The sequence below is a fragment of the Polyodon spathula genome, chromosome 1, assembly GCF_017654505.1.
Source record: "Polyodon spathula isolate WHYD16114869_AA chromosome 1, ASM1765450v1, whole genome shotgun sequence".
Taxonomy (NCBI): domain Eukaryota; kingdom Metazoa; phylum Chordata; class Actinopteri; order Acipenseriformes; family Polyodontidae; genus Polyodon; species Polyodon spathula.
The window spans coordinates 80,176,360-80,320,538 of NC_054534.1; the positions used below are offsets into that span (position 1 = coordinate 80,176,360).

General features: G+C 37.7%; 1 protein-coding gene across 2 annotated transcripts; it reads left to right on the plus strand.

Annotated features, from left to right (window-relative positions):
- The first annotated feature begins 9,101 nt into the window (after positions 1-9,101).
- Positions 9,102-105,471, plus strand: LOC121322941 (platelet-derived growth factor C-like). Of its 2 annotated transcripts, none has more exons than XM_041263594.1 (7): positions 9,102-9,635; positions 9,809-9,987; positions 58,227-58,422; positions 65,640-65,820; positions 98,617-98,824; positions 102,614-102,831; positions 104,662-105,471. In XM_041263594.1, exons 2-7 carry the CDS (start codon positions 9,876-9,878, stop codon positions 104,776-104,778), a joined length of 1,032 nt encoding a protein of 343 aa, XP_041119528.1. In that variant the 5' UTR covers positions 9,102-9,635; positions 9,809-9,875; the 3' UTR covers positions 104,779-105,471. The 2 variants fall into 2 exon arrangements, with proteins under 2 accessions (XP_041119528.1, XP_041119520.1); XM_041263586.1 differs by having other exon boundaries at positions 9,102-9,380.
- The last annotated feature ends 38,708 nt before the right edge of the window (positions 105,472-144,179 follow it).

A 144,179-nucleotide genomic window follows, 5' to 3' on the forward strand; every position in this document is an offset into this window, starting at 1 on the left:
TATTGTTAACAGTCCATTGTCGTGTAGTATTCCAATTCTGTGCATTCTGGGCTGTAAACATACATAGGCTATGACTCAAAGATCAGCCCCTCACCGTCAGTTCCTGGAGAACAAGACACGAATGGAGATGTGGGGGAGTCGCCCCTTGGGAGAGTAGGGTATCCACCATCTGAGACTTCTGTAAAGGGGCACTTAATAAATACCATGATTAGGTGAGACTTCACGCTGCCTGGGTCCTGAAGTAAAGACAAAGCATACAGGTTAGTATGGGACTCGAGTACTGGAAGTGTAAAGTGGCCACGTCCTGAAGAAAGGCAATGGATAGAACAGAGGGTCTGAAGAGGGGCAGGGTTTCCTGCAGGAAGGAAACCTTGACGTTGAGGAGAAAGGGTAGATAGGGGACTCGATCATAGACAGGTGAATGAACTGATAGCGCCAAAACTGATCCATCTTGGAAGTACACAGACAAAAGATGAAGTAGGAGTCTGAAATGGAAGAAAGGTCACAGAGATGAATACCCATTGCAGGGAAACCAGAGGCAGAAGACACAATGAATTCAGAGCTTCTGAGGGAGCTGAAGAAGGCTGACATGCAAATGGTCTCCGAAGAGTAAGGATGAGAGAATGGAGAATGTCCATTGATATGGGCAGGTGGGAGGGTGAGGCAAGTGGAACGCTCTTAAGAATCCCACGGAGGGTCAGGTGAACCACTGGTATGGAGAGAATGGAAATAGACAGAACAGACATAATACAGTAGTGGTTTTGTATCCCGGAGATGTAAGATTTAATAGATGCTGGGGCAAGATGGAGAGAGTCCCTAGCATGGACTATGAAAACCAGGATCCTATTTAGATTGAAGAGAATAGGATGAATCTGTTGCTGGGCACAGAAAGTTGAAAATGCTGACCAGGCTGTAGAATAGGGAGCTCTTGAAGAAGGGGCGAGGGCTGCAGACATGTAATGCTGAGCAGATTGAAGGAGATTGCTGAGAGTAGGATTCAGTCGAACAGCATCTGGTGGAACTGAGGAGTCAGGAGAGGGGTTGGGGAAGCAGACGGGAGCAGCTGACGGAACTTGGATACCGGCAGGCGAGAAAGAGCATCAGCAGCATTATTGTAGATACCAGGAAAGTATCTACAATGACGTATGAGACGACGAAGCAAACGCATGATGAGAGGGGGATGAGGAATGTCCTTTGCTAATGATATGCACTGTGGGTTTGGTATCGCTGAAGAAAATGATTGATTTCCTTGACCATTGTTGTTGTGGGTGTTAATTTTGCTTCTATGTTAGGAGCATTTCTGTGATCCAGTTTCTTTCTGTGGAATCGTTGTGCTGCGACTATGAAACCGCAATCTTGAAGACAACCAACGTAGATATAACATAAAAACACAAGAACCTCACTGACAACTCCAGTTCAACACAAAGTTCAGATGCACAAGTAGCAAAGCCTTGTGAGTGGTTAACACTGATGAAGAGAATGAAGCCATCGTCAAATACTTCCGGGTCCATTAAAATGGCTATGGAAAAAACTTTCAATTACAGCAGAAAACGATCACTTAAAAGACACCAACAGTAGCAGAGATTATCTGGGAAAGTGTCCTCAAAGTGGTGCCCGCATGCAAATTCATGCCCGGGAAGCTAGGCCATCATGCATGGCAGCTGTTCTTAAATTATGGGTCATAAACACATTTCTAGCTGGTTGTAGCATGAAAAAAAAAAAAAAAAAAAAAAAAAAAAAAAAAAAAGCTTTAAACACGTTTTCCAACAAAAGCGCCACAGCAATCTGTTGACAGTGCTACACGCTTATCGGTTATGCAGTGCTTGTACGTACTTTTTTTTTTTAACTCAAGGTCCTCTGCGATACAATGAACCAATTGAATAACTGCATTTTCTCTGCGGTAGCTCAATCATAAGTTAGCTGGGTGGTCAAATATCTGCCAAGTTTTATGCAGCTGTCCAATCATAAGCAAGCAGAGACCGTTCACGGTATTCTGCGTGAAAACTGGAGCGAGTGAGTAGCCAATGGGAAAGTGAAAAATCTGACAGCTGTCCAATCATTTGTGAGGAGAGGCGGGGTGTTAATACGCCGGGTAAGCACCGACTGTTTAATTTCGCCGACTGTTATTGAGAAGAATTTAATTTTCTCTCTATATATTTTTTAAATTTCACTAGACAAGGGAAACACCGTAGTAGATTTAGTTAGGAATCCACTTTTTCTGAATAAATGTACTGCAGATGAACGATCTTTAAAACACAGTATTGACAAATTTGCCAAATTGAAACAAAACGAAATGCTATATATATCCTCTTTTAGTTTATTCATCATTATCTGTGTAAACATGCTATTTAAAAAATATTTGCATATATCCTATATATATATATATTAATATATATATATATATATATATATATAGATGGTGTCATATATATATATATACATATGTGTATGGAGTATATATATATACACACACACACACCTATTTTAGAGGGAGTTACTTTGTATATGTCGCAGGAAGGCAGTGTTTAAGATAAGAACCTATGCAATAGTCAGCGTGCCCGCAAACAGCCAAGTAAGATCAATTTATGCCGGTGCTCAAATTACTTTGAGGAACCCTGGTCTACAGTATTTTGTGTATGGCAGACCTGTAAATCTTTTATTTTTCTTTTATGTACCTGATCTTAGTTATTAACCAACATAAACATTGACCACCAAATATATACTATATGTAAAAAAAAAACATACTCTATCCAGTAACCTACTTTGTATGAAAGGTAATGCTGTTTATCAGTCAAACTATTGCAAAGGTTATCCTGTTAGGATATTTGCTGCTTAACTTTATCAATAGTACATGTTTTACTCTCAGGATGGGCGAGGCACAGGATGGAGTAAATGCCGTATCAAGTCAGCGGTTTCCTACCTGTTGAACTTTGTACCGGTAAGCTATCACTGTTATCTCATACTTCTTACACTGACATCATAGAAAATAATCAATTGAAGGCTTAATAAATTGCATATTGCAAATTCTAGTCACTGCTTTTTCTGGCAGGTAAAACTCAAATATTTTAACTTTGTGCTGCACTGTGATAAAGGTGGTTGCCATATTGAATAGAAACAAAGCACTAATACCTGAAATTGGCATTAACATAAATTTTAAATTGTTTTGGACAGAAGTAAGGTTGAGCTGGACATCAACAAATGTGTTTTTAATGAAAAGCTAACTTAGCATATATAATTATCTCTTTTCATCTTCTTTTCATGTGAAGTCTGGAACTAGCACTATCTCTTTTGCTTGGAAACTGCAGAGATGTCAGTGACAGGCACTTATTCTTGTGTAGTCTATATGGGTCATCTAAGCAGTGGGGCTCAGCAGTATGTCATCATTGCCAGGAATGACACGGTGGCTGTTCCACTTGAGGATGAGACGCTGTCATGCTATTAACAAGCTTTTTAAGATTTATTGGGTTTGTAACCTCTCAGACCTTGTGACCAGGGTAGCTTTGCAGGGGTGACGTCAGACCAGAAACAGATATCAAAACAGTGAAGGGCGTGGCAAAACTGAAGTGCAACAGCGCTCAGTGTTTTATTAAATAAACAATAAAACAGTTTCAACAAAACAAGACTGTGATGAGTCAAAGGGTTTTCGGTCTGTGATTCAGCCTCCCGACAGTAGGTGGCATCAAACCAACTCGGGACTTCCCTTACCAAGATCTCGTGACCATGGCAAAAGTCATCTTTTGAGGGGCGGCACCTTGGTGAGGGGCGGAAGTACGAGTATGTAAATTCCAGCCACTGGAGTCAAGTGAAGGAGAAGGACACGTGTCAGTTGGGGATTGTTGTTCCGCTGATTACAGAGGCGGGACATTACATACTAAAGGGAACGTACTACTGTGTTTGGGGTTGGTCCGAAAGTAAAATAGGAGGAGTAACAGGTGGAGGGAGAGACTAGGTTGGTGCAGCGGGATTTTTAAAACAAAAAAACACTAACATTTCTTTTGTCTTTTTTTGTTTATGTATGGGTCGCCACGAAGACAATTAAAGACGAGTCATCACGGTTTGTTTTGGATTTCACCCCTGCACTCCTTCCCTCACACCATTTTGTTTTCTTTTGTTATTTAATTATTTTGTTGTGTATAGAGAATAAAAATAAATTATTTTATTTCTGTACACATAAATTACTGTCTGGACATTCCATTTAATACACTCTCGCCTCACAAAGACACAAACAAAAGGGCACTTACTTCTCTCCTCTTGTGTGAGGTGACTGACTGCGTCTGTCGATACGTCAGAGACGTATACAATAATGGTCAGTTGGTAGAGGGTCAATCGTTGTTAATTAGCTCAGGGACGAGTCCTCATACTGGTAGACACAAAGTGTTTCACCCGAATATTTACAACCCCATTCATGTAACTACACTATAGACTTAACTTCGCTGGTCTCACAACAATGTTAATAATAAAAATTTTGGACAGCCTTCGTGCACGAAGTCCGCCCAAAACACATAATCAACACTATAATAATAATATGTTTAACATATGTAATCCGTGGAGGGGGGAGGTCGGGGGGCACTCGTCGTGTGGCCGGGAGTTACCGGTGGCAGGGGGGAGTCAGGGTTTCATAACCCCCGCCGTAATATACATAAGAAATACATTTGTATAGACATAGTGCACAATATACATAAGGGTGGCGCTCCCCATGTGCGCAGCACACATGGCCTCAATGGCCACCTCCCCCCTCAGTCCCAAAGTCCCGGTCATAGTACCGGCCCAGAAACAGGGGCAACAATATGTCCTGTGGGGGCGGCCATGGTAGGATGTCTTCCTCCCACCCCAACAGCTGTAATGGTCAAGGCAATCCTGACAACCGCCTGGCTGTCTGTGGAGGTGGTCTCCTGACCTTCCCCCCCTTCTTCCTAGCTGGCAGCTCCCACTTGTTGGGTTCCGGCCACAGTATTTCCTGCAGAAAAGCAGGGCTGACAGCAACCCCAGGCAAAGCAGTTCCGGCAACCCCAGGCAACGACAGCAGCGGACCTTTGGGAGGCAACGGCGGCACGGATCCTCAGGAGGCGGCAGCGGCAGTGGACCCTTGGAAGGTGATGGCAGCAGCAGACCCTTGGGAGGCAAACTCAGAAGGGGAGCCCCTGGCCATAGAGGCAGCAGCAGGAGCTCCACTTCTCCCTCGTACCCTGTAACTAGGGTAGTTCCCCAGGCGATGCGGAGCAGCAGAAAACCCCAGCAGCAGGCATCCTTGGGCGGAGAGAGGCAGAGCAGGAGCAGTCCCTCCCATGGTGGTGGAGGTGGGAGCGGCAGGTATTGGAGGAGGTGGAGACAGAGGCAGCTCCTGCTGCTTTGCTCCTGGCGGTGGAGGTGGTGGAGGCAGAGGCAGCTCCTGCTGCTCTGATCCTGGTGTTGGAGGTGTAACCAGCAGGAATTCACCCTCTGCTGGTGGAGGTGGGAGCTGCAAGCAGTCTTCCCCTGGTGGTGGAGGCGAGAGCAGCAGGTAGTCTACCTCTATCCTCGGGGACTGAAGCGGCTCTCCCTTTAATCCCGGGAAAGTGGTGCTTGTGTCAGTTCTGTGCTGTGGAGGGAAGATAGTGCTCAGGGGGTAATGCTGGCCCTGTAGCGGCAGCTCTTGGTCCTCTTCCTCGCGTGATAGGGATGGAGGCAGAGGCAGCTGCAGCTCCAGCTCCTCTCCTCTCCTCTTGAGGATGGTGATGAAACCAGCAGGTATTTTCCCTCTGCTGGTGGTGGAGGAACCAGCAGACATTCTCTCTCTGCTGATGGTGGTGGGAACAACAGGTAGTCCCTGGGAGGGATGCTGGATGGTGTTGCTGTTCCCAGGCCTCCCTATCTCGGGCCCACAGGAGGTTGATCACAACAGGGAGGGCCTCCTCTCAGGCTCTGTCAGCCAGTCTCAAATCCCCTCAGAGGAGAGTGGACCAGTCCGCCTCGGAGGACGCAGAGGCAGCTCATGCTCCTCTCCCTCAGATGATGGTATTGGAGGTGGGAACAGCTCCCTCTCGGGCTTTGGATGCACAGGCTCCCCCCTTCTGGGCGGTGGATGCACAGGCTCCACCCATGCAGGCGTACGACGTTCAGACTCCTCTGTCTCTGTCAATGGAGGGGGTTGATCGGGTGCTATGTGCCCAACCTCACCAACGGCAAAGCACCAATTCTCACCTTTCAGGCAGGTAAGGCAGACGTCCAGCGTGGTAGAGACAGTGCAGGACCTGCGACCAGCCCTGTGTTGCTGCTGATGCACTGGCTGCTGCTGATGTTGCTGTTGCTGCTGCTTCCTCCGTCCGCTTCTTCCCATTTTATTTATTTATTTATTTAAATATTAGTAATGCCCTTTTTTTCCCCCAAAAAGACACTTCAAACTTTTTTTTTTTTTTTTTTAAACAAAAGAAACACTGTCCTTCCCTGGTCTGATTTGTGGAGGCCTCTTCAGACACCCTATGTGACCAGGATGGCTTTGCAGGGGTGACGTCAGACCAGAAACAGATATTAAAACAATGAATGGCATGGCAAAACTGAAGTGCAACAGCGCTCAATGTTTTATTAAATAAACAATAAAACAAACAGTTTCAACAAAACAAGACACAAACAAAAGGGCACGTTGGCCAAACAAACAAACAAACAAACAAATAAATAATAAATAAGTATCCTGCTGGTTTTCATCAGGCACATATAGCAATTGTCTACTTTTTTTCTACAGTCTCTCCTCTGACACACTCCACCCTGACACAGACAGCTGCAGGCTTTTATACAGGTGACCATCTCCTGATTAGCAACAATTAATCAATTAATTAGCTCAGGAGATGACCATCTTCTGCACAAAGTTTTTATGAATGGGGATTTTAACCCCATTCATGTGACTATGTTATGAGACTGGCTTCGCTGGTCTCACACAACAGATAATAAAAAAAATTGGACAGCCTTCGTCCGTCCGCCAACCAAACCATAATACCATCATAAATATTATTATATTATTTATTATAATTATTAATATTATTATGTTTATTTTAGACATAGTATCACGTGTTATATGTATTCCCACCGCTCCCCATCACACATGCCCCCCCCCCCCCCCCCCCCCCCCCCTTGTGAGCAGCACACATGGCCTCAATGGCCACCTCCCCCCTCAGTCCCAAAGTCCCGGTCATAGTACCGGGACTTTGGGAGATGGCCGCCTTCTGCACAAGGTTTTTATGAATAGGGATTTTAACCCCATTCATGTGACTATATTATGAGACCGGTCTCACACAACAGATAATAATAAATCGGACAGCTTTAGTCCGTCCGCAGAAAACACATAATACACTACTACTACTACTACTACTACTAATAACAATAACAATAATAATACAAATAAATAATAAAAGTAGCGCACAATATACATAGTGGCGGGGCTCCCCTTCACAGACCTCTCTCAACTTCCCTCAGTTTTCACGTTTTATGAACTTGTCTGTCAAATTCCGTCCACTAGGAAAAGATCAAAAGTGATGGAACTAATTTCAGAATTGCAAGCTGTTTTTATAACTGATACAGTTAATATTTATGGTAGAACATACAGAACAGAAAGCATCCTCACTTTAAAGGCAGACATGAGGGGAGAGCCTATATTTGCAGAAGATTTTCAATTTTTTCCAGCAATGGAGAAATAAATTGCTCTGATGTTTGTAAAAATTCTAATTGTTATCCACTTTGATGACCATTTCTTTGCTTGTGTGGTGCAAAAAACAAAGGAATATGACATTGTAACTGTACAAGGTGGTCATTGACAGCCTATATTTCAGTGTATTGTCTAATGTAACACTGTATTTAAATGGGGCTTTTGATTATATATATATATATATATATATATATATATATATATATATATATATATATATATATATATATATTATATTCTTTCTAAACCTGTATGAATAATTCTGAATTTGTAACCAAATACATGGATTGGATTATTTTGTAACACTCAAAATGTGTGATAGAAAATAAAAATAATAAATAAATAAAATCACATTCAATTTACCAGGTTAACTTTACCCATTAAAAATAATCAAAATGTATTCAAGGCAATGATTGCTAAGAATCCAAATGGATTTTATCCAGAAAAAATAATTCACTTTTGTTTTTCTATGCTTATAAAGTTAACAAGTTCTAGTTTTTTGCCTTGGCCTTTTGTTCCCAAGATATATATATAGTTTGGGGCAAAAATTAGGCTGGTTGCCAAACTTGAGAAGTTTTCTGCTAGTTTCTTTCCAGCCTGATTAGAAGTTTGAAACATTGGGGAACAAAGAAAAAAAAAAAAAAAAAAACACTAAAAGAGAATTGTTTAAATTGAGTTAAGTAAAGGTAAAGGTTTCTGCATTTTATTGGGGGTAATAGTTTTATATGCGCATAAATGTCAATTTGTGGTTTTGAACCAGGGCATTAAAAAAATAAATACATTTTATAGGAATATTGCATAACTTTAAAATGTTTGTTTTAAAAATTTTAGGGGTTTATTTTAGATGTATGTGAGGTTGTGGACTTCTTGGGGAGACAACTCGTGTAGATGTTTAGTAACTCAAATTAATTGTTCAAAAGATTGCAAGTTTTGTACACTAAAGTACAGTTTTTGCCAATAAATGTTTTTTTTTTATTTTTATTTTTTATTTTATTATGGTCTTTCTGTTTTTGTCGATTCGTGTTAAAGTCTTCACTTCTCAGTCTTCGCATGTATAAGCATACACATATTCTGAGTAAAAATAACACAAAAGCACATTACTTGTGTTATTATTTCAGCATAGTGCCTGTGTTAAGTTTAACACACAATTAGTTGTCCTAATTGTGATCACACTCACTAATGTGTTAAAAAAAAAAACACGTTTGTTCTAAGACTGTAGTAGTATAGTAGTAATAATAATAATAATAATAATAATAATAATAATAATAATAATAATAATAATAATAATGAACTTTAAATCGATTCAGATCTGCATCCAGAAGATCCAGTATATCAATGGTTAAATTAGTTCCCCGGGGGAGTTTCCTGTGTTAGGCACTTTATGTTATAGCACCTGTTGTGTCGCCAGTTGGCAGTCTGTGTTCACCCAGGAGTCAGACCCTGCAGTCTCAGCATTGCAACTCTATTCCATGTGCGTACAGGAGATCAGACTTCACACAACACTGGGAATCCTGCTTATTTACTGGATCATCCGGAATTTCACCCGTGGGCTCACAGCTAAGCGCGAGATATAGCTTGGAATGCACGACTTTGGAAGTTACTTTTAAGCGGTGGAGTATACAGTACATGATTGAAAAAAAGAAAAGAAAACTTTTGAAATGCATAAGCATACAAATGGAGAGTAAAGAAAAATCAATGTACCGAGGTATTTGAAATTAAAACGTAACTTTTTTTTTTGGTTGTTTTTGGCATGAATATGTTCATGCTGTCTTTGTTCAAACATGATTGTGATTGATCCTGCCTATTATATTGCCAGATAAATATTTCGGCGAACAGTTTAAATGTAGCCTATCAAAGAACAATCTACCATCGAGTTTCTTCAACTTGTGTCAAGTTTTTATAAAGCTGACAGGTGCTTTGCACTAACTTCTCATCTTGCGTCTGGTGAACGCCTAACAAAGTACGTCCATTATTTTTGGAGAATTGTGATTAGTCTCCGTGTGCTAACGCAGGTCCCGATTTCTTTGATCAGTTTTTTTATACGAACCTTTTGGATGGGATTATATGGATACTACACTGTTATTATCTGCTACAGATGTTGCCTAATCAGGATCAATGCTTTCTTCCTATTAGTGCATGGTGAAGTTGACTCTGAACATACAATTCTGAAGTGAATATCGCTGCCGCATCATTCATCCAAATGATCCCATCATTATTATTCCTCCTATTATCTTCACTCCAACAACATGGATCAACAGCTGAATCCAGCCTCAGCAACACGTTTCAGCTTTCCAGTATGAAAGAACAAAACGGTAAGAACCATACTGTGATATATTAGCACTGTTCTTTAAATAAGTTTTGCAACTCCGTGTTGAAAAGTGCAACACAGCTTGGGAAGCAAGCGTGTACATATGAAATTGTATTTAATGCCGGTTCTTTGAAAAAAAAACATCGTTATATATATATATACACACACACACATACTGCCTTTTTTCACAGTCAGCACCTTCCCCTGAGAGCTAATGTTAGTGAATGGACACCTTTTGTTCCCTACAAACTGCCTTATACTGCTTAGGAAGTGGAAATAACTTTAGCTTTCAAGTGTACCAGAACTGTATTGAAAAAAAAAGAAAAAAAAAGACAGGCTGAAATCTCGCTCCCATGGTAGGAAGTTTATTCAAAGCTGTGAAAGGCGTCTTTCATGCAGAGGGCAGCTTCGGGGTGTGTAATTTGCTTACCCTCTGAACCCCTCCTAAGTTAGACTGTTTGTCTTTATATAATAGTTTGCTAATGAACTAAGGTTATTACCTCCGTTTATCAAAAACAAACAAACAAAAAAAAAACTCAAAAAAAAAAAACATTAGATTTTGGAATATTATTGATCTGACAACAAACAAGGTTTTGTGTTACATTTTCACTATTCATTTCCCCAAGTATTATAGCATATGCATTGATGCCAAGGTTAGAACATCACAAAGACTAGATTTGAAAAAAAAAAAAAAAATCAGTGGTTGAGCTTTTAAATACTGAATTGAAATGCATTGTGAATTTATGAGTGAGTGATTGAAACTGTTTAAAATTCCCTGCACTAAAAGGCATGAGTGAGGACATTTGGGATAAAGCTGAACCTGAATCATATCTCACCATAAAGGTTCCATAGAACAGCAATTTCAAAAAGTAGCCATTACAGTCACTTCAATAGTCTGTAATGGAGAACAGTGTTTAAAAAATTCAATAGGATTATCTCTTCCTCCACACTCCCAAGCTTATGTTAATTCATAAATGTATTTCTTAGAAAGTATGACCACAAAAGTGTTATTTATTAATTCATTTTTTCTTTGAAGAAAAATATTGTAAGTATCTTTGTGTTATATATATATATATATATATATATATATATATATATATATATATATATATATTATGCCATTTATATATATATTATATATATATATATATAGTAATATATCACAATTTTTTTCACAATAGGCTGTGGATAGTTACATTATAGACTACACATGTCTTGTCTATGTTGAATATAATCTTATTCATTACAGTTTATAGGCACCAGTTCTTATTACAAACAAATACACAACTTCTGCATAGTATTTTCAGCACCAAAATTATATAATCGGCTGGCAAAATTCATGCAAGTTCAAAACAAGGCAATGCAGCAATGTTTAAAATGCTGTCTTTAAATACCATCAAGTTCTGTCAGGCATTGCAGCTCAGTCAGTCATAAAGCATAGTTATCTGTCTGAAAGTCAAGGGCATAACAAATGCTTCACAGTCTTCTGTGAAAATGTTGCTTATTTAAGCAGGAAATTGTGTTTAGCCAAAGAAATTAATGTTGTTGTTCCATGCTGTTTGTTAATGTGATGACATGTGGCACCAGCAGACTGCCAGGGCTACTGATCAAAGAGCTACCCTGGGATCAATCTATAATCAGTGCAGCTTGGGAAAAGCAGGGTGGGGAAAGCGATCAAAAGAGGTTGGATACCATCGCCACACTGAGGGAAAACTAGCCAGGGTGTAACCTTTGACATTAACATGCAGTCTTCCTTTTGTGGATGACTGAAATCAGATGCCACTAGGAACCCTGCTATTGATGTGTGAAAATGTAGTTTGCATGCATAATGGACATTGTGTAGTAGGTCCTGGGTTCATGGTGATCATTTGAGCATGCAATGCCACGTGATGACTTCATAACTAGAAGAAAACATTAAAAAAAGCTTTAAGTACAGTTGGAACTTCAGTTATTATTTTGGTGTTTTTTTTACATGACTCCATAAGGTGAACATAATTGAATTCTTCCCTAATTTAGAGTTTAAACCATTTAAGTACATTAATTATAATTTTACACTGGGTTAGTACACTTAGGCCACATTAAAGAGGGATTAGTGGGTTAGAACCCTGTTTAGAAAGGATTAGTTTGTAAATTTTAGTCAGTATGAGCTTTCCTGTATAAACTTGGCCTAATTGGCATATTATTTTATGTTTCCTCTGTCCTAAAGTAAACAGACCTGCACAAAAATAAGAGTGCCTTTTATGCTTTTATAAATTTGCTGTTGTTGTTATAAAAAATAAAGTATGAAAAGGAATTTAACATCTTACTGTGTTTACATGCAATGCAGGGCATTCAAGACCAGCTTGTTCAAGAGAAAGACAAATGGCTTGAAGGTGTGGTCTGAGGCAAAAAGAAGATGGCTTGAGTTTAATATAAGCCTTGTCCTTAGATCATAACTGTTGATTCAAATTTATTTTGCTATGATGTACTTCAAGTTTCACAGTTTGGTTACGCTGTTCTTTGCTTCCCATCATAAACTAACAAGGTAAAACATAAAAAAAGATACAACAGCTTTCTTTTCTTTGCACCTTCTGTAATGAAGTGTAATTTACTGGGCTGTATTTACAATTATTTAAATTCAAGAGTTTTTTTTTTCTTTAGTCATAAAACTGTTCTAGACTGTTTTTGACTTGTTTAACAACCTGGATAACTCTATTTCATGAATATCAAACTTACTTTTATTACTGAAATACAAATTATTTACAGTATACACATGCAATTCAGTATACACATGCAAATCTTAGAGAAAATACATTCTTATTAGGCCTGATTCTCAAACAGATGTACACATTCACATTTACTGGGTTTCTGTAGGTCTTGCTTGCGTGCATGCATTCCTTTGAAAAACAGGCACATTATATCATGCAAGTCTCAAAGTGCAAAAAGAATGTTAACTACTGTACATTTTGGTCAAGTGCTACGCTCTCTAAACCAGTATATCCCCTGTTATTATTGGCACAGCAGCCTGACGTTATTTTAACTACATGAAAGCTTTATTTCTGCTAAATAAATACAGCCAAAGTTTTCACTCCTTATTAAGTCTTTTTACTCCCTACCAAGATCCTATCCTACTGTATATCCTACCTCAATCACAACATGTTTTGAGTACACTTGTTTAAAACATCTGGTACTTGCTATAAAGCCATTTTTCAAGGGATCTCTTTACGGTAAAGTAGCCATTCCAGCTAGTGCATCTAATAACACACTGCATGAGCCAAGAGAGAGACACATGGAGGTCAATGAAACTGTGTACCAAAATAAACTGGTTCTGCCTTGTAGCAAGAGGATTAGAAACCAATGGACCGGTTCAGTAGTTGAAAACCATTAGTCAAACATGACACCAAAATCTGTCATAGCCCTATCAAAGCCCACCCACTGAATGACATTTGTAAAAAAAAAAAGAAAAAAAAAAGGAACTACAAGCACTGTATAAAACACATTATCTTTACTATCTCCTGCTTATCCTTTCCATTCACAAATGTGTGACAGCACTTTGAAAACTCTTTCTATTCTTTTTAAAGCAAAAGCTGCTGATAAAGTACTTAAGAAATATGAACATATACCCCAGGTGAAATAGCTCTAAAGTATTTAAATATGCTGTAAGAAAAAAAAAAAATGCTGTGGTGAATAGCCAATGTTTGAACCTCCAGTGGCATTGTAAAAACAATATTCCTAAACCTGAAAAACATCTGATGGATGATTCGTGTTTTTGTATTCAAAATTGAAATTCTAATATAATTTTTGTTAGTTAAAATGTTCTCAGCATTATGTAAAATCCCATGAAGGGGACTGTTGTAATTACTAATGTATAGTAGTGTTGTTAATCAATTAAACAGTATTTAAATTTGACATTATGAAATCATTAAATAACCCTTATAAAAGTTTACCACTGAATTTTTGCATAGTATTTTTATTCTTTTCCCATGGTTATACTTGGCCTTTACCATCATTTACCCTGGTTTTTAAATATGCTTTACTGTACCTCTCTGGACTTTGCATGCTTACCCAATGCTTTACAGTGTTTTCACTGTGCTTTATTACACATTGTTATGTTTTTTCTCTGGGGAACTTTTATAAGGGATGGTCAATGTTATGGAACTACAGTCAAGCCTGCTCATGCGACCACTTTTATTTAGCGACCACTTTAAATTCCCCCCAATGAAATTTGTGCTTTTATTGAACTGTATTAAGCGACCTCCTGCTTTACCTTGCATTTCGTTCTCACACTTGCCTGGGAACTAGGTAGCTTCTAATGTGTCCGTTTCGTGTTGTGCTCTTCATTCCTGCTAATTTAACAGAATGTTCTCATAATTAAGATGTAGTGGCTTAAGATTTAAAGGCAAACTGTTAAAAGGAAAATAAACACCAAAACATTCAAGCCATACTTATAAGAGTATAAAAACAATGTGCGCGGTAATCGAAAAATATCTTCTGCTTATTCTGGCATGGGTTTCAGGATGCAATGAATCAACACGTACCTGAAGGGCAGACACAGGCATTGAAATTTGCAGAGGATTTAAAACATTTTGTTTGACCTGAGACAGGCAAGCATTTATTACTTTCACAAAATAATTTGTTTTGTAAATGCATTATCTAAATGAATGTTATTAAATTACATACTTCCTTTTGTTCATATTACATCTTCTGGCTTTTACAGTGTGTGTAAGACATACATAATTACAGGAAAGCATGTCAGAGACAAACAGAAAATGAATATGTTATGGGCCCTCTTTTAAGAGACCACCTGCATTAAGAGACCACTATTACACTGTCCCCTGAGCAGTCTCTTAATACAAGTTTGACTGTTTGTGCAGTTCATTCAACATACCAAGAACAATTCCAAAATAGCCTAATTCGACCTTAGACAGCCAATGTTGTTTTTTTACATGTGTACATTTTAATATATACAATACACACATGCCTGATATTTAAAGTTTTTATTTGCTCCAAATAACAACTGATTTATAAGTGTTTAGCAGTACATCAATGCTAAAATTCCTAAAATAGACCAAAAATATTGTTGCATTCCAAGTAGTACATGGGTGAACATGGAAACAAATGAGCCTGTGTGTTAGAGAATGAACCATTGAGTGCACATTTAGGGGTAATTTATCAGACTGCTGCTAAGATGTAAATTCTGATGTTAAACATCCAAAATGGCCTTTTAAGAAACAGAAAAAAAAGATTAACAGGTATGTTTTGATTTCTGTGAGGACCCTGAAGTGACATATTACCTCTTTCAGACAGTTCTCAAATACATGGCCCCTTGAATCAACATGAAAGAGTTGAAGTCATGTTTAAGACACATGCTTTTTGTGAGAAGTTAAGTGATCGTATTTTGAGCTAATAAAACCAATCTACAAAGGGTTAAAACAGATCTAACGTGATTCCCATTCTTTGGTTAAAACATGCAAGCCTTATTCATGAAGCCTTATCAGTAAGCACATTCCAGAAACTAGGAAGGTCCACTATTCAAGCATGAAACTTTTGCAAGCTACTGAATCCTGGATATGAGAGCCCAGCTTGATAAGTCTCTTCAGGTGCCTAAGCAGAAGGCAAACTATCAATGCACCCATTCCTGGGTTTTAGAATTACCCTCAATTTGTTAATTAAATGATCTGTGCAATAAATAATCTTCAAAGCTACATTAACAACTCATACTGTAACAGTAAATTACAGGCTCAGGTGAGACCTATCCCTGTGAGCTTCCATCTCAGCACAGACATGAGTTGAACCACGCCCTCTTAATGTGTAGGTAACTCTTCACTCTAAGCGGCAGTGATTTTACTAGGTAAGACATCGTGGACTCCCATGATGCAGTTCAATGCACCACTGAAGAACTGTCATGTTGTGTTCTTTAACCAGAGGTTTCCTGAGTGGTATTTCTAACACTCACCATGGAGTTGCATCCTGGTGTGATTTTTGCATGGGTCTTGGTCATTCAGAGTGCTTGGTTTGTACAGACATTCTGTTCTGGTTACGTGCTGCTCGTAACTTTTATTGGTGGGATTAGTCAGCCATCCACAATGTTTCAGTTGCAGTCACCTAATTAATTGCTTGAATGTTTAATTAATTGTGTGATTGAGAGTGATTGGAAAAGTGTGGAATGTGGCCAGTGGGTGATTGAATCAATCAAGGAACTGGCCACATGGTATAAAAACTCTTCAAAATAAATAAATCCCAAAACACCCAACCTTCACTTCACCTTGCCTCGCCCAAACAAACATTTCTCTCTTCTTTTTATACCATGTGGCCAGGGGCTTGGTTGATTCAATCACCACCTGGCCACATTTCACACTTTTCCAATCACTTTCAATCACACAATTAGTTAAACATTCAAGCAATTAACTAGCAGGCTATGCAATCACATGTAGAGCCTAAGCTCTGTCACACGGTCACATACTCTGATACACCAACCAGATGGGACAGTTTTGAGGGGTATGCCTAATAAAGTGACTGTACCCTTACACAGTACCACATAGTCTTTTCCAAATTACAGAATTTGCTTGATTTTACATTGAAATGTTTGTTTTTCATTCCGTCTTTGTACTTACATACAGTAAAGCAGTGTGTTCAAACAAAGGTCCAGTCATCAGGACTGGGTAACTTAGTGGAATTTAATGGAATACAAAGCTGTTGCAGGACCAAGCTAGTTCACCAGATGAAGCAAAGAAAGGCACTTGTAGAAGTCTAAAAAATGTGTTTGAGCACACTTTTATTATTTTAAAGTAACAATTCAACTCAAACAAAACTGGCCTACCATAGGTTTTCACAACAGCTACGCTCTTGGCTCCTAAACCCCATACCCTCTGGAATTTCTGTGACTTTACTCCCTGCTCTCTTTATGTGCAGGTGGCAACTGATTATCCTATTTAACCTGACTACAATCACACCTGTCTTTGGCTCCTCTCCAAACAGCATGATTGGATTACCTGCCTGATGGAGGGGAAGCAAACACCACTAATAAAGGGATTAAACATAGTCCCTGCCAAAACTGATCAAAAATACAAAACATGCCTAATAATACCTTGAAGTGTTATATAGTTATAGAATGGCCCCATTCTTGATGTCTCTACATGCATTTTTAAACAAAAACTGAAGAGGCAAGATTAAAATATAGTCCTGGTATCTTCAACTACCCTGTTTATACATTGTGGAAGTTAGTACTGTAAATTTAATTACATTTTATTTTATGACTTTTATATTGTGGTGTCAAATCTAATCTAGAGCAGAGGTGATAACACAATTGACATTTTAATCCATCAACAGTAAGAAATATAATTGTCAACCTTAATAACAAATGTTGATAAACATGTCAGCACCTTTCACTGCTTTATCAAGCTATTTCTAAATGTTATATGTTGAAACATTAGAAATTTGTCACAGCATTCCACCTGTGTTTCAAGTTTTCTTACACATGCAGGGCATAGTTTTGTTTCTGTTGGATAATTTAATGTTTTAAAAAAGGGCTCAGAACACACTCACATCAACAAGTCTGTTATTTTCCCTCAAATAAAGTCCAAACAGGCAGATTAACTTATGATATCTTTACAACAAATTTACAGAGAAACATTTCAGCTTCAGCAGACAAGATTAAACAGGTCTATAAGAACATGCAATAATTGTGTCTTCCTGGCAAGACAGGAAAGTACATATATCGTCATGTATTGCTCTTCTTCATTTGGTGCTATTGTATAAGTTGGTGGGCTTCATGAAGGACAGGATTTTCTTATGATCAGCACCACACCAAAGAGGATGCCATCATCAGTGATAAAGAGTCAGACCACCACTAATGCCTTTGCAGTGACCAATGACTTTGAAAATTATTTGTAGACAAATATTGTATTAATGTAAGTAATGTAAGTCTTCTAGTGCAGCTGAATAGGATGATAGCTTTTGTTATGCTACACCATGGCCTAAAACATAGTCATCCACACCAGGAACTGTAGATTAAAATACAAGTATATTGTACAATCTTGTAATGTAATCTTGTAGTGCAATATATATACAGGGTTCTCGCCAGCGCTGTTGAGCGTAACAGGCTGTTATGTTGTTACCTGGAAAAATGATGCTGTATTTTGGCCAAATAATAATAATAATCCTGTGAAACATTGCTGATTATTCCTTTATGTGAGAAATCGGTTTGCTTACAATGCTTGTTTCAGCTTTCAATTCTCTTCAATGGGTTGGCTGTGATAGCATGTTCTTTCCTTTGCTGCGTGGAATGAACTTCACTAAACTTTATTAGCACATTCCCCCCTGTTGACGGATGAGACTAGATCCTGGCTTCACCGCTGCAGATTGCACCAAGCTTGCGTAAATTACGCAGTTGCAACTGCTTACGCCGTCGTTAATACTTCCAACTTACTTAAAAGTAAATTCCACGACAAGTGCACCAAAGCAAAATCATCCCTGGCATAGTAACGACCGCTTTGTGACGTGTTGGCTTTTGCATTCTATAAGCAAAAATGTCAAGAAAAAAAAAAACATTACAGATCACAAAATACACACACTGCTGTCTCTATATAAAGAGAACAAGGACATTCTTAATTCTAAGCTTAACACGATCCATCCTTTGCTGATCCCGTGGAAAGCATACATAAATAGTGACCCATCAGTCTTTTAATTGCAAGTACCTTGCGAGGGATCACCCCAAAAGCAGTCATTCTGTCCACATGGATCATGTCACTTAGCAGTTGTGAAAACATACACTTGCTAAAAAGCGGAATCCTATGAGTGCCTGTAATTCAGCAGATAAAGCAGCATTCCTTTGGTTCATATATTGAAGGTCATCCCATATGTAATCTATAAGATGAAGGAGGTTCTGTCTTGGTAATCGGTACTGCTGACAGAACTCAAGGTCATATCCACTGGATTAAGCCTCTATCCTCTATGTTATTTGCCTGTCTGCACCAGCCTTACGCCTACCCGCTAGCATGCGTACACTTACAACCCCTTTAAGACCTGAATAACACCATTTTTACAAGAAATGCAGCTACTGTGCCGTCTCTGAAATGTTTTAACAAGTGTGTAAAAATACCCTTTCACACAGCATGAAATTGCGCAGTCTGTGCCGGTGTAATACCGTCATAACCCTTTCACACAGCCATTGAGATCGCGTGAGTACAACTTTCAAACATGTCAATCAACAGATTGTTCTCATGGCAACAGCAGACTGTTCTTGTGCAATCTGAAACACTGACAAGACCTAACACATGCACGCAGTGCTTAATTTGTAAAGAAAGAGGTGCCAGGGCACAAGCAATGACAATAATACCGACCCTAAGAAGTGTATATTCAAAATCACAACACGTTTATTTGAAAGAGTGTTGTATGTAGTTGTGTTAGATGTTTACAATTATGCATTCTACATCATATACAAGGTAGTAATGCGTGCAGAGAAATTAGTTAAAGGCAACCGCAGGACAAATAATTAAAAATAAAAAAAGCCTGTATACATGTTTTGTTATGGTTTTGGATTTAAATGGTTTAAAAAACAAACAAATTAAAAAGCACTCAGAGGAACTCCAGAAGGACTACACTGATGAAAAAACGCACCCCAATACGAACATTGGTTTGACCCACAGTCTGCACTATTATCAACGACATGTATGCAACAGAAGCCGCTGGTAGATTACAAAAATGATTAATTAAACTTAGGCTAGGTAGTTGTTAACTTATTCTCTATAATCAAATTATATTAATTGAAAAAGGCAAGTGAGCCGGGTCTTTATTGTTTTGGTTTGATATAATATAGCAAGCTAATGTTCCTATTGAAGTAGACTACAATTTTTTTTATTTTCATTAAAAAGTTGCCGTTGTTCTTTTTTTAAAAATTAATGTTGAACTTTCGTATTTTGTTGTGTACTACTCATTTAATCAAACCAAGTAGTATACGCTGCTTGTATCTTTCATGAAGTTTTTAAAATCAAGTAAGCTTATTTGTGTATAAAAAAAATGACAATAGAGTTGCAGCCAGTGTCATCTTACTTAATCCTATGCGGTCCTATGTCAGAACAGGTCTGACATTACAATTTTCCATTTCCAGTCCAATGTCGGACCCTGTCAAACATCATCAAAAAGACGTACAGCACAGGTCTCTAGTTGTTTTTTCTCTGGAAAAAGCCGAGAAAACCTTTCAATGACCGAGTGAGACCGATATGAGCCGAATGAAGCGGAAAAAAAAGGGGGCCGATCTCATAGCCCCATGCACCACAGAGATAACACAGACATAAACAAAAGAGATAGCTGCTTCTGCATCCAGCGCTCAAAGAATATCACGGAGCTGTTTGATGTGTTATAGTAATAAAACAATGACTTGGATCGCATTATTGAGGCGTTTCGTGATCGGGAGAGGATTTATCAGTATGCACGTCTATAAAGAGGTATGCGAAAAATACTGCGAATAAGGGGTGGGGGTGGCTGGAAATGCAGTACTGAGTGAACTTTTGCGATTCAGTGCCTTTAAAACCTTTTTTACTCTGAAAACAAAAAAAATTAAACAGCGTGTGTAAAATAAACACTGTGTGTGAAAATAATTTGGACCTGACGTGCCTGACAAGCACTGAACTGCTAAGGGTTAAAAGCACTCAAGCTGAAATTGTGAAGTAATTTAAAGTAGGCTACAAACATGGCAGCGGACTTGTTTTGTTTTTTTTCCCTCTCCTGTACTCCTGTTCACTAGTCCCTGAACACTCTTCTCCATGTGCAGCCCAACTGCAGGTCTTTTATATTATGGCCAAGGGGTTAACTAGCTATTAATTATCTTATTATCCCTCGGCCGTAGTTTGCACAAGTTTAATAAGGATGTGTGATTGTCAGCTAATTAAATACTCAGTGGCTGATCAGTCGCGCATCTTCACAAGGGATCAAGCAGTACAAAGAGCCAAAAGAGAACACGCAGTCCAGTGGCCACGCCCCCATGCTCATGGCACAGTTCTGACTGAGATCTCAGCTGTCAGTCTCATGCGCAGGAACACCCAGAGAGTGTGAGCGGAGTGGAGCGAGCTAATTGTACATGGAGTGTATTTTTATTTTATGTTCAATGTGATTGACGTGGCACTTTATAATTCATTATGATACATATTCTCCCGATTGTGGAGTTTGACAGGCAGGTCTGTCAAACAATCAAAAAAATTGTGCACTCCTGCTCCGAGTCTCCAGAGGCGCTGTCCCACTTCTGAACACCAAATGTGACAGGCTGGTCGGGGTGAGGAGACTCAGAGTCAGGAAGTTCAGGGAAAATAAAAGGACTTTTAACAAAATACACAAAACAAAAGGCATGATGGCCAAATAAAAAGAACAAACACAAAACACTATTAACAACAAGTTCTAAACACAAAATACATGCCAGTAAACCACTCTCTCACACAGGTCTTCTCACTCTCACAAACACCAATTAACACTCCCAACCACTTCCTTTTATACAGGTGTTGCAGCTAATTGGGCAATTCACACCTCATCAGCTGCAACACCTTTCACACATTCCTCACACAAACTCATTAATTCAGATCCACACAGCAGACTCACATCTACTCTAAACACCATAAAAACACACAAAGACAGGCTGAACCCTGTCACACACCTCCCCCCATGTGCACAGCACAACATGGCCTGAATGGCCACCTCCCCCCCTAAATACCCAAAGTTTCTTCTCAAAGTTCAGGGAGAAGAACAGAGGGTTCACTTGGCCCAACTCAGTGGCATCCCTGGGCGACAGTAGGCAGGTGGCATCCCTGAACGGTGCGGGCATGGCATCCCTGGACGACAGTAAGCTGGCAGCATCCCCAGGCGACGGCAGGCGGGCGACACCCCTGGGCGACGGCAGCAGCGGACCCTCGGAGGGCGACGGCAGCAGAGGACCCCAGGGAGGCAATAGCGGACTCCCGGGAGGCAGCAGCGGGAGCTCCACTTCTCCCTCATACCCTGTAACTGGTGGCTCCCCAGGCGCTGCGGAGCAGCAGGCAACCCCAGTTGATACGGAGCAGCAGGCAACCCCAGGCGATGCGAATCAGCAGGCAACCCCAGGTGAAGCAGGATCTTCAGCAACTCTAGGAGATAAAAAGGAAACACCAGCAGCCCCAGGTGATGCGGAGCAGCAGGCAGCCCCAGGCGATTCGGAGCAGCAGGCAACCCCAGGCGATGCTGAGCAGCAGGCAACCCCGGGCGGAGCAAGGCAGGCATCCTTGGGCGGAGCTAGGCAGGCATCCTTGGGCGGAGCGAGGCAGGCATCCTTGGGCGGAGCGAGCCAGGCATCCTTGGGCGGAGCGAGGCAGGCATCCTTGGGCGGAGTGAGGCAGGCATCCTTGGGCGGTGCGGGTGTGGCCAACAGCGAAGGAACCTCTGGCCAGGGTGCCAGTGGCCAGAGTTCCTCCTCACTGTCGGCCGGTGGAGGCAACTCCAGCTCCTTTGGTGGTGGAGGCGGGTATAAAAACCTGTTCCCTCTAGCAGCAGGGCTGGGGCTGGGGTTGCTGCCAACTCCTCCGACAGCGGGGCTGGGTCTGGTGGTCAATGTCTAAGCGGGGCTCCCTTCAGCAGGAAATAAAAGGGCTGCTGTGGAGCACCAGCTTTATGTCCTCGTCCCCCCCAAAAAAATCTGGGAGTTGGGCCTCCCGCTCCTCTCCCTCCGGCTCACAGGACTGCAGCTCCTCCCCTTCCGGCTCTTGGGACAGCAGTGATGGCTCCTTCTCTTCCGGCTCTTGGGACGGAAGCGACGGCTCTTTCCCTTCCGACTCTTGGGACAGAAGTGACGGCTCCTTCCCGTCCGACTCTTGGGACGGCAGCGACGGCTCCTCCCCTTCTGGCTCTTGGGACGGCAGCGACAGCTCCTCCCCTTCTGGCTCTTGGGATGGCAGCGACAGCTCTTCCCCTTCCGACTCTTGGGACGGTAACGACAGCTCCTTCCATTCCGGCTCTTGGGACGGCAGCAATGGCTCCTCCCCTTCCGGCTCTTGGGACGGCTCCTCCCCCTCATACTGCGTGGGGCAGATGGCCACCGTGTGCCCATAAGCCCCACAGCCGGGGCACAACTCTTCCGTGAGTCTCTTTAAAAAAAACTCCCAGCTGTCATCTACGTCCTCCTGGGCCAGCTCCATTTTCCAATTATTTTTTTTTTAAACAAAACAAACAAAAAAAAGTCCTGCACTCCTGCTCCTGTTCAACTAACACTCCCAACTTTTATATTGGTGCTGCAGCTAATTGGGCAATTTGCACCTCAGCAGCTGCGGAGCTGTTTGACTGGTACTGTTTATTCACTTTATACTTTAATACTTACTCTACTATTATAGAATATGAATTATCATTTCACCATGTTCATCCTTTTCTTTGGAGTACTCTTTTCTCAGTCTCAGTCAGTTGAGTATATATACCCAAGTATATTATATCATTGAAAAGTTCAGGTTGTTCTGAAAAAAACAATATACAGGTTTCCTATGTTTCGTTTAGAGACCTGTGAGAAATTTGACTTTTAAACAATAAAGTCCCAAATTCAAGAAAAACCTCTAGCACTAGCGGTGGAAAACCCCTTAGCAGTGAAGGGGTTTTAACACAATTTATCAATACATTATAACAAATATGTAAGATTCAGGAGTCAAGTTAAAACAGTAATTTGTTTTATTTCTTTTGATGCCAAGCAAGTTTCTGTTTTAACAAAGAGAAATACTTCTGGATGTGGGATTTTCTTGGGCATTATGCTTTTGGAAACCATCCCTTGTTTGTATTGGCAGAGGGTTGGTATCTTTTGGTTCCTTTTTTCTGTTGCTTTCATGGCTACTTTTGTAGAGGAGTGTCCAGGGTTTTCCTGGATTCAAGTAAAAAAAAAATCAGGTTATTTTTAAATCTGCATTAAAACAGCTGCCATTTTTTATACCTAGTGCAAATTGGTCAGGCCACACTTTCAATATGGTGAAAATAAAAACCATATAATGTGCTTCAAGACCTGTTTGCCACTCATTTAAAGTAACTTTAAATGTAGCTATTTTGTTTTTGCTTAACACACACTACTCGTATTTGAAAAAAGAAAATCCCAAGAGAACGTAAACAGACTCCTTACTAGTATGGTGTAATTGTGCAAACAGACACTTGTGCTGGTGCATGGGGTGTGCTGTAACGGAACAAAATAGCACATGCTTCTATGAAGGGCTGTTTTAGTTACAGTTAATTGAGTTAAAGAAAAAAAAATGAAATCCATATACAGAACTTCTTGTCTTTAGTCATCAAGCAGTTTTACCATCTCAATTTGCTATGCTGTTGTATAGCAATGCAGATTATAAACATCTTGGCCCCTTACTTGCATTTACTTACCTTACCAATCACACTACTGAACTTGTGAGATAGCAATATGAAATGCCTCAGACTATGAAAACAGAGGAATGACTATCTCTATTGTTAGTAAAAATCTATCCTGATGTGTTAAGAAAGCTTTGGAAGCTTTGCTAACAGTTTAATTCATGTAATTCAGCTTTGGATAAACCATGGTTTAGGTGCTGTATGATCATAACAATGTGGTATGTCAAAATAGTGATTGTGGGTCACCACAATAAGACAAGGGGTCCTAGTCACAAAGCTTTAACGTTTTGTGTGTGTGAATCAACTATTTGCAACAGGCACTTGAATATCAAACAGCAATGTATTTTTAAAAACAGAAAAGAAAAAACATTGTGTCAGAGCACATGGTTTAAAGCTTTAAAAACAGGACCTACATGTAACTTTGTGTGATATATTTAATCTTCAAGATATGATTAACATTGTTGTGATGAAGGCAATGCACTAAATGGTAAAAATCAGAGTCTTAAACTTGTTATTGTTAGCTGCAGAAGTACATACTCTGAGGTTAAATGTAACGCACTGAGTGCAAACAGAAATACAAATGTAAACCTAGCAAATGAAAGCAGCTTCGACCCTACTTAAAGGCAGGGCTTAATGTCTGCAGTCTCTGCAGTGCTTTCTTTCCAGTAGTAACATGATCTGTGTTTTTCGTAACCTTATGGCATTCAAAGCAGCATTTGTATTGTCACTACATGAAGTCTTTGGCTCCAAAAAAGAATCAGATTGGTTTCAGTAGAATGTAATATATGAAAGGGGAAAAAAGAAATCAGGAAAGATTTGGGATCTGTCCAGAGCACAAGTCTGTTCCTTCTGAGTCAGGGCAGATGTCTGGATACATTAACTGCTCTGCTTTCGTATTCCTGTTATAGGTACTTTGGACTTACTTTTAATGTAAGACAGATTAATAAGCACTGATGCCCAACTTTTCACAGAGGAAGGCATATCAATGGCCAGAATGCCAGTAACAGTATCTAATTACTCCAGGAGTTAGCTATTCAAATCTATCTCAAGAAATTGGCTAAATTGAATGTTTTGTACTGACACAATACACAAATGCATACTTAAAATCAAAAGCTTGACAGGAAAACATTTATTTGAAAACAACTACATTGTACTTTTGTTCAATAAAAACTGTTAGCTGAGTAGTACTGGGTAAAACAAAAAGCTGTTTTCAACATTATTTTGGTGTTGTCATTCATTACTGCCAAGAAACAGTAGCTTCTTGATGCCATTTTGTAATTCTAACTGATTAAGTGATTTACTGCATCACACTGAGCAAGTCACATGCTCTGCAGAGTGCTTTACATTCACCACTCTATTGAACCTGGGAAAAGCTATTTTATTGTGCTTTTATTGATGTTCTCTGTTTAAATTACAGGGTGGTGAGAAAGGCAGAATTCCACTGAGCATTGTCACAAATGTCAATAAATTGCCCCACTGAAAGTTTACAACCAAACACTTGAAGTTTGGAGCACATTATTCCACTGTGGCTATTAAAACAGGTTTAATAAAATTTGTTGAATACCATTTTCAGCAGATTACTAGTTTTTTTTTTTTTTTTAATGAAACACATTTTGTGGTTATTCTGATGTCACTGTATAAAGTATGTTTATTTAGCCAGCAGATGTGTCAGTCTTATGTTGTGTAATATGTATCTGAGTTATTGCATCATACATGCTTGTGATGTGAAGTTTGTCTTTAGGAAGAGGTTGGATGCCAATTAAAGGATATCTGATCAAGGATATGTCTGGACTTAGTCAGGCTTATCTCTGTCTGCTGTACAAAAAGCTAAATTTTCTCTCTTGACGACTGTCTTTCACCTTGACTACAGTCAGACCCTTTTACACAGAGAAAAGTTAATATCAATATGGTCTCTCTAAGTACAGTATCATCTGTAGTGTACACTACATTTCAAAGCAGTCAATCTTTTGGCAAGATAATACCCTCTAAACTGTATCTAAATTGTAATTCTGATAACTTTTAAAACAAATGAATTGATTCCAGAAATCTGAGGGCAATGTACTGTTCAGCAGACAAAGGGTTAGTGTGACATACAGGTGCGGTCATTATGATTTCCCCCGCTAGAGGGCAATACCGAGTTAGAAACTGCTTTGACTATAGGTTAATAGCAGGGTCGAGGTCATGTGCTAAAACTAACGAATAACAAAAGGTCAAAGCTAACTTTCTAAAATTATTTTGTGTAAGGCAATAGCCCAAAATAAACTGTACAGTAGCATATATCAATAAGTTAAAGCATGCTTTTTCTTAAGAAATGGATACATGAATTATGCACGTGAAGATGGTTTTACGTTTTCCTAGTTATTATAAAAAGTAAGTTGTCGTTTTTGTTTGTTTTTGTTTTGTTTTTTTTAACCCTCCTATTAGGTTTTGGGTCTATTTGACCCGACTCTAGTTTCCAATTAGCTTAAATGCTATTTTTTCTTTTCATTTTCTGTATAATATTTAATGACTTTTCCTACAGGTCATTTTTTTTAGAACAGGTCATGTATACAAATAAGATATTTTGGGTCACTGTGACCCATGGCATTTTTCTATGTAGATTTGTGGGCAGGAATAAAATGAACTTCAATTTGTTATTTTATTATTATTATAATATGTGTATTATTATCTCTGGAAGTGGCTGCACCTGTCTGGAGATATTTATAAACATAATAACAAGCGGTATATATCTACAAGGCAGAGACTCATTTTTTCTGTCAGTATTGCAACAGCATCTCGCTGGTAAAGACATTACGAAATGAGGAGCTTCCAGGTTGGCAGTCAAAGAAGTTTTTTTTTTAATCACAGCTCCTGGTCTAAAAGAGTAAAACCTTTGCAAATAAAAATAGTTAATCAATTTAAGGCTGTTTAAATTAGTTTGAAATTGCATTAGGTCAATGTGTTGCACAGATGCACCTAAATTCTGAACATAATAGGAGGGTTAAGAAAACCAAAACATATGGTAGGCTACTAAACCATTCTACAAATATTTGCTTGTATCAGTAATATCTAATAAAACAAAACTCAGGGTAGCCTACAGTCTGACACGTAAAAACAGAATTTGATTTATATTTTCCCAGGACATTTGGCAGCTTTAACTTAAAATAAACATGACAAGAAAGGTTTGTACTTACCGATTATAAGCCACTTCTCTCACACATTTTAAAGAACATATTCTGTGGTAGATAATCCTTATGCAGCAGTGTCAATATTACGACCTTGGCCAAACCAAACATGCAACGCAGTTGTTTTGATTTTATACATTGCAGACAAAACAATACAAAATAAAATAATAATCATTTGGATATCATTTTTAAATCACAGCTAAGGGGGAGACCTTTCCCATGTCCGTTTGCCACCTTTTGTCCATGTTTAGCATTCTGTGTACTTAACTTCTATAGAAGGCACACAATGTTTACAATCGCGTATCTTATACATTTTTATTGTGGTATACGCATACAGTGTCAGAAAACATACGGAAAGCATTTTAAAAGTTGCTAAATCATGACAAAGCCATTGATGTTTACTGCATATAATTTCAAACTGGCTTCTGTACAAGACGAGACGATAAGGACCATACTTTTCAAGAAATGTCTTTTAAAGTCGTGGGTAGTTGAGATCTGGTTTAGTGTTCCTATACCAACGTACCTCTAATTTTAATTTTAATTGTTGACAATACAGAGCAGACCATTTCTTTTGTAAAAATTACAAAATTACTAATTAACTGACATTCTGACTTCCAACTAGTACCAGCACTAAAAGCTTTACGTAGCCCTTGGAGATCAAATATAATATTTTAGCTCTTATTTCACCATTTATAACTATTAAGTGGAATTTGATCCCCATGGTTCCAAAAATCTATGCAGACAGTAAGGAACACCCATTATAAATGACCTTTGTCACTGTCAAAATGTTTCTTTGTCTGTAGCAGTGGACTGAGAACCTGAGATAGCAACTTGAACTCCTGAAAATGTGTGTGATATTAACATATATATATGATATGACCTGATAAAATCAATGTTTTGATGTCTGCTAGAGTAATTGAAAACCAGTTGGATTTTGTTTTATGTAAAAATGCTATTTCACATTAAAGAGCAGCACGGTTTAAGTTGTCCTTAGTTTTGCCCCAATTTTTGACTGTTTCTTTTTTTGAAAAGGAAAGTTCATTAGAATCAGGATTAGAATAGACATTGACACAATTTATATCTACATTAAACACCAAGTGCTAAGTTCTAAAACACAATGCAGTTTGTCAGTCAAAAATAACTTAATTATGTCTTAGTTTGTTAGGAGATTATGTTAAATAAAATAAGGACCTAAGGTAAGAAAAGCTTTCTAATCATGCAAGTGCTTATTGCATGGTACCAGCAGTTCATAGCTGTTCTGGGAATACAAGCTCCTCATCAAGTAACTGCAGGTAACGTAATATGAAATCATATGTTTACTGCCCTTTGCTGGAATGTTTGCCTTATATGTATTTTGATAGTTTTAAAATGTTGTACAGTTTTAGAAACAGCGTGCCGTATTTTTGGGGACTGTATATCTGCATACTACATAAGGCTATAGCCAGCTATGACGCACCCAAGGCATCTTCCCTTGTTGCTGATAAATGGCAGAGGTATCACGTCTCAAAGATTAACTTTCCAGTGATTTCATTATTAGGATGCTGTTCTTGCTATCCTATATGCTGACTCAACGGCCTCAAGATAGTATCAGTAGTTCTGTCTGACCTTTGCAGCTTTACCAATCCTCAGCGATCCAAGCAGCCTCAGGTTACGCGATTCAATTTTTTAATGATTGTGGTTATAGTCTGGTTTTGGCATAATCTAAAGGTAAATCTAAAAGTGCAATTTGGGAAAGAGAGGCTGTCAGACTTTATATTATTTAATTACTATTTAGTAATTTGAAAAAAAATAGCAAACACAAATTTGGTTTGTTTAAGCTAGCTTTCACAATCGAGTGAACTATTTATATCATATCAAGGCAAACAATGATTTTTTGCTCCCCAGGTTAATGCCTTTTTCTGCCTTGATACATCTCTCTAGTTTTCAGTTGGTGAAAGTGTATTTACAGCCTTAATGATTCCTTGAGCCACTTGCTTCTCCTTCCCAAAATTTACTGGAAAATGACCTAGTGCAGACGGGAGTTCACTTATACATTAAACCATGTTGTACATCAAAACAGGACCAGTAACTGGCCGAGTTAGAAAGAGGGAGGTTGCACAAGACGTAACAAGTCTAGTTGTAGCAAAACGATTTATAAAATCAGATTTGGGGCCTGACACTGGAATTCATGAGAAGGGAACTAAATTAGACAAAATTAGTTAATTTCATCCACAATGGAGCCTTCCGGGTTTCTACCACATAGAGACTGTAATACTGAAGAAAACACAAATAATTTTATAATTCCCATGATGATTTAGGTCAAAATTTTTTCTTTTCAAAGATATGCATTTTTTCTTCTAAATTGATTACTTATCCACATAATTAAAATCCTTGTATTATTGAACAGGAGAAGTAAAAAAATATTCAGTTTGAAAGAGTATCATTGTCACTAAGCCTTGCTTGCACTTCACTTAAAGCAGTTGAATTCTGTTAGTTTCTCAAACAGAATATGTTGCCTAGGGCAGTTTTATTGATTGTTTGATTGTTTTATATATATATATATATATATAAGTTTGTGAGCCCCTTAAGATTTTCACATATTTCACATATTTCAGACCTAAAATGTTATTAGCTCTTAATCTAAGTCCTAATAATAGGTAAAGATAACCCGATTAAACAAACGACACAAAAACATGATACTTTTTCAACATTTATTAATCCACAAATGATTCAACATTCATGTGTGAACCTTTAGATTCAGTAACTGGTGGCACCCCCTTGAGCAGCAATGACTTCAACTAAGAGTTTCCTGTAACTGTTAGTCAGTCTCTCAGATCGGTTTTGAGGAATTTTGGCACATTCCTCCTTACAGAACTGCTTCAACTTGGTGACATTTGAGGGTTTCCTTGCATGGACAGTTTGCTTCAGGTCTTGCCACAACATTTCAATGGGGTTTAAGTCCGGACTTTGAGTAGGTCATTCTAAAATGTAGAATTATTTCTTCTGCAGCCATTCTTTTGTAGATCTGCTTGTATGTTTAGAATCATTGTCTTGCTGGATGACCCACTTTCGGTTCAGCTTCAGCTCACGGACAAATATCCTGACATTTTCCTCTAGAATCTTCTGATATAATGTAGAATTCATGGTTGTGTCAATGGTGGCAAGCCGTCCAGGTCCTGAGTTAGCAAAGCAGCCTCAAACCATCACACTCCCACCACCATGCTTGACAGTTGGGATGAGGTTCTTCTGTTCAAACGCAGTGCTTAGTTTTCGCATTGGTTTCTCATTGAGGCCAAAAAGTTCTACCTCTTGTCTGTCCAGAGAATATTGTTTCAGAAGTCTTGTGAATCATCTATGTGCTCTTTGGCAAACTTCAGACGGGCAGCAATGTTCTTTTTAGAGAGCAGTGGTTTCCTCCTGGTTATCCTTCCATGAACACCATTCTTGTTAACTCTTTTTCTGATAGTTGAATCGTGAAGACTCACATTAGCCAAGACGAGAGTGGCCTGCAGATCCTTCAGTGTTACTCTGGGGTTCTTTGTGACTTCCTTGATGATTTTCTGGTTTGTTCTTGGAGAGATTTTGGTAGGAGGACCGCTCCTTGGTAAAGTGACTGTGGTCTTGAACTTTCTCCATTTGTAGACTATCTGTCTGACAGTAGATTGGTGGAGCCCCAATCCTTAGAAATAGTTTTGTAACCCTTTCTAGAGTGATGAGCATCAATAACTGTTTTTCTGAGGTGCTCAGAGATTTCTTTTGATCGTGGCCTGACGTGTTTCCGCACACCTGTATGGTGAACACCAAAGTTTCTGATCTTTATATAGGGTGGGGCCTCCCAAACTCACCCCTGAAGATCTACCTAATTTAAACACTTAATTCGAATTGTCTAATTCATACATAATTTTGTCTCAAAAGACATAGAATTGGTTAATATAAACCCTATTGGATATTTAAGAAAACTGGTTTTGATTCAAGAAGGCTATAGTGCTAAAACTAATTATCATCGGGGTTTACAAACCAAACCTTTTCTACTATATATATATATATATATATATATATATATATATATATATATATATATATACACACACACACACACACACACACACACACACACAGTTGTAGTCTAAAGTTTACATACTCCAATGGAAATTTTTTTAATTTCTAGAAATTTCTCGAAAACAAAGAATTATAGGAAAAATCTTCTGTGGCAAAAGGTTTGCTTTTGTGGATGAGAATGAAAAAAGTTACAAGAAATAGATGTCTACAACTCCAAAAATAGTTTTGCAAATATATATATAATAGCAATTATCAACCATGTATACATTGCTTGATGACTCTTGTAGAGAAGTTAGTCGCACACTCAAAAATCTCTTATTATACATCAGATTCCTCTCACTTTTTGTTGAAAAAACAAAACAAAAACAAACACAACGCATTTTAAGACATAGTGTGTCTTCATCTGATGTTGCAGCGATTATCAATTTAAAAAAAAACAGCTTTATCATATATAATATACACCAATCTATCTCATAATTAAACCATTAATTGGATAATAGCCATAGACATTATTTAAAGTTACAGCTGTAAATATGAACTGGAGAGGAGGGACATAGTGGAAAGTTATTGCTCCGAAGGAAGACTATTGTTGCCAAAATGGGGCTATAATGCTCGAAGCCGCACCCTCGAGGTAACATTAATCTTCCCGAGGTTTTAACCAATCACAGGCCATAATTTCCAAACACCGACTCATATACAGGTGCGCTCAACTTATAACATATCCTATTAGAAAGTAGTTCCATTTATAACATATTGAGGAGGATTTCATCTTGAAGCTAGCCACAGCACTTTGGCTGAAACATTTCAATCTGAAAAGTGCAAAGCAGCAGCTCAGCCTTGGACGCGTGGGTGTCCGACAACTAACAAAAACATATTTTGATATCCAAAAGGATGAAAACGTACTAGAATTTAGCTGCCTCGCATATAAAGAGTTAACAAAGTAACTTCAAGATCAGGCTTCAGTCTCCATCACAGTTGCTTTCCTTACTTCCTTAGTGTAATTTGCCCATTATCACAGTTTGTGCTCAGCCCTCTAATTTCTAGTGAGATGGCACTTTCAATGCAGAAATTCACAATAATTTAATTGTGTTTTAATTATTAGAATTTTTTTTCTTCCCACAAATGACAGGTAGCCGTGTTATAAGCGGTATAAACTACTTCGGGCCATGCGGTTCCGATGATATATTTTGTAGTCCCTATTAAATATATTTATATTATGAACTATACTGCCTTTGGTTTTCTTCTTTGACTGTTTTGGTTATCTTCTCTCATATAGAATATATATATATATATATAGATATATATATATATAACCCTACTCCTATAGTTTAATAATATCTTTGAAAATTTGGGATATGCTATTTTATAATAAGACTGTTAAAAACCACGGTGTTTGCTGTTTTTGAATTCTCTCTCTCTCTCTGTATATATATATATATATATATATATATATATATATATATATATATATATATATATATCTTATATATATATTATATCTAATAGATATATATATAGCAGGGAGATTATAAATTTGTGTCGTCCCTCATTGGGGAGTGGGCCTAATATCCTCCCTGCCTAAAATCATGAGTTAACTTATTATTGTAAATTAGAGCAAGGTGCAGGGTATTAAAGGAGAACAATCAGTCTACTCAGGGCTGCTGTGTAGACAGCCAGATTGAAAGTGTGCTCAATCGTAATACAAAAGGTAGTGTGTGAAGCCTTTTTTTTGGTTTTAGGACAGGTAAACGGCTTAGCCATCCTGCAAGGTAGTCAGGGACCTGCCTAAACGTGTAGTTAGAGCTCCGAGGGAGCTAGGTGTTTGTTTTTGTTTTGTTTATTTTTTGTATTAAATCTGCACAAGCGCTAAAACATCAAGTTCTTGTGTCCTGGGTCTGATTTATAGGGAGTAAACGAACGACCGTCTGATTTCCGGACACAACGAACGACCCTGATATGGCCTATATATCTATATATATATATATATATATATATATATATATATATATATATATATATATATATATATATATATATATAGACACACACACACACACACAGTGAAAGATTTCACTATTTTCGAGTGTCGATAGCCATTTTAAGCAGATCCAGACACAAAGAATTGAAGTTTAGATAAATCATTTGTATTAGTTGCAGGTGATACTCATTAATTCTATGAGCCAGGTGAACCTCATCCTGGCTCTCTCCTGGGGTATTCTGGGTGGTGTAGTCCCTCAGCCCCTCCTGGACTACATTTTCCTCTAATACGTGTATGTGTGGTGTATAAAATGTGAAACAGCCATGTAAAATATCTTTATGCAGATGAAAATTATGTAAAAATAAGATCAGCTTTACTGTTTAATAATTCTTGTATCATACAAAGTACCATATGTGATGTCATATAATACAAACTGGAGCACATATCAGCTTTGTATTGTATTGTATGGCACCCTTTACATAAAAACAAAAAAATGTTGCACTGTGGAGCGATCGATCAGAGCTAATAAAGTTCATGCCATGCCCAGATGTCTTTCAGTGTTGTGGTGGTAGCTATTTATGAAGTTTGGCATGGTCTGTGCTCTGCTGCTGCTGTTCAGAAATCTGGTTGAAGAAAGTATTTCTGATAAACATTCATGAGTAACAGATGCTGCACTGACCATTTAAACCAAAAAAACTCAAAATAATTAAGTCCCAACTACAGATGTTAAGAAGCATGCAAGTTAATTTGTGCCTTCATGGGATTGTCAAACTGTTTCAGTGATTACTTTCGCATGTGATGAAGCCTTTTCCCTACATTAATTTAACATCTACAACATTTAAAATAGTGACAACATATTATTTTCCATGGAAATTAACTGAACTACAGGGGTCTTCTTTTAATACTCTCAAATGTTCAACAAAAAAAGCTAGGCCAGTGAAAATGTCAGTGCTGTGATAAGAGCTTATAGGGACTGTTTTGTGGGGAAGGTGGTCTGTAAAGCAAGCATATGGAAAGTAGACTACAATACAGAACATTGTGCATTTTTTTATTAAATAGGTTGGAGACACAGATTTGAGACCTGCTTCTTCTATGTTTTACTGTTTAGGCAAAAAATAAGCAGGGCGGATTTTATTACAAAGTACTGTATGTTGTGTGTGTGTGTGTGTGTGTGTGTGTGTGTGTGTGTGTATATATATATTCTCCAGCAAAAAAAAAACAAAAAAAACATGACTGGTTTCAGTACACTAGTGTTAAACAGAATCAGGCTCAAAAAAACATACTTGAAGCTAGATTTTATAGATGTTTTTCAGGTTATTTATCTCTGACAGATTTGACAACCAAGGTCTTCAAACTACAAGCGACACATTTTAATGTTTCCTGATCCTGGTCTGATTAAATGCTTATTTACTCATCAGTGCACAGAAGATACATATCATCGATAACTACTGAACTCTAAATAGTGCTACATTCAGAAATACTCAAAAGAAACTTCAATGTTATTACAGTAAAGCAGTATCCAGCAGGAAGTTTACACAGCAATAGAGGTAAGCTCTTCTGTATGTCCTGCAACGTTACTGTAGATTCCTACCAAAAATTGTCTGTTGACAGGGATTTAGATTCAAGTATTCACCGAAAGAGAAAGGCAGAATCCAGAGCAGTATTGCGACTGCTTTACTTGCAAAGAAACAAAAGAACGGTAACTTCCATGTTCAAGAAGTCCACTGAAAACCATGAAGCACGAAACACATTAAATTTTGAACTGACAGAGTTCCCTCTTGAAAAACTGGACAACCAAAAGTTACATAAATTCTTCAGACCTATGGTAGCAAATGGTGGAGTGATTCCTTCATCAGCCCAGCTGGGACAAGAATACTTACGGAAAGTTGCCAAGAATCACAAGCAGGAGATTATGGAATTGGTAAAACAGTCTGGTTGCTTGTCGGTGGTCACTGACGAATCAACTGATGCCCAAGATCAGTATGGGTTACACATTGTATTTGTTTTGCAAGACCTAAATGGTGAACATGCATCTGACATACTAGAACTGAAAGCTGTCCTTACAGATCCACTTTACCTACAGGCTGTTAATTACAACAACGTTTCACAAGCTACTGTAAGTGCTTGAATAACTTGACATTGATTTTGATGTCAGTGCATTTATCTCTATATTTGATGTTTAAAAATAAAATAAAATAAAATAGTTCCGTGCACATTCCTCAAAATACAATACTTTACCCTTGACACTGCTGTGAATTTTAAAGTGATTTTCACAGGACCTTAACTATAAGCAGCTCTGACAAGTAAACAGTTATTTATTTAATAAAGTTTTTTTTTTTTTTCTTTCCTCTAATTATGTTTGTGATCCTTTGTGAACATTTTTGGGACTATTTTCCTAAAACTTTTCTCAGTTCAAGGTGAATGTAGATTTTAAAGTGTTGCACTGGCCCTTCAATATCACGAATTGGGCAGGCAAAATTAATAGGCTACAGTGGCCACTCCTTGACAGGTGCTTGGTGAGAATACTGGCTAACTTTCTAGTAATTAGCCAATATCAGCTGTCGATTTTCTGGGTGTTAAAAGTCAGTTGGCTGGTGGTGGGATCGGCCAACATTCGCTGACCTTCAATTCTCAACAGCTGTTGTGTGTAGTTGCTATGGACAGGGAACATAATTGGAAATACAGTATTTCAGAAAACTCATAGTGTTACAGTTTTAAATCCTTATTTTCAGAGACAGAATCCCTTGAAGGGCAGAGCTGAATTTTAAACTGCAGTGCATTATTATTCTATGCACGTTAATATATCTAATACAGAAACTGCTCCTGTACCACTGGATTCTTAATTTGTTTTTTGAAAAATATAATTATGAACTATGTGTATGGGTGCTACATAGTTGTAGCTTAATTAAGTATAATTGGAGGGGGCTAGGTGAGTTCCATGAGAATGTAATCCAGAGCTTGTGTCCAGTTTGTTTAATTTTTAGGGCACATTTTTATTTAGGGAAGCTACGATGAAGCTAACACTCTGGAGTATTTGCTGCCATTCATTTACAGGTATTGAAGGTTTCCGACCATTCTGCTTGTGCTCAAATTAAACTACCTGATGAAGTGACCCTCAGCAAGATAACAGCAGCTGTTAAGATGACACTGTTGTCCATATTGGCTGCATGTTTGCAGAAGAACATCATAAGAAGTTCCTGCTATCTGTAGTGATCGCCTGAACTCCAACAAGCCTTTATGATATGTTTGTGAAAGTATTGGCCTGTACTCGACTGCCAATGTCTTTATTGGGTTTGGAACAATGCCATGCAAGACTATTGGTCATAGATACCAGCAGCTGTGTACCATACATATTGCACATACAATCCATGCAGTGTTAAACCAACTATTCTGAGTGCCCATAAAGGACCACCCACATATTAAATCTTATTGTAATTGTTTGTGCAAACAGACATTTAGCCTAAAGAAAAGCTAGGAGCTAGAAAGCCTTTCTTCTTTTCCGATAATCTGTATGAGAATAAGTATAGTATTCTTGTTGGGTTAGATCATTAGCTTGTGGGGGATGGAAGATTTGCATATAGGAAAATGAAAACAATTTAACAAATATAGCATGCACCAGCTTTGACTGGAAAGATGTGTCCAATTCTCCTTGTTATGATTAGTGGGGGTTCTTAAAAAGCTTTTTAGTATTTAGTTTTCTTTCAGTACAAAATCATGTTGCAGATATGTTGCAAACAGTCAGTGAGAAGGGTATATTTAATCCACACACAAAACACCTGTTAACCATCAAGGTGGTGCTTTTTATGTTAGAGATTGCCATTTTCTTTGCATTTCTAACCCTAATCCTAAACAAAGGGCAGGTTTGGGGTAACAAAAAACAACTTGCAAGGAAGGTAATTGCAACCAGCATCTATTTTATAATTTTAAACAGGAGTCAGATAAACTATGTCAGTGGTTTTCGAGATAATGCATTTATAGTAATTTAACTTTCCATGTATATTATCTATAGATACGCTTCTCCATATTAAAAAAAAAATAAAAATAACTTGCATTAATGTCTGGGTTATCCATTTATTGATAAGGGACACACTATAAACTAGTGATTTATATCTGCTGTTCTAAATCCAAGTTTAAACCTTATAAGCTTATGGATAGAGCCATTGTTTAATTGAGCTAAACCCTAAAATCAAAACACAGTATGATGTATGGAATCTCCATCATCATTGAAATTTTAGCTCTGGATCTTTAATCAGTCCTAAGAATAATATCTTGAACTTGCAGTGCAAGCTGCCCGCTAATATGGCTGGACTGGATAACATTATAATTTACTCCCTGATTCCAGCTGCTAGTTTCTGACAGATGTGACTACAAAGGCCATAGAGCTAACTCCATAAAGACCCTAAGGCTGTGAAGAAAATGACTGGGTAATTTCTCAGTGTCTGCATTGTGTCCATCATTTGCTGGACAGTGACCAGGCATAGGGTGTGTTCATTTATTCTCACAGCTTTTGCAATGTTTTCTTCTTTTTAGTGAAGCAATGAATATGTATTTTGTGCCACGGTCTATTCTAAATGTTGAGTCATTTTCAAATTAACACCTAAAGTCAGTGAAGAAATGCTGTGCTGAAGTTTCTTTATTGATTTCCTGTCTCCATTATGTTGTATGTTGATGGATTGGACATTACGGTATTCCTGGAGGTTTATTTTCTGACAGGCTAACCTGTTTTTTGCAATTACATCAGATTCTTTTTCAGCTCTGTCACTGCTGCTGACATTGTTTTTTTTTTAAATTTATTTTGCATACCTAGGTGTTTCACATATTTAAAGAGTTTAGTAAATCTATAAGTACAAGAAAATAGTAAAACAGCTTTGTTCTGAAATGTGAATTATTGATCGTATAGTACACGATTCTCCTTAACAGTATCGGAATTGCAAAGATGATGTCAGGACTAAGCTAAGACTAATAACCCATAATATAAAAGGTATTTGATGAAGAACGGACACTTTTTCTGAATAACAATTCAGAGAGCAAAACTGTGTCTCTAAGATATAAAAACACTGTAAATTAGGCAGAGATTGATGTGCACTGTCCATTTAACAATAGTGTTTTAAAGCAACTTGCTCAAGGCTTTGCTCACACAAGAAGGCATTTATCAAACTTTGGCAGGCAAGATAAAGCGAAAAGACAAAAATAAAAATTGAATGCAAATGTTTTATTGAAACTGGAGAATACTTGCATTGATCTAGACTGTGTTTATTATTGTATATTATTACGAGACGAACAATGTTGTTCCCTAAATGCTGGTGGGCAGGAAAATTGTGTAGAATATGAGCACAACCTTAATGTATGTGGGTGGTGTGTAGGATTATGTACCTGAAATATGAATGCTGTTTAGGCTGTAGGAAGTAATCCAGACATATACAATGGCAGGACATTTACAGTGTTAAAAATGGCAGAATGTGTTGAGGCTGGTGGAGTTGGCAATAAGCTCCTTTGAAAGAAGTCATCTCTAAGGACCTGTTGTAGATAAAGCCCCCTGCCCTGTAAACTTTTGTAAAAGTTTTGCTTGTTCACACTGACATGACAATGACCCTGGAACACCATTGCAAATACATACTGTAGCTCATAACATAATATAAACACAGTTGTACAGTCTGTACACTACCATGATGTACTGTAGCAGAGTGTGCACCTGAAATTTAATAATTAGTAGCTGAAGACGGAGGAAAGCCTTATAGAAGTTAATGGAATGTAGCAACAAGCCTGGAAGCAGTAATGCTTCCACAGTATACATAGCTCCGTCAGCACTTCCATAGAGTATAATGAATGCAAGAGCATTTCCACAGCTGTTATTTCTTGTAAACCATTTTTGACAGGTGTCACATTTCAGTTACAGTTTGTGAAATATTGTGACACAATATGCAGACAAGAGGCTCAACTTTTTATTGAATACAAAGTAGGTTTTGAGGTTAATAACACTAGTTTGGGAACTTACAAAAAAACAAACAAAAAAACATAAACAATCCCTGCATAATATTTTTTTGTACTAAATGGCCACATAATTCATTGTTACAACCCAGAAACAGCAATAATATTGAAGTTGTTTCCTTCTTTCTATAGATGTACTGTAATTAGGACATCATTGGTGTCTTTCATTTGTTATATGTATTATACATAAAGATTCAGTACTGTAGAAGTTTCTGATGATTAAATACATTTACTGGAACACATTATAGAAATAGCCAAGGCATGCTTTCCCAAGAGTGTCATGTTTCATTGAACTTTGGGTCCTGCACATTATAGTGTGTCCCTGCATGCACTTTTGTTTACTGTAAAGGCAATTCATTCATCTATATCCAAACCGAAAGGCGACTCTATTGCACATTTAATGGCAGCAAAATTAATTTCCTTTCAGTTGATAGATATACTGTTGGAATTATGACTAGTACACTACCAAGATATCCTTGTAGAACAACCATAAAGCAGTATTTATGTGAACACTCAAATGAACCCATTGAAAGTAAACTATTTCTGAGCCAACATACTAATAGTACAGTTGACAAACTCAATGTTTGAATTTAGCCTTGTATTTTATTGATTGTGATTTAATTGTATTGGAGTTACATATCCCTGAAGGCTAAAGTGAAGATTAACAATCTTCAGTATTTTCTGTTTGGTTATTTACAACCTTACAGAAGATCACCTTTACATTAATTTAGTGATAGATGCATTGCATAGTGTAAACCATTACTGCTTGCTGCTGGTGTCACCCGCACAAGGGAGCTCAGATCATTGTTCCCTGATTTGTTGCCTACACAGTCTTGGTTAGGCCTGTCTTATTACTCAATGCCATCTCACATAGTTACAGTACAGCCCACATTACCAACAATATGTGAATTGAACTCCAGATAGACAGAGAGTTTGGGCGGGGGAGACGATATATAGTCTCCTGATCCTTTGAGGGAAGTCTGGTTCGGCAGATACCTTAGAGGAATGGGTGTCCTGCGTGTGTGTAGGCCAGCATAACTCGGAATACGACACCAAGTCATGTGTGACTTACTGAGGAATAGTAAAGTATCATACTGGACTCCCAACAACCTGGTGTGTCTGTGTTCTGTGACCCGACTCGGACCTGCTGCCGAGCCTCCAGATCCAGAGTCCTGCTCTGGTAAGAATTCATCACAAGTTGCTTTAACAATTTCCACTATCTTATTAGAAATTTACTGTTTAGTACTGACCTGTACATTTTACTTTGTCCCCAGCATTTTTCAAAAGCAGCGTTGTATGTCTCTTGTAAGCATGTCATAATTAGCTTCCAGCATAACAGTATGTTAGCAAACATTCATAGTTAACTAAAGTTTGAAAGAAGAATGGTTAATCAAAGTGCAAACATACACATACTGCAGAAAATGCAGTGACTCCTTTTGACACGTGAAACAGTGCAGTTAATACAAGGACGCCAATGTTGCAGATTCCAGATACATATAATATTGTCTGTATGAATATGCCAACTGCGTTTAGAGAAATATGACTTGTTTAACATTAGTTACAGTAATACATGGAAGGTCTCTCATTAAATGTATACCACTACTGTATTCAGAGTCTATTGGTTTTACTTAGAACACTGGTGAAATAATTAGCTTGACAGCAAACATTGTGGGAACATGTTATCAATCACAACGACTATGATTTCCCAGTGTTATGTCCGTATGACCAGTCTTCATGGAGACTTTGTCATGTATTTAGTGATGTCATTGCTGATGTCATATGCGATGTCAAACAACCACATTTGACACATAATGTAGTGGTGAAAACACAACTTGAGACACTAAATAGCACAGAAAGAGACACACACAAAGTGTGTAAAGCCAGATTTATTGACGCCAAGTCAAATGTGAAAAATGTTAATCCCTGCCCCTGAGGCTGGACAGGTGGGGACAGCAAATGACTGTCCCTCAGACTGGAGAGGTGGGGACAGCAACGAATATACTTGAGGATGGAGAGGTGGGGACTAATTTGAACAGCAGTGCTGAGGGCAGTTATTCTTCATGTTGTATGGCTCTGTCCATTCTCTCTAGAAAGATCATGTAAGAATCCTGCAGGTTTTTAGGCAGTCTGATGTGTCGTGTGCATTGTGTATGATTACATTCAAACCATTGCTCATCTTTTCACACCCAGGCAATATAGTGACCATGGCTAATGGTTTTCCCTTTGTGGAACACAATTGCCAGAGTTTAAAATGTTTTCCTATCCATTACAATGCTGTCATGCTAGACAAGTGCTGTAATTGACAAGTGCTGTATTCATTGCAATATCATATCATTTTAATAAACAATATGGGGGATAATTAAGTCTGTGTTTGAATTTTATAATGGCACTATATAAATTGGTGATATGTAGAATATGCTATAATACAACAAATATAATAAATATATTATAAAATATATATATAAATAATATATATATATATATATATATATATATATATATATATATATATATATATATATATACCATATATATATAATATATATATACCCAATATATTATGCACTGTGTAATGTACTAGAAGTGCAATATCATATAATTTTAATAAACTAATAAACAATATGGGGGATAATTAATTCCGTGTTTGAATTTTAAAATGGTGCTATATAAATCTGGCGATACAGACCAGTAAGTTTATTTTCTGACATTCCACATAAGTAATTTTTGGTAGGAATAACCATATCTGTCTCATTCATGTCTTTACAAAATCATTTTCATTTTTTGAATATTCTTTTAAAAACTGTAAACAGGAGCATGTTATCATTTATGTCTTGTCAACCAACAATTTGTTATTGTTCAACGTGGTTAAATGTGGACGTACCTCTGAAAAAAGAAATCTGTACTGTAACAGTGTCGCTGCTTGCAATTGCTGTACTAGCTACATTATTATTATTATTATTATTATTATTATTATTATTATTATTATTATTATTATTATTATTCATTATTTCGTCTGACTGACTCACTATTTAAATAAAACTAATAATAATAATTTAAAAAATAAACTTGGTCGAGGTGCACAGTGCTGCCACTGTCTTATTGTAGTAGCTGACTTCTTCTTTTACACTATAAAAAGCCACGTTAAGTGTTCTAATGTAATATATGAATTTGGAAAAATCAATATTTACTTATTGATGTGCCACTTGTAATGGGAGTAATCACACGTCTGCATTGTATATGTGTGAAACCTCATTGAAACTAATTTTGACAGCTACTGATAAACAAGGTTAATGTGAAATGTATGTTTAATTTGATCAGAAAAAATGAAAAAAGGTGAATGAGGCCATTCATGTCAAATGCTTTCTCATTTTAAAATGCACTGAGTGGATGTGGTATTAAACATTTTCTAGAAATGTAGAATTTTGTTGAATGTCAGGCATGGCATATTAAAAACACACACAATAAAGCTTTAAATGGCCACAGCATGTATTGTTAACAATGTTTCAGAAAGGAGACATCCACAGAAGACAAGGCAGAGGCAGTGGAGGAGCAAACAAAGAAATGACAAGGAGGCATAGATGAGAGGGCTATTTAAAGAAACAGCTTGATTAGGTATATGATTAGTGGGTGGATTTTCCTTTCAGTAGCACAACATAGTTTTCAATTAAAGCAATTACTCTACAAACTACTGCTCCACTTACTGATTATCAGCTTTAATTGAAGAATGCACTTGTCTAGCCCTTGGGAAGTATTCTATAATGCTAGATGTATGCAGAACCTAGAAAAAATATTACATTGCATGCCGACACATGAATAGGCTTAACAGGATACAGATGGCAATGTGCCTGGGTTATCAAAGTGTGCTGGAATAGGATTCTTTATGAGGCTTTATATAGTACTAAATGCTGCATAATGTATATTAAGAAGCAGGCAAGAACATGTTCCTTTACCATTGACACAGAAAATGCAGTGTGCTGGTGGCTAGAAAAAGTATCAGTGCAAAAGTTTGTAAGGGGCTATCATCAGTAGGGCTGCTTTATGTTACAAGCCAAGGTTATGAAAATAGCCAACTCAGAGAAGTTTTTTTCTATAAGTAATTATTACTATATTATTTTAGAGCTTGTGCGGGGATAGCCTAATTAGATTAATTAAACTTTCTGTTGCATTTAACATTGCCTTTCCACTTTGTATTCAGAACCTGTTGTATCAGAAAAAGGGAATCTGTTAATGAGCAGCTCTTTCAAACCAAAAAATGCACTTCTCAGATTCTTCTTTGATTGCTGTATACCAAGAGCAATAAATATTTGAAGCCATGTTTGGAATTTACTGCATCTGCGTTCTAGTAACCACAATAAATACTCTAATAACTAACACATGTGTATTTTGTTGTACACATTGGAAAACCACACTTCATCGAAAAGGAACTTTTTTATTTTCAAAGCACCAAAATAAGTCTGTAGTCCTTTACAAATACAACCAATGCTATGATGAAAAACTCCTTAGGCTCAAGGCATTTTTTTTTCTAATACAGGTGGTACACAATGTAGTTTTTGTCCACACTTAGCTGCAAATTCAAGAATGTCTCCAAAAGAACTTGATCACCCTACTGAGAGTTTACCAGGGTAAATGTTCTGTCTTTTTGCAGTTTCCCTTGGTTTTCACATGCCTATGTGTTAATGCTTTACTATGTTGTTCTATGCAATGTTATATAAGCTTTCACTTTCATTTACTACATTATGCTATTCTTCTATCATGACTAGAGTCCTGAGTTTTTCAGTTGTTTTTCACCCTGTAATTTAGTCCTCTGGCCACACGATGTCGATATAGCCTCCACAGTAAGCCACATAATGAGCAATCATTAAACAATCATCCCAACATTAACCATTTGAATTGCTCATCCTATTACTACAAAATATGTAATAGCAAATGAATAAACAGATTGCTGTAGATGGCTACTGACATTTATTTAACCCTTACAACCCATGTGAATACGTATGACAGGATTTTAAAAATACTTTTTTTTCAGTATTATTTCAGAGGACTCATAAGTATAAATACATTATTTATAGGTTTTAATTTACCAGTATACTTTAACACAAATCATTGTTTAAAAAAAAAAAAAAAAAAAAAAAACATTTTCTTGATATCCAGATTTCACCCGGCACAAATATGTAATTGTGTTTGTTTTATTGGTTTTGTTTTGTTCTGGTTGATCATAAAGAGCCCATAAGTGTTGCTTATGTTCGCATGAAAGACAACAAAAATCCATTCTCAGTTCTTGTGCATTGTATTTTGCGGTTAAACTTAAGCATCATCAATTGATTAAATCGGTCTTCTTTATGGATTGGCATTACTCTGTGAAAATGTGTCCACATGAAGAAACACTTCTTTCAGCATCCACAGAATTGGTAAGAACTGACAAATATCTTTCAGCCTTTCTTGCTAAATTAGGAAATAGTTATTCTGTATTTGTCCATTTCCTTTTGCATATAGCTGATATCCCTCCATTTCTGAATCTAACAGGAGGGTTTCTATATCCAAACTACAAACGTGTTGTGGGTAAAAAATTCTTACTGCCTTCAAAAACTTATGAACTGGTTGAATAAAACATGTTTATGTTCTGCATTGATCAGGGTTGTAGTAGCTTGTCAATTTTTCATAAACTTTGGAAAGTTTTAACACCCTGTTTGTTTATACTGACATCTGTGCAACTCTTGTGCCAGTGCTCGTATGTATTTATTAATTCTGCATCTTTATTATACATTTGTGAACTCGAACATTTCAAATCACTGCTGTGTGCAATCTCTCAAAGAAATGTTTTTTTTTTTTTTTTTTTTTTTTTAATTTTGTTGATTTCTAAAACAACCATTGTCATAATTGTCCCTTATAATTAGGGGGTGTTTTGTAATGATCCAGAATGTGCTGATTCCTTTCTTTAGATTAGTTTAGCTGGAGTGGCTGGAGTGGACATTTGGAGGTTAGTCCTGTTTTAATTCTCCTATGCATTTTGCAGGGTCTTAATCGTGACACCATAAAAAATGGATGAGATGACACTGTGTATATTTTAAGTAGCTTCAAAACCCAGAGTGGTTGATAAAGACAGATTTGCAGATTTATTATATTTAAAAAAAGAAAAAGAAAAAGAAATAAATGATATAATTAGTGCCATGTAGCTCTTTCTCTGTTATGTCTTCCTCCCTCTGAGAAATGATAATAAGTGTAATCTGTAATGTTGCATTGAGCACTGGTAAACTTCAATAATATTGAGTTTGGCTGATAGTATTTGTGCAATACCTGCCAAAAAATAAGCAATGCTTTTGTGGTACAGCACATCTCTTCAATAGGGATTAATAAAGTTACTATTCAGACGTGCAAGTACTTTTATTATGATGTGACAGGGTCTTCCTCGGGTCACACATGTGGGTAGCCGCTGTTCAAGCATACAGAGAGACAGAGGTGGTGTTGAAACGCCGGCACAGGCGCGCAGGATTTATTAACAAAAACAGAAAATGAAAGTAAAATAAAGGCGGTCATGTGACGTTACCAGCGATGGTAACGCACAGAGGACAAATACAGCAAACTGTACAAAAAGTGCAAAATAAAACACAATACCCCAAACTATAACTCAAAAGGTGCCTTGAAAACGGCAGGCCTTGCAGCAGCAGGATGCAGCGGAATCCCACCCTGACACCACGTGTGGAAGGGGTGTGGGTAATTCACTGACTAGAAGACAGACAGGTGTAATTGAAAACACCACACAGGTGCCCAGTTTTATTTTTGACAGTTCTTACTTTTTCCGGCAGAGGGCACTGTTGACCGTGGGCTGCCTATCAACGATGATAGACAGCACCACGGAAATACCATAGCTGGTACGCGAACAGCAAGTGCACTCGCAGGTGCTCAAAGAAATAATAATGAAAACAGAAGGCGAAAAGAACAATGGAAAATAAAACAGTAATAAAACTACAAATAAAAGGTGCTGCACTCGGCAGCGTTATCCCTGTCGCCGCTACCCACACGACCCGAATCACCGTCCTACTCTGTAGGCTAACTAGCCTGCTCTTTTACAATATGCCGGGGTCTGCCCAAGGGTTCCCCGCTCTCTCTGTCTCGCTGTGAAACTCTCTTTGTTTCGCCTGATTCCCTGTCCTGGATCAGAGCTTCCGCACTCTCGGTGCGTCTAAGTGGGCAGAGCTGAGGAGACAGCAGAGCGTTACTTTATAGGACCAACAATCACCCAAGACTCGCCTCTCAGCCATTCAGAGAGGGGGAAAGTCCACACACCCACTTTCCCACCTCCCCGTGTCACTGCCATGACTCACAGGCGGTTGTTGGGCGATTGCCGCCCTCTTCCTGCAGCCCATGAACACGCCAGCAGAGTCAGCACAGATCTCTCCCTGCTACATATGACAACAACATATTAGACATTGTTGCAATCTATTTATGTGGTGCTGTGGTTATATTTTATTAAACAACCCTGTGAAAGTGTATTTCAGTACAATTTATCAAGGTAACTTAGCAAATCAGTAAAGTGTAGTAAAAGCACCATGAAAGCACAATGAATCACAAGCAAGTCAAGTAAGTGGAGCAGAACGGTTGTTTTAAAATACTTCATATTATATAAACATGATACAGTTGTTGTGGGGGTCTATTTGATGTAATTAATTCAGCAAAATTAATTAACAAATAACCTTTTAACTGAATTGGGGCCAAGTCAAGATGACATCAGCACAGCAGGTGAAAAATGGTCAGAATGGATCAAGTTGCCGCATACATTGCTTTTACCAGCATACCTCTAAATACCCTTGTTTTGACCTTATTTGTTACATGTTCCAAAAGCTCAGCATAGTAAATTCCATCAACACTATCAGAATCATCCTCAAAACTGTCAATTCTTTCAAAAGATCAAACAGCATTAGAGCAGCAAAAAAAGACCCAGGTGCTTCGACAAAAGCAATACAAATAAAATAAAAAAGAAATGATAAGCTCTAGGAAATGTTTTAAATTTCTTTATTACTGTGCTCGTGTTGACGTGGATTGTAACATTATTGTGGGGTCCGTTAATGCTTCTTGGCTTCTTTGACATAGTTTTGTATGCTCTCATTGTTCATATGCACCTGTGCTACTGTAGCTTGAGGGGCACAACGTGAGAAAACTAAACTACAATTGGCATTCTGGTTGCTGTGGATGAATAATTTGTTTCTGCCTATTTCTCTTGTGCTATAAAAGAATGAGTTTGCTCATAAAAAGTTTATCTTTTCTTGGGCTACTTTGTTTGGATTTAATTACATCAGTCTTAAAACAGCAAATGCAATGTTTGTTTTTGATTAGCAATATTGACCTACCTAAAATGTAAATCAAGCAACAGAGGGATACAGTTTCTTCACCTAGAGATTATTATGTTCTTATTTTAATTGTGTTGTTAGCTGTTGTCAGCATTTCCATATAAAATGTGCATACTTTGCCTCCTTGTTTGAGGGTACATACCATTTAAGTTTTAGAAAGTTAATGATTACCATTGGCTTCTTGGTAGGAGACATAGTAATATGTAAGAAAGCACAATGTTAATACTGTACCGAAACAGTACCAATGCTCTTCTTTGTGATCAAAGTTGTTCAGCTAGAAAATTGGGTCAAGGAAAAGTCATGTTTGATGTAATTAGCTAAAGAGATCAACTTGTGCAGTTTAATGTAACATGGATAAGCCAGAACGGCGGGGGGGGGGTGTGTGTCTCTAAGTCTATCTTTAACCTAAAATATACCAACAGCAGGATGTGATATTAATGATAAATGGGAAACTAGCTTAAACATAGATAAAACAACCCTTAGAAACCGAGCCATTTCAGACACATAGTTCACCTTTACTTTACAGAGCTACTTTTGTTATCTGATGTGTGTGCGATATGAGAAAAAGGGTTCTTTTTTTCCTTGTTTGGGGGAAAAAAAAAAACTTCCCTTTGATCCCGTTGAACCTTTGTAGTAACTATACTGTTTGTATGTATTAACATGGTTTTGGATGGTAATGGTCTAAAGCCATCTTAATACCGGACGGAGGGGGATCAGATTTCCTTTGCTTGAGGAGTCAGACCAAACTCAGCAATAATGAGCTCCCCATCCATTGCCACTTCCACCTAAAGATACACAAATTCCTGGTTCCCACTTGTTATTTCCAAAGCAAATGGAGTAAGCGATCGAAAAAAAAGAACAAAGAACAATACATTTCCAAATTCGCGCTTCACCCTACAGCCAGTATCAATATAGTGTATCATTTTGCACTATTAATAGACTATTTGCACTATAACATCTATTAATAGCCAGTTGGTAGGTTGTCTGGATTTCGGGGGAACAATATGTTATAACAATCTGCAATTTTTGCATATTTCATTCCTCCACCGTTATGAAGGTGCTTATAATACAAGTTGTAAAAATCATGGAAACAAACATAGATCAGAACATCCATAAAAGAAGCATATAAAACAATGTGTATGCTACAAGTTCGTGTACATAAATATTCTGATTAATGTACACATGAATAATCTGTTATAAATTAATTTGTAGAAAAAAAGTTTTTTAGGCAAGATTTCATAGAATCTATAAAATCCCCCATCCCACATGGTCTGTAATCTGTTAAAATATGTATTTCTTACTAATTGACTGACCGTTAACAATGGGTTTTGATATATTTAAAACTGTGATTGCAGTTTTGTCTGTGTAATTATTCAATTTTAATGAGGATGCCATTGTCCTTAAATTAATTACTTGCCAGATTTTCTTTGAAACCCTGCTTGATAGAGTCATATGCTTTTGTTTAATTACCACAGTGTGTAAAGGGATGTTTTCATTGCATTAAAACCACATGTACTCCATATACAGCACATGAGTAAAATTATTGTACATGGCGGTACCTAAAATGCATTTTTACAGTAATCAATATGTAAGAAATTAGCAGCATTTTTGCTCAAGTGCAATTCCAATGTAATTAAAAAACATGTTGGCATTACGGGAGCAGCTGCCTCTGTGGTAATGACGGATTGTGTGCCAGTAGTTTCTCACTCAAGCATTTCAAACTGGGTAGGGAATACTACAGAACAACAAAACAGTGAAACGGATTAAACAGAAATTCATTGTTTTTTGGAACTTGCTGAACAAGATTAAAAGGAACTAACCAGCTTTGTCAGGGAAAATAAACCACCAACACATGCTTTGCTGAAGCCACTATATTATGACCCTGTTTATATAACTTTACATTTTAAGTGTTTTTGTTCCTGTAAAGGGGGGGTGTTTGCAATATATAACAATAACATTATTGTCTGGTTGATTGTCAAATTGAGTGTTTTATTTCACAATTTATCCAATGATAATATTCCACATGCAGGAATGTGCTTTGGGGAAGGGAAATGTCTTCAAGCGAGTGTAGTCAATATGATGTCACTGGGCTCGCACTACAGTTCAGGGGCTATGCGTGTTCATACGGGGCCAAAGCCAGCTTAGGTCTATGCTTAAGTGTAAATGGGGTGGCTCAAATAATAAGAATGCTTTAATCTGATCGTCTCTAAGCCAGCTCAGGCCCGAGTTGTAATTGTAAATACAGTATTAGTCAACTAGTCACTAACTGTTGCTGTAATAGCACTTTAAAAAGCTCTACCTCTATTGTTGTTAGAACTGTAAACTTTTTCAGGAGTTTTTTGCTTGTCTGTTTGCTGTGAAATTCTGAAGAGACTACTGTGGATGACAGTGATTTATTTATCCCAAAAAATGGTAATACCATCAAAGTTAGTCCATAGAATAAGCCCATTGTGCAGCATCCCCCAGCCGTTTTGGGATTGCAGATACCTATCAGAATACAAGAATGAACACTACTACCCTAAGGCCTGTTCTTTTTATTCTTCAGAGACGCGTCATAGAAGCTTTAGTACTCTTGGTTGGTACTTGATATGTTGACTAAATGTCTGAATTGTTAACATTGAAGTCATTTGCAAACATATTTCTTCAACTATAAGTTGACCTAAGTTAAAATCTAGGGATTCTTTTTTAGTGGTGAGTTGGTTGAGGGAGGTTCCTGTACAGACCTTTTTTGGGGGATCTGTGAAACCAGCCAAAAGACAGAGTTTCAATCATCTCTTCATGGTAACAGTGTCTGAGATAAGACATTCCTAACAATCCCTTGCTTTTATACAATGACTTGCCATTTGAATGAATGGCTTAAAAGGGAAATCTCTTTGCAGCTTATAAAGATTGATTCTGAAGTACAACATATCTCTTCCAATCGCAAGTAAAATATCTTTTGTATAAAGTATGTGTGCTTGCCTTTACTTGTTATAGCTATCAACATCTAACTGTTGTTCTGCAGGTACCCAGTATGTAGTGTCATTGAATGCTCATGTTTCATGCAAAATTGAGTACAAATCTATGTGTTTTGCTAAGTTCATTTCTCAGATTTGTCTGGTGATAGGTACTGTTTTTAGATATGGATAAATTATTCACGTATTTACAGGTGAACTGCACTACAATGTCATTTTACTGGAGGATTCTGGGAAGTATAAGCAATCGTCTCCTACTCATGGCATGGCTCGCTAAGAGCTGCATATACATTTACACAAACTGCAAATGTAAAGGGTGTACCAAGACAGAAAAACTATACATCGTTAAACGTGGGGGGCAGACTTCAGGAAAGAAAAAATTATTGCCTTTAAATTACAAGTCAGGGTTGACAGTGTGGATATAAAGGAAATGTATCCAAATAAATGGTTTGAATTGGCAGTAAAGGTCTGTGCTGCACAGTTACAGTTAATGACATTATACACTTCGGGAAAGGGCAGCACTGTACAAGACTTATGCTGGTGCAGATTCTAGAAAAAAATTAAGCTTTATTTTAAACCTGAATATAAATTTAGGATCAGACACAGTCCTAAAATATATCCAGTTTTACTGAGATTATATATTATATATATATATATATATATATATATATATATATATATATATATATATATATATATATATATATATATAAAATGAGCCAGACTGCTTATGCCCCTGCTATGAAGCTAGTTGTACAGAATCAATGATCTGATCTTTGATCAACCATGTGGTCTAATCAACCGAATGCACCTGTAGTCTAGTGATGAATTAAGTGTGGTGTATTATGCACACAGCTTCTGCTGCTAAAACGGCTACGAGATTTAGCTTTCAAAAAAAGGACCAGCGGACTGAGGCAAATGAAAGTTACAGAATTATTCATGTCACCAAAACCTTTGATGGTGCAATGTGTGCTTTAAATCGTTGTAGTTAAGCAAATTAAAACAGTCACTTCATTCTTGATTTTTCTTCTATTTCTTCAGTAAGGGCTGGAGATCCTCTCTATGTTATTGAGCAGCTAAGAATTTGTATTCATTTCAATTGCATGTTATTACAATGATCAAAGTACAGAAACATTTTACTGATTTTTTGAAGTTCAATGATTTCTAAAGTTCTGTAATATGTCAAAGTTGTACTGAATTGTATTCTTTGATTTTCAAAGTTTGGTATATGGTATGTTTAATTACAGTATGTCATTACCTTAACTGTAGGTGTTAAAGTTTGACTGAGTTGCATTAATTTAATGATTTGTAAAGCTTTATCATTTTGTATGCTTCATGTGATAGAATAGGTTACTAGCTATATATCATCAGTAGGTACTTGTGTACTAAGTACTTGTGTATATTAACTTTATTTTATACATTATTAAAGGTACAGTAATTGTTATTAATACCTGTTCGATTATTCATACAACTCAATTATGCGTCCCAATTAGTTTGTATAATTGACTCACTGTTGTATCATATTTTTAACACATGCCAACAGAACATATTGTACTGTCTCAGGTGAGAAGTGAAACCTTTATTACAACACATTCAGATCAATAGAGCACATCTAACAAAAGACATCTCTAATTAATTTGGCAAATAAACTACATGGTGGAGTGTGGCGGAGTACACCCCATCCCTGTGCGGATTTGGTATTTGTTGTATTATGATTGAACACTTTGCAGACCTATGTCGTACCAGGTCCGACATTACAATTATTCCTGTCCAGTCCAACATCAGACCCTGTCTGACATCATCAAAAATACATCAAGCACAGGTCTGTAGTCGTTTTTTCTCTGGAAAAAGCAGAGAAAACCTTTAAATGGCCGAGTGAGACCGTTCGAGAGAAGCCAAAAAAAAAAAAAAGTTCAGAGCAATAGTCCATTCACCGCAGACATAACACAGACATAAACAAACAAGGTAGCTGCTTCTGCATCCAGCGCTCAAAGAGATGTATATATAGTACCAGTCAAAAGTTTGAGTACACTTGCTGGAAAGTAGTTTTTTTTTTATAATTGACAATGTTTTACGTCATATACATTTCTGTAAATACTTGAAAATGGGAACACATGTTACAATATACAAAACAAAACATAAGGAGTATCAAAGCAATGTTCATGAAAACTGAAAATTGTCTCTATATCTTGGATTCCTCAAAATAGCCACCCTTTGCCTTAATGACAGCCTCACAAACACGAGGCTTTCGGATAACAAGTTTCAGCAGGAAATCACCCAACACATCTTCCCAGATCTTCTCCAGCAATTCCCAGAGATGTAGGTCACTTGTGGGTAGCTTTGCTTTGACTCTTCTGTCCAGTTCGTCCCATACAAGTTCTATGAGATTGAGGTCTGGAGACTGGGCAGGCCAGGCCATTAGATTGAGTTGTCCTTCACTTTCCTTCTTCACCAGATAGTTCTTGCACAACTTTGAGGTGTGTTTCGGATTATTATCTTGCTGAGGAATGAAGGACTGCCCAGCTAGCCGTAATCCTGATGGAATGGCATGCCTCTGAAGTATGCTATGATAGCCATGTTGGTTGAGCTTGCCATGGACTTGGTAAAGATCACCAACTGTGTCACCAGCAAAACAACCCCAGACCATGACACTGCCTCCTCCGTGCTTGACAGTGGGAACCACACATGCAGTATTCATGCGCTCACACTATCTTAAAAATACTCGGCAGTTGTACCCAAATATTTCAAATTTTGACTCGTCGGTCTGTAAGACCGACTTCCACTCCTCAAACATCCAGTTTCTGTGTTTTTTGGCCCAGGCAAGTCTCTTTCTCTTATTCTGCACACTTAACAATGGTTTCTTTTCAGCAATTCTTCCAGTTAGGCCAGCTTCACGCAATCTCCTCTGAACAGTTGATGTTGAAACATCTGTACTTCTAGTAGCATTTAGCTGAGCTTGTATTTCAGGGGCAGTTAATCACCGGTTTCGCAGACTTGTGACTCAAATGAACTTGTTCTCTGATTCTGAGGTCACCCTTGGCCTGTCTGACCTTGTTTGGTCCTCATGAGTGCCAGTTTCTTCAAATCGTTTAATGGTCTTGGCCACAGCAGTTACAGACACTTGCAAAGTTGTTGCGATTTGTCTTAAAGATTGACCGTCATTTCTTAAAGTAATTACTTTTTTCTTTGCTTAACTTAGTGTATTTTGCCATTTTCTGCTCCCTTACATTCAGGAATGACAAACTTGTGCCTATGCTACCTATATTTATAGTAATCATGGACTCTCACCTGTTAACAATAATTGGTGACAAAAGGTTAATTAGGTAACATGCTAGTTAACTCAGAGAACATCTAACAAAGACACTTTTATACTTAGGCCAGTGTTCTAATACCGTGTTATACACATTTCAGACTTTTAACTGACTTGGGCTTCAGACTGAAATCCTCTGGCTTTGGGTGATCATTTCATTGAAATTGACAAGATTTACATTTTCATGTAAAAATTAAATTTTTGAATGCAATTCACTTATGATTATCGGCTTATATAAGTACACATATCATATAATGAAATATTAAAGTGTTTATAGACAAGTCTATACAGTTAAAAGCATAGATAATCATGAAAAACCTGGTTTCAAGCAGGTGTACTCAAACTTTTGACTGGTACTGTATATATAGTGGCAAAGTTATTAAAAATCATTATGTGAGCCGGAGAATAAAGAGGGCTTTATTTCCTGGGTTTGTATAATCTTTGGTTTTGCCCACTAACTGTTTTCCATAGATCAGGGAAACAGCTTAGCCATCCTGACACCATAGTAAGGGACAAAAACAAGTTAGTGCTTGAGTACGAGCTAGGTTTGTTTTGTTTATTTGTTTGGGTTTACAAGTGTCGAAGATCCCTGTGTGGGGAATTACTAAAACTAAGTCCTGAAGTCCAACTGCATAACCTGTCTCCAGCCTGTTTATAATGTATACCTTGGTCACACTGTTACAAACATGGTGTAAGTAGTGGGATTTCAGTGTCCCCCAGTGGCTTTGGAGTACAATTGCAGCTTGAAAATATATGGAAGACTATATAAATGGAATATATGGAAGTGGTAAAAGCCTTGCTGCAGGTTACAGCAACGCAGCACGAAACCAACCGGGTGCAGCAGGAACTAACCGCTGCACAGCGGGAGACTACACAGATGTTGATGGCCCAGTTGGCACAGGCCGAGCAGGAGTGCCATGAGATGGCCAGCAGACTCACAGCAGCTGAGACCGCCAGGATCATGGTCAACCCAATGAGACCGAGACACCTTCTACAAAAGTTGCCCTCACAGGATGACGTAGTGGTGTACCTCCTAGCTTTTGAAAAGGTTGCCACAAGAGAAGCCTGGCCCATAGCTCAGTGGGTTGGTAATGGGTGATAGTAATTTCTGTGGGCTCAAGTATAGTTAATGTGGCTCTGGATGGGCACCAGTATATGATTCCAGTCATTGAAAATGGGAAAGAGGCCCAAGCTCTAGCAGACTGTGGGTTACGTTGAGTTACGTTGGTTTCACCAAATTGTAAAACCGTCTGATTTGGATCATCGTCTTAGGACAGACATCACATGCATACACAGGGATGTTAATTTCTACCCGACTTCTCAGGCCAAAGTCGAATTTTGGGGAAATGAAAATGTGTTAAGAGTTGGTGTAATCCCGAAGTCACCACAAAGTGATAATACTGACCCAAAGCTGTTTACAGGAAAACGGAAAACAAGAAAGTCCCATAAACAAAGACGAGCAGACAAATATAGAGGAGCCCCAGAGGAATATCTTGGTGGGGGACCCTGTAAAACATGCTAGAAAGGGGGTCAGTACTCAGTGTAAACCTGAAAGTATAACCAATGAAACAGGAGACATCCGGCTTGTCACTGAGGGTGATGACCAAAATTTAATGGAGCATTGGGCTGATCTAACATTTGTTAATTTTAAAAGCATCGGTTGTGATGGTGTACTGGTAGAGGGGAAAACTAAGGGTCCACTGGACTATTATAGTGTGAAAAATTGTCTCCTGTATTGTGTCACTCGGATTGGGGAATGGGAGGCCGAACAGCTGTTGGTTCCTTTCTCTGGCACATAGCCTCTTGTTTGAAGCACATTTGGGTAAAGAGAAAACGACCGTGTGCATCCATAAGAGGTTTTATTGGGGAGGAATTTATAAAAAGGTTGAATAATACTGCAGTTCATGCCCCAAGTGCTAGAAAACTAGTCCTCACACCCTGTTCAAAGCCCCGTTAGTGCAACTTCCAATAATCAAGATCTCGTTTGAGCATATTGCAATGGACCTGGTCAGGCCGATAAACCGGTCACCTACCCTGAAGCCATACAGCTTTGCAATACTGTATCAAAAACGATAGTAAAGGAGTTGGTGCAACTGTTTACCTGAGTAGGAATTCCAATGGAAATTCTGACAGACCAGGGAACGCTGTTTGTCTCCAAGCTAATGAATGATCTGTGTGACCTTAAAATAAAGCCAATCCACACTCATTATACCATCCATAATGTCACAGGCTTGTGGAGCGATTTAATAAAACATTAAAAAGTAGGTTTAGGAAAGTAATCGCTAAGGATTGGAAGGATTGGGATCTGTTGCTCCCTTATTTGATGTTTGCAGTCAGCGAGGTGCCCCAATCTTCCACTGGGTTTTCACTTTTAGAACTTTTGTATGGCCGTTAGCCTCGGGGAATTCTTGACATTGTCAAGGAGTTTTGGGAGGGACAAACTAGCACAGGGAAACATGTAATTGAGCATCTCCTCAATATGGGGAACAGGAATAAAAAGGTTAACAATATTGTGAGACAGCATTTAGAAAAAGCACAGGCTGCCCAGTCACACAATTGCAATCAACAGGCCAATGTTAGAACATTCAGCCCAGAAACAGAGTGTTGCTATTTGCTCGGTGGCAGAGACCCTATAAGATTATTGAAGGGCCGGTTAATTATAAGGTCAGACAGCCCGACCATAGGAAAAAAGAGCAGTTATACCACGTAAACCTGCTCAAGCCACCAGGCTTGTGGCAAAAGAAGTCGAGGCTTTGGATGCTACTGCACCAACCTCTAAAATAAATATGGGCCCCAACTTAAATGTTGTCAGGAGGTTAGAGAAATGTCTAAATTTGATGCCTTACCAATGCCCCGGATAGATGAGCTCAATGAAACATATTGCTGGAACATTCTCATCTGAATGCCCTCATTATCAAACAGTTGAAGTTCGCACAGGACATTAGTACAATAAATCACTTGGCTTCCCTTTTTCTTTGGCATGACGAGGTGAAAGGCATTACTGAGATAAACTGTACAATCTCATCTAAGCTAGGGCAGTGCCTTACCACATGAAAGCTCTAACATTTTTATATGATTTGTAGTTACCCTTCCAAATAAACCTTTCAAAGGAAAAAGTAATTGGAACCCTAATATGTAATCGATGTTATATTTAATGGATGTTACCACAATCTGCTTCTGTGGTCACCACATGCTCAATGATGTATGACGTTTATTTTGTAATGCTGTAATTTGTAAACTGTGCGCCATATCTTATGAACCAATTAAATACTTTCTAGCTCACACCTGGATCCTGTTGATCAGCAATTAAGTTAGAGCAGGAAGTGAATTGTAAAGAAATGAATGTATCCAAGTTATTTTTTTTTTCCTGGTTGATGGGTGTTATTTATGATTTGACGTGGAAATTACAGAAACAGAACCACAGTTTACAAAATGATATTGAAGAATATTATCTTTGTCAGATTACGTGCTAATGGTGTGCTTAAGCATTGCCAAGGTGTTCAGGTCACTGATCCTTTCAATGTACTGACTGTCTGTCTATAGGTTGTTAAATTTGATGATAGGAGTACCAGTGACACAATCACATCGGTGCTGTTCTTACTGCCAGATGTAAGCTCGATTACTCATGATTCATGCCCATGTTTAATATATGTCATTATTTACTTTTTTGTATAAATAACATACCATTACATTTTAAACCAGACACATTTAAACTGTTAGTTCTTGCTTCGATTCCAGCAATTATATACATATTATTTTAAGACTTAAAAGGCCTAATTCACAAATTAATACAAGCCTTAAAAAAATCTGCCAGAAAAAACTGCATTTTAGGAACCTTCAGGAGAGGAATTCTCCATTGATCACATGGGGTCTATTTTAATGATGTAGGGGTTGATATTAATATTGCTATCATGGGTGATTTTTAGACCTTCACTGAAAACAATAACAATCTAGTGGAATAAGTTCCACATATAGGTAGGTTTTCAAGTTAAAGATAGGCAAGACAACTTCATTAAAATAAACACCATTATATATCTTAAATATTAAACCCAAGGTTTTCCTGCTCATAGGTTTATGAGCACAGCATAAAGCAACCCCCCAAAGGTACTGTATCTAAATTTCTCCTTCTGTTTTTCCATAGGAGTACAAGATTCACAGCATGAGAAAATCATTACAGTGTCAGGAGATGGAGTAGTCCACAGTCCAGAGTTCCCCCGTGCTTACCCTCGGAACAAGGTGTTAGTGTGGAGGCTAATCGCAGTGGATGAAGGCATGCGAATACAGTTGACATTTGATGAAAGGTTTGGGCTGGAGGACCCAGAGGATGGCATATGCAAGTAAGCAGCTTATCTGGGAATTATGTGCTATTTAAAAGAGCAGTAATCATCTTGTCAGAGTCAAAATATATGGCAACCAAGTAGTGTAACCTTTAAATCTAACAGCATATACTGTACTGTAAAAATTGGGGACACTGAAATAGTATTAATTAAGCCATTACACCAAAAGCAAGCAGTCGTCTTTACTTGACTCTGGTGACATTTACAAGGTCACATTTGTCAGCAAATGTGATAATGACTGCTAAACTTCAGCCAACAAACTTTAGCAAAGTGTATGTTTAAGTGTATGTTTGTGTTTTTTTTTTTTTTTAAGTGACATATGAATGATATGCTTAAGCAAGAGTTTTTAAAACAGAACTGCTTAGCAGTATTGTCAGTTTAGGTTTGTTGTTGGTTCTAGATCAACACTATCCAGAGGCTCTATAAAAACGCAGAAACAAGTTGTTAGCAACATTCTTGTATAAACACTGTAATAAAAGAGAAACTGGCATGTTAAATGGTATAAATAGCTTTGCTTATAAATATCTTCATTATGCTTCTGGCCAGTGGTTTACCACAATGGGTTTTGCATTTATAACATATTTTTCATTTGTAGCATACACTGTGGTGAAATTTCCATTTACCAAGCTTTTAAAACACTCTTATTCTTCATTTAAGAACTACAATGATCTACAGTATGTTATGCTTTAGGTCTTCTATCACAATGCAAATGATACATACCCCTATTATGATATAGTATACATGAATGATGTAAATAAAGTAATGCATCGTTATACCCCATAACAGCAGAGTTCCTTTTAAGGTGCCTACTGGAGAAAACATCGGTGGATTCAGTGCATTATAGGTGTATTTGAAACCTCTAACTCTTAAACTGTTTTAAAAAATGATTTCATTATATATATGATTCTATATATATATATATATATATATATATATATATATATATATATATATATATATATATAAAGTTGCTGAGTTGCAATATCTGTATCTACAAGGGGATATTTTTTTTTGTTAAACTTGCATCACAACTCGACATTTTACCTCGTATAATTTAGGCACATGTCGATTCCATACTTGCCATTGACAATACTGACCCGCTGCTCTATGTAATGTCCCAGGTCATATACCTACAGCTGCTTTTCATTTTGTCAGGCAGATAAAACAATGTTGTCTGAGCTGAAAACATATATATTTATCATAAAAGCCAAAGACTTGCTGATGTATTGTGGACTACTACATAAACATCAGTGTTCTTTAAAGCTTGAGTTCAAAATACCTGAGTAATTACCAATGTGAATGTACTAATGTGATGCTGAACCGCTTAGTGGAGGTGATGGGCAATAAGAAGGCTGATTTCAGAGATATTTCAGCTCTATGGAATGTATAGGCTCAAATAGGGCCTTAGTGAGAACCTTCAGTACCATGTCTAGACTCCATTATAGGCCATGCATATATAGCTGACAAACACACTTACAGCGTAGAGGGGCAACTGCCCACCTCTAGCAGATCCTGCTGAAACTATAATATAATCGCTATGGGGCAGTAGATAGGGTCATGGCCTCTGGCCATGCACCACTTCTGAAAACACCTCCATTTGTAAGCATGTAATGCTCTTGTGGAGGAAGACCTTTGGTTGTTTATGTACGCCACTACTGACATGTTGCTGGTGCGCATGAGGACATGTCTGTTCTGGACAAGGAAATGCTGGAGTGCAGGGTGCAACGCTCTGAGCTCCAGTGTATTTATGTGCAGGGATATCCTGAATGGGCCGCTGACTCCTCTGCTTGCCCAGACCGCACCCCAACCCAGGTTGTATGCATCTGTCGTCACTACTTGACGGCTATGTATCACTCCCATCACTACATGTTTGTGCAGTTGGGAGGTCTGTCTCCACCAACGTAGGGCTTCCCAACATGAGCAAGACACCGTCAGCTGATAGTGTCTGTCTCGCTTGGGGTGCAGGTGAAAGGCATTGATCCACACTTGAATGGGGTGCATACGCAGTAACCCCAGTTGGATAGCTGATGAGACTGCGGCCATCAGACCCAGTAGTTTTTGACGCAACAGTAGCTGCACTGTGACCCCTGTTGAAACAGGGCCAGGCAGTTTTGAATAGCCTCTACTCTCATCCGACAGATATGCTTGCATGGTGAGGGAATACAGCTGGTGACCCAAGGAGACCGTACACTGACCCGGTATTAATTGACCCTTGGCCTCGTTGAGAGTGATCCCTTGTAGCCGTAAGGGAGCTAGGATTGCATCCATGCACTTAGAAAAGGTGCGGGGGGCTAAGGAGAAGCCGAAAGGCAGCATGGAAAACTCGAATATGCTCCCCTCAAAAGGTGAAGCGGAGATATTTCCTGTGCTCTGGATGGATAGGAATGTGAAAATACACGTCCTTCAAGTCCACTATTGTAAACCAATCACCCGGCCAAACAGATTGGAGGATGTGGCGATGAGTGACCATCTAGAACCTCCTCTCCATCAATAACCCTTTCAGGTGTCTCAGATGTAGGATGGGGGGAAAAGCCAGCGTCCTTTTTTGGCACCAGAAAGTATCTCGAGTAGAACCCCTCTTCTTGAGAGATGTGTTCTATGAGACAGATGGCTTGTTTGAGAAGCAGTTTCTCTACTTCTTGCCCAAGTGCCAAAGCCTGGAGATGGTTGTTCACAGATGGAACCATTATCCCTCGAAAGGGAGGAGGTCCCACGCAGAACTACAGTGCGTAACTGTTGTGCATGGTGGCGAGCACCGAGGAATTCGAGGTAATTCAGAAGCCACCGGCTCGGAGTGGGGCTTCCCCTAGTATGCCATCCAAATAGGCATTACCTGTGCTTCAGCTGCGTAAGCCCACTTCAAATGCATCTCTGTGACCGTGCATTACAGGCTCGGGCACGTAGGTTTCCTTTGGTCCTCTGGGGCAGCTTTGACCAAGGCCGTAATGGTGGAGTCCACTTGGGGAAAACCCGCTAGGCCCAGCTTGTTCACGCCCTCTAAAGAAGTGAGCAGCTCCACTTGCTTCAGCACACTAGGCACTGAGGCTGGATGATCCCAGGAGGTGCGTACCTCCTCCATGAAATTGGGGAATGCTGGGCAGGGCTGATTGCGAGGAGTCACAGTCTGTGTCCTGAACACAGACCACCGAAGTGCCATGCGCACCAAGCTGACCGAGTGCCGTACGCACTGGGTGCACTGAGCACTTAATGCACGAGCACCGCGTACACCGCGTACACCTCGTACAGAGGCGCCCACCGAGGCACCAAATTGCCGAGTGCTGCATGCACCGAGCGCCATGCGCACCGAGTCGTTATGTGATTCGAGGCACCGTGCACACTGAGCACCAAGATGCTATGCGCACAAGGCACCGAAGTACAGTGTGCACTGAGTGCACCGAGGCATAGAAGCACCAAGGTCTGAGTGTGCACCAAAGGTACCGAAGCACCTGGGGCAGCTAATCCAGTGGTGCCTACCCTAACCGCATGTAGTCAACCACCTGGTGTAGGCTGAAAGACAACACACACACACACACACTCCAATACTGCACAGGCAGTCACACTCATATGATGGACACAGAAGCATACCTTACTGTAGTGAGAGGCAAAAGAGGAAGTAGGCTCTGTGGAGCGACTACTTATTCCCTTGGCAGGCGGGACTAAGGACGTCATTCCACGGAGGTCTGACATAAAATTCTCAGCGAAAACCTACCTAAGGCAGGCATATCCCAAAAGTATTGGTTGGTGGTCGTCTTCGAATTGAAAGGGAACTAAACATAGAGGAGCCACCGTTATAAGAGTTTATCATAAGAAAATAATTGTTATAAAACTAAGGCAAGCATTGTAAAGCAAAGAGGAATGGCATAGCTTTTTAAAAACATGACCAGCCTTGATAAACTGCCAAATTACCATGAAAATTTACTGTGGTAATCTTTTGTAAGGGTAAATACAGTAACTACATTACTTTACTACCATTACGTTACTACCAACTATATCATAATACAATTTCACAACACAACCTGAAACTTGATATAATCAAAGTCTAGAACCCTATTAAAACAGTGGTGTGGTTGCCACTATCAATGTGTGACTACTCCATTACCACAGATGATGTTACTGCAGTGACTCCATTTTGACAAAACAACTTGAAAATTGGTAGAAAGCCAGATAGAATCAAGATTCAGAACCCTACTTAAAAGCTGCTTGATCACAAGTTTCTAATTGGATAAAAAGTATTTATAAACTCAAAAACTCACTTGACAGCCATGTGTAAAGGTTTTCCAAAATGGTAATCGTGTTAATAGTGCTAATAGAGAAACTTTGGCTGTTCTACACAATGGTATTTCTACTTGAAATGCATAAAAGCATTAGACTGAGGGGAAAGTATATTTAGAAGATTGCTTTGTTGCCGTGACAGGTATTTCAAAGTCATGGACAGACAAAAATAATATATATATAAAAAGAGGAAAATAAAGAAGATTTGAATTGAGAAACCCTACCGCATCTCCCACAATAGACTCAAATCTAGTTTGGAGCTTAGAACCTGTGTTATAAACAACCCAAATGTGTTGACATCTATGACAATGATGGCTTCAGTGAAGATTTTAAACAAAAATACAAACCATTTATCGACATAAAATTATACTTCATCTCAGAAAACATGTATGTATGTATGTATGTACTTATATGGTATTATGTATATATAGTTTTAATTGAAGCCTACAACACAGGCCTGGCATGAAATGAAGGAAAAATATTAAATCTTTTGAGGCCAAACATAAATATTGGCAGAATACATCTAATGCATAAAGTATACACATTAGCCACACTTTAAGGATTAGTTACAATCTTGCCAGCTTCCCTGAATAGACCATGAGCATGCAACTACATTAACTAGTTAACTGTCTAAATTTGTTCGGGGTCTGATATGGACAGATGGGATTTCCCCTGCCTATGTAACTAAAGAATGGCAGGCAGCTTCCCACTGCTCCTGAGTATAACAACATGGTTTTAAAAGTTTTCTGGTTTTATAATGCTCCATTGTGAAGGTGCTAACATGTGTCCTTGTTGATTGTACAGATTACAAATGAACACAGGAATGGCCCAGTGCATTCACAAAGAGCTATTAAGAAAGTGTATTAATAGCTCTAATTCAAAAACACTGACCTTTGTGGGTTAGGTAATTTGCTGAAGAAGGGTATTAGCACTGATATTAAACCTGAATTGGTACCAACGCCAACTAAACCTTAGTAAATATTTCCCTTTCAAATTCAATTTTGTTCGCTTTTAATTGTTCATTTTAACTATGTTATTTTGCTTTAGTTATGTGCAGTCTATAATAATACTAATGTAACATCAAGGGCATTTTGGTGATAACGAAGTTAGTCATAAATGTAATGAATTTCTTTTTTTCTCTTTGAAATCTTGTCAGTTCTGCTGAATAACATACTCCTGGAGATGTTATATGAGAAGACAAGAGACAATTAAGGCTAATAAACAATGAGCCATGCTTTCAAAAGCCTATATTATTAATAAACCGATCTTATTAATACAAGAGTACAGTGCTTTATTTATTTATGCTTTATTTATTTTTAAAACATAGAATTGGATTTGGTTCTGTAACACATGATGAAAAGGATCTCCTTAGTAGAAATAGAGCAATTGAGAGACTGGAAGATGAATAAAAAGACAAACCGATGGAGAAATAATGTCTGCAATCTGCACACTAAACACCCAGGTAAAAGAGAGGGTTCAGAAGGTGTGCCAGTCTTTAGCTGTGCAAGTAATGTTTTCTCTCTCACGATTTTACAAAAAGCCAGGAAAGTTAAACTCATCCTACGTTTGTATAAGAGATAAATACATTCACACGGTACCAAAGTAAAGTAACCTGAATCCTACATGACAAGATGTTTCTTTTATCATATCATTATGTGTTATCTTACACCCACCTTTTTCTAGTGCTCCTGGCACGCAGGAGGAGACCCCCGCAGATATTTTTAATACAACGATAACAAACTTCTTACTGTCACACTGAAGAGAAGAAAGGGTTACAATTATTTTTTTTGTGTGTGCGACGGTGTGTAATGGAGATTAAATACTCTCAAAGTATTTTACATTAAAATATAGATCATAAAACATTTCATAGGAAATCTTTTAAAATTAAAATTCCAGCAGTTTGGGGGGCAGTTACTGTCATTAACACTAAACAAATGCAATGGTGTTTATTGCCTTTAGTTCCCCTCTGAGGTTATAGATTATAATTATATTACTGAGCTTGTCTTTTATATTTAATAAAAACAGTAAATAATACATTTCCACCAGGTCCTCGGGGTGCCATGAAAGCAATGGTTATAAACCGCTTAACTGTATCATGTTGCCCTAAGAGTACTGCGAAAAGAGGTTTAGTAAATGCTAGACGTGGTAATTTGTGCAGTTGTCTGCTTGGCAATGCAGTTTGCTTAAGTGGTTTACCGAAATTGTACCGCATCTGGGGACTAAAACGTGTTCATTACATTAGCTGTTATTAGGGTTCAGGGTTCAGATTATCTTTTGATAATAAATTTGTTCTCACCACTTGTATTTTACCTAAATTCAGATTTACCAGCTTGTCTTCAACCATTCAACTGTTTATATGCAAATTTAGTAACCTCAAGCAGCAAGGTAGTGCACAGGGATGTTGATGAAGGCAGTAGCCAAAACGTTTGTCTCCTTGATGTACTTTGTGATAAATTTTACATTTTAAGGTAACAAAGAAAATTAGTTAGGGCTTGGTGGGCTTGGAGACCAAACTACTCCCTCATACTTCAGACATGCTCGCATTTCCACCGCTAATGCAATAGATACAATGAGAGGACAACAGGCTCCAGCTCTGTCAATGTATTACCCATTAATAAGCGCCAACACTATTATAAATAAATGAACAAGAAGAGAAAACAGGAAAAATCACTCTATTCTGTTTTTCTCTATGAAACTGCAAAATCCAAATCCTTCATTTTTGAGTTATATAACAAAGAACAGAATCGCATCAAAACACAATTTTGTCATTTGTGGTTGAATATTAGATTTAAAATGGTCACTGTGGGTTGCAAGTACCTGGCAGTTTCAAAATGCAAAATATACTAGTGTGGTTACAAAATAATACTGGTGTGGTAACCTAAAATAAATGTCTGAAGTCTCAGTAGAGCATCTTTACAATGTCTCCCTTCCTTTGTCCTGTACAGGTATGACTTTATAGAAATTGAAGAGCCTGCTGATGGCACTATTTTAGGCCGATGGTGTGGATCCAAGCCAATACCTGGAAAACAGGTATCCAAAGGGAATCAGATTAGGATTCACTTTATATCTGATGAATACTTTCCTTCAGAACCAGGATTCTGCATTCACTACTCCCTCCTTCCATTGGTAAGAATATTTCTTTTGTTTACACAGTATCTACATGAAACACAAAATCACCAAAGATGGTAATAAGTTGTAGTAGTAGAAAAAAGAAACAAAAAACGAATGACTATGGGATACTGACATACAGTGCAACTACATTCTTGCAAGAGACTGACATTAAAGCAGATGATACGATACTCTGAGCATGTATTTTTATAACCATACATTTTATTTCATTCATCATGTATACTATACAGACACATAACATACATTAAACTGGTAAGAGCAAGTATAAGTGTAGTAAAATAACAAGATAGATCTTGATTTTGGTTGAGTTGTAAATAATTGCAGTTTTCATTTTATTTAGTTGTTTTATAAATAACACATTTTCTTGAACATGCGTGCCAAACTTTTCTCCCTATTTCTGTCATGTTGCTTTCTTTAAAACTGATGAGAAAAAAGAGCAGTGTGCTCCTCTGCATTTTGGCGTATTTAAAAAGCTTGAAGTTCTATTGATATGATTAGACAAATACCACCAAACTCACACTGGCCTCTTGAGCATGGATGCGTTAATTCTCTGATTAATTCTCCCGAGTGAAAAGAAAGAAAGGATTAGTTTAACTCTGGTAAAGGTTGATCAGGCAGGCAAAAGCTGACAATGGGAAATGCTGCACAGCAATGTGAAGTTATTTGTTTTAGTGTTGGACCACACACAGTGAGGGGTGGCCACCTTTGGCACTGTTTAAAGTAAAAAAGAATAAAGCTGAATTCAAAAAGGGATATGTTTGCTTTCATAGATAAGTGTGGTGGGCCCTGCATTTACAGCAGCAATACCTATTAACATAATGGTTACATCTGAATAAGAGGTGTATACTGATATAATGGAAATAAACTTGTTTCATATGTAGGTGTTCATACTTGTTACAAAATGAATAGGAATTCACATTAAATCATCCGCAATTGAATCTGTCATGTGGCTGACACTATAAGGGCATCAGTAATAACTGCTATGAAATTATTCTTACAGTATCAGGTTGTAAAAATAAGCAATGAAGGACATTGCTATAATATTGGAGGAGACAAAAATAAACATTCTATAAAAATAGAAATAGAAGGGAAGATAAGCCTAGGTCAGAAGCTCTGTTGTAAATATTGGCACGCAATGTTTAATCCATTAAAGGGCTATCCTGTAACAGTTTGGTGCCACAGGTACAAGCTCCATCAGGATTTTGAAAGGGAAAAAGAAACACAATCTGATACCAAAATCAATAATCAAAAACATACATTACTGTGCAATTGTACTTCCACCGGAGATAAGTGGTGACCTGTTTTTCTCTTTGGAGCGTGGCAGAAATGGAAAAGTGTTTAAACAGTAATCTAGTGGGGATTTTGTTCACAGTGAAACTTTAATTCATGGACAACCCATTTCTAATGGGCTTAGGTTTATGTTGTTAAAACAGTTTATACATACTACATGTAAAGCAGTTTAAATAAATTTACTCTCACTGACTAAATTAACTCAAGAAATCTGGTAACATTAAGGGCTTGAGTAGACAGGCAGACAGGTAGACATGGATATAGAAACATGACAGGGTCATAGATAGGCTTTTTTGCCTAATTCTTCTATTCATTTCTTAATGGTGAATCTACGTAATAAGTTACAGAAACAAACAAAAGCAATTAAGTAAAGAGAAAGAAAATGCATTTTAACAAACATGTATTGTGTCTGTGAATGCTAAACGTTTCACCCAGTGTTTTTGTTTTGTTGTGAGCTGGTTCATATTGTTTTAAAATCTTAACATGGTGGTTGGTTCGTGTGTGTTGGAACTGGCCTGAACCCTAGATTTAGTTTAGTTATTTATACAGTATACAGGACACATGCTGAGGCTTATCTTGTTTACATAGCAATCTATTTAATGGCAGCATCAGCACCCTATACAGGTGTCAAGGCATTAAATAGTTAAAAAAATGTGTTTGTTTTATCCTTCCCTACACTTCAGTAGTAGTTGTTTTATCATATTTAAAATTGACATTTTGCAGCACTGATGTCACAATAGCAGTGTCCACAAGCTTTCAATTCAGAGCTGTCTGCAGCAATGTTAATGTTTAATCTGTAAAACTAAAAAAGTAAGTTACTTAATTAAATATATCATCATAAGAAAATATTTAAAAATTAAGTATACTAGTTTAACCTTCACTGGGTTGTACATGCATTGTTTATTCAATTCTGAACTTTTATAAGGGTAGATCTGAACCATCCATTTTTTGGCACACCTGCCTGCTTCTGTCCAGAACCTGTTTCATTGATCTGATCAGTGGCAGATCTAAATACTTCTGTTTCCGTATTAATCTTGGCTGTGTTTTACCTTAGCTGTGATTTCCTGACTCGCTTGTTACCATCACCACATACAATAAAAAAAAAAAAAAAAAAAAATACAGTAAAGTAAGGACTGCAGAACATTAGATACATTTTTGTGTATCTGTACATAGATCATAAAATAGACCCTTTTGGTTATGTGGCCTCATGCATGTAAAGTGTGAAAAGTCAGTTGGCCCGTGATGTGTTTACTTTTTCCAACATGGCCTTTCATTTTGATCCTACAGATCCCAGGCTTATGCTTCTATGTTTATGCACTATTTAGTCTATCACTAAGTGCAGCTTATCAAGCAGTGATTAAACAACACTGGCTACGTTTTCTCAGGCTAGACATGACCTGATTCTGCCAGTGTGTTTTTTTGTTTTTTGAAGATGTACATCAAAGTGAATGTGTCCAGATACCGAGAACTATTTCCTGCCACAATGGAGGAGGATTTCTACAGAGGCTGTAATTTTCTATAGCTTTGATTCACACTATGAGTCACTGTATATTTATTAAAAAAAAAAAAAAAAAAGCATTATTTTGTACAGTGAAGCTATTGCATTATGGAGTCTCACCAGGCTATAACAAAGATGACATTATTCACTCCAGGGGATGAAATCCCTGGCGATGGGGATGTAGTGGAGGTAGGTGCACATACATGCCACACTTTTCATTTTTCCAAATATCTGGAAAACTGCTTATTCAACAATACCTAATTTGTTTGCCTAATGATATCTAGTTGTAGAAGATCCTTGCTCCTTGGGAATATTACATCAAAAGAGGACCCCTGGCTCGCCGCATCCAGTTTTCATTGAACTGCTCATTGCCATTTCTTATCTATACTATTCTGTACACTGATTATATATGTCATGGCCATATCAATAGCTCCCATTTTAATTATTAGCTGTGGCAGGGGATACAATATATGTAACTGGCTTTTGCTTCATAGAAGATTATTTACTCCAAATGGTTATTTGGACAACCCAGACATTGAATTAATGGGTTTTGAGAATCTAGCCTAGGTTGTTGTCCTAACATACATGTTGTCACAATATAGGATGAGGGGACGGGGACGGGGACGACACATTTCATGTTATACTTTAAACACTCAAACATTAGACATACTAGATGTACTAAAAAGAAGTTAGTAAAATCTTTACAGAATATTTTAATAAAAACTTATCTGTGGGGACCTAAAAAAAAGTGTCCGGAAAGGGCCAGTGAGTTCTATGAACTAAACCCATCCCATAAAGTTACCTGCCTGGAATCCAAGCATTGGTATACAGAAGCTCAGGAAACTACAGTGCACTGTTTTGATGTAGTAAGACAGATCAGTGTAGTATTCCCAAGTGAATGGATATAATAAGTAAGTGTTAAGCCAGCCTGCCTTTCTCATGAAGGCAGCTTGCCAGTGTTCTGTTTGAATGCAAATGAGAGAGAAGCCAGATTGCTAAGGCACTCCCTGGCTTTTCATGTACATTCCTTACTTGTGGAAACCCAAGCACACAGCATCCCCCTGTTTCTCCATGGTAAACCAAGCTACTGAAACCTTGGTCCATGGAACAGCAGTAAGTTTATATTTAAACAGACATAATTCTTCTTCACCCCTTCCATGAAAGAATTAAAAATAAAATCAGGCTGTATTTTATAGGAAGAGATTTTGAAAACACCAAGGCCATGCAAAGGTTGTAAAAACATTGCTCACAGAAATAAGATTTACTTGAACAGGTTTCAATAAAATTGTCTTTCAGACATCAGACTCCAGTGATCTGCCTCTACAGGCTGACCTTCATTTTCCACTGCACCAAGACTCATTGTATACTTACGTTTAACTCTCCACAGTGGTTATCCTGTCAACAGGGAAACCGGGAAGTGTTTATGTGATTTTCAAATGGGGAAAAAAAAAACAAGTCATGGGAGAAGTAATTGTAGTTTGTGTGTGCGTTGTGGGGGTGTACACATAAGTGGATTGGCAAGGCAATATTAGGCCATTTGCTGTTAAGTTGACACTTCAATTCCAACTGATTGACAAACTCATCTCCTTCTAATGACTTATTTAGACAGAACATTAGGTTTCTTATTGAGGTGTTTTAATTTCTAAGATTTTTAGATTTTTTTACAACAACTTTGTAAGAAATTGGTGTGGGTCTTGGATAAAGTAGGACATTTGGAATTTGTAGCAGGGTGTCATGCATCTGTTATTTATTTGTGACATTTATTCATTTGTTAAGCTGTTTATGACAGTGATGATAGGCATGACAATAATGGCTTCCTGTTGCATTGCAATTAGACACATATTAGCTAGACCGCATGACTAGTTCAATTCCATTGCTGAATGACACACAATAGTTCTGGGGCCCTGTGTGTGTGTGTGTGTGTGTGTGTGTGTGTGTGTGTGTGTGTGTGTGTGTGTGTGTGTGTGTTTGTGTGTGTGTGTGTGTGTTCAGTTTAAACACCAAGATAAATAAAATGATGAGTGACTATTGAATGAATGCTCAATTTGCTCTGTATAATTTTAAATAGTGTTATTAGGCTCCTGCCCTCAAGGAAGGACAAGCTGTGATTTGCAGCTCTTGTTCCTGTGGAATGTGGGGTGGGATCTTGCAGCAAAGTACATGACAGAACTAAATAGACAAAGAAGCAGCTGAAATAAAAATGAGTTTTGGAAAGCAAATGAAAGCAAGAAAAAGGATGAAACATAACGGAATGCGTGCCACCTACTTGTCTGAACACTTACTTCTCAACATGAAGGGTGAAGAAGAGTCAGTTTTAATTGTCCACCATTGGTGCGTGCATGCAAACGTGTTATATGCAGTAGAAATACAAAATATATAGAACTATTTGTAATTTCATCTGGGATATATCCTTGGGGATGTAGAAAATTAGAAGTTATCAGAGCAATACTGCAATTGAATAGTTCTGCAGATTCAGGTCTAGTCTGATTGTTTCTATTCTAGATTGTTATTGAAATATGTTAAGGTAAACTGCAGCCTGTTTCCTGAAATTCAACACAGCTTTTACAGAAAACACTTATTTGTTTCCCCATTGGGTTTCTAATACAAGGTCATCGATTTCAAATCTAGCATGGCAGGTAATCATTTATAATGATAATTATAATGTCAAGGAGAAAAAAGACATTTATATGATCTAACAGCACTGCATTGTAAAGGCAAACAGTTGCTTGCACACAGTACTGGCATTTTTATGTATCCACAACCCCCATACTCTTGGTAGATCCACTGCCAAATCAGGTTTCATACCATTTAGTTTTCATTATTCTAGCTACTCTAATGGGACTGCAGGAGTTGATGAAATTTGCTGTACTGATTGATGACAATTGCAGTTCACTGGTGTCTTTTTCAATGCAAGGTCTTTCAGTGTTTAAGATAATACTAGGATCACATATACAGCAAATAAAACCAAGTGCTTTTAACTATTATAATATGTAGTCAAACTAGTCTTGTATCATATTGAAAAAGCACAATTGAGTGGTGTAACGTACAACAGAATATAAGGACTGTCACACAGACTGGCTTATTAGAGCTCCCTGAACCATCAGGAGCGAATTGATAAACATATCAGTGAAGCAAAGAGAGCCAGATTCCAGTAAAAGAACTGTTTTAAATAAGACAAAAAATACTATGTAGCAGTACGGCAGAGTTCAAAATTAGTATTTGCTCACCCGGTAGACGCGGGTTGATTTGGTCTGTAGTTGGTACATCTGACATACCAACACACCCCAGTGGTGCAGTCGTTTTCTGCTATTGTTTTTTTTTTTTTTTGGTGCCCAAGGACGCAGGAAGGGGCGGTGCTGGAGGTGCGGCTGCATCCCTAGAAGCTAATCTTAGCTTATGTATGAGCATGGTAAATCTGCAAACCCTGCAATAAATGTTATGAATCAACTGTTTCAACCAATCACCATTGCCATATGGGCACTGGCATTTCGTGTTTTAGCCAATTAGCACTAAGCATTGCCATGCAAGGGTGGGTTTTTATTGTTTTAACCTATCAGCACCAAGCATTTCCCTGTGAGAGAGCATTTACTTTCCAAACATCTCTTGCACCATATTTAAAACAACCCTGAGTAGAGAATATTTTAACTGTTAACATATGTAAATATGTCTTTCAATAAACATGGTATATAGTCATGTTTCTTTTCACTTTTAAGTAACAACCCACATTCTTATGCCATTATGTTATTTTAATTTAAATTAACCAAAGTTGTGGAAAGTAATTGTACTCAGTATTTTAGTGCTGCTGTCTTCACTGTCATGTACTATTTATTCAGCACATTATATGCCTTTCTGTAACTTTTACTGTTGTGTTAAAAATGTTTTAATGAACATACATGAAAACTGAAATAATCAATGTTCACATGCAGCCATGGCATAAAGCCTTCAATAGTAAATAGTTTATTTAGCAAGTGTCAGTAGCAGTGTTCACAGTCTTGATTGACTGTAGCGACAAGCACAGTTTTAAATAGTTTCGTTTTGCGTGTTGATTTGAATAGTTTAGTTCCTATAGATAATGTTTTTACAAACAATTAAAGATTGATTTATGTTTTAGGTCGATGAGGTGATGACACATCTGTGACATTCCATTACTGTCTTTAAAAGTATATTTAAATTCAAAAGATTAAGTTTTAGCAATTCTATTGTTTATTGTAGTTTTTGCACATATTTAAAAGCTTTTTTTTTTTTTTTTTTTTTTTAATAATTACTGCAATAGTCTTCTGCAATGGGATTTATACAACTGTTCAGTTTGTGAATATAGCTACTAATGAAATGTGTCAAGAAGAATGATAGAATAAAAACAGCTTTTAAGTGCCGAAGATTAATAAAAAGTACTATATATGTAATTTAAAAAAATATATAATTTAGGATGTGACAGTGTACAGGTTTAATATGTGGCATTTTCAATGTCTTGGAATGTCAAATCTGAAGAGATTATCTGTCTTTAAGTGAGGAATAGCACATTTCAAGCTATCAGTCAATGCTTAGAAGTTAGTCCAACACTGAAACATGGTTTAGTGTTTTTTTTTTTTAAAACTCTGTCTAAACTTTTCAATGGTCATAATTAATGTAATTTTAAAATGTTCCAATACTTGGTTGTTTTTGCAATTTCTTTTGTTCCGTTATTTTTTGTTATTATTACAGTGACATTATTGTAACATACAAAATTATAAATGAATAAATAGCCTAATTAAAATGTCGAATGACAGTCAGCTTCAGGGCACGAGATGACAACCAAACACTAAGCATTGAATTTACTGTATAAAATTTAAAGAAATGAAAAAATGACATTCTGATGGTGCTAAAAATACAAAATAAAACTGATAGGCCCTGGAGTTAATTTATGCCAGATGACACTGCTCCATGGGATGCCAGACAGACTGTATCCTAGAATCCAGGGCAGCATCTGTGAAAGTTAGTTTGGGGGAACTCTTAAGGGAGAATAATAGGTGCATCAACTTTTATTGATGACTTTTATTTTGGTGCACCATGCTACCACCTGTCTGAAAAGAAATGAAGATGCCAATTTCAGCATTGCAGCCAAAAATATAAACATACCACCAAGCTTTGGGAAGGATCAGAGTTATGATGGCAACACATTATTTCAAGTGATCTGTGAAGACAGGAAACAGCACAGAAAGAACAACTACATCTTATAGCTATTGTTGTTAAAACACACAGAGACATGATACTTGCTATTTAATGGTGCATCAAGGGATCTGCAGCAATTTTCAGCTAGTTCTACTTTAACTTCAGTGAAATGAATGGGGGACAGTCCACCCCAACAAATGAATCTCAAATATTTAAGAAACTCTCTAACTCCCTTCATCATCTGAAAACAAAGACTCGTACTTTAAATTTGTCTTAACTGGATATGTCAACAAATGAGTAATGGCATAATGCAAAGCATGTGTATTGCAGCCCTATCTGGGCACATAGCTCAGTGTTTACCGAAACTGGATGCTGATGTCCCCCGTTTAACTAAACATACTTGCTCTTCCATTTTTAGCAGCAGTCCATGGCAAAGCTCAATGATCAAACACACACACTTTTTCGACCACTGCAGTGCTTTGCAGGCTTTGTTTTCAATTTGTTTGCCATGTGACACCATCATCACTTTTGAGACAGTTCCTTGTGAAGCATAGTAATTTGTGTAGTGTGGGGATGATGGCTCACTGTTAAAATCTGTGAGATCTGCTGTCTTAGGTATGAACATGAACTGACTTGCAAACAGCAGGATGTGGATACAGTCTAAATATCACACAATGTTAAGGACAGTGAATTTAAACAAGTTGCAAAGCTAGTAAGAAAGGTAAAGGCGCACAATAATGCAATTTTTATCTATTGTCAGAAAGAAAATCTCACATATATATATAACACCATGGTCTACTATTATAAATGTCTTCAGTTAAAATGTCTTCAGTTATTTGTTCCTTTGTAGATTTATGCCTACACAGAGCCTATTGTCAGTTGTTCCTGGAACACATTTTTGTCTGCGTGCCCGTCTGCTTTCTAAGCCATTTTCCCTATTAAAGATTGACACAGCCTGCAACAAATTTGAAACACCCTTTAGTCAGGGCAGAAAGTACAATGGAAGTTATTCTTTATTTACTAGATGAAAAGTTTTATTTCATACCTTGGAAGAGTAATCCACTCTGCATTCCTGTCCTTTCTATGAGGTATGGTGGAGGTTAAAGTTATCATATCAGTTTTAAAAGAATGATTTTGGCAGAGGAGGTACAAACATAAATCTTATATGTGTAGGAGCCCAAATATTTAGCAGCTGTTGCTAGGTTAGGTAAGGTAATCTTTTTCTAAAGTTTTTTTCCAAAGTCAGAAGGGATGTAAACACAAGGGGGGACATACATCAAGATCGACCGACACAGCGCTAAATTGGCGGAGTGTAAAATAGCGCTCTGCTGAGGCACAGATATTACCCCATCCTGAATGTATTAACTGACCCAAAATTCATGAGGCATGGCATAAGCTGGCACATTTAAATGCGAAAATTCCGCTGAGCCAGTTTTCCGAACCCCTAAAAATAGGCTATGGTAGCACAGACCAAGAGACTAATCTGTTGAACAATAGGTAGGTAATTTGGTGAGGCAATTTTGTTGTAATAAAAATAGCGTCGCAGTGCACTTTGTACCCAAGTACCTGTCAGTGTTTTCAGTTCCTGCTTCTGGCCTGACGTCACCAACCCCAGTCATCCTGTCACACGTGGTGTGAGTAGTGGGATTTAGCGCCTCCTAGACTCCTGCCCAGAACAGATAGTGCAGGTGCAGTTTTTTTTAAATACTTTGTGAAGAAAGGGATTTTTTTTTGGAAGAATGGAGGAAGCTTTGTGGTGCCTACACTTCACCAAGGTGAGGCACTACAAAAGGGAAGATCCTGTCCAGAGGAGGAAGGAAGGGCAACCTCTCCCAAGAGGGATGGAGAGGTACGAGAGCTGGCTGAGGGACCCCAGCGCCGTTTCCATCTCCACCAGTGCAAGAGGGAGAAACCCCGCCGCTGTCTCCAACACAACAGGGAGAAGCCCCATCACTGTCGCCAGTGCAAGAGGGAGAAGCTCCACCGCTGTCTCTAGCGAATGAGGGAGAAACCCTGCTGTCTCTAGCACAGGAGGGTCTGCACCTGCCATCGCCTCCCGAGGGTCCGCATCTGCCGTCATCTCCTGATGGTCCGCACCTTCCTCTTTTGCCTCTCACTTACGGTAAAATACGCTTCTGTTTCAGTAACCATTGTGCTTTTGGAATAGACCTCTTCTGAGTCGAGTGCCGTTCCCTTGCATTTGTGCTGAGAGCCAGCTTGCTGCTCTCATTGAATCAGCGGCTCCATTTTTATTGTCTTTTTCCTTCTTCTTACAGTCTGCTTTGCTTGTGTCGCAGTCTTTTCTTGGCTGTCCATCGTGTAAGTGTGACTGCTTGTGCTGTATTGGTTATGCGTGTGTTGTCTTTCAGCCTACGCCTTCCGAGAGAACAATGTTCTTTTATGGAGCTGTACCGAGACTCGATTGCTAATTAATCATTCAATTGGAGTTGCTGTACAACTGCATATGAATTAATAAAGTGCAATTCCCTGTGCTTGCATATTACATTTTACTTGCACTTGAAGTGCTGTGCAATCCTCGTACAAATAGACATTTTAAACACTCGTGTTACACAGACCCGTTTATATCCCATGTACCCATGACTATACACCAACATTAACACACAACACATAACATATAACACTGAAATACACATAGGGGCTGACAACATTGCCACACTGCCCCATAACTTTTATTTTACAGTTTCTGCAAGATCTGCTAGAGGTGGGCAGGTCTCCCTCTACGCTGAAATGCATGCCATGTTCCTATAGAGCTGAAATATCTCTCTGTGAAGTCAGCATTTTTATTGGCCTTCACTACCGCTAAGCAGGTCAGTGAGCTGCAGGCTCTGTCTGTGCACAGTCCTGTACACGTGTCTGGGATAATGGAAACAGGCTATCATTACGCACAAACCCTGCATTCCTACCCAAGGTGATTACGGCCTTCCACTTGAACCAGTCAATGGAATTAGAGGATTTCCACCCCCCCCTCTCCCTCAGAGGAGGATAGGCAACTGAATTCTCTCTGCCCGGTGAGGGCAGTGAGAGAGTATAGGGATAAGATGAAGGCGCTGCATCAGTCTGACCAGCTCTTTGTTTGCTATGGTGAAAGGACCCTAAGGCAAGCCCTCTCGAAACAGCAACTGGCCCACTGGATTGTGGACACAGTCTCCAGCGCCCAGATGGGGGGAGCATGAGCATCCAGGGCCCAGATGGGGGGAGCACGAGCATCCAGGGCCCAGATGGGGGGATCACGAGCATTCAGCGCTCAAACGGAGGGAGCACGAGCATTCAAAGCCCAAAGGGGAGCTGTTCCCACCTCCACTGCAAGAGGGAGGCTGCTTGTCACTCCCACCTCCACCGCCAGAGGGAGAGCAGCAGGAGCTACCTCTGCCTCCACCACCAGAGGGAGAGCAGCAGGAGATGCCTCAGTTTTCACCGCCAAAGGGAGACTATCTGCAGCTCAACTCACCACAAGGGGGAGACCACCTGCTGCTCCCACTTCCACCACAAGAGAAAGGACCAGGATGTGATGCTGGCATTTCTCAGCAGCCACTGCATAGGCTGCTGAGAGGAGCACAAGGAGAAACAGCCCTGCTGAAGCTATCGTGAAGTACTGTCAAAGCCAATACTGCAGCAGCCACTGCCAGAGTGGCCAACCCCAGCACCACGACTGGTCATGACTCCATCACCAGGGAGAGAAGTGGAGATCCCGCTGCTGCCTTCTGGACCAGGGGCTCTATCACTTCATGTGTATGTAAAGTATTTAATAGTATGTGAGCACAGGACTGTACAAATTAGTTCACATGCTGGGAATCAAGTGAATAATTAATTATTAATTAATTGAATCCCGGCACAACAGTATATATAGATGCACGTTTTACTCACTCAGGGTTGTGTGTTTGAAAGTGGAGAATGGGTGAGAAAGAGAAGGAGAAAATAATTAAAAGCAAAGCAAAACAAATGCTACTCACGCAAGAGGACTCACACAATACTTGTTTAGTGTTGTTCATTGTCTGTTTTGTTTGTATATTTATTTTTATTTTCTCTGTGTCAATAAAACACTGAGCGCCGCAGCGTCTCAGTTTTCACCCGCCAATACTGCCTGTCTGTGTGTTCCTTTCTGGCCTGACATCCCCCTACAGCCAGCCTGTTCACAGCAAGTCAAAAAGTTATGTGGGTAATAGTAGACTTAACGGGTAACGATAAATGCATTTCATAAAACACTACAAACTCATTGAAGAGCAGGGGAGGGGGACTTGATTAGGGCAGGGTTTGATCATTTAGCACCAGTAGGCTCTCTGGTGCTAAACTATCAAAACAGTTTAGCACTAATATTCAAAACGATTTGCACCCCTGATATAGTTTTCCATAATCTTCAAATATAAAACCAATATTTTTTGTTAAGTAGTGAAGCAGATATTTAAACATTATATACAGTTTGCAATGCAAATAGCATTTCAGATCATACACTAAACATTTTCCACATGTGTCTTCAGTTTAAAAAACAACAAAACAAATGAAAAATGTGGGAAAATTCCGCTATGATATCAGCCAAAAGTTCATAACAATAGAAGCCAATAGCAAGGTACAGAGAGGTCAAGCCATTATTAAATATATTGCCATATTTTGCTCTGATAACATGCCTTACCCAAAACAAAAAAAAACCCCATAAAAATAAAGAGATTTTAGATATCAAGTAAGCATATGCCATAACTACAAGATAAGGGTGAATGTTTTTGTTTTTTGTTTTTTTTGAGGAAAAACACTGATGATTAAATGGTAGAAAAGGAATTATGTAAGTTAGTAAAAACTTGCCAAGCTTAACTGTGGAGGAATACTTTTCACATTTGTTTTATTCCCACATGAGTAATTATTTGTATCTAGAAAAGCTGCACTTCACTGCAACAGTACAAACAACATAAAGGCCAATATATAAAGCTCTGCTTTATTAATCACCCATGAGAGATGGATATCCTTGGAAACGGGAATAAAGTGGTGGTAGCTCTGAATGCTTAAATGGACTTAAATGTCACTCCATCCCTTTTAGCTTGAGAACCACCCAGGATTTACACATTGTGACTAAAATTGTTAAGGATATGTGAACAGGATGGTGTAAGGGGTGACGTCAGACCTGAAACACAGACTCAACTCCAGGAAGTAGCGGGGCAAAACTGAGACACTACAGAACTCTGCATATATTAAATAATAAACCAAAATATTTAAAACAAAACAAAAGGGCACGTTGGCCAAACAAACAAACAAACAAACAAACAATAAAACACTAACAAGTATCGTGCTGGTTAATAAAACAGCACATCTAGCAATTGTTATTTCAGTGTTTTACACTCACATCTTGTCTCTGACACTCTCCTCCTGTGCAGCCCAAGCTGCAGGTTCTTCTAGTGGTGACCGAGGGATTAACTGGCTAACAATTATCTTATTATCCCTCGGTCACATTCTGCACGAGTTAAATAAGGATGCGTGACTGTCAGCTAGTTACAATCAATAGCTGATCAGTCATGCATCCTCACAAGGTTTTTAAAATAAAACGATAACAAACGATATTAGCTTTCGTCGTCAATATACATATAAATCATAATATAAAATACCATAATAAACAAAGGGGCGGAACACTCTGTCACAGGATATCATGATGACCTATGTATCACTACTGAACCTTATTAGCTGAGGATTGAATACTAGATCTTGGGAAGCACTTGAAACACACCAGAATTAATGGTAAAATCTAATGGGATTTAGTCGGTTCTGGCAGTACAATGAAATCATGTCTTCAGTAAATGTACTGTTATGTATTATTAGTGCTACAGGATGAATTACAGCTTCAACACTGGTATGTGCAGCATGCATCCATCTGTCATGTTGATTCCTCAGCTGTTAGTCGTGCTTTTCATTTTTCCCTTGCGTGACAGGATGTGAGTGATGCAGTGCAAAAAAGACACTGTCCACACTATTCACAATTCCAAGAAAGTCCGTATTTACTTAAACAAACATCACTGACTGACTACCACAATCCTCCGTGCACAAGATTGTGCTCTTTAGGATCCCGGGGAAAGTGGTGTGAGTGTCCATGTAGTGCTGTGCAGTGAGGTAGTGATCTGGGAAATGTGCTGGCTCAGCAGATGAAGTGCCCGATCTCCAACAATAAAAAATCAAAACAACAAAACACACGCTCTGGCTGAGAAATCACGTTTCAGCGAAAGGGGCTGTACTGACGTAGCTGCTTTTCCTTTGTATCATAAAACTCATCCCTGCAATCAACCCATCGCCATGGTTTATCCAATCACTCTCTGCCCTGTAGCGGATTGCTAGGGAGTCCTTCCATGTATGTGCAGCTACACGCTCCCCCTAATATGGTCACCTTCCAGTTTCTACCTACTGTCAAGGCTGTCCATCTAAGAGGAAGCATACCACCAACCTTACACAGTGCCATTTCTGTTCAGAAGGGAGATTTACAGCTTGAATTCCTTTGATCTCTGTCACACTTGACTAAATAAAATGTTATCAAAGGATGTAAGGCTGTCATTGTGCACTGTAATTACTGAAAATGTATTACTGTAACTGTATTGCGAATTATTTGTATTTGAACCAATTCAAATTCTAAGCATTGTTGAAACATTTTGTGGGGTTTGTTAAGTGAAAGGATTATATATCAACAGATGACAAAAAAGGAGAAAAAAAACAAAACAAAGTATATATTATTCTGGTATTTCTTTGGTTTTGGTTTCACCCTTACTATATAAAATGCATGTATGTGTTTTAACAAAATTGTTAATTGTTACATGATTAAGTAACATATTCATTGAAGAAAAGTGAAAGAACTTTCAACCTTCAAGGAATCATAATTCAAGGGTTTATCAGATGTTATTTACATTAGAAACAGATAAGCTACTATATATCTACTGTTACCTCAATGGTAAAATCAAACCATTATATTCGAAGAAGAAAGGATGAATGAATTACCCTGTAACAGAGTAAATCTATTACCCAGAGATTAAATCAAATAATTTAATGTGCACCTAAGCAAAAAGCACATACATTACATTGTTTGAATTGTAGTTCATCAAAATTAGATTACTTTCTAATATTTCATTTTTGATAAGCATTTTCTAAAGAAACACCATTATTTTTTGTCATCCTTGTGCTGCGTGGCACATTACATGAAGATTTTTTGTTATGAAAAGTCATACTGTGTTGATGAGTGGATTCGTTACTAATTCAACCTTATAGTTTAATGAGTGTAATTTATGTGTATTTGGGGAATTAGATTCTGACTTTGGAGAGAATAGTAGACAGTGCAAGACATTTTATTTTCACATGTATTTATTTGATACTGCAACTAAAATGGTTGCAAATGAGACAAAAAAGAAAAGTTTATGGCAACTATCTTTCTGGGTTTAGGCGCCAGTGGTGCCTGTAACCCCCATAATGCTGCCGCTCTTTAAAAATCTGTATCAATATTATGAATGTGCTATGACATTGGTATGTAAATAAAAGAAGAACGTTGGTAAATCATATTTTAAACTGAGATGTGAGGAAGACGGTAACAATCTGATCAAATAAAAATGTCTGGAAGTCCAGAGGTGTTGTATTAAAACTGGCAAAAAATGAAAAAATATGGTAACTCCAGTTTCATGCAACAGGAGCGCTGGTGACCAAATGTGTGAGAGTACTGTTCTGTAAATATTAACCTTAAAATTTGAACTGTTGCTTTCAAGAAATTTAGAATCAGAACAACGAAAAACAAAAATAAAAATGCACCAAGGGTTGTGTGATGCACACATGCCTTTAACAAAATGCCCTGAAAACTTTAAATATAAAAAATAATTACCATGAAGAGCTGAAATGTAGTAAAAGGGATAACCAGATAATCCCTCGTCCACTATAAAAACCAGCAGCTTTTGGTGACCGGGATTGTAGAGAAAGATAGGAGAGAGAGAGAGAGAGAGAGAGAGAGAGAGAGAGAGACTTTTGACTTTTAAGATCCTTTATTTAAATATTCCAAATAAAATCCATTAAAATTCAAATAAAGGTAAAACACAACAAAAGTTAAGATTCCTACTGCCTGAGCAAAATTTAAAAAATCCTAAAATATATCGTGTTCTCCTTAAAAACAGATTTTAAACAAAATAAAAGGATCATTACAAAATCAATATTAAACAGTGTTTTTTTCTTTGTTGAAAACAGATAAAAGCCAAAATAAAACACTGTAAAACAAAAATTAAATAAAATTAGAACAAAAACTGGAGCTCCCCCTCCTCACTCACAGCACACAAGGCGTCTCCCACACACCACCTCTCCTGAAAGTCCTCCAGGTTACTGACCAGTTTAAAATACTCAAACTCTACTCTGATCTGGCTGACCACGAGCACCCTGAACTGAACCACTAAACTGGTCAGTCCAGAACCAGAGAGTTGATTTTTCCTTGTCTTTAAAATAGCCAATTTTGCCTGTCCAAATAAAAAATTAATAAGAACACACCTGTTTTTCATTTTAAAACTGTATAGAACCCCAAAAATAAAAAGCTCCTTACTAAAAACGACCCCTAAATTATTCAGGATTCCCTGCAGTAAATTAAAAAGTGGCCGCAGCCTCTCACACTCACTGTAGGCATGAAAGAGAGTTTCCTCTGCTGAGCAAAAAGCGCACTGCTCACTGATGCTGGGGTCCACTCTATGGAGAAACCTGCCTGTGGACACAATGCAGTGTAGAATCTTCCACTGCAGGTCCCCCACTCTCTTGGCGAGAGGCGGCTTGTACAGCACCCTCCACACCGGCCTGTGCCCCTCCTCTACAGCCAAGTAAGCTCGCCACTTAGAGTCTACCAGACCCCTTAGCCTACTATACTCTGTGGCTTTAACACACAATTTGTATATCTGTTTTCCATTCATTGTGTGAAAGATAATTTCCTCCACATTCTGCAATTTAAGCAAAGTCCCTCCATTCTCTCCACCGCCCTCACCTTCCTCACCTACTGCTGGTGACACGATCATCCCTGGAAATAAGGAAAGCTGTCTCTGCTCTGTGCCTCTGGACAACTCCTCCCTCAGGACTGCCTTGAGCCGCGGGGAGAGGCAGCCCCTCAACTCACCCATCAGTCTTTCTGCAAGCCTCTCTGAGTGCCAGCCTAGCTGTGCAGTTAGCTGGGAGGCAGTTAGCCAGCAGGAGAGCTCAAGGTTTAACAGGTGGACCATCCTGGTTACACCTGCTTTTAAAAAACTGGCACAGAGCGTCATCGACTGGAGGAACTTAACTGGAAAGAGTGGATTAAAAAATAGGGGCTCCTCAAACAGGTCCTGCCCTGTCAAGGACTCCACATCCCTTTCCACCCTCACCAGCTGCCAGGCTTTTAAAATACTTTGATAAAAAGGAGGAAGTCCTGCTTTACTAAAACTGGTGTTCTCAATTAAAAACAGGTGTTTTCCTAACCCCAGCCCCCCAAATCTATTGAGAAGGAAACAGGCCAGCCTCTTCCAATGAGCCTCCTCCTCAGTGTACAGGAGTCTCTGAACCGCCTGCAGTCTGAAGGCTGCCACCCTGCTGGCAATGCTGACTAGCCCCTGCCCCCCCTCATCACTAGGGAGGTAGAGGACTGCCGGCCTCAAACTGTGTCTCCCGCTCCAAAAGAACTCCAGCAACACTCTCTGGATCTCCTTCACCAGGCCCTGGGGTGGGTCCAAGCATACCAGCTTGTGCCACAAGCTAGAGGCCACCAGATTATTAATAACAAGCACCCGGCCCTTGAAGGACAGTTGAGCCAGCAGTCCCTTCCACCTCTGCAGCCGCCCCCTCACCCTATCCAACAAACCCTCCCAGTTCTTTTTCATGTAGTTTTCTGTTCCGAGGTACACCCCCAACACTTTAATACCTGTTCTGTTCCATTTCAGCCCCTCAGGCAGGAAAGGAGGGGTGCCCTCATCCCAGCCGCCTGACAGGAAGGTGTCACATTTTGCCCAGTTTACTCTGGCAGAAGATGCTCTCTGGAACTCATTTAGAGTCTGCTGCAGCGCTTGGACATCTGCATCCCCCCTCACAAACACAGTCACATCGTCTGCGTAGGCAGACACCTTCACTGTGGCAGAGGAGGGTGTGGAGGGCGAGGAGGGCACTGTCCATCCAGCTAGCCTGACCCTCAGCAGGTGCAGCAGGGGCTCTATAACCAGTGAATACAGCATACCAGACAGGGCACAGCCCTGCCTTATACCCCTGCACACTGGGAAGGGCTGACTCAGCCCATTGTTGATCTTTAAAATACTAAAAATGTTGGAATATAAAAGCCGAATATAAGAAATAAAACCAGGACCGAACCCGAAGGCTTCCAGTGTATGAAAGAGGTAGGTGTGGTCGACTCTGTCGAAAGCCTTCTCTTGATCCAGGGAGACCATTCCTACATTAAAATCACAAATATCACTTACAGTTAAAAAATCTCGAATAAAAAACAAGTTATCAAAAATAGAGCGACCCGGTATACAATATGTTTGATCCATATGTATTACAGTTCCAATAACACTTTTTAATCTATTAGCGATTGTTTTGGATAAAATCTTTAAATCAGAACATAAAATTGACACAGGTCTCCAATTTTTAAGCTGGCATAGGTCTCCCTTCTTGGGCAGCAGTGTAACCACTGCCCTACGGCAGCTAAGAGGCAGTTCCCTGTGGCTGAGGCTCTCTCTCAGAACCTGGAGCAAATCCTCCCCCATTATATCCCAGAAATTATTATAAAATTCTGCTGGCAGTCCATCGATCCCGGGAACCTTTCCGCTGGAGAGCTGCTTGACAGCGGCGGTCATCTCCTGGTGGGTCAGCGGTGCGTCCAGCTGAATCTGCTCCTTCTCACTGAGGCTGGGTAACCCCTGGAGCAGCCGCTCAGTGTCCTCTATGTTGCACAGTTCTTTATTATAAAGTTCCTTGTAAAAACGCACCGCCTCTCTGCTGATTTCCTCCCGGGTGTGCAGTTCTTTCCCACCAGGAGTCCTGATACAACACAGCTGTCTACTGTCCGCTCTCTTCCTCTCCAGGTTGAAGAAGAAACTAGTGGGGGCATCCATGTCTCTCAACTCCATGAATCTGGAACGCACAATCGCCCCCTTCACTCTTTCCTTCAGCAAGCTCCCCAGCGCGATTTTCTGCTCCTTTAGGTTCTCCAGGGTCTGTTCTTTAAATTCTGAATTTAACCTTTCCTCTAGGAGGAGGATTTTGGACTCCAGTTCTCTCACGGCTGTGTTCAGTGACCTGGTTGCATTTATAGTATATTGTTGACAAAAACATTTAATTTGTATTTTGCCAATGTCCCACCACTGTCTTAAATCTTTATATTGTGCTTTTTCTTTTTTCCAAATTATCCAAAAAAGTTTGAATTGTTGCTTAAATTTTACATCTTGTAATAATTTTACATTGAAATGCCAGTAAGATGCTCTGTGGGGTTCTGATTGAATTAATACTGTAATTAATAGACAGTGGTGGTCAGAGAGACTACTGGGGATGATTCTTGCTTTGATAAATTTATTTAAATCGTTTTTAGAAGTATAAAACCGGTCTAGTCTTGCTCTATATACACAGTCTGTGTGATACTGAGACCAGGTGTATTGTCTTGAACTGGGGTGCAGGCATCTCCATATGTCAACCAGGTCACTGGACTCTAACAATGCAGCCAACTCTCTGGAGGACTGAGGGTGTGGTTCATCATTATTTCTATCAATATTAAAATTAACAGTACAATTAAAATCTCCTCCTACTACCACCACATCATTATTATTAATATTAAAAAGAGCTTGCTTTAATTTCTTAAAAAATAAAATTCGTTCGCCCCCTCTATTGGGGGCATAAATATTAATAAAAACATACACTGTACTGCCCAGCCTAGCTCTTACTTTTAAAATCCTCCCTTTCTCGATTTCATCTATATCTAGTAAAACTGCCCCCAGGCTGGGTTTAAAAAGCACGGCTACTCCTGCACTGGTACTAGCGCCGTGACTCATCACGCACAGCCCCTTCCACTCCGCTCGCCACGCCTCCTCATTCTCCTGATCCGAGTGCGTTTCCTGCAGAAACACCACCCCCGCCTGCTTCTGCTCTAAAAACCCGACTAGCTGCGCCCTCTTAAAAGACTGTCTGCAGCCGTTTAGATTAAAAGAAATAAAAACGCACCTTTCCATCATAGCTAAAAAAACTAACACACTAAAACAAGTAATAAAAGAAGTTTCATAAAACACAGCCATTTTTAAACAAGAGATTTTGAACCACTTTTAAGATCCTTTTTAATTTTCTGAACAATTTTTTTTAATCTATAACGTTTTGGCTGATCAAATTCTTCTATTGTGGCTTTCCTTGTTATAACGTGAGCGGAGTGGAGAAATAACCTTAGATCAGGGAAAAAACTCTCTATTTCTACTCCCCTTTTCCCTTTTGTTTCTATCATAAAATCATTTACCTGCTCAAGCGTGTATAACTTTTTCTTACTGACGGGTTGGCTATCAGGGATGTCTGAGATAAGCGAGGAGTCAGAGAGCTCCCCCTCCATCTCATCCGCGCTGTCCTCTCGCTCGCCCCCGAGAATCCGTTCCTCCGCAGCTCCCTCCGACTCCCCGACACCGGTCTCTGCTACAGCCGGCACCATTTCAGGCGGCTGAGATTCAGCTAGCGGAGAGTCTTGCACCGCGCCCGGCTCACCCTGCGCTGTGCTCTCTTCCTCCGCGTTGGGAGGGACTGACGCCCCGCCTGGAGCCCGCAGTCTCCCTGTCTGCACGGGTTCGGAGTTCTGCACTGGCTGCGCTCTGCCATCCGGCAGCTCTGCAGCCTTCCGCTGAATTCGTGTCTTTTTCGCTACTACCTTGAATGATTCTTCACCATTCTCAGTAGTAGCGGTATTATCCTCCGAACCCGTCAGTGACAGGCTGCGGCTGGGTCTCTTTGTGCGAGGCCGTGGTGTTGGTGGTTCTGCTCCGGTTTCCCTCTGGATCGCCCCCTCCTCGGTCAGCACGGGCTCGCTCTGCGGCTGCGCTGGGGGAGCCGACTCTTCCTCCCGCTCACCCCCAACACCCCCGACTTCCTCCCCGCCAGCATCGCCCTGATCCTGCCCTGTCTCCGCTCTAGCCTCCTTTCTCGGGCAGGCTTTTCTCTGGTGTCCCTGTTCTCCACAGTAAAAACATCTCATCGTTTCGGAACTGACAAAAACTACACAATTCATCCCTTCCACGTTAAAATTCCAGGCAACATTAATGACTTGGTTAGGATCATTTAGTAAGACAAACGCCTGCCTTCTAAACGACATGACGTGCCTAACACTGTTATTTTTGCACCCCAGCGGGATTCCCTTAATCGGGGACACCAGTTTACCAAAACGAGCTAAATTCTTTTCTAATTGCTCATTTTTTAAAAATGGAGGCACATTAGAAATAATAACTTTCGTTACCGGGGTTACTAGAGGGGAAACCTGAACATATTCACCTTTTACTGTAAATCCTTCCTCTACCAGCTTGTGTACCAGAGACACCTCCACTAAAAATATTACTAGCGCTTTATTCATTCTTGACGCCGACATAATATTTTCAAACCCCACCACCTCTCCTACTGCCAGCAGGCACTCCTCCACCGAAACCCCGGGGTCAGGCAGGCAACGGACCCCGTGTCGGCGGGTGAGAGCCCCCAGCCCTCCTGAACGAGACCCCATAACGGGATCTCCAAACACCCTCCAAACAAACACACACACACAGACACACCACTAACCTACGAACAAACAAACACACAAAAAGAACAACTAAGTAACTATCAAACAAACAAACAAAATAAATAAATAAATAAATAAAGTTTTAAATTTCCCGGTCCTACCGCACCGGCGTTCCACCTCTCTGCAAGCCCTTCCCACAATCCTCCACGAGAGAGAGAGAGAGAGAGAGAGAGAGAGAGAGAGAGAGAGAGGAGAGAGAGAGAGAGAGAGAGAGAGAGAGAGAGAGAGAGAGAGAGAGAGAGAGAGACGTGTGGCTCCTCACTGGAGTACACAACTGACTGTTGCCACGGTACCCATGTGTTGAAATCCAACGCTCCTGGGTCCCCGGTTCAAATCCCAGCTCAGCCACTGCCTTGTTGTGGCATCCATGAGCAAGTCACCTAACCTCCTTGTGCTTTGTCTTTTGGGTGAGACGGGGTTGTAAATGACTCTGGAGCTGATGCATAGTTCACACATCCTAATCTTGTATCCTGTAAAGTGCTTTGTGATAGTGGTCTACTGTGAAAGGTGCTATATAAATATTATAATTATTGCATCTGTTCCTGTGCGAGGAAAAAGCCAGGGACTTTTGGGATTTTAATGGGGGAGGGTATTTGTGTTTATTTTAGTTAAATGTAGTTAGGAGGGACTATGTTTGCTTATTGTCTGCCAAACTACAATCCTGTGCAGAATGTGTCAGAGGGATAAATGAGGTAATTGATAAGCAGTTAATCGCTCGACCACTATAAAAACCAACAGCTTTTGCTGACCAGGGTTGGAAAGTTGAGAGAAAGACAGTAGAGAAGTCAGAGAGTGAGAGAGAGAAAGAAAGAAGGTAAACAATTGCTAATGTACTTGTGTGTGTGTGTATATGAGAGAGAGAGAGAGAGAGAGAGAGAGAGAGATGCACACTCTAGTTTTTCACCTCTCAGTGGCGTGGTTGCAGCAGGACAGCCAGGAGACAGGCAGTGATTTGGTGAGTGGTATTTTATTTACAATATTTACAAATCATTAGCAGTTCTGGGTCCTGTACGGACAAATAACTAGCTCACTTGTAAAATCCTCTCTATACCAAGACGTGACACCAGTTCAGCAAAGGTCCAGCCGGATTGCTTTCCTTTCCAGGAGAACAAAGGAAACAGAGATAGGCTGGGGAGTTGGTGCTCCCTCCAGGAGAACAAAGAAAACACATGTAGGTCTGGGGAGTTATTGCCCCCTCCAGGAGAACAAAGGAAACACAGGTAGGTGTGGGGAGTTGTCGCCCCCTCCAGGGGAACAAAGGAAACACAAGTAGGTGTGGAGAGTTATCGTCCTCTCCAGGAGAACAAAGGAAACACAGGTAGGTTAGGAGAGTTGTCGCCCCCTCCAGGAGAACAAAAGAAATACAGGTAGGTTTGGGGAGTTGTTGCCCCCTCCAAGAAAACAAAGGAAACCCAGGTAATGCAGGTAACTGAAAACGGTCTCTTCTCCAAGAAACGGCACAGTCACACAGGACAATCGGGAGACTGTCTCCCCCTGCAGAAGAACACAGTAATATACTTTTTCAGATTTTCAACTTTACCGCTCCTGTGTTGCACTCTACTCACAGCGGCTCTCTCTGTGGTGAATTCGCTTCTCTCCTTTAGGAAAACTCCTTGGTCAAAACCGCACAGATAACCAGGTTTATTTCCCCACTGCAATACGCCTGGCTGATCTGCCTGCTCCCTTACATTCGCGGCGGCCCCACCCTTCTGGGAACTGTAGCTTTTGCGACCCGTGGCCATTTTTTTTTAACGAGCCTCCACTCCTTGCGGCGGCCCACCGTTTTTTTTTCAACACTATTGTATAGGGTTTTTTTCTATATATATATATATATATATATATATATATATATATATATATATATATATATATATATATATATATATATATATGTGTGTGTGTGTGTGTGTCTGTATGTGTTTTGACCACTGTTTTGCTTTGTTTCTATTATTTAATAAAGACAAGCACATTTGCGACTCAAGTACTTTGCCTGTGTGTATTTCCTGGTCTGTGACATCATCACCAAGCCACTGGCCTGGAGCCCTGGATTTTAGAGGGACTGGGGGTCTTTTTCATAATTTTCTTAACCTCACAGTTAGTGGATAGGTGACTGACTGAATGTGAGCTGTTCATTTAAAAAACTGGCATTTCTTATAGACAGATGAGACTTATGGAAATGAGCTTTTTATTACTACATAACACGACATGGCAATCTATCTGACAACAGTATCTGGCAGTGTGGCATACTGTTTATCAGACTGTCACTGAATTTAGCATTTAATCCATGGTCTTCTTTTGCATGCATCTCATTAATGTCACACTGTATATTTCAGCAAGGTGGTTCTTTGTAATCTCAGAGGTTTAATTTTAGAAAAGGCTTCTCAGAGACCTTTACACATTCAGCATAGTGTAAAAATGCATCCTATCATGTAATATTTATGAAAGGTGGAAGTTTAAAACACAACAGAGCAGTTAGCACCTTGTGACTTAACAGTTAAACGCAATTAATTTAAATTTTTCATGTGCCCTGAGCAATATGTATTAACTGATGCATCATATTCTGCGAGTAACATAAGACGTAAATTTTTTCTCAGTCAGTCAAAACTGATGACAGTGATGGTGTTAACACCAAATTTTTTTAAATAAACTTTTATTCAGAAAAAGTATGGAACAATTTGACGTTTAACAGTTATATCAGTAGCATGCATTGATTTTAGTTTTTTTGTGATGTTTGGTCTATGGAATGGAAATTTAGTCTACAAATGTACCACATTTCAGTCAGAATTCAGTTATAATCGAGGTAGTGTGGTCCAGTGCACAGTTCACAGCCTACCCCTGTAATGCGCTTTGTGATGGTGGTCCACTATAAAAGACACTACATAAAGATATTATTATTATTATTATTATTATTATTATTATTATTATTATTATTATTATTATTATTATTATTATTATATATGAAAAGCACTGTTGAGTCAGTTACTTTTTAAAATGCATTTACGTATACTAAACAGTTCAGAACATGTCTATGGAACAAAGCCTTGAATGAATCCTGGTTCAACTCCAGATGCATTACTGTGTACACAAAGGCTATCAGACTTAAATTAAGGCTAGAGTCAATAGTGATGTTTGCTAATCAAAAACTGACTCTGACGTAAAGGGCATATATAGGTCTGATAGTGTAACATAAAAAAGTAAGTTTACTATCACTTACACTGATACATTGCACTGCTTTTCGGATGGAGTTTGAACAAAAGGATAATACATCACCCTGCTCTTCCAAAGCAGAAAACCCCCACCGAAGAGTTAAAAAAAAAAGTGTTGGAAGGTAATTTAATTGTTACCTCTAGCAATTGTTGCTAAGGGATTGAACACAACCAGAAAGGAGGGCAGAAAAAAGAAACCTGGAGGAGTTTAACAATTAGTATTCATTACAGTATATAAATCATTTGCAATGTCATCCTCTGAAAATAACATCAGTTTTCTGTGCTACGACAAAAGGAGGCTATTGATTCCCCTTTGAGTTAAGTTCTGGCCTGAGGTTGATATAGTATTACATGCAAGATATTCTCTATAATGACATTGCAATGAATGCCATAAATTACCAAAGTTACAATAAGAACTGTTTCATAGTTTCCTAAGGCCAAATCAAATTATACTGAATGCAATCAGAACAACAAAATAAGCACTAGTTATTTGAAGCAAACATTATACAATAGTAGATGGCACACCTCTTTTTTTAGGTAACATTAATAAGCATTAGCCTTATGTAGAAGTGTACATACATTTCCGTTGTATAGTTAGCATCTTTTTAGGTAAGGTGGTAAGGACTGAGTTCCTCAATGGAGCAGCTTGAAGACCGTGGTGCAGCAAGAACAGTTAGGAAGCCATTTTGATTGAGATTGAGAAGTGGCCATTCGGCCCATCAAGGCTCGTCCTTTGTCAGCATGCTATTTTCCTCTACTGGGGGAGTTAATTTAAAACCACTGAATTGAATCTTTTTTTTCTTTAATTATCCCATTGTTTTAGATCATATTACTTCACCTGGTAGGCTATTCCATGCCTTTATAACACTCTGCAAAAAAATGCTTCCTATCTTCTGTTCTAAACTTCCTTTTACTCAGCTTCCACGTATGCCCTCTTGTTCTTGTCTCTCTGCTAAATTTTAAGGAGTGTCTTGGGTTAACTTTATTTATACTATTTATAATTTTAAAGACTTCAATGAAGTTCCCGCTTTTAGAAGCGAGTAGTTTTTCGAGATTTACAATTATACTGTATTTACAGTATAATTGTAAATCTCGAAAAACTACTCACTTCTAAATCTTTTGTAGTCATCTTTGTATTACTTTAGTATAAATACATGTTAATTTGGATTCATATGTTGTTTTTTTCTGACTTTATGTGAACGAAAAGACACACATTTGCCCATTTTCCCATTGGAAATAGTGATATTTTGAAATATCACTGTCCTGGTCACAAAAGCAAAGTTTGTGGGGAATAATAGCCATTTTCTATACTTTTGAGGCATAAGCAATTAGGAAATAACACTTACTACCCAGGAACAAAAAAAAATAAAACATTGTGTTACACAGTGTAATCTTGCAATGTGTTTCTTGGTCTAAGTCATTTGAGTAAATGATGAACAGTAAGGGTCCAAGTGCAGAGCCTTGTGGTACCCCACTAAGTACACCCCAATCTGATTTTACACCTCTCAATTACTCTCTGCTTTCTGTTTTTTTAACCAGTTCTATATCCAATTACACATGCTCCTCTGTATTCCTGCTGATTTTAGGCTTTCTGAAAATCAAGATAAATTATATCATAAGCATTGCTATGATCTACATTAGCTGTAACATCCTCAAAAAAGTCAAGCTGGTTAGTCAAGCATGACCTCCCTCTTCTGAACCCGTACTGGCTATCCCCTATAATATTGTTTGCTGTATAAATTGTTTGCTGTATCTTCAAGCTTACCTCTTAATATTGCTTGCATAATTTTGTATGTTACAGAAGTTAAACAAATAGGTCTATAATTACCTGGGTGTCTTATCGCCACTTTTAAATTAAGGCACAACATTTGTAAGCTTCCAGTCTGTTCTATAGAACCGTCTACTTATTTCTGCCCTTGTTTCCTTAAGAAATTTTATCAGGATCCAGTGATTTATTTTTATTTTTAACTCCTGTAACTTATTTAATGCTTTAAGAAATCTTCAATACCCGTGTGTGTGACTGCAAATTATTTGTATCCTCTCTGGTGAAAACATAAACAAAAAAAACTTTAATACATCAGATATATTTTGTAGTCTTCATAAACCTTGTTATCATATTCATCCCTTAATACCTTAACCTTTTACTTTAATAAACATTGGATTTTTTTTTTTATTTTTATTTTTTAGGATTTTGTTTAACATCACTGACAATATTTCTCTCCAGGTCTCTTTTGGTCTTCATAAAATGTTTAAGCATACTCCTGTAGTCTTGCCAATTTCCTGCAAGTTATATACACATGTTTTTATTTTTTATTTATGTGTTTAACCATCTTAGTGACTGCTCATTAAAACCTGGTCTTTTTATTGTAGGTATATACTTTACCTGCATGTCTGGCATTATAACAATTTTCCTGCCAAGTTTATTTCTCTCAGTTCTTATCTCATCCCTTCAAAGTTAACCCTTCTGAAATTATACACTTTAATTTGTGCAGCCTTTATGCCTGGAATCCCAGGTAACTTTGAATGTAACCATGTTACGATCACTTGACCTAAGTGGTTCTACTACTTCTATATTACATACCATGTCTTGGTTGTTTGTGAACACCAGATCTGAAATGGCCCTGTCCCTTGTTGGGTTTTTGGCCCACAATAGTTATTTACTGCATCAAACAGTTCAGTTTCTACGTTACCACACCCTACTGGATTTTCCCAGTTTATTGAATTCACCCATGATTACTACAACTTGATTTTGGTTCCCACCGACCCCCCGGCCTAGTTTAAATCCTTTCTGGTCTTCCCTAAGGATTCTTTCTATGCTCCATGCCATAACAGCTGCTCCCCTATCACTAAGATGTAATCCATCTTTTTTGTAACACTCCCCCCCCCCCCCCCCCCCCCCCGTGTCTCAGCAACTGTAGTCTTAAAGCAATTACTTAGATTGTGTATCTGTTTGTATTGTTGAAATAAGGCAATATGACTGTGACGAAGTGCCTGCCCCTGTGTATTTTCTGTTATATGTTGTGTGTTCGGTGAGTGGAGAACGGGATTGGAGAAGGAGGTAAAGAGAATAAAACTAATAATAGCGTAAAGTAAAAGAAGCTCACCGTGTTTTGTTTAGTCCGTTTTGTTTGTCTATTTATTTTGGCGAATGTGCCATGTCCTGTATTTATATTGTTACAACCATTTATTTTCTGTCTGTTTGTTTATTTATTAAATGCTGAGTGAAAGCATTCGCTCAGCTCCACCAAACTCCACCTCTCTGTTGCTTATTTCCTGGCTCTGGTCTGACACCACCCACTCCAGCCACCTTTGTGAAACATGATTCTAGGAGTGGGATAACAGCGCCTCCAAGCATCAGACCAGAGCAGGAACCGCACTTTTTGAAAAAAAATAAAAAGTTGGATTACAAAAAATATATAAATAAATAAAATGGGATGGAAGGAGGATAAAGAGGTGAAGGACAGGGAGAAGGAGTGCCGCCTAAGGGTCAGACATCCACAGCGATTTAACAAGCCATCGCAGGGGTGCCTCCTCTATGACCAGGACCATCTGTTCGCCAACTGTCCCTTCCGCTGCCCCTACCAAGAGGGAGAGGAGGAACTGGCCCAGGAGAGGAAGGGGAGGAGGAGGCAGAGTAGGGGAAAGGAGAAGAGGAAGGCAGTGTCCACCACCCAAGTCTCCACTAGCAGAGGAAGAATGCCTGCTGGTTTTTCCTCCCTCGCCAGAGGGAGAGGAGCTGTCTCCCTCGCCAGAGGGAGAGGAGCCGTTGCTGCCGTCTCCAGCGCCAGAGGGAGAGGCCCCACCGCTGTCATCCCCTGCAAATGAGGGAGGGCCGCACTAGTCACCTGAAAGTGAGGGAGAGCCACACCAGTCCTTTGTAATAAGGGCAGACTACACGCCACTCCCATCTCTGCCACCAGGAGACTACACCCCGCTCCCACCTCCACCGCCAAGAGACTACACGCCTCTGCCACCTCCATCGGCAGGAGCAGAGCAGCAGGAGCTGCCTCTGCCTCTGCCACCTCCACCGGCAGATACAGAGCAGCAGGAGCTGTCTCTGCCTCCGCCACCTTCACCGGCAGGAGACTACACACCTCCGCCACCTCCATCGACAGCAGCAGAGCAGCAGGAGCTGCCTCTGCCTCCTCCACCAGCAGAGGGTGAATACCTGCTGGGTCCCTGTCCACCAGCAGAGGGTGAATGCCTGCTGGCTCCCTGTCTACCAGCAGAGGGTGAATGCCTGCTGGGTCCCTGTCTACCAGCAGAGGGTGAATGCCTGCTGGGTCCCTGTCCACCAGTAGAGGGTGAATGCCTGCTGGTATCACTTCCCCCACCAGCAGAGGATGAATACCTTCTGGTATCACTTCCCCCACCAGCAGAGGATGAATGCCTGCTGGTATCACTTCCCCCACCATCACGATGAGAGGAGCTGGAGCTGCCTCTGCCTCCATCATCATCAGGGGAAGAGGAGCAGGAACTGCCTCTCCCTTCACCAGAAGGACCAGGACTAGATGTTGGCAGTCCTCAGCAGCCCTTGCATAGGCTGCTGAGGGACGCACGGGGAAGAACCGCCGGGTTGTAGTGGCTGAGAAGAGGGCCAACACCCGCACCCCAGCTTGTCCTGACTCCCTTTCTCGCCTCGCCCAAGGATGCCTGCCTCACTTCGCCCAAGGAAGCCTGCCTGGCATCGCCCAAGGATGCTTGCCTGGCATCTCCCGGGGCTGCCTGTCGTGCCGCATCGCCTGGGGCTGCCTTCCACGCCGCATTGCCTGGGGCTGCCTGCCGCGCCGGATCGCCTGGGGTCGCTGAACTGCTTCGCCAGGGGTTGCAGTCAGCTCTGCTTGGCTGCAGGGGTCAGTGTGGCCAGAGCCCCACCAGAGTGAGCTGCCGGCTATGAAAAAGGGGGGAGAGATCAGGAGACCACCTTCCCCCGCAGCAATTTCGCTGCCAGAGATCTTGGGGGAGGTCTGGAGACCACCAACCCCAGCAGCCCTGGGTGAAGGAGTCAGTCTGGGAGCTGTCAGCACGTCTGCTGACAGCCGCACCATTGGCAGCATTTCTGCTGCCAGTGGTACAGCGGGAGGAGCGATTCACCCCACTGTCAGCACGTCTGCTGACAGAATTGCCAGGAGCCAAGGAGTGCTATTAGTGGACTGCAGTGCCTAATGCAGCTGAACAGATGGTCCTCGGGTAAAAAAAAGTTTAGGAACCCCTGCTCTAAATGGTGAACACAATAACTGGCTTCATTTTGCTGTAGCGCGATGAGGAGAAAGTCGCTGATGGTTTTGCCTCCCTAACCCATGGGAGTGCCAGAGCCTGTGCAAAGCTCCCCATAGAAGATCGATGACTTTGCACAGCCAGGACGCAAACCTGCGCTGTATGACTCACTTGGCTGTACTTTTACCTGGTGAGCCACTCAAGAAATCAGTATTTGCTAACTATATAAATCTAGAACCACCAGGTGTGTCACTTTGACCCATACATTTTTAAACTGCTTCGTTATTAAAATGAAAGACATACTATCAGATACAACTGAAAAGTTGTATTCATGAACATCATATCTAACATTTGCATCGCAGAAACACCGTATTTCAATGGAACATTAAACATAAAAGGCTTTATTTTCAAAATGAGCGCATATAAAGCGTGACTTCAAACAGTGAAAAAATATAATAAAACATACATTTCAAAAGAAACGGGTATGTACATATACCCATGTACAGGTGTAAACGGGTATATGTACACACAAAACTATAAAACCAAAATCATTGTTTCTAATACAACATAAAAATAAAATATAACACTACTTCCGGTATGACGGCTGCATTGTACTCTATGGAGGAGCGTACGTGTCTGCCAGCTGACTGTGCCTGCATCCAGGAGCTTGTAAACACAGACGCAGTTCCATTGAACACTATTGTGTAAACTGGTACATACAAAACTGTAAAATCAAAATGTTTTTTTGGTTTTCTAATAGTAATATATAAAAGAATATATAACATATGTTTCATATTAGGCACATAAGTTGTTATCCTACCTGTCATTTCAGTTTGCTGTATGCATCTGACTGCAGCTTGCCGTATTCCAATAAAAATGACTACTTTCAATATTTAATATGTCCTTCCGATATATTCCCAGTTGCATTTGTGGAACAAAACAAAGGATTGATGTCTCCCAGGTACATTGAAAAATAAGCAATAGGCTTTCACTGACTTGGCAAATCCACAATCATAGCAATCTCAGTCTCATAATCATTCTACAAACAAAGGCTTGAAATAAAAATAAAAAATAAAATAAAAAAAACATGTGTGCTAGGAGGGGGAGGAATATCTTGTTTGTTGCATTTACAGAAAAAAAATAGAATATCTTAAGTTATATTAAAATAAAGACATGTATTACAATGCATGGGTCACATTGACCCAAGTGGCGGTTCTAGGTACAACTGTTTTAACTCATTTTTGTGATTCTGGCTACCAAACGCTGTCAGGATATTTAATTAATATATTTGGAAAAAGTCAAAAACGGACATGCTCCTACGATTTACAACGGAAGACTAATCAACATTTTAAATACAAAATGGGTCAAACTGACCCACATGGCGGTTCTAGTGTTAAAGGTATACTTGGAATACATTCTAAGCATCACATTAAATGCCTATGATTGAAACGCACTTACTCACATTTATAAATATTGCACTGTGAATGTGTGGTTTGCACTGCTCAGGTGAATAGGTGCTCCAACAATGACAGACACAAAGTTGCGGTTCAAAACAGTTCTTTATTTTCTCCATTATTCTCTGTTTGAAACCGTGAAGTAATAATGCCGTCTCTACTAACAATGGGTATTGCCAGCATTTAAACCATGGGGTTAAGTAATGAAATAACAATATACACAACACAGACACGGCCTCTTCTCCTGACAGTGTGTGCTCTGAGTGCAGGTGAGGTGCAAGGTATTTTGCAGTGTCATGTGGTGCAGTGTAGATGCTGACCTCTAACGACAGCTCTCGAATCGTGTCAGTACTCTATCATTGACAAATGCAGACAGTTTCCACAAAACAAACAAAACACTTAACACTCACAATTGGTTTTTACACAGTTTCCTTTTTGGTCAATCTCATAACCACAGCAAAGGAATATATTACATCGTCATGTCCCCAATTATACCCTTAGTCACGCCCCCTGCGATAGCTAGTTCATTCACGTCTCCTCCAACCTATGACTGACACATTGCGTACCGCTTTTATGATGTCTGGCATTGTGATTCCGTCCCCTTCCTGGCTGGCTGGCTTCCAACTGACCATGGAATGAGCTGCCAGACCAACCAGTACGAGGCACTCTGTTCCTGTTAAACAGCGCCCTCACAGATCAGGACTGAGATTGTTGACTAGGATTCATTCGCTGTGACACATGCACACACACAGAAACCTCTTCCTTGAGTTCTCACAAACATGCCAAGTAGGGCAGACTGGTCTAGGTTGTAGGAATTAAATCAAGCCAACCAAGTCAGATTGTTGGCATCGCAGAACATGTGCACTAAAATAAAGAACAAAAGTTGTTACTTGCCAGCAACAGGTGAGCATAGATTTAATAATCTTAAATCTACAGAAGTGCCTGTTTTTTGTAGTCTTCTTTGATTCATAGAGTAGAGAAATTGGATCAACCATTAACCTGTACCAAAAAGGCAAAATGGTTTTGAAATGTATAACCAGAATTAACTTAAACAGTGAGGTTTAGCTCATGCATCGATTTTCAATTAGGGATTACTGATGTTTTTTGTGAACTCGTCACTAGCCCATAGCTTTTTGACACTTTGTGGGCTGTACCATTGGCTAGAATTAAAGCCTAAAGAGTTTTATTTCCGGTTATATATATTGCATCTGCCTATTTTGTTTTTCAATACAGAACCTTCCTGAACCAGAAGTCCCTTCAGTGCTGCCGCCATCACTGCAGAGTGTGGACTTCCTAAATGAAGCAGTCTCTGGCTTCAGCACTGTGGAGGAGGTCATCAAGTACTTGGATCCTGACAGATGGCAGCTGGATATCGAAGACTTGCATAAGCCAACATGGCATGTGCTTGGAAAGTCTTTCATCCATTCCAGGAAATCCAGAGGTAGAAATCGTATTCCTTTAAAGTCTCAGACAACCCCATGAAACACTAAACATAACATGAAATGCCCTCTGCATTCTCTGCATTTGTTAAGCAAACATTCTTTAAATAGAGCACTATAAATATGATACAATTTCTGAAGAGAGATACTTAAAATAATTTCCATACTACATTTGCATATAAAATCCTAAAGAAAATAATAAACAAACGAAAGGTAAACTCTGTTTTGTTGAACTTCCACTCCTATAAATATTCACTTTATTATGCATTTGGTTAAAATTTTTTATCCAAATGCCTGACTCCCAAAGATTATAATACAACCTATTTGGTGTTATCTTGTGCATGGAAAACGATCAACTGCATCTGGACAGACACTTTCTTTTTATCATGTGACACACGTATCAAATATGATTGGCTAGCATTGAGTTTGTTACTGTTGTGTCACCAGCAAAATAGAACAGTGTCCTAAACTGGGCAACATGTAGCCGGCTTATCGCCACGTTGTTTACCAGCTCCCTCTTGTTGGCCTCAACGAAGGTTGCGTGTGTCACCCGTTCTTAAGGGACAGTGAGGTCTAGTCAATAAGATATGTGTTCCAACAAAAATCAGACATCTAACAAATCTCAATTTAAAAAATGTAATTTCTAAATAATGTTAAATTGTACGTCAGTTGTACATAAATACAACATGCATCAATAAAATAGAGTCCTAATCCTTAAAAAAGTATACAGGTATTCATAACAATGTCGAACTACATAACAAATTATCCAGTCATTCACTGACATATAATAATGTAAAAATTCTCTAAAAAAAAAAAAAATGACGCAAGGAAAAGGCAGAATTTATAAATTCAGCAGATACCTAAACCTAAAACAGTTTGGTTTTAAACTTCTTCAGCTCCAGTTGACTGCCTATTGTGATATTATTCATAGTGAACTGTGCATTAGTAAAGTAAATGATTCATCAGGAGGTGAAAAAAAGAATACTGTAGTACTTTGAGAAAGTAAATGGAATTATGCTTTTGCACTGAAGCAGAAAAACATCTTTATATAATGCAACCAACATCTCTGGGGAAAAAGCAACCAGCCACAGCTTGGACTTCATAGCATTCATGATATCATCCAGGAAAGAAAATAAGACCTAGAAAGTCCTTGTGAGTCAGATTCTAATCTGAAAATACCACTCCACTGTAATCACATGTGAAAGACAAAATATACATGTTCACCACATAAAATGTGATGGTTCTTAAACTCATGCCAAGACTTAATAATCAAATGGATAAAAGAGGTTTTGATTTAAGTACTTTCTGTGAATTGTGAAGTTATGCCAATGTTAGGAGGTAAGAGATATTTCCATATTTGTAAAATGTACAGCTATGGCCAAGACTTTTGCATCACCCATTAGAATGAACTAATTTTGCTTCATAGTCAAATGAAACCTGCTGAATAATGTTATTTTAACATAGTGAATTACATACTACTTTGTAGTTTTCCAGATATATGGAAAACTACAAAGATTAATAAATGTGACAATTTGAAATCTAACATGAAATACTGTATTACTGTTATAGCATCCGGTAGACTTTTGCGATATCATTTAGTAGTTTCTTTGATTACACAATGTTAAATAAAAGATCTAAATTATGTTCTACCTAGTCTAACAGTTGAATGACTTTCAATGGCATTATTTTATTCAATGATAACTTGTTATGATAGAAACTACGGATATGAACCAGACCAGGTACCCTGTGTGGTCCGATACAAATCTACTGAAGTTTAGTACTGGTCCAGTATACCTTAAGTAAGACCATTCCGTTGACCGTTCCATCCTATATATTTAATACACACCATTGCCGAACTTTTTAAATAGCTCTACAATGAAAAAAAAAGAAAAGCTGACATATATTAAAAAATAAATTAAAATTCACGAGTTTAGGAGAATGTTCTGTACTTTTACAGACTACATATACAACAAAATCCCATCATGTGGTTTTTATGTCTGAAGCAGAAAGAAAATCAACAAAACATAATGCAGCACACTAGGCCTAGTTACACTGTCACCCCATGCAGTTGTTTTACATGGAAGATTAAGCACGCGTATAGACAACCGAATATATATATATATATAATGTGTGTGTGTGTGTGTGTGTCAAATAAAAAATTGTGATTTACCTTATCTCTTTGATTCAGAAATTCATATGTGCCTTAAATTACATTTTGCATACTTTTTCATATCTGTCATTCTGTCTACATTATTTAACACTTCATTGTAATAGCTAGTGCACTGCAAATGGGAAACACGTGTGACTGTATTGCTGTGTCAGTAACCTTAGCTACAATGTAACAAGTGGTGTTTTCGTTACCAGAGCAACTTGCAGATTAAAAAGAGAGATAAATTACAGGGAGGCTTGGTAGTAGTTATAAAAGTAATATTGATAAGCCGTTTGGTCTAGTGACACTAAGGTATTTGGGGAAACACAGATAGTGACCACTGATTTACAAATCCGTACCGGTATTTTCAACTCTCAAAGGCTGCTGTACAGTCTGTACCGGATATCAGACTGATTTTTGTGGTCCATCTCAGTGCACTATAACATTAAGGATGTTTTAAAGAAAATAGTTTTGAGAGTCTAGCCCAAAGTATTACCACAAATGAGCCATTAGGGTAAAAGTATGAAGGGCAAGTAAGACTTGCAGACAGATATTTCTTTAACCTAGTATAGCACCAGATGTAATTAAAACATAAAAATACCCAACAGGCTGTAGTTATTACAACAACACACATTTGTTACCTTTACTGCCTACTGTGTTGTGCATTTTCCTACTATTCCCTTTATAGCATAATCATGAATAAAGCCCAATAGATTTGACCAGGCACATTTGCTAGACATCAGGTTAGCTTGTGAAAACCTATTGTGACAGTCACAACATCTGTTTATTTATCCAAATAAAGCTTAATTCTACACCAAAGCTGACATACACAGGGGTTACCTGGGTGTGTTAACAATAGCAATGGTAGACGACTGGAATGCCACTTAAGAGGTGGAGCTGGAGTTGTGGGGGATAGGAATTAGGGGACTATGACATCACTGCATGAAATATACAATGCAAAACTTTCTAACATTATACGACGATACAATAATATATAAGGATTATGTAATGAACCAAATAGAGAATCCTTGAAGGTTACATGTTTTTGCGGGTTGGTTGGTCTGGTGTCAGTCACACATCTGGAAAAATTTAGCTTTATTCCCTAGCAGATTTATGTCCCAGGATAAACTAATACAAATATCAAAACAAGTGTGATTATGTTGAAAAATATATTAAGGAATATGTACCACATGTGTTCGGTAACTCTTAAAAATGTGCAATTGGTTTATGGGCAGGAAATTTCCTATGGTTTTATGGGAAAAGCCCCTTAAAAAGATTTAATATAATGAAATTCAATTGAAGTTGCCTCAAGGTGTGGTAGAATCCAGTTCATATTCAAGTGGTTTTCAGCTTTTAGTGGATCTATCGAATCTGTTCAGGATGAGCCAAAAGCATTTCTCTGCCACCTGCAGTCTTGTATGGTTTAAACAAACATCAGCCATGTAGCTAAATGAGTTACTTTATTATCTCCTGTCTGTGTATCTGGCCCAGCTTAGTTCATCCTCTCATGTGAAATACTTTACAGAAGACATGTTATTGTGCTAGATAGAGCCACATTTTGAAACAAATGTGTCACACTCCTATCTCCAAGCCCAAGAGATAAAGTAACAAAAGATTTCTGTCTTTTATGTTTTTTCTCTAGTGGTGGATTTGAATCTCCTGAAGGAAGAGGTGAGGTTGTACAGTTGCACCCCACGCAATTTCTCTGTGTCCCTGAGAGAGGAGCTCAAGCGCACTGATACCATCTTTTGGCCAAACTGCCTACTGATCAAGCGATGTGGAGGAAACTGTGCCTGCTGTGTACACAGCTGCCATGACTGCGAATGTGCCCCCACTAAAGTCACAAAAAAATACCACGAGGTATCTAAAGCTAAACTAAAGTGCAAATAACAATGTGTTTGTATGTACGTAAAATTGTTTCAATAATGTCTTTACTGTGTCTGTGACACTTCTGCCATGGTTTCACACCTGAATATGCAGATCAGTGAAAGTTCCAAAATCCCACTATAAATGTTATATTGTAAGGATTGATTAAATATAAAGCCCTGTTCATGCATGTATCAGTACGACACTAGTACAGTTTGTTTCGGTATAGAATCCACTTTCTGTCCTAACTGACTTTTCAATCCAGGTACAGTACCGATAGAGTTGCGATATACCTGTCCACATTCATGTATGTTTAAATCAACAGTGTTCGGGTTCTGAAATCGTTTTCATCTGTTAGAAATTGATTCTCTGTAATGAAATGCAGCATGCTCGTATCGAAACAGTACTAGTACAAACCTGCTCTTTTTTGGTATGACACCAATAAGAACTCCAGTCTGGACAGATGTTTCGGTACGGTTCCGCAACAATACCGGTATAAAAATACTAGTGTGAACAGGGCATAATACTGAGGTGGATATTCGTTTTGAGAAGCTGTTAAAATTGTGCAGCTTTCCAGTTTGCGGTTTCTCTTATACTGCACCAAATCAAACAATTCCTGAAATTTCAGGTGCCGCAAAATGGTAAGAGAGATATAATGCAGAGATATTTTATGTTTTGGGTGGGAACTGAAGTTATAATTTTCATTAATTAGACAAGTTATTGTTGAAAGAAAAGAAGGGATTGGAACCACACAAACACCTTTATTAGGAGTTGAATGTTTGTTTTCCTACACTATGTTATGTTTTGTACACAAAAATAAGACCAAAAAAAGAACTGCATTTTTTTTGCTGCACTTCACTCAAACAGTTGCTCAAGGTGAAAACTATGTTACAGTATTGAAATAAATAAATAAGTAATTAGATCTATAAACACTAACAATTAATATCTCAGCTGAATATGGCTATAAAATATAAACAATGTTACTTGTAGTCACTCAACAATGGAGCATTTGTAAAACTTACTACAGAATTTGTGGCATCCAATAGTATATAAAGCCAGTCTTACCCAGCATCCCTTATGACCAGACAATTGTGCCGTATAATACAATGTGCTGGTTACGGAGGTACTGTAAAATCTAATAAGCTACTTAAGAAAGGCTATACAAGACAAAATTACTTGAAAATGTTGTACAGTAGGAGTATTGTTTAGGTATACCCTGCAATTATAAACTTTTTAATTACACAGACAAGACTGCCGGTATGTTCAGGGGCAGGAATAGACACTGTTTACTGTGTATTTTGTTGCTGTATCTTAGAATAATTAAAACAGTAATAACAAACAGAAATAACATCTATTTTCAATATAAGTTGTATGTGGTTTACACTTGTATAGTTCACAGTATTGTGAATTTTTGTTTTAATGCCAACATTTAATTAACCCAATGTTGTATTTTACAAGGGAAACATGTTTATTAATCACAGTATACTAATCATACAGGGAAATCTGACAAGAACAGGAAAAATTTAGATTATGCAGGCTTAATTGGACTAATCGGATGATTACACAATACATGTAAACTCATATATCACAACAAGAACATGACTGTAAACCCATATTTGCAATTAAGGTACATGCACAATATAGCACAAATAAAAATACAAGTTTACCGTATAATTTCCCTAAATGTGATCCCATTTACACAACTTACCAATGCTTACAGTGGAGGAACATGCTACAGTATATTATGGCAGATCAGAAAATCTAAATTCAGCACTTCAGCAAAATGCAGCAGGCAGTAGGTTTATGATTTATGTATTCTTTCAGGTTCTCCAGTTAAGACACAGAAGTGGTGGAAAAGGATGGCAAAAATCCATGACAGATGTGCCCTTGGAACACCACGAGGAATGCGACTGTGTGTGCAAAGGCAATTCAGATGGATAAACATATCAGACAGTGTGCTTTCCTCAAAGCACACCTCCAAAAAACATCTGAGGGTGTGGTGTTTGTGAGCCTATCTCTGTGGTCTCTGAGGAACCTGATGGATTAACAGTGAACTGAGGTATGGTGACCCCAGCTGCCCAGCCTATATCAAACCGGGATTTAGTACTACTGGGTGACAGTTGTGTTGCTCTAAGCCTGCACTTTTCTGTAAGGTCCACGGAAAGGGGAAAGAGATTGAAAAAAGGCAACTGTTACTTATTTCTCCTATTATATTACTGAAAGGATTTCACTCGTTTTCGAATGCTTTGGAAACTATCAATTGAAAAGAACTCTGAAGAGCTGGACTATTTTGAAGTTATGCTGGCAGCATTGGTTTCCGCACTCCCTACAAACTTTTTTCTAAAGAAAGTTGAAAGTTTTTCTTAACATGTGGCTTTATTGAGTGTGTTGGAAGAATATCTTTTTTTTTTTAACTTTAAAATACTCCTGTGGTACATTTAAAAAAGTATGTTCATGTCCTGCCTTCTGTTACTTTGTTGTTGTTTAGTATTTACAGAACTGGGAATCAAATAATCATTTATGTTATTGAGCTGGTCCAATTTTGCAAAGTCTGTTGATAGGTTCAACATACTGTATGTCTTCACAATGCAGTTTCTCTCACAGTTTATATCAAATAATTTTGTATATTAAAACAATGAAGTGTGGTATAGAAATTTTTAAAATATATATATATATATATATATATATATATATATATATATATATATATATATATATATATATATATATATATTTTTTTTTTAAATCCATACACTACAGTTTAGTATCTTATTTTTAAAACAACACTTTATAATCTTAGTCCATGCTGACATGTCTTTTTATGAAAAGCATTGTGTTATCTTGTCAGGTTCATGCTGGCGGCTGCTTGAGGTATCCTGGAGTGAAACTCCATGTTTCGGTTACAAAAGAAACTAGGGGACAAAAAAGGAAATGTGTTTCACCTTGACATCTACAGTAAAGGCTACCTTAATAACTGTAGCACCGAGTTTAGGCAAAAATCTAGGAGAGATTCTGGCTGACTGAATGCATTACTTGCCAATGGGCACTTTATTGGGCAGCTTCAGTATTTACTAGTATATGGCAGAATACTGCCATTATTATAATATAAATTTTGTGTTTCAGCTTCAAGTGAACTTGAACATATGGGATCAAAAGAGGACAGCCGATTTATGGACCAAGACTACAATGGCAAAAACATAATCTTTATTTCTTTATTTCAGCCCCTATCTCTCTGTGGTTTGCAACAAGAACAACTGAGGCAGATAAGATATTAAATTAATACAACAAATGATTCCCAGCTGCTGATTGTAATAAATGCACTCCAATGAGTGTTATTAATGTATTAGTAAAATTCTAAGGGCTCAGGCAACAACCCCACCAGCTTGGTCCATGTACTGTAGCCTATACAAATTGTACACCGTGTGGAGATCTAAGAAAGCCAGGAAATTACATGTACAATACAGTGTTTTTATAATGTCTTGGAATACGTCTGTGGCCAGCTCTTTAAGGGATTCCCATTTAAAAGTAGCGGGAAAGTCAATGACAAGGAAAATAATACTTCACAAATCTTTAACATGAGTTATTTAAAACCTTTATTCAGTCTGGTTTTAATAATTACAACAACAGCAACAACAACAATAAATGATATTCATGAAACATTTTTAGACTTGGTTTAAGTCAATTCATGCCTAAAATAGCTCATTAGTTATAGTAAAGTTTTGTGGACAGGGCCCAATGTAGGATTTTCATGTCAACCATTCAGAGGTCATAAAGTGAAAATCATTCATTATTAAAGGGTTAAAGGACAGCAAACATATATTAATGAGGACATATCATCATGTGTAGAAGTGAACTGCCAATGATTGTTTACACTCAACAGGTATTGATTAAACCCACACACAGATGACCACTGTCCTATACCTCTATTATATACTATTCATGACCAACCTTTTCTCCATTGTGATTTTAATTGACAAGAAGGAAAAGGTTGATGAAGAGAATACTTTTATGTGACTCAGATACATTGCCAATTGTAATGTCACCAATCTGAATACAGTCTGCAGCTGAAGGGAATCTGAGGTAGGGAATTGCAAGCCTCAGGTACAATATTTTAAAGCAGGTGATGTCAAACGTAATGCTATTTTAAATAAAGTCTGATAGAAACCCAATTGGCTGAATGATCTTCAGTTGCCTATAATGCCTCATAAAGAGAGAAAAAAATACATTACACTAGTTGGTGAAAACAGTTTTTGCGAACTGCACTGCAGAACACTCAAGAATTACATTTTATAATAACAAAAAGTGTCATTATAAAGGGGCAGTCTCTAGAACATTTTGTTTGTCATTATTTTAACAGGTAATATCATTTCAAGATTAATAAACTTGCAGATGGGCAACTAGGTGCATTTTAAATAATCTATGAAGCTGTGTTATAATTCAGGACATCTTATCTTGTACATAAATACACAGAGTATACTGCTTATAGTTATACCAGCTGAACTTATACCATCTATTGAAGCATTAAATATTATCATCTTTTTTTTTTTTTTTATATCTTTCCAAGTGTGAGCGATGCAGCATAATAAAATATAACAATCTCCTTTGCCTATAGTATTTCAAAGATTTAACTGAAAAAAAAAAAAAAAACTGAAGAAAGCATACCAGGTCACAAGTAACACTCATTAAAAACATAAACCCATGTTTGTGTACACTATGTTCAGAACTGTGTTTATTCCCATGAAAGCCTTAATAAAATGCTTTGTTTTGAACATATAGAAAGTGTCTATCCTTTATTCTTTTAGTCTGTTAATTACAATGTTTGACATCCTTTAAGGTATATGTTAATGTAATAAATTGTTCAAAGAAACATGTTACTGTTTCTTTAAAAGATGGTTTGCATTCTTAAACTTATTATTTTTTTTTTTTTTTTTTTGCATTAATTGATTGTATATAACGGTTATTTGGCTTTTATTTGTATTGTTATGTATTTTTGTATTAACAACAATTTTGTAGAAAGTTCCATTTATTAAAAAGACATTTTCATTTTGTTTCTGAGTTTCTACATTTGGAGCTCCAAAAGACATCCATGTATTTGTCTAATGAAAGCACAGCTATGTTTTTTTTTGAGTAATAACAACCATTTTCATTTTTAATAGCAAATGATCCTTACATACACAATTGCCATCATGATCATACAGCATTGATTTGCCATAAATTATTTGTAGAAACATGACATATTAATTTATGTGTAGAACTTCTCCTGTAATCCACAATTTCCTAATAGCATGCTTTACCCTATCTCCTAAAACTCAAATGCTGTTAATCTTCCACTTGAGATCACATGATAGGTCTTGTTTAGTCTAAAGTTGATCATAAAGGTTTTCTTCATACAGCATGGAAATCTGAACACGCTTAATATTCACAAGGGTCTTGGAAGCAAATAATAAATACATATGCATGTTTTTTTATTATTATTATTTTATCACTGAAATGGATGCAGCGGTGTTTATTAAAAATATTAGCATTATTACTTAAATGTTCTTTGTTTTTTGGGGTTTTCTTTTTTATAGGCCACTAAAATGTGACTATACCTACCAAAAACATCTTTTTGTACCACGTCACGCGTAATGTTTCAAAAGGGAAACAGTTCTCGGCCTGTATGTCTGGCCTACAGGTTTGTGAGATAATAATAATAATAATAATAATAATAATAATAATAATATAATAATAATAATAATAATATTGTGCGGTGGTTGCGCGACTCCAACATCTCACCCCATCGGGTGCATGGCCTTCCAGGGAAAAAAAAAGTGCCGCATTTCACACCTGGGCACGGTTTGTACAAGTCAAAAGAGAGGACTTCACTGCGAAAGTCGTTTATGGCGCGCACTTATCTGCGGGACAACTTACTTGAATATAGCATGGGATTTAGAAGCAAGCAACGAGTCAGGTTGAAGTCAGATAGGGTACCTTCAGTGTATTATCTTTTTTTTTTTTTTTTTTTTTTTTTTTTTTTTTTTTTATGAAAATACAATATTTGAAAAATACAACTCGCCTTGTCAAATCAAGGCTATTGCGAAAGTACATATTGAGTATTAGTATACAGTAATGAAAATGGATAGAACTAGCTGCAATGATAATGTGGAAAACAGTGGCTTGAAAGGTGTCCAATATCAAAGTGTCTACGAAGAAGTTATGATGCAATTTTTTATATCATGGTTATCAGAAAAACTGATTCATCCAGCAATTATGTGCTGCTGAAAAACTCGTCACCTAAAACAGACAGTTTCTTAATTTCCTTGCTTACCTAACGAGTAAGTTAGTTACTGTATTTCAGTTACATTACTACTTTTGCCAAACTTATGGTGATTATGTCAGCACTCACTTTTAAAACTATATAGACTTTCATTATTTTGTGTGCATCAGGATACAAAACATGTAAATAGTTGTTATGACTTTACCATATTGGAATATAAACCTGTATTTCTGGATTGTGAACTTTACTGCATCAGAAAATGTGTACAACTGACGTAATTGTGAGTAAAGAAAGGTTTATTTTTCCATAGTCATTGCTGAAGCTGTCTTACCTGCTTAATGCCATCTTATAAATCCTTTTGTCTAATGTACATTATTGTACTGTTTGTAATTTATCGTCTTTGAAAATATTTCATTGTCACTGTCTGGCCTGTGATCATAGACAACATATGACAACAAAGGGTATTATAGGTCATTACAGAAATCACTAAACTAAAATATAAATTAATTACAGAGTATAGATACTGAAGCATATATTATTGGTAATCAAATACATTACAATATTGGAAATTACACTCACCATGCAGTCTCTTTTTCTTGTCGATCCCCATTTAGTCGCTGCCTCTGTTGATCAGTGGGATCCCGCTGCCTCGTCGGCGCTTCAAAAATGTAGGGTTTGGCACCGGTTTGCTACAATTAATTGGGTCTGACTTCATCTTCGACTTTCAGAGGCATTCTCCATGTGTGTTTACCTTTCGTAAATAACTTCCGGTTTTATTCTGGCCAGCACGATGTTTGCGTGGATGTGGTCATACACCACACAAAACCCATCACATTTTTGTTGTTTATTAATATTTTTTAACTGCATAAAAACAATTTTATTTCTGTTGATGAAATCTATACAGTAATGTACTGGTATTTTTGACTTGTAAGGTACACTTTTTACCTTAAAAAGTAACTATTTTGACAGACTACCATGTACATTCTCTATGTTTAGACAGACTATCTTGAAAACTCCATTTTAACTATATTCCCTGAAGAAGACACAGAAAAGACAACAGAAAATACAATAATAAAAAAAAAAAAACATAAAACTTATTCTTATATCAATGTGTATTCTGTTATTTGTGCATACTTTATTGGCTTTGTTATTTGTGCATAGTTTATTGGCTTTAAGGCTTTACACATCAGTCTTTGGCTACATAATTCATTATTGCATAAAACAAAAATAAAAAAAAAAAGGGGAAAACTGATTTTGGGGTTAAACAACAGTTTGCAATGGGTAGTGGCAATGGGTTAAGCACGTTTTATCAGGCAATATTAGTATTTCAATCAATCTCATGTATAACTTTCATTTTAAAGCGATTCAATAAAGCATGTCTGGATGGGCCAGGAAATAGATAATGTTGCTAAAAACAGATTTTATGTTATAAAACAAACATTTCTGGGGATTTGTCAACTAATTTCGTGAAGTGGAACAGCGTCTCATGCTAGTCTAAGCTCTACAAAAACCAAGGCAGACCTATAACATAAAGCTATAACAGTAAAAAAGATAAAAATAACAGCTGTGAAAAATACTACCAACATTGTCATGGAAGAGTAACGTAAAAAGAAAAGGGGGGTAGTATGTTAGCGAATTTAATCTTAGATTGGTCTGCCGATACAACATTGATCATAGGGTAAAACTCTAAACACAAAAGTACGTATATGCTTCAGAGCTTTCCAAAATCATTCCTAAAAATGATGACTTGTCCCAGCTACAGTTCACCCACCCACTTTCGAACAATTCGCATACAAACGCTGTACTGTACTTCTCAATCAAACAATTCAGTGTTTTCCAGAGATCAAATTTGAGTGGTCAGGGTGAAATCTTGAACTTCACCAGTATTTTATATCTTAATAGGACTTCTGTGTACTCAAATTCATTGGATGCACTATGAATTAGCATCCACCATGTATTACACTGTAAACCACAACAAGTTGAGTTCACTTAAAAAAAGAAAACTGATGCAACTGATCGCCTGAAAAAAAGTAAGTAAAAGCTACTTGAATTCAAGTGTCCAATGTAGGAAAAATCGATTGCACTTGACAATTTTGAGCTCCAGTAATTTACAAAAAACAGTAAAATATATTTAACTGGTTTAAGTTACAGTAACTTCCACATAATTACATAAACTTGACTAACTTAAGTTATAGTAATTTGAACTGTAATAACCAACAAGTTGAGTTTACTTAAAAAAAAAAAATAAAAAAAAATGGATGCAACCAAATGCCTAAATAAAAGTAAAGCTACTCAGCAAGTACAAGGATAATACATCAGGAAATTAACAGCAAGCTCAGATTTTGTTTTACCAATTCATGTTTTTTTATTGGTATTTTCGGTGTGTATGTGTGTGTGTGTGTGTGTGAGAACAATTTATTGTAAAAGAATGATATTTTACATACATTAAACCAGCATTTTTTTCCCCCAGAAACAATTCAATGGTCAACACCATCTTGCTCACAATTAAAGTCCTTACAATAGGCCCATACCTAACTCTGACCACAATCATTTAGGCTGGTTTTTCAGTCTCAGGCCAACAAAAACTAGGGAGTCTCCGTTAAGGAAATAAAATTAACAATAAGGAAGTTTAATTTTAACTTTTTTGTAAATGAAACAGGCAAAACAAGGTCACAATGTGATCACTCCCTCTGACCTGATAAAAAAGGAAAAAAAATCAAGCCTAAAATCAGGAGAATGCTCACTTAAAAATCTAAAAACGGGAACATTTCCGACACAAAGTCTAAATAACCTCAGTCACCATTCTCTGACTGGCAAAAAAAAAACAGAACATCCAGAAATCTGTATACATTAGCAACAGGCTTACTGTATGAATCAGAAACCGCCACCCAAAAACACCTCAGAAAAGAAATGACAGAAATCCATTGTGTACCTTTGTCTTGAGTTTGAGAGCAGTGGGAAACCAGGATTCTGCAGGGATGGAACTAAGATTCTCATTGCATAGCAGTTAAAGCCATTTCAGATTTTATGAGCTGTAGACTCATGTGTTTTCTGCTCCTTTAGTACACTTTATACAAGGGCCTGCAGTTAGTAAAACCTGAAATCAACAAAACCGCTGTGCATTGAGAGTTATTTCGATCTCTGGTAATCTGTACAGATATTTTAATATATCACAGTTTCATAAACAGAGTGTTCAGCTTTGGCTTAAGCTTGTTATCAACAAGAGACAGAAAAACTTTTTGGATTACCTCAGGTGTGTTTGACATACATTTAGGATAATTCAGATTTAAAGCATACAGCAGACCAAACAAAACAGCCTCTGGCATGCAAGTAATGTCCGACATGACAATTTTCCCCTCCAGTATGATTGAAATGTTCAGTGTGATTGAAGTGCACTGCATCTGCAATCTCATTTTCATTCCTGAGTGTTAGAAGGCCCTAGGTATGTCATTGATTTGCTGATCTCCTCAATCAGTTTACAGGAAAAAAAAACAAAATAACAACAAATACAAATGAGTGAACACAGAGCAATAGAAAAAAACTAAAATTACTAACACTTACGGTTCATCATAAAATCCAATCTGATTATTTAGTATACCTCCCAGTTAATCCTTGATTTACCCTATAGAACCATTGTACACTTTGTATTAGCTTAATTAAGGAAGATCCAGTAAAATGATGAAACCATTAAATATGGATAACAAAGGATTATCATTTCTGATATTTTTTTTGGTGTTCTAATATGTCTTGGACAATGAAACAAAGGCTGCATTACACTGAGTAATATGTGGCTGGTTTCATAGATCCCAATCGGCACGTATGTTTTGAAGAAGCCTGTTGCATCCTCACCCAGAAACACTGGAAGTCATCTAAACACAGTGATGCGATTAACAGTGGCGTCTCCTCCCTGGAATGAAGAGAAAATGGAAAGAAGCACTCCATATTTTTGTAATTTCTATTCCTATTTCTTTCAGTACTAGTGTATTTCTTTGTTGACAATTACTCTTTATATATGTATGTATAAGAGGAAGATAGCAACAATGAATAAATCAGAATATTTAGAAATGGGGGCTGTTATTATTAGGGGAATATGACACACATTTTTTTTTTGTTTTTTTGTTTTTTTGTTTTTTTGTAGTACTTACGTAACTGCTTCAGCCATTCTACTTGTTGATCATTTAGTTTCAGGATCTCCGACATTGTCTATCCTGCTGTTCCCTTTTTCTCACTGAATAGTGTCAGCAGGCTTGGTGTGTGGCGATCCAGTGCTGAACAGGAAGTGTGTTCCAGGTTTATATCTACAATTCTATGGAATTCAGCATAAACCTGAAAAAAAAAATAATTAAAAAAAAAATAACCTCCCCCGATAAATTACCTTTAAAAAAATAAAAAAATAAATAAAAACTCAATACAGCCTGTGCGTGTGGACTTCGCTATATAATTAGTAATGTTAAATCTATCTCAAATCTCAACGTAGGTTAAAAAAAGTGGTATTTAAATAATGGCTATATATAGTGTTACACAATGTCCTACTGTCATATAATTATAACTTTGATCTTCCAAATATGTTACACATTGTTATGTGGTTTACCATGACATACACAGAAATCAGTTAGGGGTACCAATCTTTTGAAGGTAGTGCTTAAATAGATGTCCCTTTGCATTACAAACAAATGGGCAGGAATTACATTTCCACTGCATTTTGAATGAGGCTGAGTAAAGTCATCTGTAAAAAAAAAAACAAAAAAACATAGCGGTTTACCAGACTACATTTTGGGGAAAAAAACATCTAGTCAATATATAACTGTCACAAAGACGGCTGCAGTGGGTGACGTCAGACCAGAACCAGGAACCAGGAAATAAACAACAGAGGTGGGGTTTGGTAAAGCTGAGCGATTATTCTCGCTCAGTATTTAATAACAAACACAGAAAATAAAAGGTTGAAATAAAAACAAGACACAGGACATGGCACGCGTAGCCAAAACAAAAAGACAAACAAAACGGACTACACAGACAAAACATGGTGAGCTTGTATTTTAACTATTAACTATTCCTATAACCTCCGTCTCCAATCCCGTTCTCCACTCACCGAACACACAACCCAGAGTGAGTGAGAACATGCTGCTTTTATGCAGCTGTACCGAGACACGATTGCTAATCAATCATTCAATAGGAGTCCTGGTACAACTGCACGTGAATTAATAAAGTGCAATTCCCTGTGCTCGCATATTATTACATTTTACCTGCACGTGAAGTGGTGTGCAAATATACATTTTAAACAACTTGTGTTCCACAGACCCATTTATATCCTGTGTACTAATGACTATACACCAACATTAATACACAACATACAACATATAACACTGAAATACACACAGGGGCGGGGCAACATTGCCACAGGGGGCAATAACTCTTTCACACCTGAATATTGCATGTTTGATTACCTTGCACACCAAATAAATGAAAGCACCAAACGTTGGTGTCATTTTTTCTCTCAGACACTTTTTCACGGCACTGTGTGTGTATATATATATATATATATATATATATATATATATATATATATATATATATATATATTATATATCAACAGTCCAAAGCACCTTTGACTATTGTTCCATAGTCTAATTTCTGTGTTCTTGTGCTTATTTAAGCCTTTTAATCTTGTCCCCCTTTTTTAACAGAGATATTCTGCAACACATGCCTTAAGTCCTGACTTCAAGAGTGATTTGATGGACAACGACATGGACAACGACACCTGTGCCTTCTGCCAGTTCTGTTGTCAATTCAATGCTTGTCTTCTTTCTATTCCTTAAGGATATTATCTTCAAATATTGAGTATGCTTGTTAGACAGGTTTTTGGGTCTTCCAGTCCTGGGTTTGTCAATTACAGATGATGTTTCTATGTACTTGTTGATTATGCTTCGGATAACACACCTTGAAAATTGTTATAATAGTAGAAAACATTAAGTAAATTGTTGAAGCGCATAGTGCATCAGAAAAGAAAAATTCTAAGATGTCTAAGACTTTTGCACAGCAGTGTGTATATATATATATATATATATATATATATATATATATATATATATATATATATATATATATATATATATATAGAGAGAGAGAGAGTTATTATTGATAATAGACAGACCTGTCTGGTGCTGTTGAATGTGTTAAGAATAATCAAATCACGCTGTTTATTAGGTAATAGTATCCATTGATCATTGATAATGCAGAAACAAACAATTACTACAACATATATCTCAAAGTAGTTTAATCAGTTACAAGATCATTTATATATTTTACCTGAAACAAGGGCTATTCTGAGGACCAGGAGTGGAAGATGTTGTCTTAGCAAATATCTCCACAATAAAGTTGGTTACATGTGGGACCTGCATCAGTTATATATATATATATATATTATATATATATAATATATAGATATATATAATATATATATATATAAACTGCAGTGTTATATATACAATGCTGTGAAAAAGTATTTGCCCTTTGTCTGATTTTCTGCATTTTTGCATATTTTTGACATTGAATGTTATCAGATCTTCAACCAAAATGTAATATTAGATAAAAAGGACCCTGAGTGAACAAATAATACAAAATTTTGATTCTTATTTCATTTATTTATTAAAGAAAGTTATGCATCACCCAATGCCCCCATGTGAAAAAGTAATGGCCCCCTTAGACCCAATAACTAATTACGCCAACTTTAGCAGCAATATCTGCAACCAGATGCTTCCTGTAGTTATTGATCAGTCTCTCTCAGCGCAGTGGAGGAATTTTGGCCCGCTCCTTCATGCAGAACTGCTTCAACTCAGTGACATTTGTGGTTTTTCGAGCATAAGCTGCTTGTTTCAGGTCCTGCCACAACATCTCAGTGGGGTTTAGTCTGGACATTCACTAGGCTATTCCAAAACTTAAAATTTCTTGTTCTTCAACTATTCTGATGTAGACTTGCTTGTGTGTTTCAGATCATTGTCTTGCTGCATGACTCAACTGGGCTTCAGCTTCAGCTCATGGACGGATGGCCTGACATTCACGTTCTTCTTAGTGAGCAATGGTTTCCACCTTGCTATTCTGCCATGAATCCCATTTTTGCCCAGTGTCTTTCTGATGGTGGAGTCATGAACACTTACCTTAGCCGAGGTGAGAGAGGCCTGCAGATCCCTGGATGTTGTTCTAGGGTTCTTTATGACTTCCTGGGCGATTTTACGCGTTTTTCCGACTTTGTCATTTCAAATAATGTATTTTTAGCGGTTTGTAAATACTACAGAAAAACACAAAAAGGCACTTCTGCACATTATCCACCCTTCTCAAGACCTTGAAAAATTACTGAAATGTGAGAAATCATTATTTATTTATTTTACTACGGTTCTGCTGAAACAACAGCATCACACAGAAAAAAAAACATGAATTCAGTACCATCTCCTCCACCTCCTGGTGGCTCTTTTAATAAATTCAACACATCAAAAATAAATATTTACTTACACTGCATGTTTCAATGAAATCAATTTACTCAGTTTAACTTAATGTGTATTTCAAAGTTATAAATGGGACTGCTTTTGTGGTCCCTTGTGGCAGGATGGCTTGGTGGATGACATCACCATAACAGGAAATACAGACTCTGTAATTTATTCTTGCCAGAACTTATACCTTTAACGCCCCATGACCCCGTTTCAGTGAAAAATTCCCCTCTAAAAAATTCTGAACAATCAGATCATGGCAACTACTATTGTATCAGACTGGACAACTGTTGTACGGCTGAATAATAAATTAGATGAGGATTCAAAATAAAAATAAAAAACACTAGTGGTAGTCATTGTAATTCAAAAACAGGAATGAGAATATAGGAATATTGTCTACACAATATGCTTTATATTTTTTGAAAATTAGGAACTCGGTGGTTCCGCTGTAAAATGTATTTATTTTGTTGGAGATATGTTTCTATTATAAAAGTCTTTAAAATAACCAAAAAGTTAATCGTAATTGTATTAAGTTTCAAACTGTTTAATTGACCGTGAAATGGATTAGTTTCAGAAGTACTGAAAGAAAAACAATGCCCTAAATAAATACTTCAGGGCTGCTGCTCACATGACTAGCAGCGTATACGATCACAGATCAAAGGAGGCTGGAGACCATGACAGAATATGAATTATTGTGGTCAATTCATAAGCTTTTAATGGCCATGTAAACCAAGATTTAACTATATCTACCTACTCTTTTAAATCTGCAGTGTAATGTCTATTTCAATGAGCCATCATAATCAGGCTCTGCCCAGTGAGATATTTGTTCTGGAACTGTATCTTTTAATGATCAAATCATGACCTAACTCACTCAGCTTATAGTTTACAAATGCAAACAAAAAATTGCTTTGAAATGTGCTCAAAATATACACTTACAGTATATATGTATAAAATTGCTCAGACTTTGCTTGACATTTACAAATTGCATGTTGCATAGTACAGTATGTGCATGAAGTACCCATAAGCATGTAAAGACATGTCTAATTTTATTAGAACTAAACACAAACGCAAACGTGATGTCACACTTAGACTAATGTAACTAAACATAATGGCTAACTAATGTATGACAACTGAACCATGCTGAAATAAGAGGTATCTTTTGCACTTGTATGTATGTAGAAGATATTCCCTTTACACAATTTGAATCTTAGTTCTACTGCACTTAAGTCTTATAAAGTTAAAATTAAAGAAGACAATTGTGCACAGCTCCAACACATTGGGAAAAACCCTTCCTTAGGCAGTATGTTTCATTATTGTTATTAATGGTTTATTGCCTGAGGAAGGGTTATCCCAAAATATTTGAACTGACATTTACTTAACTAATTGTGTTCTTTCAGCTTTATACTTAACAGCTTTAATACATCCCTGTACCATATCCAATCAACAGAGTGTTAGATGCTGCAAAAGTCATAATATAAGTAACCATTCATCACCGAACACACATTTTGTTCTAATATCATATTGGTATCGGGAGATGCTAAATTCTGTAACTCCCAAAAAGAAAAGACATGTAAAACACTTGAGGGGAAGGCATTTTTAACTTGGACATACAGTACATAACACTAGGGGATTAATAGCTTTAATAATCTGCGTACTCTATGATTTTATTACAGTAATTAGATTATGGCCGTGTTTTCATATAGAATTAGTGGAAATAAAGAATAGAATGTGTAAACCATTATTTTGTAGAAATCGTCATATTAAATAAAATGTTACTCATTGCCAGCTAAATACATTTGTGCTTTCCCGGTTTAATGTGCAGTTAATATCTGAATGCACAACCAATACATGGTGTACAAATTAATATAAATATTTAATCCCAACCTGTTTTACTTGCTTTTACAGGTATTATACTTTTTTGAGATGCAACCTAAGGTACAACATAACCTTATTATAAGCAGTGCCTCCAACACAGCATGACATTAATTGCTTAGCTCCATCGCCATTCATGTTATCGCTTGGCAAGGAGAATAGTTGTAAACCAGACTGATGAATGACCTATATTGAGTCTTTCAAATATCCTTGCAGGCACTATAAGCACAACATGTTCAAGGTTCACAAAGGTGGTCAGTTATAAAAACATGGCCTGGGACTATTAGTGGGGGGCTAAACTATGCCGCTCATACTGGATAATATAATGGTAGGTAATACTCATAACATCACAGCACTATGAAATTCCTAACTAAATGAGTTACATTTGGTGATAAAAAGTGGCAGTATTACCTTTCCTTTCTTGGTCTTAAATGACATCTAATCCAAGTCCACCCTAGGTCAAGCCAGTTCATCCAGATACCCACGCCCACAACCACACACACAACATTGAACTATAGAGGGATGTTTTTATTCTATGTTGTTCCATTTTGTATTATAAGGAGAAAAACACTCCTTGATGTTACAGTACAAGAGTCATAAAATCAGATAACAAATCAAGCACATTTTTTTTGCTTGTTGTTTGTCTTCATGTAGAATTAGATAGCATTTAGTCATTTTTATTTAAAATAGATATACTCTGAAGTTGTTTCTATATTTTAAAAAAGAGCTTATGAGGAAGGCCTGTAATTATTCACTGTGCTGCTTTATAAACTTTTGGCTTGACAACATCATCTGTAAAATCAATTGTTTCTGGGCGGTAAGGAATATGTTTGAATAGCAGAAAGCGATCTCAAAAAAGTTATATTTAACATACAAGAATGGCCATCTGGATTGTGTTGACTCACTTTCTACCATAGAGAAGGGGGAGGTTAATTCACACTCAGGAGGGACTTTGGCAAGCTGTGAGCATCTGGGCACAAAAAGTAAAACTTTTAACCCTTGCTGCATCTCAAATTACTCATACACCTGGTGTGCTGACACATTTGTTGTAGTTAACAGGTTCAGTACTCAATAATACTATTTCATACCGTTTAGCTATTAGGAAATCACAACAAATAAGAGTTGATTTTTGGCCATATAAATTTTTGGTAAGGTCTTTATTGCTGATGTTAGCCTGATGAATGTGAATAATGTTAACTGTTAAACATAACATTTAAAGTGGCAATTTTACATATTGAGCTTATTATACAAGTGCTGAGGAATCTAGTGCTGAATAACTTTGTGGTATTCAATGATACTGAGTTTTTTTTTTATTTTTAACCAGATCTCACTGTGTATTCATTCAACTCAAACAACAGAATTCCCAGACATTTTGCACTATTGCATACGCTGCATTGCTAATCAGATGTAAAGATTGATATACAGTGAGGAAAGTAATGATCTGATTTCAGCTTCATTTAGGTTAAAACATTTTTTGTTTCATACCATTGTATTTGTTAAATAAACAGTATATTCCACATCATTTGTGGAAAAACTGCTCTACTTCGATCTACTTATTTGTACCATTTTCTTTAATGAAGATTGCGGATTTAAGTGAGCATGGTCAGAAAGATTTGCTAACTTTAACACCATTAAATTACATCAGCTGAATAGTTTCAAGAAAAAAAGAGACCTGTGTGGTCTTGAAAGGAAGTGTAATTTATTTACTGTACACAACAGCTAAACTTAACCTCCCAATGAAACTGTGGAATCTCAAGAGTGGCCTGATACTGCTTATCATAGTTTATTAACTTTAACAGTGATTAACACAGAGCACAAATACAGGGATATGTGCTTTATTTCAAGGATAGTTAATTATAAGGCGCTATCCTTCACTGAAAAAGGATAAAAAACAGCAGCAAAGTCTGTTATTCATAATACAGTTAAAACATTTATCGTACGTTTTGATTTATCCGTGAGCGTTTTCATTAGTTCCTATAATGTCTAGTCCTGCTGTTGTGTCTTGCTGTACTCTAATTTCCCATTCAAAGCATACTGCAGAGGCTTACGTAAAAATTTCCATCCTAGACGCAAAATAAATCCATTGGATAGATAAATATTTTGTCTTGTGTTCACTGGATGCACAGAATGAAAGGGACGCAGACATGCATATTCATGGTAATCTATTACACTGAAGCAATGACTGTAAAATATGTGCTTGTTTAAAAAAAAAAAGTTCTGCAATATAACAGCATTGATTATGATACACTCCACTCCTGTAGGTGGCAGCAATAAGCCTTATATTTGACTTTGCCAGCAATATTAAGGTTATTTACATTTAGGCCCTGTCCACACTACAAAATCAATCTGAAGAACCATACACAAAAAAATTTTAATTAATCCACCTCAGAATTAGCGTCCACTGAAGTACCGTTTCATGTTTAGTCGGGCATAATGCGTACACACACTAATGCTATTAGAATAGTTTGGTTACAGTTCCTAGCAGCGCAATGAACATTGAAAATTAATATGACAGTATCCCACCATGCACTTTTTTTTATTTTAAAATAATGTGTGGTGCTCCATGTTAAGAGGTCCATATTAATAAAAAGAAAGTATTTTGGAAGAAGTAAATTCGAACACACACACACACACACACACACACACACACAAACTCAGGAAAAGCTGTTAATTGCAAAACAATCTTTCCTTTTACCTTCATATCTTGCCTGAGCCTAATTCTGGTCCCTTTAATTTTATTTCAAACATAACTGACAAAAATTTAAATAAATTGTTCATTGACGATCCTACTTTTAACTTGCATTTCAATTTTGCAGTCGCCTTATTTAATGTTGTGCTTTTGTTATTTTCTGCACAAAGTTTAACAGGGATGCCCTTACAGATTTTTTTTAAGCATAAAAATGAATGCCTAGTGCAGAGTGTACACTGACAGCAAGTCAGTTGTCAGCCGGAAGTTTTTTTTGCTGATCAGTCAGCACCTCAGTGGATTCTCATGAAGAAGATTGCTCATCTGCATCTCAGCCATCTACTTCTGACTACAAGTGCTACAGAGTGACCGAAGCAGTTGCAAGCAGTAGTAATGTACAAAATCGAATGTCGTTTATTAATGCATTTAACACAGAATACACAAACACAGAACCCCAAGAACCCCCGAAGTGCACACGCGCCTTCCCTTTTATCTGCAGCTAACACGCGGACTTACACGTGTTGATCTACATTGTAACTATTTTGTGCGTGCTGTGCACATGATAATGCTGAACAGGAAGCAGAGACCTGAGTGTAGATCTAGAATTTGCATGTGGCCATTGCATTCATTTTTGTTGTTGAAGCTGCATGTGTTGCGATGTGTCTGGTCTCAGCAATGAGAAACACGTGCAACGCTATCTCTTTAAAAATAGCTTTGCTGGAGTTTTCATTGTTGTCAACTGTGGAGTCGATCTGTAAGCTAACAGAAAATTTGTAACTCGATGCTGTATCGACAAGCCAGGTTTGTTACTTTTCTCAAAAGCTTGTTTAAATGTCTGCACCAATCGCTCCGCAGCACCGGTGGAAGTTGGATGGTACAGAGCCGAAAGACTATGTCTAATACCATTTAGCCTGAGGAATTGTTGAAACTCCTCGGAAGTAAACTGAGGCCCATTGTTGGAGACCATCTCCTCAGGCAACCCATAGGCAGCACATAACTCCCTTAATATCTCAATTGTTTTTACTGAAGTGGCATTTGGTACAAGCATTACTTCAGGCCATCTAGAATACGATAACCACCAGAAAAGTATGTTTGTCTTTCTCTGCGTAATCAATATCTATCCTTTGCCACGGTCTACTAGCCCACTTCCATGGGTGGCAAGGCACTACAGCAGGTAAGTTCCTGCTACCCCTGCACATTTCACATGCCTTACATTCAGTTTCTATAGCAGCATCTAAGCTTGGCCACCAAAACAAACTGTGAGCTAACACTTTCATTTTTACAATGCCTTGGTGCTGTTTATGTAATTCTATTAACATTCTTGATTGCAAGCTTTCTGGAATTACCACTCGAAAACCCCACAAAACACAGACGTTCTCTATAGTTAGCTCTGTTTTCTGATTTACATAAGGCGTGAGACCATCCTCATCTACAGTATTTGGCCAGCCTGTGAGTGTATAGTACTTTACTTTACTTAACACATGATCTTTATTTGTCTCTGCTGCTATCTCTTTACCTGTCATTGGCAGCTCATCTGTGAACGAGACGCGATATATTGGATTTGGCTGTGGAGAGTTTTCTACCTCTAACGGCAACCTGGACAATGCGTCCGCATTAGCATGGTCTTCAGAACATTTGTACCTGATGTCATACTGATAAGCAGATAGCATCGCATACGGGCAGCCGCCAATGACGGTACTCCTCTTTTAGGACCCAGAGTCGTAACTAAAGGCTTATGGTCCATCAAGAGAGTAAACTTTCATCCCCACAAATATTCTTTGAGTTTCATAATTCCAAATATTATAGCCAATGCCTCTTTCTCAATTTGTGAGTAATTTCTCTTAATTGTAACACAGTTTTTTTTATACACTTTTTTTATTACATCACCCCCTTTTTAGGGTATCTTGAAACAAAACTCCCTCTTTACACAGTTACTGTATAGGGTCATATTTCCTAATACTTATCATTTAAGGTTTAACTTAAAGTGTTATATTAGAGTACATGGCTGAGTGATACATGCAGAGTGTACAAAGCATTCAGTATTTTCAGCTTCTTTGTTTATGGTGAATTGATTATATTTGATCAATTATTTATTAAGGCTTACTTTGTATTAAAAATGTATTGTGTTCCAATATTTATAAATTATAGAAATATTTATTCATTGGTACTCAAATTGTCTAAACAGTTTTAATATTTACACCTGGTTATGCTGCTACCACATGAAATAAAAGGCAGAAGAAATGTTTGTTTGGGGAGGTTGTTGTGTGAGGGAGTAGACACTACCAGGAAAAGTATTCATTCCCTTTGATGCTATGATAGTATTGTCTACAAGGTGCTAGAAATGTCAATATGATAATGTAGAACCTAATTCTAGAAAAGTCTAGAAAATGCTGGATTGGAGGTGAACATTCTTAGAGAGTATAAAAGGGTTAGGCATAGGATGATTGTTGTCATTACCAATAAGATATGGGAAAAAGTAAAGAACTATCTGAAAACCTTAGGCAGAAAATTATTTATTGCCATAAAGCTGGAGAAGGATACAAGAAAATTTCCAAGCATTTGAGTATCCCAATTTCAACTACTGTTTCTATTATCAAGAAGTACAAGACTCAAGGCACTGTCACAACGCTCCCTCGGTCTTAAAGAAGGAAGATTCTTTCACCAAGAACAAGTAGAAGAATTTTGAGGAAGGTTAATAACAATTGACTGCCAAAGATATTCAAAGTGAACTGGCTGCAAGTGGGACTGGGGTTTCCATTTCAACCATAGGTCGAGTATTGCATGGTGAAGTTCTCAATGGTCGCAGGCCAAAGAAAAAGCCACTCTTAGGAAAATGTCACAAGGACATTTGCTTAAAGTTTGCAAAACAGCATTTAAATGATGGATATGATTTCTGGTCAAAGGTTTTGTGGAGTGATGAAACAAAAATCGAGCTATTTGGTCAAGCTGATAGTCCTTGCATTTGAAGAAAGTCTGGTGAGGCATACCTACTGCATGAAGCTGGTAATATCCTTCTAATGGTGCAGGAATTTTTTTTCCAGTACATGGTAAAATGGATTCCATAGCATACCAAATGATGTTGACCAGTCATCTAAAACCCTCCATTATACAACTTGGCTTAAAGTGCAACTGGACGTTCCATCACGACAATGAAGTACACATCAAAATCTACTTAAGAATAGTTAAATGATAATAATTATAATAGGATCAATGCTCTGGAATGGCCTAGTCAAGCCCCAATCTAAAGCCGATTGAGAATCTTTGGTATGAGTTGAAGAAGGCTGTGCACAAGAGTCAACAAGTCAACAGAACTGGAACAAATTTGGAATAAATTTGCATTGAAGAATGGTCAAAAATCATTAAAGAATCATGCCAAAAACTCACTGGCAATATCCTAATCATTTAAAATAGGTTTGTATTGCTAAAGGTGCCTTAACTAGCTATTCATTTAATTTTCCTTGTCATGGCATGAATACTTTTGAATTTGCATTTTTGGAGTTTTGCGAAACAATTGATTGATAAATATTTATTGTATCTATTTCTTGTAACTTTTTTTTTCTCATCCACAAAAGCAAAACTTTTGCTACAAAAGATTTTTTCCTATACTTATTTGTTTTCGAGAAAATTCTAGAAATTATAAATTTCCATGGGGTATTTAAACTTTTGACTTAAAACTGTATATATTGTAGGTTATCAAAAACAGACCAAATGACAAAAACACCTTGTGCATCTCAACAAATTACTATTTTGTATTTAATGTGAACATTCAACAGTTGTAATTAAAACTGAAGATACTAACAGACATAAACAGGGAATCCCTTTTGATTTACATTTGAAATCATAATGATTGGAATGTGTAGTATTAGAGAATTAAAGGATATTTCAAACTAGAAGACGAAAAACAGGCTCTGTAATAACAAATGTATCATTAATGCAATACACAAAAACAGACAGTGAAATTAGAATCAGACGACTCCTGGAATGCATTGATGGGTAAATCCTCTCTATTTGCGGTTCATGCTGCTGATTGGAGCATACTGCAGAGAAATGAGAAAGAACATGTAATTAGTATTCAGATCTTGGGCGTCTAATTAAAGGGGTCCAGATAAGAGGGAATTTCCTCAGTAAGGTTAATTCAGTTTTCCACTGTTAAACAGTTAGTTATTAAACACCAATTAAAATATTATAACCATGAAATGGGGACCATAGCAATAGGTCTTGAATGTGCCGGTACAAAAGGAAAAAAAAAAAAAACCTTGAGAGATCCTTGTTAAACTTTGCTGGGTTTTGTTTTTTGCATTACTTGGTAACTCTGCCTTTTTGCATTTGTTTGCATTGAAGAATTGTGTCTATTTTGCTCTTAATATTTACAAACAGAATGCTCTCTGGGTCTGGTTTGGTGCTGCTAGCTATAGGTCAGTAGTGCACAACGCAGGTCCTGGAGGGCCGGTGTCCCTCCTGGTTTTTGTTCTAACCATACCCTAAATTAGTTAATTTGACCAATTAAGCTTCGAATAAGGTCCAATAAACTACTTTAGGGTGCAGTTGGAATAAAAACCTACAGGAACACCGGCCCTCCAGGACCGAGGTGTACACCACTGCTATAGGGGCTGGTTTCTCTATTATTTGTAAATGCACTCCACTCCACTCTACTCCACTCCACAACCCCCTCTCCTAGATGCTCTCCCCAAACACACCTCATTGTTCTCCTTTTATACTGTGTGGCCAGGGGCTTGAAGAGTCCATCAATCATCCAATCACCACCTGGCCACATTCCCCACTTTTCCATTCACACGCAATCAAACATTCAATCAAACAATCAACCACCATGTGGCTGTGCAAACAGTGGTTGCTGGCTGTCCCTTCACCAAGATGGGCCACACCACACACACCTCTACACACATACACACAAACACTCGTGCACCCATGGGTACACATAGTATGTACATTTCAATGCACTTAAATGTCACAAAAATATTCCCACTAAAGGCTCTATTTGAATGATTGTACATGTGAAATGGGCCCACTAGCCTCTTAATGTATTTATACTTTTTTTTTTTTTTTTTTTGTAAATCTGTAATTACATGTTGCAGTGAGTGGTTCATTATGCCTTTTATATGCAAATGAATAAGTCCCAGATGTAATACGATAGCAGTGTAATTGTAATTCCTGTGTGTGCTTACCCAGTTAGGAACAGTAAGCTCCCCTTTGACACAATCAAATCTGTAGTGTTCAACATCTCTGCATTCATATCCCTCAGGGCAGGGCTTGAGGCTGCAGTAACCGCCGTCATGGATGACATCTTGAGAATAAATAGGCAGGTGAATAGATGAGAAAAAAACAAAAAACCTCATAATGCTTACAGGTACAATATCATAAGTGAATACGTTGTGTGGAGGGTGTCTTATTACAAAAAGAGTGCGAGAGCACTGCTAAGCAAAGTTGAACTATCTGTTCAAACTGTGAAAGATTATTATTTCTGTTATAACAACACTCTAAGCATGTTCTAACTCATTATAAATTATACAAAAGCAAAGTTGTTGGTTATTTATAAAGTATATTTGTTTGATATTCTTCTTCTTCTTCTTCTTCTTCTTCTTCTTCTTCTTTTCTTCTCTTCTTCTTCTTCTTCTTCTTAAGAAATTATACTATTACTATTATTATTATTATTATTTGTTATGTAAATGTGACGGAGCAGTATGTGTTTTGTTATTGTTTTATTAAATGTGACGGCGAAGAGCCGTGGGTGTTTTTGTTTGGTATCCACAATTAAAAAAAAAAAAAAATCCTTGTGCAGAAGGTGGCTATCTCCTTATTAATGAATTGTTTAATGTATTGCTAATTGGGAGATGGTCACCTGCATAAAAGTCTGTAGCTCTCTGCACTCGGTGTGGGTGTTTGGAAGTGGAGACTGAGAGCGGAGGAGACAAGAGAGAAATCAAATTAAAAATAAATCTAGGAACAGTGAAGGCGATTTGCCCAGCCTGACCTGGAATATTTATTTTCTTATTGTGTTCGTAACTTGTTTTTGACCTGCAGTACTGCATTGGTTTTTCTTCCTACATTCTTACTTGACATCACCACTTGGCTACCCTGTCACAGGCTTATACTGTCCTTTTTCCCTACTTTATGGTAAACTAAAATTATTTTATTATCAACATCACAATGTAGTTATTTATTGGCCAGTCATCTGACCCTGCATTGTATGTGTACGCCAGAAAATAAAACAGTATTGAAGATCCATAGGGCTGGATGTACTGCTTAGATGAAAGTTAAGTACATTGATTAATTGTAATCACAAAAGACATGGTTAGCAACAATTTGATTAGTTAAATATACATTAATATGATTTGACATAATACATTGATCCTAAAGCAGCAGTATTAGCAGCAACTGACCCTCAAATTAAAAAAAAGAAACTTTTAGGCAATGTTGTCAATTAGTATGTGACTGGTGCTTAGCATACCACATGCCAATATATATTTACATGCATTTTGTTCTAATTACAAAAATCCACTCATCTCTTGGGAACAAATCATGGCTGTGAATGAACACAAACAGAAGGCCAAAATGCAAATCTGAGACAGTCTGAAATCCATGAAAACCTGTCAAGATTATTTCATTCATACTGAATTCCTATTAAGTAAACATTAATTAATAATATGTTAGGTTTGGGATTATGTATGAATAAGTACAAATTACACTGTCATTGCAAAGTATTTACTAAGTTATTACATTGTTATTAATATAACTTAAAATAAACCAAAACATCTAGTCAGGCTCAGTACCTGTATCCACACATGTATCCATTCCATTCTCCACAGCTGCCAGTTGGTATCCGGGTCTGCAGGAGCAGGAGACCCAGCCGTCTAGCACCCTCCTACAGTGACTCTGGTCAAACTTGGTATTCCACAGTGGCCGAACTGCAGTCAACAAAATACAGTTACTGAAATACAATGGCAAATGTCATGGTTACCAGTAACGTGCCATTTTAGCTTACTCGTTGGAACTTTTCACTTAGGTGCGTTCAAGGTTAATTTTTGCATTAGAAAGAGGAAACGCTGGGCTCCCATGTGGTGCATCCAGTAAAGGTGCTCCGCATGTATGTGCCCTATAGCATGGAGATCGCAAGTTTAAATCCAGGCTATGTCACTGTTGACTGTGATCGGGTGTTTCTAGGGGGTGGTGCTCAAGTGGCCGAGCACCGCCCAGGAGCTCTTGGAGCCCCAGAGCCCCATAATAAGAGTAAACACACTCTGTCCTCCGATGCTGTAGCTCTGGGTGGCTGCATGGTGAGTCTGGAGTGTGTAAAGATGTGTGCAACTAACGTCACGTGCTTCGGAGGACAGAGTGTGTTCGTTTTCGCCCCTCCTGAGACAGCAGAGGGGTGGTAGTGGTGAGTTGAGCCTCAAAATAAATGGACACAACTAAATTGGTGAGAAAATAATAAAATAAATTATAATTGGTGACGATTAAAATTAAAAAAGAGAGGAAATGCTCATTATAACTCAGTTTACAGCTATTATGTTACCATTCACATAACTCAGTTTACATGTGATGTCAGTACATTTGGTACATCCTTTTTGCATGTTTACTCTTATAAACCATGATAAATTTGTATGCAGTAAAGCAGAGTGAAAAAAAAAGAATGTAGTCTAAGCATGGAGAATGCAAAATGGCTGCCCCATGGTGAACTTGTATATGGGGTACAACAGAAATAAGCAGAACACAAATACAACAAACAGAAAAGATATGTAAGATATTGGTTAAGGTTACAGTTAAAAGGTCACCTTCAGCATTGCAGTATTTTTATATCCTGTTATTCATATCCTCATTAATACCCAGTTTCTCCCAAAATGTGATTTACCTATATTTGTGACTATATTCCTAAGCTACAGTGTCGACTGTATCATGTGTATTCATGCAGGCTAGATATTTAGTTGATAAGACCACAATAATTAATCCCCCCTGCTTTAGTTATCACCTTGAGATATTTAACATGTAGCTGCAGATACTGTATGACCTACTTGTACATATCTTCCAAAAAAATAAGACATCTCTAACTAGATGTTATTAGGCCTGTGTTGACCGCTTGGATGTGAGTAGAGATGTAGAGCTAGTGAAATTATAATAGTAGAAGAACATTCAAGGTGGAATTAAATCTTATGTCTAAGAGATACAAATAGCAACATCATAGATGAAGAGAAAAAATAGCAAATATATTAAATTATTATTTTTCACAAGTTTCTACAAAGGAAGATATGGACACCAAGAGCCACATGTCAACCTGCTCCTATCCAGTTTTCAATAACTTTAGCATAACAGAGGCAGAAGTGTAAAAGGGACTAGGAGCTCTTAAAATAAACAAATCCTCTGGGCCGGATTAGATCCTCCCAATAGTACTCAAAGAAATTAAAGAAGTTATTTACAAACCGCTAAGCAAGATCATGCAGCAGTCTTGAGACAGGAGTTGTACCGACAGACTGAAGAATTACAAACGTAATACCAATCCACAAAAAGGGAGACAAAACCGAACCAGGTAACTACAGACCAATAAACCTGACTTCTATTATATGTAAATTTATGGAAACCATAATAAGATCCAAAATGGAAAATTACCTATATGGTAACAGTATCCTGGGAGACAGTCAGCATGGTTTTAGGAAAGGGAGATTGTGTCTAACTAACCTGCTTGATTTTTTTGAGGATGCAACATCGATAACTGCAAAGCATATGACATGGTTTACTTAGATTTCCAGAAAGCTTTTAACAAAGTCCCATAAAAAAAAAAAAAATTCTCCAACTGAACACAGTAGGGATTCAAGGAAATGCATGCACATGGATTAGGGAGTGGGTAACGTAGAAAACAGAAAGTACTGATTAGAGGAGAAACCTCAAAATGGAGCAAGGTAACCAGTGGAGTACCACAGGGATCAGTATTAGGTCCTCTGCTCTTCCTAATCTACATTAATGACTTAGAGACTAGTATAGTAAGCAAACTTCTTAAATTTGCAGATGACACAAAAATAAGAGGAGTGGCAAACACTGTTGCAGCAGCAAAGCTCATTCAAAATGATCTAGACAAGATTCTGAACTGGGCAGACACATGGCAAATGACATTTAATATAGAAAAGTGTAAGGTACTGCACACAGGAATTACAAATGCCCATTATAAATACCATATGGGAGATAATGAAATTAAAGAAGGAATCTATGAAAAAGATCTAGACGTTTATGTTGACTCAGAAATGTCTTCATCTAGACAATGTGGGGAAGCTAAGAAACGGCCAACAAAATGTTTGTATATATATTGAAAAGTGTTCAATTTAAATCAAGGGAAGTAACGTTCAAACTTTACAATGTATTAGCCTCATCTAAAATATTGTGAACAGTTCTGGTCACCTCTCTACAAAAAGGATATTTCTGCTCCAGAAAGAGTGCAAAGAAGAGCGACCAGAATTATTTTCGGTTTTAAAGGCATGTCATATGCAGACAGGCTAAAATAATTGAATTTATTCAGTCTTAAACAAAGAAGACTATGCGGCAATCTAATTCAAGCATTAGATAAAGGGGCATTCAGAACAGAAAATAAGAGGGATGTTTTACACACAAAATTGTGGGAGTCTGGAACCAACTCTCCAGTAATGTTGTTGAAGCTGACACCCTGGGATCCTTCAAGAAGCTGTTTGATGAGATTCTGTGGTCAATAAGCTACTAACATCCAAACAAGCAAGATGGGTTGAATGGCCCCTCCACTCGTTTATAACACTTCTTATGTTCTTAAATACCAGTCGAAACAAACTAATGCTGGATAATTAAAAAAAAAAAGGTATTTTTGCAGGAATCCAATTTGCCTACTATCTATAATTTTGGTGTTTCTTATCTAATTGATTTGGATTGAAAAAACATATCTATGCATATTTGTGACTGGTTATCAAGCTAGTGGTTCTGATACTGGTTCTTAAATAAATAATAAATATAATATGTATTATATTATTATAATACCAGTGAGAGGTGAGAAGCCCCAACTATAAGAATGCCACAGAATTACCATAGTGTGAATGGCAATATAATGGATACGAATTGTCATACCAGGATCAAATTAGCACAGTGGTACCATTTTGCCAAAAGGCTATTATTATTGCTATGCTTGACTACCATTGTCATATTACGTTACCATTCTTGATTGTTTAGCAAATGCCTACAGTGGTGAATTACAAAAAAAAAAAAAAAAAAAAAAAAAATGTTATGTGCCAAACTGTTGAATGAAATAACATTTTGATTTCAGGTGCAATACAAAGTGAAATTAAAATACAGTGATATACATTATTGGGCTTATTCTATCTGTATCCTAAATTATTTAATTGAATCAATTTTGACCTACTTTAAAGGTCTTAATTAGTTAATTACTTCATTACGGCTTTAAATATGACTCCATATCTTAAAAAGTAAGTAGAAGGGTTCTGAAGAATATAACGTTACACTCAGCGTTGTAACCAGAGCTGGCATTCTACTGAGGTCAAAATTAGGTTTTAAGCTATGGCTGGCAGTATTTATATCACTGCTTGGTATTTACTATTCAATCTCCAAATCTATGTTACATGACAAACCAACAGAGACTTTTGTACTTTACCAGAATTTTTACATGAGCATCAGCATTAATGATGCAAAAAACAAAAAAAAAAACAACCAAGGACACAACCTCTGTGTCCTCATAGCTAGTTATGGCTATGGTTACACTTCCCCACGTTTTGCTACAACTGTTTAAATCAAGTACCTGTCATTTTTACTTTCATTGTTACCATCCTGACAACTTTTTACACTTATAACTTTAAAGTCTGGGTTACACTGATAGTGTAAGGATTATTGCCCACATTGTCAAACAGGTAACACAGCAATAACGATCCATGATGTGGTACAGAACACAAATGTCAGAGCATGTTGTTGTTTATTGTTTTTTTTTTAACCGCTCTTCCTGCAGTGACTTAGAGGATAGACCTCAAACCCCAGTGCACTAGAGCACACATTTTGAAAATAGCTTTGAAACAGGCTTTAAAATTCTAAGTATTAAAAAGTTATCAGGATGTTAACAATGAAAATAAAAATGACAGTTACGTTATTTAAACAGTTGGAGCAACACGTGGGGATATATAACGCTATATTATTCAGAAACTCGCTACTTAATCTTTAAGCACCGGATTTGTGCACCCAAGTTATATATTTGCACTAATCCTATTACCGCATGCTTATTTTCAGATATTAATAAACTACAGATCTATTGTAATAAAAAAATATATATATTTTACTATACCATATGCAGACATTGACAAAGACAAAACATTTGAAATAAAATATTTTTATTATTTCTATATTTATCATACAGAATACTTTGAAAGGATTGCCACTACTGATATGGTCTGACACTTTCTCTATTGTTGTAGGCATGAGTCATGAACATATACCCACTGGCTCAAAGAAATCCACTGTTAATAACAAAGGATGTCAAGGGTCAGTGATGACTGCTTCTCATCAGTTTTCATGGTTCAGTAATTTCCCCACCCACTTTGCATGTCAATAACAAACTGTTGAACATTTCTAAAGAATGCATTATATCATGTCCTCTTTCAGTTGCATTACATTGTAAACTCACACTTTACACTACCTAAGTATTTCTGTTTCTTTCCTGGTGTGCTCGCTTCTTTATTCAATTAAATTCTAAACACACAGAAGCAAAATAAGACATGGTGTCTCTGTTTATTTATATCCTTATAACCAAGCAAATACTTTAGTCATTGACATTGGTGCTTTGTAGATGCTTCATTCATTCCTTAGCTGGAGTCAGTCTAGATTAATGTCTAAAACCTGGGCACTAAAGAGAAGGCTTGCAGATTGTAATGAGGAAAGGTTATTTCTACTTGCTACCAAAATCACCAAGGGGGCCACAGTTGGCCAATAAAACTCAACTATTCAATAAAACGTAAAGCTTCTGCTGGTCTGCAGATGGTTGAATTAAATATCCATATTAAATCAGCATCCAAGGATGCTGACTTTATTAGAAGGAATGAAGAAAGATTATAAAGTATTTAGTCACAATCTTTTGAAATGTAATACATGTTATTTGAGTAAATGTTGCCCCTAGTGGTCACTTTGAACCAAGCTCTGGATCTTTCCATTCTATCAAAAAAATAAATGAATTAATTATACATTTTATTAATATAATATATAAATAATATATATATATATATATATATATATATATATATATATATATATATATATATATATATATATATAAATCAGTTGTGTTGTCAGGATGCACATGCTTGTGGCCCACTGAAGCAGCAGACTTGACTAAATGTGATGTTTATGGCTTTTGGCCATGTACAGTAAAAACATATCAGTATGGCTGTACAACAAAGACAATGAAAATGCAATGTGTATGGCATATGCATATCACTACTATGAGCACATTAAATTATTCAAAACACATTTCTGGCTCTGTAAATCTGGCACTGATATACACAATGTCAACTGGATCAGTTTTAAACCATGACAATAATATTTTAGTATACATAATATTTAAAATATTTAACAAACCTTTCAGACCCAACTGCATGTCTTTTTGTTAGACATGTACAATGATTTGTTGGCTGTGTGGTCTGGTAGTTAAAGAAAAAGGGCTTGTAACAGGAGGTCCCCGGTTCAAATCTCAGTTCACTCACTCACTCACGGTGTGACCCTGAGCAAGTCACTTAACATCCTTGTGCTCAATCTTTCTGGTGAGACGTTGCTGTAACTGACTCTGCAGCTGATGCATAGCTCACACACCCTAGTCTCGGTAAGTCGCCATTGATAAATGTGTCTGCTAAATAAACAAATAATAATAAATAAATACAGAAACAATGGGTTAATAGCAGTGAACCAGTGATTTAGTCCACACCAAGTGGCCTAAAATGCGGATTAGAAAATAATAAAGAACTTAATCCTGATTGCAGCATACCAGACACATGTTCTCTGTAATTGGTTTAACTGATCGGAACAAGTGGAATAAGTTAGACTGATAATGGGGACTAACCTACAGCTGTGGCCAAAAGTTTTCATCACATTTTACTTCATAAACTTGAATGAAATCTGTTAAATAATATTATGTTAATATATTAAATTACATACAACTTTGTAGTTTTCCTTATACGTAACAAAAAAACCCCAAAAAACGTGCAAATTAAAAAAATATATACATTTTGAAATCTAACAGGAAACACTGTACTACTATTACAGCTTCTGGTAGACTTTAGCGATATCATTTTGTGGTTTCTTTGATTACATGATTTTTAAATAAAATATCTAAATTATGTTCTTATATATATTTAAATTTGTAATTATGTCTCAAATCTTGTATTATATCAAATTCTAGGTGATCCAAAACATTTGGCCATTGCTGTACAAACCCTTCTTTACTAATCCGATATGTGGAGTTCAGTGTCAGATAAACATATAAAGGTTCCCCTGTACAAAAATAAAGATGCATTTTTATTACATCAAACATATTTAAGTAAATAAAAATAAAATTCATAATTTTTCCGTGCACATTTCAAACTAGCAGGTGACGACACTGATGCATAGGCACAGAAGGTTTAATTGCAGGATATAACCATTACTTGTTATTTATAGTTATCAACACGTATATTAATTTAAATTGTATTGCGTTAAAATAAAAACGGTATCTTATATATATATATATATATATATATATATATATATATATATATATATATATATATATATATACAAAACACTTTATTCTCATGGATCTGACTGCCCAAACGTGACAGACATAAGAAATGTACAGAATAAAGTTTTCAGATGTACTGGTCATTTCAGGGGGAAAATGCAGCTGTCTCTGCAAAAACATTTAAGCAGTAAATGCTTAGGATGAGCAAGCGTACTAAGTTGGTCTTATTCTTCACAGTACTAAGTTAATCCACTTGAACAGGATCATCATGAATCGGATTTGGTACTCTGCAATCGGGATCTTGTTTAGTCTGATTTAGCAGATGATCTACCTGTGATGTTAACTTCTGGTATGCTGCAATTGGGATTAGGAGTACTAGCTTTAATCCAATCAAGTGGACTAAACCTGCTTAATCCACTAGTTAGACACATCAAGTGGACTAAATTTGGTACATTGCAGTTGACCCATGTTTAAGGTGTTATTATTGACCTTTTATTCAAACAGAATTTTAACTTAGTGGTTGCTGCTCCTGCCAATCCATCATTTTTTGCACTGCTGATCCAGTGAGGCAACCAGACCTATAGAGCTGGAGGACAACACAGACCTGGCGGCTCCACTGCAGAACCACAGGTGCTCTATCGGCCACAGGGGCCGCTGATGCGCGGTGAGCCGTGGATTCCCCTGCCGACCTAAGCCGTCCCTACCTGGGCAGCGCTCTGCCAGTTGTGCGCCACCCCCTAGGAACTCCTGGTCATGGCATGCTGTGACATCGCCTGGACTCGAACCTGCGATCCCCAGACTATAGGGCACATCAGTGGCAAGATATTGTCATCGTTTTGTAATGTAATGCTCCTCTTAAAGTTAAATCTCATAATGGCTTGTGCCCACAAAGAATAACCTAAAACGATAACCTAAAAACATCTCAAGAACTAAGCATTTTGTGAAATGCAATTACATTCCCAAGAATGTGAAAACAGGAGACAATAAACATTTTTTTTTGTTCTATTTGTTGTCCTTTTCCTTTTAAGATGTGCTTATCTAATCAGAGACTCTTCTGTTTAATTTGTTATCAAGAAGTCAGACTCGTTTTTTTCCCCACTACCGATACTCCAAAGAAACATGTAAATGAGCACGCAATTATTTCAGGAAATAGAAACCCATGCGCAGAGGTAAGAAAATCACACCTTTAGTTTTCCTCAACAGACTGTTGGGTCTCAGTGGGCTTATGTTACGTATTGTTCCAATGCTCACTGGTGCACAAAAGCTATGGAACTCAATGCATAATTTAGGTCCGAATAGAAATCTCTCCCCTACAAATTTATCTCAAGCACTGAACAGGTGCCAAGATGTCCCAAGGGTATTTGTCTTAGAGCACTGTTTCTAAAAACAGTCCCACAACAGTCTGGGTGTTTATTTCAATCAGATTTTACAAACAAAAATGTAAATCACATCAACAAATAAAAATACAAATACAAACTTTTGTTTACTCTTACTAGGTCATTTGTTTAGCTATTTGTTTAATGACTCTGCTGTTCATATATTTATTTATTTGTATTTTATTAATGGGTACCCCCTACAATAACATTTGTGTTGCCTTCCAATAATATCTGGAAGACAAAGCAGTGCAGGCAGGCAGACTAAATCCCATATGGCTCGGGGCAATGGGGGTCACTGAATTTACAGGCTGGTAGAAATAATCGTTCACTGTGAGAGATCCCCAAGGGATGGGGTTTGTGCTTTTCAGCCATTGTGACAGATGTGCTTGGAAATATTTGCTGGCATTTGGAGAATTAGCTAATCAGTTGTTTGTAAAAATGCTTATATTAATCTTTGTTCTAGCACCAGCGTGTGTTAACCAAAACAAGAGTAAGACTGTGAGCATGTTGTGAGAACGTAAGTGAAAGAATCAGTGAATGTGTTATTTTTATTGCAGCACAAGGCTACCTTTTACACAAATAATGTATTTATTAAATTGCAGTCTTACCTATACTGGGTCTATATTGCTGTAGAATGATAAATATGCGAGATATTAAAAAAAAAGGATAATGGCTTGGACCTAACCATTAAAAAACGAATGTGTATATTTTAAAACATTTTTTTTTGTGACCTCCCAAATGAACTGTAGTTTGGGTATTAGTGAGAGAGAACTGAACTGGCTCTGATGATCAACAGAATAATGCAAGGACTGCTTTAGATCTGGTCTGGAATTCACCTGTGCAGCCAGTTCGTAGTGTAGGGAACAAGGGCCTATTCTCCTATGTGTGACTGATGCTCAATGGCAGGTTCTCTAAAAAGCCTCCATCCCAGGTGTTTTGCTTGTTGTTTTATTGCTTATTATTGGACACTGCTCATATCTAACCATAATTATTTTCTATAAAGACCACTGAAATATTTTCTGATTACTTTTCTGCAGGAAAATAATTGTTGTAAGTACAGTAAAATAAGGCACAAAACAGATGACCGCAAAAAGCTAAAATTATTGCATACAGGATAATTAGGTATTAATATATGCTGATTGAGTTCTTTACTTGATACAATTTGTTTTTATAATTTTCACTGTTCTGTGGAGGGTTAATTCACAGACAAACTATACACTTCCGGAATATGGATTACTAGGAAAGGGCTTACTGTCATTTTAGCTAGTTCAGTAAAAGTTACCTCAGTGCGTTGCAACCTGGAGTGTGGTCAATAGCAGAGCATTCTCTCATGGAGCCCCGTAACATATGTTAGCAGTTATTGAACAGCCTGTTAGGAGCAAGCAGTTTCACAATAGCAGGCAAAAAAGCACTGCGTATTACAACAGTTGCTTTAAGTCAGTTATGGAATTTTTGTGTGTGTATGTATGTATGTGTGTGTATATATATATATATATATATATATATATATATATATATATATATACATACATATACATACACACACATATAGTTTTTTATGTAATTACTACTACTGTTACTGACACTTGTTTTGATGCACGAGTTGGATTTGTCGAGATAAATAGTCCATATTTCCTTTTCTAATAAAATCGTCACTTTTAAAAAAAATACCATAATCAGTTTTAAAAAGCTAAAATGACAACAAAAATATTACTTATCACACATGTGTTGGTCATACAAATCTATCTGATCAAATTAATTTGCAGCCACCGTACTGATAATGCAGGTTGGCCATTTTGAACCTCTAGCGAGGCAGCTCTGAGGTTGACTTGCTACTGTTATGTAGCGCTCTCGGCGTGCAGGTCGTTCAATAGAAAGCACCATATAACACTCTGGAGAGCTCTGGTGTCTGCCTCCATGACTGTATCCATAAAAGTACATGGTGTCAGAAGTAGAAAAGCTTTGAAAATGGCAAATTCTGCTTCCATGAAGTACAGCCCACTTGCTCGGTGAGTCTGGCTGAGAGAAAAATGCAATTTCGAAGAAAAAAAAGTAAATACAACAGAGCGCATGTGTGCAAGCCCATTGTGTCTGTACTGCCTCTGCATACTAGAGAGGAAGCCTGCACCTGCGTTGCTAAGCAACCTCCTCGAAGTTGGTTGACTGCCAAGACACAGTGCTATGCAGAAAAAATATATATAATAATTGGCTGCCTGCCAGAAAACTCAACAAGCATGTAGCTTGTTTATAAGAAAATAAAACACATAATGAATAAATAAACAAACACAAATTAAAATATAACGGCATCAACAGCAGTTCAGATTTCACCCCCAGAAAGTTTATCCTCTATTGGTGATTGGTCGAAGTGAATCAGGAGGTTTGAACGCTTTTGTCTTGCGTCAGGCCTCTATGAAAAGTGTGAAGAGCATCGGGTGAACTCTTTACTGTACACAATGGGGGATGATGCCGATGACATTTTCTGTGTCCTACTTCTTAGTGATGAAGACAAGAAGATTGTCCGCATTGTGTAGGAAAGCAAAATGTCATTTAACTAGGTGAAAGTGTAGAAGTATTTATTACAGCAGTATACACTTTGGTGGAGCACTGTAAATTTGATGCCCTTCTAGAGGAGCTGATTCGGGACAGAATAGTCGTGGGAATACCGGACAGAAAGCTCTCTAAACGTCTTCAGCTTGACCCAGACTTGACGTTAGCCAAAGCCATATTGTGCGTGGGGAGGAATGAGACAGACAAGAAGCAACAGACACTATTACACAGAGGCTCAACAGAGGGGCCATCTGTTAACCATGTGGATCCGATAGGGTCAAAAGCCAAAAGGGGGCAAAAGTTATGGCTCGCAGAGAAAGCCTGAATACAAACGCCACAGCATGTCATTCTCCACACAGTCAATAAGAGTCACAACTAACAAGCTATCTCAAGCACCTATCGGGGGGGACACCAACAGCAGAAGACGTACAGTTGGAAAGAGGTCCAAGTATTTATTTATGCAACTCGAGCTGCAATACCTGCATCTGAAGCATGTGTGCAACAGATTGCAGATGCACAGAAAGCATATCAGATGTGCTAGCGTGTGATTCAGTATTGTGAGCAGGGTTTTTCAGAGATACGTGACTTGCCAGAAGATGTTGCTCCGCTCTGGTAAGAAAAAAAAAAAATCTCTATATGGCAGGTGATCTCCTGCTGAAAGGCCAGAGACTGGTGATACCAGCAGGTCTCAGGAAAGAAATCCTGATGAAAATCCATAAGGGACATCAAGGCATTGTTAAATGCAGTGCTCATGCTCAGCAGAGTGGTGGCCTGGGCTATCAGCCCAGATTCGACAGGCAGTTGATAACTGTGGAATCTGTCAAAAACACAGAACACCACAATGAGAACCAGTGATGTCAACTCCAGTACTTGAACATCCATGGTAAAGAACTGACATTGACCTGTTCCTGTGGGAAAACAATACTTTCCTGTTGCTGGTGGATTACTTCTCCAGATATACAAAAGAAGCAACACTCTCAGTCACGTCATCTGAAGTTGTCATCAACGCCCTCAAGCAAGTCTTTGCAAGAGTACCAGAATTTGTGGTTACAGATAATGGTCCACAGTTTGTGTCTGATTCTTTCAAAGCATTTGAGTTCACACACATATCATCAAGCTAATAGGGAGGCAGAATGAGCTGTTGCAATCATCAAGAGTCTGTGGAAGAGAGGTTCTGACCCCTCTAAAGCACTGATGGTTACCATGCTACACCACTGGAGCAGTGTTTTAGTCCCCTGCACAGTTGTTGATTGGGAGACATACACATTGAAAATGCTGATTGGCAGACATACACCTTGAAAATGGACGATATGTTGGAAACTATAAAGATGTTAATTTTATTTGTTTCTTTACTATAACTATATTCTTCCAGAGTAAGGGTTACGAGGAAGGGGCTTACATGGTTAGTTCAGTATAAGTTACCTCAGTGTGTTGCAACCTGGTGTTTGTCTCCATGTCCATAAAAGTACATTCACCTTCATAATTGATTGTCATTCTGATCTCTTTTCACCATATCTCCGGGTTTTATTATTGGTTAAACTACTGTCAGGTTTGTAGAAATCTGAGAGCTGAAAAGACACATGGTTAATGAGTTAATTGCTGCACTAATATATGTTTCAAAAGGTAATCTTTAGAACACAAAAAGAGCTTCAGAGAGCTGACACAGCATGCTTGAATTCATGTCTTAAAGAAAAATGAAGACATCAACATCATAAATATTTAAAGATGTCAGTTTAAAAAAAAAAAAAAAAAAAAAAAAACACTGTAATTACATGTTTTTTCTTTAACTTCTGTAATTAAGCCAAAGTAACAATTTTGTGGCACAGTTTTGGCAGGACAGTGTGTAAATAAAGATATTTTCAGCGGTATTGAATTTCCATGCAGAAAAAAAAAATCCAGATTTCGTTTTGTAAAATGCTTCAGTAGGATATTATTTCTACTCTTGTAAATGCATAGACACATGTCTCTCTAAAAACCAAATAAACCCTAGATGGATGTTTACCAATGTGCACTCACAAGCAATTATGATTGTAGATCTATTAACAGTCAGTGGGCAGGTTTTTTGGGGGGGAACGTTTTGGTTTAAAAATCTAGAACTTTTTTTGTTCCCCTACTATTACAAAGCTTTACGTTCAGACCAATCGAAAATGAGATTCAGAATAAACAAACACCCAGTTATTATTATTATTATTTATTTCTCTGGCAGACACCTTTATCGAAGGAGAATGTGCAGCTTATTTTGATTTAACTGACTAACTTCGGACGACACAATTTTAAAGTTTGTGGGGAATAAAAGCCATTTATACTTTTGAGGCATAAGCAATTAGGAAATAACACTTACTACCCAGGAACAAAAATTGTGTTACATAGTGTAATCTGTCAAGACATTTTGAGTAATGTTTATTTTCAAATAACATTTTTGAAAATAAACCTTTCTGTACATGCTGTCTAATTACAGTTCACGGTTAATTTGTGTGTTTAGTGTACAATACAGTGCAATTTTAAGTGTACATTTTTTTTAAATGAATGTATAGTGGTCTGCATGGATACTTATTTTGATTGTCCCTTGAAATTCACCCAAATCTAAGCTTACAGTGACATTTCAGCTAGAAACTTTTTATAATGATGATTTTATCAGTAGTATTTGTTTTAAAACACTACAATGTCATGTATGTGTAGTTAATTGTTGCAAATGCCTAACCATATACTACGTTCATCCTTGATACAGTACTTAAGAGGTAACCTCCAACACATTTAATTTATTAATGGCAGCTGGAAAACACATAAAAAACATAGCAGTGCTTAACATACAGATAGAAAGAAACATGTGACATACATTTAAAAAAAAATAAATAAATGGTATTTTTTTTAGCACTAGGAGATAAACTAAGAAGAGTTATATGAGAAATAGAGACAAATAGAGACATTTTATTAATCATTTTATCTTGAGTACTATCAGTCTCAAATATACATGCAAAAAGGATGGCAATGTATTTGAATATAGTATTCCCAAATTGGATGACCTTAGCATCTCTGGAAATACATTAGAAAAATGACTGCACATTCACAAAGCAACACAAAGGACAATGGCCAAACCTGATAAATAGATACAGCACATTCATACGTAAACATATGAATAAATAAAAGCGTGTTTGTAACCACCCAGCTGCCCATTTATTTTTTCCAATTTCCATTTCATTTTTTTTTTTTGTGCACATTTTACATTCTTAGCCCTCAAATAAGCAATATGTAGTTTTCAAAACAATTTTTGCCTTATTGGTAAAAATGCATGCTTGTTTTATTGTTATTATGAAAAACAGAAATATATTATTTCAAAAGAACTTAAATAACAAAATAACAATGTGTTTACAATTGCATCATTATAACACTACAAAACCACAGAATAACATACTTTTTTTTCCTGGCAGCATTATAGCAACAGTGCAACAAAAAATGTCCTATCAATTTTTACAAATACTTTTTTGAGCTATAGATTTCAAAGCAGACACCCTTCAAACTCTCATTAATGCTGACACCTTATCTTGTACATATAAATCAGAAAACTTGCATCGCAAATTTTCAATCACGTCATATACAGGGTGATTGAAGTGGCAAACTTACTTTCTACCTTCCACAGTTTCTCGTACGGGTGTGTAATGCTGTTATATGCATTATTATCTGTGCAGTGTACTTCATCAGCGAACAAGTCGGTTCCTTACAACCCATTGTAACACAACAAAGATATAAATACCCTCATCTCATTCGCTGTAGCAAGCATCCATTTTTGTTACTCAGCGAATGCGACTCTCCCATTTTTACTGCTCATCTACAGATGGGCCGGTCTGTCAAGCACATTTCTTAGGGACTGCTGCCACCTGCCAGTGAAAAACAGAACTGCAGACAATAGTACCATATATTCTGCTTATTTATTTAGAGTATCTCATCGAAAAGTTGGGTTAAACTTTGCAGATGCACATATAACCCCCTGCATGCTATTCTAACGGGAGGGACAAATTTGGACTTGCTTGTGTTCCACGTAGAAATCGATTTTCTGCTCATTGTGATACTTGAGCAGACCTAAAAGGGGGAAAGACCATGCGTAGCTCATGCATTCTTACAGCAACTGACTGAATGATGGTGAATAGAAAGAACAAGAGCCACCAGATCAACAAAATACAAACATGAGTAGAGTGACTGTTAAGGTACAAAAATGTTATACTGCTGTTTTTTTTTTTTTTTTTCCCTCCATGTCAAAGTGACATAGTGAAATATCAAGGACAATTTATTAAACATGCCTATCTATCAGAGACAAAAAACAAAAGTCACACACTGCCTTTTTCTCCCTTTGATCTTAAATACATTCTGTAAGCTCTTTGTGAATTGCTTTTTGTGCATAAAACAAATTTGTTACGAAAAATGTTGTTTTATTCTATGATTGTCATTTTAATTAACTGCAACCAAACTTCATCATTAAGTAACTGTAGCCACAACTTTTGTTCTGAAATCATGATTTTCTTTTCTATATGGTTGCATAAAATGACTCTGTACATCCAGTACCGGCATAAGTTAGTTGATTTATAAATCCATTGTCCTCTTTCATATAACTGTATTTTTTAGATAATGATGTTTCAGACAGAAACTTCACTGAAGTGCATCAAACTAAATCTGTACAGAATCCATTTAATATTATCTGTCTACATCTGTGCTTCATGCTCACTGCACTACTAAATGGAATGTAAATGTTTATGCATGTTTAAAGGCCGCCAGATTCTATCTTGGCAACCTTGTGCTTTGTGTCATTTAAGCAGTGGCTTTTTAGCAAGGCATGCAACAACTCTTATGACAGATACAAATACATAATATTATATATATATATATATATATATATATATATATATATATATAATATATATATATATATATATATATATATATATATATTTGTAATGTAGGCTACTAATAGCGATTCAATAAACCAAACATCAGATCCATTCACAATTGAACACCGCTTTGCTGAAATAATGTTTCAACTCTTGTCTGGCTTTTCTGTAAGTACTTACGACTTATAATTTTGGTGTTGGCCTTCCTTTCTTTACAGTTTCTGTTTTTGTTGCAAAGTCTCTTGCACTAAACGGATTAGTCAACAAACTTTTCACTAAGTTTTCCATTTAGATTTTCACGACAAGTGTTTGCGCGGCACTCAGTGTTCAGTCAAGGAGGACTCAATTCTACTGTTGAATGCCTTGCCTATGTTTTCCAGCACATGGCAACCAGGAAGTGAGGTGCACGTTGTGTCGCATAGCCAAGGCAACCCGATGCAACTTTGTGGGTTGCATGCCTCGACCAACAAAACAAGAAGACTACCAAGGCGAACAGATTACTTGCATATAGG

Coding starts and splice junctions, on each gene's coding strand:
- LOC121322941 (XM_041263594.1), top strand. CDS start 9,876: ATGATCCCATCATTATTATTCCTCCTATTATCTTCACTCCAACAACAT. Junction 9,988..58,226: donor CAGTATGAAAGAACAAAACG/GTAAGAACCATA, acceptor GTTTTTCCATAG/GAGTACAAGATTCACAGCAT. Junction 65,821..98,616: donor ACTACTCCCTCCTTCCATTG/GTAAGAATATTT, acceptor TTTTCAATACAG/AACCTTCCTGAACCAGAAGT.